Below are 124,097 nucleotides of genomic sequence, written 5' to 3'. Positions count from 1 at the left end.
CCAGGGCTACAATGTGGCCAGAGATGGGGGTAGGGAGGCAAGACCATGTCCCTTCCCTTATTAGCGGCAGAGCCTCGCTCACACCTCCTGGTCCCTGGAGCTTCTCCCTTGTGACACCTTCCATGTGCCCTAGGATAGAGAGGTGGGGACACCAGATGAGAGTTGGGGTATTTTCCCAACTGGAATATCCAGCAGGCCAAGCTCACCCTTCTGCAGACCCCCATCCCCATTCCCAGCAATGATGCCTGTTAGTCTTAGGGACCAACAAGATTGTCCTGCGAGAAAGAAGTTCACAGGCCAGTTCAGGCTCTGCAGAAGGAAGAATTCACACCTACTGAGGTCCCCAAGTTAACCCTTCTCTATCTTTTATCTCATTTTTGTCTTCACAATGTTTTGGACACTCCTGTTGGGGATGAAATGAAGGCTGCAGGAGGGGAAGTGACTAGCCCAGGATCATGCAGGGTATTGTCGCCCGAGTGTCACCAGCACAGGCTGTCTGACTCAGGGACACACTCCAGGGAGGGCCCGGATGCTGTAGGAACCTCTGTTTGAGAGCCAGGGCCCTTTCTGGGAAGGGCACATTGATATGGCTACTGGAGGGGTAGTCTGGGGGTCTCTGCTAAAAATTAAAAACAGTGTGTGACTTCAGCAGTGCCATAAAGAATCACTCATTTCCAGGCACAAGGAGGTGCATCCCCGCAGGGTTATCTAGGACCTGACAACTGGCAAAAGTGGACAGGGGTGGGGCGTGGGGTAACACAACACAGGGTGCTGTGTCCATGCTCTGCTGTACCACACAGCAGACGAAGGACTGGGGACAGCATGTCCTGCCATAGAAAGGTCTCCAAGATGTGTTACTGTTCGGGAAAAGAAAGCAGGGCAACGAATGTGGCATGATACCCTTATATAAACAACAAGCACACAGGTGCTTATAAATGTACAGAAAGGACAGAGAACGTTCCAGAAGGAAACATACCAAACTGACAGGGAGATGGGAAAAGGACCAGGACTGGGGGTAGTGGTCAAAGGAGACCTTTGCCTTTGCTTCAGTTTTTTAAAGGATGCCATTAAAAATAATTAACATCACAAAGAACTCCCCAAGGCCACTTCTGTGTCCTGCTGGCCTGCCACCCCTTTCTCCGGAAGTGGAAGCCAACTCCTCCTTCCAGGGCTCCAGTTCACTGCCCCCTCAGCCTATTTTGGCTGGCTGGGTGTGTCCTTCTGCCACAATCCCCTGGTGATGTCATCCCCAGCACACCCCCTGAAGCAGCCCTGGGCCCTCGCCATCCCAGCCTGGCCAGGCCTCATCTGCAGGGATGGGAGCCCAGGGGCACCAGCTGGTCAACCTGCAGGGCCCTGTTTCAAAGCCACTGCCCAGAGCTGGACTTCTGGGTGGTTGGGAAAATTAACAGAGCTGCTTCCCCTCCTTCTAGCAGGTGGGAAGCTGGGAGGGAGTTGGCCTGTCCACCCAGAGGACCAGGGTGAAGGCAGGGAGAGGACACACATCCGCTGACCGCTCTGCAGTCTCCAGCACCCCCATCTTACAGAGTTCATAGACTGAGAAAGAAGGCGTGACTTCCTCCAGGACACCCATGGGGCCCATGTGGCTCCAAGCCTCCAAGAGAGAATCTTGCCACCTGTCTCTTGTCCCCCGCACCTGCCTTGACAGCCTCGGGGCTGGGGAAGCAGATGGTATGGGCTGGGCACAGTGTGAGCACAGGGCACACAGTGACCAGGGCCCTGGGCCAGGCTGGGGGCAGGCAAAGCACAGCTGTTCCCCTGGAGCCGGGCAGCAAGTGCTGACGCAGCTGTGGGCCAGTGCCCTGGGGGCAGCCCCCCCACCCCCAGGGGGGAGCACGAGGTGCGCCCTGCAGGGGGCCTGGCCTGGTGATCAGGTGACACAGATTTCTGGGAGATTAGAGGCTGGAATTCAGATTCCCTGGGGAAACAAAGGTCCAGATGGGGAGGAACACACATGGTTTTGGTTACATTGACTCAGGTGCAGCCAGAGCTGGGCACAGGCCCATACCCACTGCACAACTGCAGGGGGCACCATTCATGTCCACTGTGGTCCTGGGGGGGGTCCAAGAAGAGCTGGAAACATGAACACGTGGAGGTGTCCTGTGACCCCTTCAGGGTCTGAGTGAGGGGTACTTGTGACCACCTGAGATCTGGTCTCCAGAGAACTGTCTGGAGGGTACAGCAGAGGCAGAAAGCCAAGGAGAAGTGCCGCTGAAGCAAAGCCCCACCTCCAGGACAGCCCAGGGTGCTGGCCGACCGGATGGAACGGCCAGCTGAGATGGGTGGGCAGGGATGATGCCACCAGCCGAGGAGGTCACCATCTTCCTGCCGAGGTGCTGAAGGAACCCTGAATCCAGACCCAAAACCTTGGAGCTTGGAGCCTGGAGCACAAAGCCTGGATCTGGAGCCTGAAGCCCAGACCCAAAACTGGAGCCAAGAGTCAGAAGCCCAGCATGGAGTCTGGAATCTGAAATTGGAGATTAGGGCACAGAACCTGAAACTAGAGCCCCAAACTTGACATCTGATGACTGAAAGGAGATCCCGAGACTGCAGCTCAGTTCCTGAAGCCCACTTGGAAGCCAGAACCAGAGTGGGGACTCTAGAAGTTGGAAACAAACCCCAGGCGGAGGCCAAGACCTGAAGCCTGAAGCCAGAATTCAGAGTTTCAGGTCTGGAACCCAGAAACCAGAGCCTGGGACTGCCAGCTGGGAGTCCATAGCCTCATGCTAAGGCATGGTCCCTGAGGCCAGCGTGAAGGGCACAGGGCTGGAGCCACATAAGGAAGGGAGCTGTAAGGGAAGAGGCGATTTCTGAGAAAAGCCCAAAGCAGCCTCAGCTCTTTTGGCTGCACACTTTGGCCTCATCAGTCAATAAGTGACTGGCGCCTGGGCCACCAGGATTAATCATTACACAGGGTACTTATTCCCCCACGCAAGGACGCAGCGTCCTCAGGTCAGCCGCCCCTGCGCTGGACCCACTGGATCTAATGTAGCCTTGGGCTCCCCCTCTGGAAGTGGGGCTCGGATGGGACAACGTCTCAGGGTCCTGCCTGCTCTGGGCCTGGCATCTCAGACTGGAATCCAGGCTCTTTCAGAGAGGACAGACAAGAGGGCCAGGGGAGGGATTTCTCTGTTCCCGAGAAGGAGGTGACAGATGACCCTTACTGTGTCACCTAGCCTACTGATGAGAGCAGCTGCCTTGAACACAGACACAGCGAGGATGCATCCTTGCGTGTGCAATGCACGCTCATGCCATGTCGGTGCGTAGTCGTGCTGGGTCGGAATCTTGACGGCCACATTCCCAATGGACAGCACTGTGCCGCCTTCGCGGGGCTTATATATTGGTTGAATCAATAAACACGTTGATGAGAAGAGGCAGGAGTTTTCAAACTGCGCTGATCGGGAGCCCAGTTGCGGTCATTAATCAGACGCCCTCCAAAAATTCAGTGCATGACCAGATGGTCTGGAATGTTAGCTTTTCCTCCCTTAATTGTCGGCAAACTTTAGGTCTGGCAGAAAACTCACATGCAGGAAACCGCGCAGATTTGCTCCGTGCAAGGAACAAATGGATCTTAACGGAGAATTGTGGGAACAGCCGTTTTGCGCCGGCCTCCACAGCTTGCTCCCTGTCCGGACCACATACTTGCTCTTGGGATCTTTCTGTACTCCATTCAGCAGTCATGCCACTCCTGGAGAAAGCCTTGGTGTGATGAAATTCAGTGTCTGTCAGCCTGTCCCATTCACCTTAGCCATGCTGCGTCTGCTCCCACCACCTGGTTCCTCCCAACCCCTTGCAAGCCGCCCCCGCCCCCAGCACAGCCCTGACTTGGCTCTCCCAGGCCACCAAATCCGCTCTGTTCTCACATTACCTGACATCTCAGCAGCATTTGATCGTGTTGACCACAGTGTCTCTTTCAAAACATGGGCAGCCCTGGATTCCAGGGCATCTGCTTTTCCACTCCTCCTCCTGATGCGGGCCGAGCCTGTCGGTTTCCTTTGCTGGCCCCTCTTCCTCTGTCCTCCCTCAAATGTGGGTGCTCCTCTGGGCTTGGCTGGGAACCTCCTCCCTGTGCACACTCTCCCTGGGGGCACCTTCACCTGAGACCTGGGGAAGCAAGAAGCCAAGTCCCGCTGCGCCCCCGAGGCAGTGGTGGGATGCTGGTCTTTAGGTTAGCAGGAGTGGTTTTTAAAGGGTGAGGGGTGATGTAGTGAGATTTGCATCTTGAAAAGCTGGCTGGCTGCTTTTTTTGGAGACTGGCTTGGAAGGAGCAAGGCTAGAAAGGGCTATTGCACTAACCCACGTGAGAGTTGGTCCAGGGAGGTGGTAAAAAGATTAAGAGGCTCCTGGACACAGTGAAAAAGAATGTGACAATGAATACATGTATGTTCATGTATAACTGAAAAATTGTGCTCTACACTGGAGATTGACACAACATTGCAAAATGACTATAACTCAATTTTAAAAATGTAAAAATACATACATACATACATACTTGGTTTAGAGGGAAAAAAAAGAGGCTTGTGGAGAAGGAAAATCAGGAGAACTGAGTGATGGATTAGAGACCAGAGGAGGGAGGAGAAGCCTGTGTCAGAGATGCCTGCTCCGTGTCTGGCTCCGGGTCTGGACCACATGCTGCTCACTGAGGCCGGGAACATTTGGGGGAAGGAGCACGTCGTGTGCTCATATCCGCAGCTCCAACTGCTCGCGCCGGAGGCACCTCAGACAGTCTGTACAGATGGATCTTGGCATCTTCCCTCCAAAACTGCTCCTCCTCCAGGGTGCCTTTTCTCAATGTGAGACGCCGCCAGCCATCCAGGCTCCGGGCTCAGAGGTCTGGGGGAGGCTGTGGCCAGAGTGCAGGTGAGCAGCCAGGGCGTGTCACAGACGGGGAGGAGGCATGCTGTGAGCAGGAGTGGGCTGAGATGAGCGGAGGGGCTGAGATACCTGGGGGCTGGAGCGTGGCCACTTTCTCCACTGCTCTCAGGAGTCCCAGAGGCCGCTCTGGTCAGCTCCTAGGTCTCACTAGGGCTGTAGCAGCCCCACCCCTGGAATATTTTTGGAAGTGGTGGATGTCCACAGAGCTGTGTAATTATATCTCTTGCGATTCATTTGATTGATAAGTGCTTCCCCCGCTAAACCCTATGTTCCATGAGGGCAGGGAACATAGGTCTCAAAACTGCCAAAGATCCTAACCTTATTCAAAAGGAGACGCACCCCCAGCTCATAAAGAGCACCTTGGATATGGCTCTTCCGCCCAGGGTCTGACCAGAACAAGGCAGGGGAGAGAAGCGGGCCTGGGGCAGGGCCCCCGGATCCACTGCGGGTGGGGATGCTCGCACCCAGAGAGCCTCTGAGCCCACCCAGGGCCTCTGAGCTCAAGGACAAAGCCGACACAAAAACTCAATAATAACTGCATTTCCCGGGATCAGCGACACCCTTCCCACCTGTGTGTGAACCCCAGTCTTACCCAAATCACTCCCTCCAGGTAGGAGAGGTTCCAGGACATCCAAGGCTTCACCATGTAAATTACGGTCCATGACTGAATGTGATGCAACCATTAAAAACATCTGAAAAAACAAAAACAACATCTGTGCCGAGTGTAAAGACACAGGAAAAGCCTCATGTCACAGTGTTAGATGAAAGACGAACAAGATGGCATCTTCCGTGGACAGTAACGTCCAAAGTAGATTAAAAACGCATGGGGAAAGGGCGAAACGCAGTGTTCTCAGCATCACAGCATGTTTCTGAGAAGCAGGACTGTTTTTATTTTCCTTTTTGCCATGAATGGGGACCTTTCTAGTAAGCACCGGGCGGCTGATTCCCTGCCTTAGTGCCCCGGAATCTTCCAGAACAAGCCATAAGACCAGCTGGCTAATAAGTCCAAACCAGAGCACTTTACAGAGCAGAAAGGGACTCTGGCCAACAGCCATAAACCCAGCCTCGGCCAGGCAAACCAGGGCTTACGGTCACTCAACCCAAACCAGTCCCAGCCACACCTCTGCCCACACTCCCCTCCCCTGTGGGTTCTGTGGCCTAAACGTATGGCCACAGTTTGGTGGTGCTGGGATCCAAACCCAGGCTGGCTCTCAGCCACTTTGACAGAGAGTCTACTGTGAACACCACGCGGGGCGTTAACTTCACCCGGCTCTGCAAGTTAAGCACGAACTAGCTAACCTTTGTCCCATTAAAGGGGAAAATGTGCACGGACGTCCACCCTCCTTGATGGAAAAGGCTGGGTCGGTGTCGCTCTACAACGTGTAAGGTGTTGAGCAGGACCGGAGATCCTGAGCAATCAAAGGGCAGCTGGTGACAGGGGAGGGTATAGAGCTCAGTGGTAGAGCACGTGCTTAGCATGCGTGAGGTCCTGGGTTCAATCCCCAGTACCTCCATTAAAAAATAAATAAATAAACTGAATTATCTCCCCTCAAAAACTAAAGCAAAGAAACAAAAAATTAACTAATTAAATTAAAAAAAAAAAAAGGAGTAGCTGGTGAACCAAGAGGAATTGTTGACCTGAAACAGGACTGAGTGTCTAGAGGAGGAGGGGCTGTTTCTTTGGCTGGACACTTCAGCCAACCTGGAGACTGGGAAAAGCATGAGAGCATGAAGGGAACAAAGGTGCTGGGGACCTTTGTTCTAGGCACTGAGATGGGTCACTGATCTCTGAATCCTGCAGCTGCCTGGAAAAGCCATGCTCATTGCCGTTTTAGAGGTGAAGGGACTAGGGCCTGGGGAGGGGGAGGTGACTTGCTTTAGAATCCCAGGCTGACTCAAGGATTGGACCATTTCTTGAACCAGGAGAGAAGCTGGCCTTGCCAAACTTGGCTCAGCATAGAATAGGAACCCCACTAATGTTCCCGGAATGAGTCGATCGACACACACGTGGTTGGCGGCTAGGCGGCTGGATGTCAGGTAGGGTACTCCCCAAGCTAGATCTTGAATCACTCCTGGATCAGATAAAATCCTTTTGTTTGTTTTTTTATTGGGGGGTGGTAGGTAATTAGATAATTAATTTTTTTTCCTTTAATGGAGGCACTGGGGACTGAACCCGGGACCTCAGGCATGCTAAGCACGTGCTCTAACATTTGAGCTATGCCGTCCCCCTCTGATAAAATCTTAATCCCTGAGAAGGGAAGGCTCCAAAGCCCTGTGAAAGTGAAACAAGCTTCTCAAAGCCTCCCTAAGCCCCCCTTCTGGGTTGTAGGAAGTCTACCACAGACCTCACGTCATCGTCAGCTTCCCCATCCAGAAACCCAACCTGATATATTTCCTGTCCTTCCCAGCCTCCCCAACCCTAGCTGCCCTGCCCAGTAGCCCCGGGATGCATCCCCTGCTCTCCATCAGTCCTCTTCCCGCTTTGACTCGGACCACATCATCCCCACCTGGACCATCTCATCAAATTCTTAACTGGTTTCTCTGCTTCCAGACCCACTCCCTTTGACACATTCCAAACCCGCCACAGCTGGGGCCATTCTGAAACGCAGACTAGGCCCTTTCCCGTCTGGCCAGGGGCTTCATTCTCTCAGGCTCACTGCCTGGATCTGTGGTTGTAGACGCTCCACAATTCAGCGCTACCTGGCTTCTCTGGGTGTCTTTGTCTTCTGTGACTTTCTCCATCACAAGTCCCCTCTCCTCCAAATGCCCCCCAAGACACACAGACAGACCCACAGACACCCAGGTGCATGGCTAGGCCGAGGGGGGTTTAGGTGATTCCCTGGGGGGTCCTGTCAGGCCAACAATAAGGGAAAGGGGCCGGAGGCACAGAATCTCTGGGGACACTGGGAACAAGGTATCCGAGTGGCATCAGAGTCTCTGCCTGGGGGCACGGGATGCGTCTGTACCCTCCTTGCCGGGTCTGGGTCACCAGTCAGGCTGAGTATGTATGTGGGGGAGGGGAGAGCCTGACCGCAGACTCCCCCTGCAGAGCTGACGATTAGCAATTAACTGGGAGGAATCTGGAGTGGGAGTAGTGGTGATGTTAATCAGGGAAAAGTGAGGGGAGGGCAGCTAGGGTTCTAGGGACTTTGCCCTTGACCTGAGGGTATAAGGAGGAGGGTCCCAGCTTCTCCTCAGGCCCCTAGGGCTTCCTTGAGCAGCTGAGAGGGAGCGGAAACACAGAACCCCTAGGTGAGTACAGGGTCCTCACATCCCAACCCCATCTCCAGCTCTTAGTAGGAAACAGGCCCTCACCTCTGTCCTGAACATATAACTCTTCCTGCCCCAGCCTGGCTCACTCCTCCAGAGCAAAAGGACTCATGCTCTTCCAGGGCTGGGAATTCAGCCCTGCATACTGACACCCGCAACTCCAACAGCCAGGACCCTTGGAACAATGTTGGGGGCAAGGGCTGGGGGGGTGTTAGGAGGCAGGGGACACTCCCACTCCAACAGCTGAGAACTCCCATGGCAGTCCAGGGGGGCCTAAAGCAAGTAGGGGGCTTCCTGGACTTGGGGACAGGGTGGGGGCCCCCCTTAACTAAACCAGTCCTGGGCTGAGCATGTTTCATGGGAGAAATGCCATTTGTTTATTGCTGGGGGTGGGTGGGAGGGGATGGGGAAAGAAATTCACTGTGCCCCCCGGGGCTCTCTGGTGGCCCCTATATATGTCATTAGGACACTTGTCCCCATTGCAAAGATCCATCTGTTTGGGGAATTATTTCATTGCCGTCTGTCTCCTCAGTAGACTTTGAGCTTCCTGGTGGCAGGAGCTGCATCCGTTTTTTGCCAGCTGTACCCCAGCACCTAGCTCAGTGCCTGAGATGGGGTGGATATCAGTGAATACTTGCTGAATGAATGAATGAATGAATGAGTCAGTCAATGAATCCCCCCATCTGGGCCAAGCATCTGAGTGAGCATCTCTGGGTGTGCATGGGGGTGGAGGGTGAGCTTCGTGGGTGTGTGTTTGGGATCACACACCATGAGTGTTTGTGCGAGTGGATGTGGGGGAGTGGGAGCGTGTGTGTGTGAGTTCCTAGGACGCAGCCGTTGTCACTCAGTGTTGCTGCGGCCCCCTGATGTGCAGGGCCTACAGCGTGTGCCCAGGATGATGTCCTATGGAGAGAGGCTGGGGGGCCCGGCTGTCTCCCCACTCCCAGTCCGCAGGGCACACATGGTGTGTGGGGCAGCCTTTGCCTACGTGCCCAGCCCGCAGGGTGAGTGCTGCTCCCACCCCTGGACCCTGCCTGCCCACGGTTGCCCATGTCCCGGGTGAGGCCTCCACCCCTCCACCTACCCCTCCCACCCTCCCCGGGATGTGGGGCCTCTGGGGGCTCCTGACCAGCCTCCCTCCCCAGTCCTGCACAGGATCCCGGGGAACTCGGCCTATGCCTTCCCCAGCCTGGGCCCTGTGGCCCTCACCGAGCATGGCTGCCCTTATGGGGAGGCTCTGGAGTGTCACAACCCGCTGCCTACCAAGCTGGCCCTGGAGGATGAGCACAAGCCAGGTGGGCCTGGGTCGGGGTGGCAGTGGCATCGGCAGCCCCTGGCCCAGCACCCCTACCCCCACCCGGCTGCCGTGCTCACAGGTGGCCCGCCCATCTCCAGAGCCCGGCTTGGCCCAGAAGCTGCGCTGGGCTGGCGTGACGCTCCTCAAGGTGCCACTGATGCTCGCCTTCCTCTACCTCTTCGTCTGCTCCCTGGACGTGCTCAGCTCAGCCTTCCAGCTGGCTGGAGGTAGGGTCGGTGGGGAGGAGACCAGGGAAGGGTTCTGAAGGGTCTCAGACAATGCTGGCTTGTGCTCCCCAGGGAAGGTGGCTGGTGACATCTTCAAGGACAACGCCATCCTGTCCAACCCAGTGGCGGGGCTGGTGGTGGGGATCCTGGTGACCGTGCTGGTGCAGAGCTCCAGCACATCCACCTCCATTGTCGTCAGCTTGGTCTCCTCCGGCTGTGAGTTGGCTCACCAGCACCGGGGAAAGTGTGGGGGGCTGGCTATGCTGGACCAGGGGCTGGGGTGGGAGGGACAGGATGGGGGGCAGGAGGCTGAGGGCAGTGGGCAGCTCTGGCATTTCACACTCTGTCCTCCAAAGCAGGGCCTGGAGCCTCAGCCAGGAGGGGGGCTCCAGGAGCTGGGAAGAGTGGCAGATGGGGGCTAGAGCCCCAGGAAGGCTCACCTCCGTGGAGTCACTCAGCCACCAATCAGTGGAGCAGAAGCAGAGAACCTGCAGGACATATGCAGGGGGCTAGGATTTATTGCAAGAAATTGGCTTACGTGACTGTGAGGCTGGCTGGGCAAGTCCAAAATCTGTAGGGCAGGCTGGAACTCTTGGGCAGCAGCCGGAGCTGCGGTGCACAAGTGGAACTTCTTTTTCTTCAGGGAAGCCTCAGCTTTGCTCCTAAGGCCTTTAATCTCATTGCACGAGGCCCAACAGAGGTCAATCTCCTTTAATTAAGGTCAACTGATGGTTGAGACAAATCCCATCCACAAAATACCTTTACAGCAACATCTAGATTAGTGCTGGATTGCATAACTGAGTACACACGCGCACACGCAAGCACAGAGACCACTTGCGTACAGGACCCACGCCCCCATGTACACGCGCCCACACATGTGTTCACATCTGCGCAGGGGGTGCCTCAGTTTACGTGCCCGCACACACGTAAACACACAGCACGTGCCCCCGTGCACCTGCGACGCCAAGCCTGGGCGCAGCCAGCAGCCTGGCAGGAATGCCCGCTGGGGGCCTGCATGTGGGTAGTGGGTGTGGTCTTGCTGGAGGGGCTGCAGTGGCAGGAGCTGGGTGGTGCCCACCCAGCCAGTTAAGAGGCCCCCTCTTCTACCAGTGCTGGAGGTGAGCTCTGCCATCCCCATCATCATGGGCTCCAACATCGGCACCTCCGTCACCAACACCATCGTGGCCCTGATGCAGGCAGGGGACAGGACTGACTTCCGGCGGTGAGGGGCCTGTCCTTGTTGGGGGAGGGTGGTCCCAGCTGCCAGGAGCCCCCAGCCTGAGCGCATCCTGGCTCCGGCCAACCCTGCAACCCTGGCCTCCCTGCCCAGGGCCTTTGCAGGGGCCACGGTGCACGACTGCTTTAACTGGCTGTCAGTTCTGGTCCTGCTGCCCCTGGAGGCTGCCACTGGGTACCTGCACCACGTCACTCGACTGGTGGTGGCCTCCTTCAACATCCGAGGCGGCCGCGACGCCCCTGATCTGCTCAAGATCATCACGGAGCCCTTCACTAAGCTCATCATCCAGGTGGAGGCAGGGCTGGCATGGTGTGGGGGGTGGCGGAGGGACAGCAGGGCCCCGCCCTCACCCCCTCCGCCCACGTCTTGCCCACAGCTGGACCAGTCTGTGATTACCAGCATCGCCACGGGGAACGAGTCCCTGAGAAATCACAGTCTCATCCGGATCTGGTGCCACCCAGACCCCGTGGAGGTGAGTCCCAGGCCTGGCCTCAGTGAGAAGACCCCTCCTCAGAGAGCTGACTGCTCGCGTCATCCTCTGTTCAAAAGCTCCATGGAGATTATTTCGCTTGGGAGGACAAACTCGGGGCACTTCTGCTGTGACACTGTGCCCGTGGCAGATGATGCTACTCCCTGTCAGCCTCACACCACCTTCAGACAGCCGTTGCCAGTCACTTCGAGTCAGCACGTCATCGGTCGAGCCCAGAGGTCAGTTCTCAAAGTGTGGACCAGCGGCACACATACCACCTGGGAGATGCAAAGGATCCAGCCCTTTCCTGGACCTGCTAAATCAGAAAAAACTCGGGTGGGGCCCGGCAGCCTACATCTCATCAAGCCTTCTAGGACCGTTCCATGCTCAAGTTTAAGGGACCACTGATCTGGCTCAACACTCTGGTTTCACAAGTAGAGAAACAGGCTCCAAGAGGCTAAGAACCTTGCCAGAGCTGCTTCTGCCGCGTCGGGGCCCCAGCACAGGCCTTGTAGTCTACGGTTCTCTCTTCCCTGGCTTCTAGGGGGTCAGTGACTCAGCTCTGCCGTGTTTGGGGGCCCCGGACATGCAGGGAGGGGGCGGGAAGACAGTGCTATAAGGATGCCTGGGGAAGCAGGAGCAACAGGAAGCTGCTCCAGGAGCAGGACGAGCGGGCCGTGGAGACCTCACACTACAGCCACATGTGCCCCTTCCCCTGGAGAATGCAGTAGACCTGTATCCCCTTGTCCTGCTGCACTCCTGCGGCTTTTTGACTTCTACTGCCCGGAGGGAGGGTCTGTTTTGATCAGCTAGACACTTGTAGACTGGCCATTACCCCAGGCTAACAAGCAAGCAGGCAATCAGCACACTCTCACTCAGCCATGAAAAGAAAAATGCTTCATCAAAACCGGAATCCACGGTGTTTGCTTCCCCTTGATGATGCCATATGAGAAGTAACTCCATTTAGAACGAGAAACAAGGAAACCTGGAGCCCAGGACACAGCGCAGCCTCTCCACTTGCTACTTGATGTGCCCGGACTTCATCCCAGTGTGAACAGAGAACATCCTTTCAACCGGCCCAGCGAGGTTCCTTCACATGGGAGTGGCATACAGCTCCAGCTCAGTCCTTCTGAGTGTTCAAGGCAGTTTGACATCAAAAAGCCCATGCAGACAGCTTTCACGTCAGCTTTGTGACCTTTGTAACACAGGCCCCGCTTCTCACGAGCTCTCTAGGCACCCTCCGAGCTCTCTGAATCACCAAAATCATCTCTGCTTCATAGCAAAACCTGAAAGAGAGCAAAGTCACACACTTTGAGCTTCACAAAAAACAAGCTGGGGAAGGGAGCTCCTCGGCGTGGCTGTCCTCGCTTCCTCTGAAATCCCCACTGCCCGCCTGCAGCTGCATTCAGGCGGTGTCCCCTTGCAGGACGCACCGCCAAAGGTAGCCGTCATCCGATGGAATCCTCAGTGATGCTGGTGAGGTGGACATAAGTCTCCTGTTTCCCACCAGAGGGACCTGAGGCCTGGAAACAGGAAGTAACCCACCCAGTTTCCCTGGGGCTGTCCTCACGTGCTCCTCCACTGTCCCTACTGCCACCTGCCTGAGCCCTGGTTTCTCGTCCCAGCTCTCCTGGGAAATCTTTCCTCAGAAGCAGGGTCCAGATCGGATTTCCTTGGCTTGGAGAGTAGCTGGGGGTGGGAGGTGAGCTCCCTGTTCTCGCCCCCAATCTCTGGGACAGTCCCCTCGGGAAGGCGGCTCACGCAGCCATGTGCGTGCTCTTGGGAGGTGATGTACGTTGACAGCTCCTTCTGCTCTAAAGTCTCAAGTTTCCCCTTTCCACCTGTTCTCATTGCCTCCAGCTTTCACCAAGCCGGGCCCAGCTTTGCCTAAATCAGTCTCCAAGGCATCTACATGATGAGGAGTCAGGTTTTCCAGACGGCAAAAGAAAAGCCAGAGGCAGCGTCAGTGTCCCAAAGGTTTTTGATGCTACTGTGTTGTGACACTATCCTGGGAATTGCCTTCTTGCGTGGTCACACTGTGGATTGCCAGCCACACCTGTTTGGTTTAAACAAGCTTCTTTTGAGGACCTGCAGCCTAGGAGGCAGGGATTATCACAAGCCCTTTTTGCAGATGAAGAGACTGAGGCTCAAACAGGCTTGTCCAAGTCTAAGCGATTGAGGTGGGACGAAAATCCTGGTGGAATCTGGAGCCCACACTTCTGACTCTCCATCTCGTTGTCTCTTCCAGACGTATGTCCCACCATACATGTCCGTTTCCCACTCTGCCTATCAGGCCTGAATGCCACCAGGGGACCACAGTCGCTTGGAGACCTTCCAGGGTGGTAGGAGTGGCCGTAAAAAGGAATTCTCCTCTTTACACCAGATGGCGCTGCTAGCACGGTGCTCTCCCTCCGCTTCCATCAAAACAAAGACCCTAAACAGCCCTTCTCCTGGGCGGGAGTCCGCTGCGCAGGCCCACATCCTGCGCGGTTCTCCCCAGGGGGAAGAGTTCTTGGAGCCCACATTCCTCTGTGAGCTTAATCATCTCCTGCAGTTCCCAGAGGTGCCTCCTTAATTTGGGTTGTCTCGGCAGGCCTATAAATCCCAAACTCTCTCTTCCCAGATTCCTCACAGCTAGCCCCTGGGGAGAAGGGGGCAGCATTACCGACCTCATGCTGCAGACGAGGACACTGAGGCCCAGAGAGGCTTCGTGTTCGGTCCAGTGTCACACAGCTGGAAGAGCCCAGCGGGGGTCTGAGCCCAGGGCTGTCTGTGGCTGTTCCTCCCAGGGTGTTCACCACCCCTCCACATGCTCCGCCCACCTCCCCTCAGGCCCAGGAGGGATGGACACACCCTGGGGCCATGCCCCAGACCCTGGGCCTGCCAGCTCTTCATCCAGGCTGGAGCTCCCACCTTCTCCCTCTGCTGGGCTTGGAAGCCCCAGGGTCTACGCCTTCCCCTCCATCCCTGCCCACCCGCCTGGCAATGCAGGGAATTACCTTCCTGTGTGGTCCTCCTCTCTGCCCCTCCAGCTGCCTCTACACCCTTCTCTTGCACTCTAGGGTCTCTGGACAGCCCCTGTGAGATCAGCCAGGGCCACACAACCCCAGGCAGGAAATTCCAGGTTCCAAAACGCCAGCGGTCCTAGCCCCCCGCCTTGCCCTGCCCTGACACTGCCAGCGCTGAGTGAGATCCCAGTAGAGTTCTCTCCTCCGGCACGCTCCCCAGGTCCCACAGGCCCCTCCCCCAAGAGACCCTGGGGCCCAGCCCAGGGCAGGACGGTCCACCAAGCTCCTCCCCAGCAGGGCATGAATCTTCAGGCACATCTGCAGGAGCCACTGATCTTGACCTAGAAAGTCAACCATACACACACACCAAGTCATGCAAGATGGGCCCAAGGAGGGAGGGGGTCAAATCCTTATTTGGAGGCACAAGTTATTGAAGGCTTGTCATGATCTAAACCCTGCGGAGAGTGCTTCACAGCTGTTTTCTCCTGTAACCTTTATACCAGCTCTCTTATTACCCTGCTTTGGAGAAAACAGTTTCAGGGAGGTGGCATGACTTGCCCAAGGTAGTCAGTATAAGCAGCAAGATTTGAACTCAGATCTGCCCAGCAGTCAACACCGGCTTTCTCCCTGTTACCACCACTTCCCCAGCTGGCCTCTCCGATTCAAGCTCAGCACAGCTCATTTTCTCCTGGCTTCTTGGCCCGTGATACTGGCTCCGGGCTTGAGGGTGCCCCGAGACCCTGGTGCGCTCAGCTGAGCACACAGATGTGCTCGTGGCCCCACTCAAGGGAGGACATGTGGCTAAAATAAACCCCAATTTAAAGAGAGGCGCCATAAATAGTTCTTAATTCTAACATATATTTTTTAATGACGCCACGTAGAATAAAACGTAAAGGAGCAGTAAATCCAGTGCCAGCACCCCACCTGAGCCCCTGCCCTCAGCACCCAGGGTCAAGGGGCGTGGGCTGCAGACCTCCAGGGCGAGTGGGACCGGGGCGCACGTCAGCTCCCAGAGGGGGCTGAATGTGGTGACAGGGAGAAGTTATGGCCCCTGCACATGGCCTGGAGCCGGGAAAGTAACTGCCCCTCTCTAGGGCTCAGTCCCTCCTCTGTGAGATGTCTTCTCCCCAGCCAAGCCCAGCCCACTTTCTCCTTTAACTGCTGGAACCCTGGGGGGAAAGGTAAGGACCCCCTCAGTTTGCTTTTTTTTTTAATGGCTGTACTGGGGATTGAACCCAGGACCTCGGGCATGATAAGCACTGGCCCTACCACTGAGCTATACACTGCCGCCCTGCCCACCCTATTACGTTTTTAAAAAGAACTTCACTCAAGAAGGCTGCAAATGAGTGGTCCCCAGGCCAGACTGACCTTCACAGAATTGTGCAGTATGTCTTTAAGTGGTTGCCAACATTTACCGATTGGGAAATTTTATCTAAACCTTCAGAGCTGTGCTTTCTCTTGTAGAATTGGGCTGGGCTGCATCCCTGGATGGCACCAGTGCCCTGGAGCTGAGTTCTGCTGCTCCTATAGGCCAGCGCACTCCCCACCACCCCCACGCACAGCCTGGGCCCCTCACCTAGGCTGCCTGTCTGGCTCTGGGCTCTCTGAGTTAAAGGGCCCCCCTAGGAGCCCCCCTCTCTTCTCTGACAATAGTGGGGAAGGGAAAAGTTGTGGGGCCTAGACCCTCTTCCACAACCCATCCGGGCAAGGAATCGAGAGAAGGAAAACAGAAGTTGGGCTAGGGGCCTTGAGGGGAGGATGCGGCGAGGACGCCCGGGAAGAGGGGGCACTGAGGCAGGGATTGGTAATAAAAGATGGGGAAGGGAGGGTTTTCAGAAGAAGTGAGCCATGGTCAGCGGCATCCAATGCCAAGGAGAGGTGGAAGAAAACGTGGACAAAAGCCACCCGCTCGAGAGGCCCCTGTGGGTCCCTGAGAGAGCCGTCAGGGGGCTAATGGGGCAGAGTATTCCAAGGGCCGACAGCAGCCAGATTTTTCACCCCCGTTTCTTCAGTGGAGCAAACAGACTCAGAGAGGACAAGGAAACCATCCAAGGGCATGTAGGCAAGAGGACCACCTGTATCCCCCCATCCTCCATCTTTCCCTAACCCCCATCTTGGCCCAAAATCAGGCTGCATTTTCCTAATTTCTCTAAGTCACTTTCCTCTTAATCTAGGCTCCCACCCCCAGGCCCAGGGCAGAGGCCAACACCAGCCAGATGCTCGGAAATGTCACCAGGGAGAAATGTGAGTGCCTGCGGGAGATTTCCGGCACAACAGGGCTGAGCCTGGCAGAGGCAGGGTCGACTCCCACCAGGCCACTGCTGCTTCCAACCCCAGAAGGACAGCTGCCAATTAGCCCAGCTCCTGGGCCGGGGGTCAGGCCCTGCTGTTAAGGTTGAAGGACCGTGAGGCGGGGCCTTCAGCTCTGAGCCCAAGAGGGTAGCAAATGTGGGTGGCTGGGAGCCAGATGGGGCGTCAGCTCTCACCAACTTGACACCCATGCCCCTGCAGGCCACCACATCTTCGTGGACACAGGGCTGCCTGACCTGGCCGTCGGGCTCATCCTGCTAGCTGGCTCCCTGGTGCTCCTGTGCACCTGCCTCATCCTTCTTGTCAAGATGCTCAACTCTCTGCTCAAGGGCCAGGTGGCCAAGGTCATTCAGAAGGTTATCAACACCGGTGAGCCCCAGGTAGTGGGGGGAGGGGGAGCGGGCCCCAGGATGCGTGCTTCTGGATCTTGCCAAATCCTGCACTGCCTTGCTGTGCAATCTGGGTAGAGCCCTATCATCTCTGAGCCTCAGTTTCCCTTTGTGAACAAAGAAGATGTTGGACCGGGTGATTCCTGAGGCCCCTGAGGTGCTGACAGCTGAGGATCTGGGGCTGCCTCCTGCTGTGGTTCCATTCTGGCAGGTGGCTCTAAAGAGAGTCTCAGAGGCTATTGTTCCATTCAATTAGCAAATAGTCGTTAAACCCCTACGGAGTGCCAAGCACACAGCTGTGATGTCAGGGATACAGAGGTGAGCCACACAGAGATGATTCCTGCTCTTAGGGGCCTCACAGCCCAGAGAGGGAGATGGCCAGTAAAAAAATAAATGATTGAGGGGAAATAAATTCAGATTAAGAGAGCAGTAACCACCAACAAGAAAGCAAAAATGGCAAATAGAGAGTACAGAAGAGGCTGCCTTCGATGGGTGGTCAGTGGCCTCTGTGTGGAGGTGACATTTGAGCAGGGACCTAAGTGGGGAGCAGTCAGACGTGGTTTCTGGGTGGAGGGAATAGCATGTGCAAAGGCTCGGAGGCAGGTCCCAGCTGGACAGGTGGAGAAGGGCGGGAAGATGTCAGCGAGGTAACAGGATGCAGCAGATCCCAGGCCCTGAAGTCTGTGCTCAGAGCCTGGACTTTATTCAGGGGATCAGGGGCACTTGGGGGTTTGGGGCATGGGAGTGACACCATCTGATTTTCATTTTAAGCCTCCTTCTGAGCTTTCAGGACACTGCCTGGCACCAGCAGAGGCCGCATGATAAATGCTGGAATAAGAGGCATGGTGGATCTATGGGAGATCAGAGTCTGCCCGGGGGCTGGAGGGCTTTCCAGAGGCAGTGATCCCCAGGCTGAGCCCCGAGGATGAATATTTAGGAGAAGGATATCCCAAGCAGGGGGAACAGCCTGAACAAAAGTGTGATGGAACTAGGCTAAGGGCCTTGAATCCAAGATCAAAAGAGGGCCAGGAGAAGTGACCTCAGTTGAGCAGGGGACTGATAGGGTCCCACTTGGAAGCTGGCATCCAACGCCTCCTCCCCAGGGAGAGTCCCCACTCCCTCCCAGTGCCCTCCCACTGACCCTACTGGGACGGGGCTTTCCTCGCAGACTTCCCTGCCCCCTTCACCTGGGCCACAGGCTACTTTGCCATGGTGGTGGGCGCTGGCATGACCTTCGTTGTCCAGAGCAGTTCTGTGTTCACCTCAGCCATCACCCCACTCATCGGTGAGTCCCCACACCAAGGTGGGGTAGGGTGGGGCAGGGCTGGCAGAGAGAGGGTGGAAGGAGGGAACTGGGGAGACGGCATCCTCTCCTCTGCCCCCCAGGCCTGGGTGTGATCAGCATTGAGCGTGCCTACCCGCTCACACTGGGCTCCAACCTCGGCACCACGACAACGGCCATCCTGGCTGCACTGGCCAGTCCCCGGGAGAAGCTATCCAGCGCCTTCCAGGTACACTTGAGGGAGTAGCCCTGCCAGAGGCAGGACAGGGCTGGGACTGGCACATGGAGCCTCACCCAGCATAGGACAATGTGTACCAAACAGTTTTTGACTGCCTACTAGGGGCCACCTGCTATGCCAGACTCTACGGAAACCACACTGGCGAAGTGGACCTGGTGCCACCCTTAAGATTAGCGTCTGTCAGGGGAGATATTACTGAGAATCACACCAGTGAATAAACAGCAGCGGGTGGGGTTCACACTCTGAGGAAGAGGTGCTGTAAGAGGGGCCTGGCCCCGCCTGGGGGATCAAGGACAAGTGGAGGGAAGCAGCCAGCAAAGGGGTTGCTGGTCTAGGAACAAAGAAATAACTGCTGAGCCAGGTCACTGGCCACTCAGGGAGCCAGAGCTTCTGACCCAGAAACTAGTATGAATCTCTCAGCTGCTGGGTTTGTGCAGAGTTGTCTGGGGAATTCCCGAGAGAGGAGCCAGTGTGGGAAACTTGGAGAGTTCTGGGCAGTGGGTATTTACCTACTGGTCCAGAAGTGTTTCAGTATTTTCCTGGGGGCATGTCAGCCCTAAGTGGTGACTTTGCTGCCCAGACCACGTGGGGTCCCTATTGTCTGTCCTGACTCAGGAGCTGGGACCCTCTGCCCTCTTCCCTGCAGATCGCCCTCTGCCACTTCTTCTTCAACATCTCGGGCATCCTGCTGTGGTACCCAGTGCCCTGCACGCGCCTGCCCATCCGCATGGCCAAGGCGCTGGGCAAGCGCACCGCCAAGTACCGCTGGTTCGCCGTCCTCTACCTCCTCCTGTGCTTCCTGCTGCTGCCCTCGCTGGTGTTTGGCATCTCCATGGCAGGCTGGCGGGCCATGGTAGGTGTGGGCGTGCCCTTCGGGGCCCTGCTCGCCTTCGTGGTGCTTGTCAGTGTGCTGCAGAGTCGCAGCCCCGGGCGCCTGCCCAAGTGCCTGCAGACGTGGGACTTCCTGCCCCACTGGATGCACTCCCTGCAGCCCCTGGACCGTCTCATCACCCGTGCCACCTTGTGCTGTGCCAGGCCCGAGCCCCGCTCCCCACCGCTGCCCGCCAGGGTCTTCTTGGAGGAGCTGCCCCCCGCCACGCCCTCTCCCCGCCTCGCGATGCCTGCTGGCCACAATGCCACCCGTCTCTAGGCTCTGGCCCAGACTGGCTCCTGGAGCCAGGAAGGGCCTGTGCCTGGTGCCCTGGGTGGAAGGGCAGAGGGGTGTGTCTGTGTACTGTGGGCACGCACCTGTCCCTGTGCAGGTCCTGGGAGGTCTTGGCTTGTGTGGCTCAGGGTGAGTGTATGAGCACACATGGGCCTGTTGGGGTAAGCCTGTGTGTCAGCCTGCACATGTGTACCCATGCACCTGGCAGCGGGGTGCTGCATGCCAGCTGCAGGGTACTTTGCACATGCATTTGGAGGCCTGCGCTTGTGTCCTTGTGTACACACAACTCCCACTGGGCTGGGCAGGAGTAAGGGTGGGTCTGAGTACGTGACTCGCAGCTGTTTGCTTGTGCACGATGTGGGTGCCTGAGTCACTGGCTGAACTCTAGCCCTGTCCCTGCCACCTTCCTTCCCCCATGATACCACTCTCCTCATCCTCATTCAGGTTTTCTCTGTCACCGCTTCAACCCCCTTCCCCAACACTGCCTGATTAAGAAGAAGAAGGAAAAAAAAAGAATGAAACTCATTGTGCACTTGGAAGTCTGTTTCTCTCCATCTAGCGGGGAAGGAGAGTCCACGGTTTGGGGTTCAGCAGCACTCTCTCCCTTCCCAAAGGCAGCCCGCTATGTCCTGGAGGAGCCCGCCTGCAGGCTCACCCTCACAATCCACCTGGCCCTACCTAATTAGTGCAATCCGCAGTTCAAACTCCCTGGAAGCCCCCCTTGGGCCACCCCAAGGCGAATGCAAGGAGGGCTCTCTGTACCTCCATCCCCCAACCCCACCAGGCTGACCTCCTCTGGTCTCTATCTGCCACTGGACTCACCCAGCTCATTGTCTGTCTGTCTCCCTCTTTCTGGGATGAAATCAGTTCTCCAGAAAACAAGTGACAAGTAGAAGCTTGTCAGGCCCACTGGAGGAAGGGACAGGGAGGGTGGAGTTGGGCAGGAGAGGCCATGCCCTGGGCCCTAGTGCACAGAGAGCAGGGACCAGCCACCTTCCCTCCCACCTTTGTCCTCTACCTTTGGGCCATAAACCAGACCTTATTTAAACCCACCTAATTTTTTCAGTCTCTCCTCCTCAATTCCTCTTCCCCCTTCCCTCAGCTGAGGCCTGAAGAGGTAGGGGGTGCCAGAGTTCCTCCCTCTAACCCAGGGACAACTCTGGGGCCTTTGAACCCCAAGGGGGCAGGAAGGCTGCAGGGCCTAAGACTGGGTTCTGGTGGTCTGGAACAAGTGCCTCCCCACCCACCACCTCCAGTTCCTTTGAAATTTGTTGGGGGAGATGCAAGGACCTGGGAGCCCCAGAAGCTGTTCTCCAAGCTCCCAGCACCACCCTGTCACCCATTTACAATGCTTGCTAGTGTTACCTTTGGCCAAGTGGAGGGGGTGAGGACACTGGCCTCTAGCCTGGGGAGTCATGTGGGAGGCTGGGGAGGAGACCTCCTTACAGTTTGTCCTGCACCGACTTGGGAAGAATTTTGTGGGAAAGGATACTCAGGCCTGAGCTAGAGGGTTTGAGAAGTCCACTCCCTCCTCAGTTTCAGTGTCCCTAGGACCCTGGAAGGCCCCAAGGCCCCCAGGATGGTGGCCTAAGGAGTGAGGCCAGAGGCCTCTGCAGGGCACCAATGGGAGGGCCAGGTGCAGGGCTCAGGAGGCTGGGATGCTTCTGGACTCATAACACTAGCCTCCCCAGGTAACCCTTCTGCAAGATTCATCTAGTAAACTGGTTTCCTCGTCTGCAACTTCCCCTGCCCTCACAGCCGGAGGATGAGTCTGCCATGACCAGGTCAGAGTTTATTTTGGCGCCCGCTGCTGGTCCTGCTAGGTGCCCTGCATTCGCAGCCCGTGGATCAGCTCGTGCATCGTCTTGTTGAGAACGCCCCCGTGCACGCCCCGTCGGCCCATGAGCACGAGGAGCGCACGCGGCGTGTGGCCGGCGCAGACGGCGCGCCCGTCCAGCCCCTTGGTGCGCGCGTCCAGCACTCCGTCGCCCTCGGCCAGCAGGTGGTCGCGGATGACGCAGCAGCGGCGCCCCGCCACGCTCAGGCCGGCCTGCAGGAAGGTGCGCCGATCCGGCCCCGTGAGCACACCCACCTCCTGCGGTGAGATGGCCGCCAGCAGGCCCCCGGGCCGCGATGCCCACACGCAGCGATTGTCCGAGTGGCCCACGATAGCCACGTCGTCGATGCGCTGGTCCCGCAGCACCGCGCTGATGTAGACTTTCCAGTCGCCCATTCTGGCTCAGAGTGCACCCCTCGCCTTGCACTTGAAGGGTGGTCTGGCTGCGCCGCACGCCCGGAACGCCCAGAACGCCCGGAACGCCCGGGGCACTGTGACGTGTGCAGGGGCGGGGCTGTGACGTTGAGGTACCGCGACGTCACCGAAGCGCTACTTACGCTAGAGAATGGGGCGGGGCGGGGCGGGGCGGCGGGGGCGGCGTTCGTATCTTACGCCTGATGAAGTTCTAAAGTTACTCTGAAGGCGGGAATCAGAAGTCAAAATAACCCTCAAAAAACAAAAACAAAAAAACAAAAAAACCCAACTTATATGTCCATCAAGTACCGAGCAAGTGGGTTTAAGAACAGAAAGAAAGACACCAGGTCTGGACAGCCGGACCTCTTGGCTTGGTAGCCATTCAACCCCCAGAGCATGGTTCTCAAACACTTCCCAAAATCTCCTAGAAAGCTGTCAAACAGATTGCTGGGCCCCAACTCAGAGGGTCTCATTCTGCAGTATGGAATGTGACCAGAGAATATGCATTTCTCACAGGTTCCCTGAGGACCCTGCTGCTGGTCCAGGAAACACTTTGAGACCCACTGCCCTAGTCCCAGCTGGGACAGGAGTGAAGATCAGCCTTAAGGGTCCACACCACTGTTTCAATGTTAAGTACTTCTAACCATGGTTCTGAACCTCCGCTGCAGACGGAGTCACCTGGGAAGTTTTAAAAACATGCAGCTACCACGCTCCCATCCCTAGAGATGCTGATTTAACTGACCTGAGGTGGATATTGGGCATAGGTTCAAAAAGCCCCCCAAGGTGATTCTGAGAACTCCTGCTCTATAAACTTACAGTATTCGTTTTATACGAGGAATAATATGTGGAATCACCTTGCACAGAGCTTGGAGCACAGTGTTTACGGCTCAGTAAGTGTCAGCTGGACGTGAATCTAAATCTTGTATAAGGTCGCAGCAGATTCCTTTCTCGGAAGGGGCGTGGAGAAGTTGTGCACCGGCTTACTGTAGTGACATTTTTTCAGTAGGCTCCCTGAAGAGCTGTGCCTTTGAAGCATTTTCAAAAGCACTTTATTGAGTGCCAATGCCATGCCTGGCGCTGGGCTGGCAGCCTTGGGGGGAATGGAACACAATCCTTGCTGTCTGTGATCTTGCCCCAGCCACCCTTCCATTCTAGAATTGCGCAGGAAGGAAAGACGAGTCCCTGGTCGGTCAGGAAGCAGTGTGCTCCTGAATCCAGGCCAGGTAGTTGGCCACGTCGGTGTACACACCCGGCTTCTGGCGGTCGCCACAGCCTGAGCCCCAGCTGACGATGCCTCGCAGGATGAGCTGATGCTCTGCCGTCTGGTCCTCACACACCAGCGGGCCCCCAGAGTCACCCTGGGTAGAGGACACGCAGCTCAGCGCCCTTGGCCTGGGGTCTGCACTTGACCGGCTTGGGGGAGGGCGCCAAGCGGGCCTAAGTGCTCACCTGGCACGCGTCGGTGCCTCCCTCGAGGAAGCCAGCGCAGAGCATGCCAGGAGCGAAGGCGTCTCCGTGCACGTCGGGGGCGGAGCAGCGCTCCGGACTGATGAGCGGAACCTGAGCCTCCTGCAGGAAGCTGGCATACTCCTCTGCCCCTGCGAACAGGGAGCGCTTTCTTCACTCACACCCCTCCCGACTCCGCTTGCTGCCCAGGTCACGGACCTGGCTGTGCCAGGCTCTTCCAAACCCGCTCATCTCCTGACTCCCTCGCAGCGAGCCCAAGAAAGGGGGAGTTGCCCTTAACACCACTTCATAGAGAAGGAAGCTGAGCCGGAGAGGAGCCGGGATGTGAATGGGCCAGGAGGAAGCAGGACTGCTCTGGAACCCCACTCCCACTTCCCGTCCAGTGTCTCAAAACCTCGCTCCCGAGCCAGCCCACCCGCTGATCCAGCGGGAAGCTGGATGGCCTAGCTGGCCCTTGCAGCCCAGTGCCCAGAGGAAATCGTGAGAAAGTATGATTCTCCCAGGGCCCCTCAGGAGATTTGGGGACCTCCCTGGACAGTGAATCCCAAGCCCTGGGAGAAGCGGACTGCAGAGACAAGAGCCTTGCATGTCCTCACAGCCCACTAAGTCAGCCCTTCGTAGTACTAAACCTGCGGGCTTCTCTTGCCTACCCCGGTAGACAGAAGCCTCCCTCCCGCCCCCAAGGCGTTCTGCCTACCCTCGAACTGGTGGCCCCAGCCGGCCACCTCGCAGAGTGCGGCTTCGGGTTCGGCGGAGCGGGCGGCGCTACTCGGCAGGCACACCGGCTGAACAAAAGGCGACGAGTGCGCGCAGCAGCCGTCCGCGCTCTCCTGCAGTCGCACCAGGGCTAACCCAGGCGGGGAGGAGCGTGAGATGCGGACGCTGGGTTCGGAGAACCCTTTCCCCTGATCCCCGCGGGGCAACCCCACGCACCCAGGTCGTGCTGGTAGGTGATGGGCGAGAAGCCTTCGTGCAGGCGGTAGGTGCGCACGGCCAGCGTCTGGCACTGATCACAGCTCTGGTTATGGCGGTCCTGGCCAAGTACCACCGTCAGCTCCTCGGGAGCGGGTCTGCGGGAAGGGTCGGGGAAAGGAAGCACGCTCAGAGCCGGCCACAGGCATCTTGCGGGAGCCTCCTCCTTCCGAAACCCTTCTTGGGTTTCAGCTTCCTCCTGGGGAGCCCTGAAGGGGAGAAGGGAGAAAGGTGGGGCGGGGACGCAGGAAGGTAGGGCACGTGTGCGGGTGTCACGCGGAAGCTGGGCACTGAGAAGAGAGGAGCTGGGGTCCCGGGCGGGGCGCTGCCCGCGCTGGCACTCGCCGGTTCTGCAGGCAGTGAGCCGCGGTCAGCACCCAACAGGGGGCGATGAGGCTGCCGGCGCAGAAATTTTGGCCCCAGTACAGCGCGGCGATGTAGGGGTGCGCCCCAGGGAGGGCCACCAGTCCCCCGACGACGCGGCTCAGCGAGGACAGCCGTTTTCGGAGGCGCTGACCGCAGCCCGCCGGGCGCTCGCTAGGCAGAGGGATCCGCTGCTCCGGCGGCGCGCACGAGGCCGTAGGAGGAGCCCAGGCTGAGGACGGAGAGACCCACGATCGGTTGGAATATAGCTCGCCCCGCACCCTGTCTACTCCGACTTTCTTAACCCTTCCCAACTACCTGAGGTCAGGGGTTGAGGCGGGGTCTGGGTTGTGGGCTGAGCCTCCTGCAAAGCCGAAAGGGAGGGCAAGGGGAAGTCCTGGGGCCCAGAGGAGATCCGGCTCGGAGGAGTGATTTGGGGCTCCGCCTTGCTTGGGGCCTGACACTGTGCCAGGCGGCAATATTGCCAGCTCAGTTGGTCGCCTCTCCAAACGAAGCACCATGGGCGAATGTCGTTGTCCGGGTTCCTGTGGCCACGGGGGAGGCGGGGGTGGGGCGCTGTCAGAGGGCCTGGGGGGTGGGGAGGGGGAAGCCCTCCCCGGCCCCAACCAGCGCACCGGCAGAAGGCGTGGTCGCCCAGTCCCCAGTTCAGCGCTTGCTCTGCAGTCACATTCCAGAAGGTGGCCTCCGAGGCCCACGGCTGACAGGGTGCGCCCGAGAGCGTAGTCTGGGCCACGCCGCGGTAGTCGAGCCCGCGGTCTTTGTAGCAGATCGCCTTGAGATCTGGGGAGAGAAGGGGCTCCCTGCAGCTAGGGGATGGTATGGTCTCCCGCCGCTCTCTCACCCACTTCACTCTCCCTCCTCCCTCTCCGCAAGCCCTTCCCACGTGGGGGCGGAGCTTCCCCGAGATCCTGACTCACCCACGTCGCACAGGCTTCCCGCGTAGCCCGCGGGGCAACGGCACAGGCGGTGGCCCTCTGCCTGCAGGCAGCTGCCCCCGTTGAGACACGGGTTGGTGCGGCAGACTGGGAGAAGGAGCACGTTGAGCCACCCCTAGGCCCAAAGACACCCGCCCCCAGCCCCCTCACCCTGGCACACCACTTGGCCTCCTGCCAGCCTCTTCCCCACCCTTCGGCCCTCCTCCGTGGCCAATTCCCCACGCATCCACTCACCCTGGCTGGCCACTGGTTTGCAGTGGGCATTAGGACCCTTGCACTGGCACTTGGCCACACCTGCCTGCTCAAGCCTATGCCATATTTCATTCTCCTGGAAGAACCGGAGAAGCTGGGACTCGAAGCACTTCTCTGGGGACAAAGGGATGGAGTAGTCTCAGAAGGATCTGGGGCCATGCCAAGTCTTTGGTAATCCATGGACCTCTTAGGTAGACCCGTGGCTTCCTGTGTTCCCCAGCGCCCCCTCCCCTCCCTTCAGTATCTCTTTACCTCTCTGGCAGTGCTTCCCAGTAGAGTGATCTGGACAGATGCAGCTTGGGCCATTTGGCATGTTCACACAGGTCCCTCCCTTCTGGCAGGGGTTGTGCTTGCTGCAGTGGTCTATAAGAGATGCGCACAGTGGGAGAAAGAGCCTGGAGCCTGAGTCAGACAGAATGAGGGACAAGTCCCTACCCAAACCTGCTTGTTTTATGACCTTAGCCCTCCAAGTTTCCAAGCCTTAGTTTACCTACCTGCAAAATGGGGCTACCCCCTCTTAGAACTTCTCCCTCTGGAGGGAGGGAAGGGGATTTGTGGGCTCAGAATCCCAGGTGTTTGGTGTCTGATGGTACCTAGGAAACTAACTAGGGGTGAGGAGAGGGCCCCGAACCACTCCAAAGTTTGTGTGGCACCTTTCACTGTCTTGGGCTCCAGGCAGTATGCCCATCGCTGGTCCTTCTCAAAGATGGGGGTGGTAGCACACCTGTAGAAAGAGATGAGGCATAAGACATGTAAATGACCCAAATGCCCATCGACAGATGATTGGTTTAAGAAGATGTGATTATATATATTCAATGGAACATTACTCAGCCATTAAAAAAGAATGAAACATTGCCATCTGCAGCAACATGGGTGGACCTAGGGAATATCATACTAAATGAAGTAATTTAAACAAAGAAATATAATATGATATCACTTATCTGTGGAACCTGAAAAATAATACACATGACTCTACAAACAAAACAGAAACAGATTCACAGACATAGAAAACAAACTTAACAGTTACCAAAGGGGAAAGAGTGGTGGCGAGGGATAAATTAGGAGTATGAGATTAACAGATGCAAACTACTATACCTGAACTAGATAAGCAATAAGGATTTACTGTATAACACATGGAAATTTATTCACTATTGTGTAATAACCTATAGTGGAAAACAATCTGAAAAGAATCACTTTGCTGTACACCTGAAAGTAATACAACATCATAAATCAACATACTTTAATGACAACAACAAAAAAGAAATAGGTGAGGCTTCCCTTCTCTGCCCAAGGAGTCTGGCTTCCCTCCCCTATCACAACCCCTTCTCTCCAAGCAGGGTGCCTTGGGCAGAAGGATGGGCAGAGTCCCCTTCCCCCAGGCGCCTGCTTCAACCCCTTCTGGGTAGTCTTACCAGGGTCGGGGGCCGGGCCGGCCTCTGTGGATGCATTTGTGATACAGCTGCCCGTGGTACTGGAAAGGGAAGTGGCAGGGCTCCCCGGTGACAGTGAGAACTGCAGGGATAACACAGGCCTTGATGACTTTCCCTGTGCCTCATTACCCAGGTACCACCCCTCAGGGGCTTGTTAGAAAAAGGATAATCTTTGAGAAGATCATGGTGTCTTCAAGACCACATTCTGTTTAAGAGTTGGTTTCTGGGGTCAGACAGCTGTGTGACCTTGGGCAAATCTGCAGCCCTCAGGCTTAGAAGAGTGCTTGCCACAAAGTAGGTACTTAATAAACACTTATTAAATGTTGAAGTCAATGACAACTCTGAGTCTTGGTTTCCTCATCTACAAAATGGCAAAAATAATGCAGAGGACAGTTGAAGAGTTTCAGTTTTGCAAGATGAAAAGAATTCTGGAGATGGATCATGGTAATGATTGCACAATAATGTAAGTGTACTTAATACCACTGAACTGTACGCTTAAAAATGGTTAAGACAGTAAATTTTATATTATATATTATTTTACCACAATAAAAAAATTTTAATGCTGATGTAGATATGTTAGTACAAAAAGGTGTTCATAATTTTAAATGATGAAAAGCAAGACAAAAACAGCATGTCAGTCACCAGAAATTAACACATTGTAAACTGACTATACTTCAATTAAAAAAATTTTTTTAAACAGCATGTCAAGATGGTTCTATTTTTGTACCATACGCATATTTACATATGCATAAAAAAGAAATATAGAAGGAAATCTCCAAAATTTGTAACAGTGGTTTTGGAAAGATAGTGGATTCTCGGTGACATTTTCATCTTTTCTATTTCAGTAACTTGTAAAGTTTTACAATAAAAATATTGCTATTTTGATTTTTAAAAAGAATACAGTTGAGCCTCATTGTTCAGATTCTGTATTTGCTTATCTGTCCCTCTTGCTAAAGTTTATTTGTAACCCCAAACCAATATGCAAGGTGCTTTCATGGTCACTTACGGGCATGCTTAGAGTGGTGAAAAATTTGAGCCACCCAAAGTGCACATTCCCAGCTGAGGTCAAACAAGGTGATGCGCTGCTTATTTCAGCTCCCACTGTGAACAAGTGTCCTTTTCACGCTCTATTTTTCAAATTTTGTGCTTTGGGTACATGATTTTGCTGTTGAAAATGGCCCCCAGAGTGTTGAAGTGCTGTCCAGGGTTCCTAAGTGCAAGAGCGCTGTGATGTGCATTATGGAGAATATTTGTGTGTTAGATAAGCTTTGAGCTATAGGGTCACTGGCCATGAATTCAGTATTAATGAATCAACAAGATACGTTAGGTAAGGTGTCTTTAAACAGACTCACACATACAACAAGGTTAGATATTGATGGTTTGATGAAAATGTTGTGACCAGAGCTCAGAGGAACCTAACCCTATATTTCCTCTAGGAGCAATGGTTCAGTTTTTGCTAATTCCGTGCTCTTGGTGACTTTCTAGACTACCATGAATAACGAGAACCGACTCTACCTTCTTTGGAAGAGTGTTGTGACATTTACATGAGATCTCGTCTATAAAACACTTATAACACAGAGTGTGGCACATAGTACGTGCTCAGTATACATTAACTGCTATTTTGTTTTTAAAGGCATAGTGGCACTTGTGTTGAGGGCCAAATCAGGGACAGGACAGTAAAGGAAGAGAGAGGGGTCTGAGATGGACCTTTAAGATGCAAATGGAATGGACACAGAGGAGGACCCTAAGGAGGTGATCAGGCAAGAGCAGGGCAACTAGGTTGGATCAGGCTAGAGGGAGGAGCGCAGTTTGGCTGCCTGTGGAGTGAGCCAGGGTTTGATGTGCTGGGCCTCAGTGCCATGTTGGGTTTGATCCCACCAGGCCAGGCCACTAGGCTCACTAGGATGGTGTCAATCTAATTAACAACTCCAGGCAAATAGTGCCTGAAAGAGTAAAGACAATGGGGAGTTATGGCAGGGGAGAGAGGGCAGACACCCTCCATCTAAAAGGGAGCTTGATAATAAAAGTCAATATATTTTAAGCATTTACCATGCACCAGACTGTGATACAGTTCCTCGCTGAGATTAACGACTCATTTCTCCTTCACAACCGTAAGAGTTTTACCATTACCAGCCTGGTTTTACAGATAGGGAAAATTGAAATTTGGAGAGGCCAAGTCACTGGCCCAGAGTCACCCACCACATAAATGATGACACTGGGATTCAGAATCATTTGGGCTCCAGAGCCCTGCTCTCCTTCCTTGTACATCAAGGGCACTGGCCTCTATGTGGTATGACTGATGCCTGCAAGATGTATCGAGGAGAAACAAAGAAGCAGGGAGGCTCAGGAAATCGAGGAGGAGGGCAGGTGCTGGACCAGGCACTCAGATGCAGCCCCAGCCCTGCCCTCCAGGAGCACACAGCTCACTGTCAGCCTGGGTCCCCGGCACCCATGCGCACTCAGATCTGAATGCCAGCCAGACAGTTGTGGGGATGAGGGTAAAGAGTGCCCTTGATCCCTCCCCTCGCTCCAAGGGCCGGAGACTGACCATCTGTGCACTCCCCTCCATACTCACCCCATCCAAGGGTCTCTCAGGAGGTCAACCCAGGCTACTTACCCACTGTGTGCTCACTGGCTCTGAACTTATGTTCCTTGGGAGCTTTCCAAGGTGGAGCCTATAGGGGGAGAGAAGAAATTTGCCCAGAAAGTCATAGCCTATCCCTATCCCATGCTAGTCCCCGCTTTCTCTCACAGCCCAGAAATACAGAGATTTCCTCACAAGGAATGGGCCCCTCCTTCCTCCTCCCACTGTCTCCTCAAGGGCCCCCTCCCCCGGAAATGCAGGCCATGTCCCCATACCCAACAGCACTGACTGTCTCTCTCTCCTGCACCTGGGCCTTATGGGCTGGCCTTGTCTTTCCAAACAGGCCTTCCAATCACCTGGACTAAAAGGTCCTGGGCTAAGGCTGTGATGGGGAGCCCCCAGGGCCACCCCAGTACCGTCCTCCTGATTCCCACAGCTCTCACCGAAAGCGCTGACTCCAAGCTCACCAGCAGAGCCCCCAGGAGCAGCAGAGCCCTCATGGCGTCTGTCTGTTGGTCCAACCACTTGCACAGGAGTCCAGATCAATAGACTCGGTCAAAGGTCCTGAGGCCTGGGAAGCAGAGATTGGTCGAGCTGCCATCCTGGGCCTGGTGGGGCACAGGCTGTTTATGGAAAGCCAAGCAAAGAGTTTCCTTGGTAGGGCCCCAAGGATGGGAAAGCTGGGAGTTGGTGGGTGGGGAGCAAGTCTCCCCCCCCCTCTTCCCCAGATAGTAGAACCAGAAGCAGGAATAGGGACCTGCTTCTGACTCAGGTCCTGTTAGAGATGAGGATGTTAAGGAGATCCAAGAGACGCTCCCTACTTTAGACACCCTAGTGTCCACAGCGAAGTATATCTATTTTTTTTATTGCTGCCTAAAATTAACCACGATCTTTGCAGTTTCAAACAACATCCTTTGGTGGGAGGGTATAGCTCAGTGGTGGAGCACAAGCTTAGCATGCACAAGGTTCTGGATTCAATCCCCAGTACCCCCATTTAAAAAAATAGTAATAAATAAATTAATAGACTTAATGACCTCTCACCTCCAAAACAATAAATAAAAATAAAATTTAAAAAAATCCATTTATTAGTTCACAAATCTGTAGGTTGAAATTCAGGCATTTGCATGACTCAGTTTTCTGCTCAGGGTCTCACAAAACTGACTTTAAGGCTGAGTTCTCTGGAGGCTCTGGGGGAAAAATCCCCTTTCAAATTCATTCAGGTCACTGGCAGAATTCAGTTCCTTGTGTTTGTAAGACTGAGGTGCCTGTTTCTTTGCAAGCTGTCAGCCAGGGGCTGCCCTCAGCTCCTAGACACTGCCTGCGTTTCTCGCCATAAGACCCTTTCCATCTTTCAAGCCAACAACAGACAATCTCCCCTATTTGACTCTCTCTCACCCTTTGAATTTCTTTTGTCAGGTAGAAGACTGTCCCTTTTAAGGGCTCATCTGATTAGGTCAGCCCCACCAAGAATGATCTCCCTCTGTTAAAGTCAACTGATTTGGCACCTAAATTACTTTTGCAGCATTCTTCTACAGAACATCTAGACCAGTGTTTAACTGACTAACTGGGAGAAGGTATGTTTACACCAGGGATCTTGGGGGCCATCTTAGAGTTCTACCTACCACAGAAATTAAATAATCCCATAGAAAATAATACTAAAAATACAAAACCAAAGGTTGCTAAAATATGCAGAGGGAGCACAAGGGAGGGAGATGGAGTGGTCATGTATTGTTTTTCCTGCTCAACAGCCATTCACATTGGTTCAGTAAGGACACTCTGATTTTTCCTTTGGGAGCCAATCCTCCTTCATCCCCTCCATGAATCTCTAGTACTGCGAACTCTATCCTCAGGTCTAGGGCTGGGAGTGTGGCCTAGCTCTGGCCAATCAGACCATAATATCCCAAGGCGACAGTGATTGGTTCAAGGATATGCTGCACACAAGTTTGGCCAGTCAGACTCAGCCTTGGGACTTAAGCCAGAAATTTTGGGATAAAGGTACTTTCTTCCCACTGAGGTCCATAAGAACAAGGTCCACAAGAACAAGATGTTGATGGCCATCTTTGTCACTGCTTGGGGAGGGTCTACCTGAGAAAGAAGTGTACACATAGGAATAGCAGGTTAAACAGGGAAGGAAGGATGGAGGAACACCGTGGGAGGCAGCCTCCTAGATGATCCTCACTGACCGTCACCTCCAAGAATTCATGCTCTTGTGTAGTACCTTCCCACACCAGTCAGGGCTGTTCTGTGTGTCCAGTAGGATATGGCAGAAATGATTGTGTTTACTTTCAAGCCCAGGTTACAAAAGGCATTGCAGTTTCTGCCTTTGTCTCATGAATCACTCACTCTGGGGGAAGCAGCTGCCGTTCTGTGAGGACACTCAAGCTGCCCTGCAGAGAGGGCCATGTGGGGAGAAAGCAAAGCCTCCTGCCAACAGCCAGAACCAATATGACAGCTGTGTGAATGAACCATTTTTGATACGGGTACTGCAGCCCCAGCCAGTATCTGGCCTGCAAACTTATGAGACCTCAAGACAGACCATCCAGCTAAGCTGCACCTGAATACTTGAACCTCTGAAACTGAAAAATGGCCATTGATTTGTGTTGTTTTAAGCCATACGTTTTAGGATGTTTTGTTACCCAGCATTTGATAACTAATACAGATGGACTGATTATGGGTTATTTTATTTGAGAGCCTGGATCTGAAAACTAGAAATACCCTCAAGAATTCTCAGTTACATGAACGGATAAAACCAATTGGAATGAACTTCCATCACTTTCAATCAAAGGAGTCTTGACTGATACAAAGTAACTTGTGGGAAATGAAGTGAAGATAGAATGTAGCAAATTCTTAATTCTGCTAGAGTAGAGGACGGCCATGGAAGACTTCCTGGAACACGATGGAAGCCTAAATACAGCAACAGGAAGGCAAGAATAGAGGCACCTTTTCAACAATTGTTTTTAGAGGTTGATGTGACTGCTATTAATACCACGATGAAAGTGAAACTATGAGATGTATAGACGAGCTCATTAAAGTGAAAGCTGCTTCCTCAGTTCTTGATTGCACCTGAACACAGTCCCTGGCCTAGAACTGGTCCCACATTGGCTCTTTCCTCCTGGTGAGAAGCCAGCTCTCCCTCCGAATGGAAGGGGCCTTTTGAACACGTCTTCACAATAAATAGGGGTTTGCAGGTGGGAAAGAGAGAGAAAGGCCTCCAGGCAGAGTGAGTAATACAACTTCACAGAAGCCTGAATGTAGCACATCAAATGAAGAATGTGGTGAGCACACGGTGCTTTGTAGAGAAGGTGCAATGAGGCATGGAGTCTACTGGGATTGGAGATGCACATGGATGGATATTTGGATGTTCAACATGCATTCCCCCTTTCTCTGGTCTCCCAGCTTCCATTTGGGTCATCCCTCCCCCCTTGTGTGGGGGAAAGGTAATTTCCAGTGACCAACTCCCACTATGGAAGCCTAAAGGACCAGATCACCCTCTCCCTACCTTAGCATAGCCAGAGGGTCCTAAATCTGGATAACAGGTGCTCTCTCCCAGGACTCTGAATCCTGAGCAGGCCATACAAGGTTGATGAAAAGAGTTGGGATTGGAGGTCTGGCATTGCACCAGCTGTGCCCTGACCAGGTTGTCCCTAAAACATGGCATAAGTCAGGATGCTTATGCCTTCCAAAAAGTAAGCTTAAGCAGTGAGGAAATTCAAATTCATCATTTCACAACAGAAGAGGTCTAGAGTGGAGGAGCTCCAGGAACAGGGCTTTCAGTGCTTTAACAACGTCATTAAGAACCCAAGTTCTTTCTTACTTGTGTTTACTGTGGTCCTCAGTGTGCATACCTTCAGGCTGATTCCCTCACAGGATAGCTGCCACAGTTCCAGGAATCATGGCTAAACTCCAGTGAAGAGGGACCTTCCCTTCCAGTAGATCCTTCTTAAAAATGAGGAAACCTTCCTCCAAAAAAAATTCCCAAGCAGACCTCCCCTCATGGCTCAATGACCTGAACTGGGTCACCTGACACTCCTAAACCAATCTCTGGCAAAGGTAAGGGGATTTCTGTAAGTGGCTTAGACCAATCAACCCTAGAGCCAAGTCAGAAGTATGTGAGGTAAAGTGGCCGCAGGAACAGAACTGGGACTCTGCAAACAAGGAAGAGGAGTGGTATGAACATTAGATGCACAACCACAGTGTCTGCTGTAATTCCTGCTTCCTGCTCCTCTAGTAGCCCATAATTCCTGCCTGTTTCCAAGCCTGTTCCATCTAGTTAATGCTATGAACCCCTGAGGGCCTTCCCATAAAGTAAGTTCCCTTTCATTTAAGTAGCTAGAGTTATCTTCGGTTGCTTGCAGCCAAGAACTTTCACCTTCCCTTGTGCCTCAAGTCTAACCAGCCTCCGAGTTCTGCTCATTCCACTGCCTACATATTTCTGAAATCCCTCCACTTCTCTCCATTCCTTCTGCCTCTTTCTTTGAATTCCAGAAAATTCAAGGTGTTTACAGCAGTGGAACATAATTTGAGAACCTGAGGTGGACGTCTGTCATTTCTCCTCTTTAGCATTCATTCTCCCTTAATCTAGTAAGAGCCCTCCATGTTCCTTTGGGGAAGGACCCACCCCCTCTCCCATCCAGTGGATAGAAGCTTACCCATCCCTCAGCTGAGGGTGGGATGGGCATGTGATCCAGACCTGGCCAATCAGAACACTGCTTCTTTCTGTCCTCAGTGATTGGTTCAAAATGTACACTTGACCCAAATTAAACCAATGAGAGGCAGCCCCAGGATTTTTGCTGGAATCAAGATAGAGGCTTTTTCGTTCCATAAAAGAAAGCCGTATTGTTAGGAAGTGAGCTTGAAGCTGCCAGCAGCCATCTTTAACATCTCAGAAATGGCCTGAGAATAAAGACAATGCAGATTAAAAGCAGAGTCAGAATATGGGGAAGACAAATTTTGAGTGATCCCATTTGAGACCTGGGATGCGATGACACTTGAATTTAGAACCACCTCTTATACGTTTCAGTTACATAAACCAATAAATTCCCTGTTTTTGCTTAAGCCAGTTTTGGTTGCCACCCAAAGTCCTGATGCAAGCGAGAATTCATACGTTGTTACCAGGAAGTTCCTAAAACAAAACAAAACAAAACCAAACCAAAGCCCTAGTGATCAGTTCTGTAAGTCAGCAGCTTAAAAAGTAGGAAAATAATGACTTTAGAAGCAAGGACTGGAGGCAAAAAAACAGCAATGAACTTGAATCAGGAAACCTTCGAATTCCGTCTTGGCCACCGACCCCCAGTGTGACCATGGGTCAAGGGCGCAGCCTCTCTGAATCTAGACTGTCACACCTCGTGGGGGAAGGATGGCACTCACACCGCCTGGCCGACCTACCGAGGTGCTTGAGTTGGACTGCAAGAGGACAGAGCCTGGCATGTGGCTGGAGCTCAATCTGTAGGAGTTTATAAAGAAACTTTCTCGTGCAGCTACATTCTCCCGTCTTAGCAGTTTCTACACACATACCCCGTTGTCCTTGCACATCTTCCATCAACTGTTTTGGATCAGAGCAGAAAAGCACCATCCCCTCATCCTTGTCTCTGTCTCTCCACAGCTGGGGGGTGGATCTATGGGATGAGGAGGGGGAAACCAGTAAGTTCCTGCTCATCGGTGCCTGGATCCACAGAGACAGTCTCCTCTCTAGCAGAGACTTGTGACAGAGATCTCAAAAGGTGGCCGAACTGCCTATTCAAAGACAAGTTCAGGAGGTCAGAAGTTATCCAGCCCTCCATCCTTCATTCCTCCGCACTCGGTGGCACCATTTTTCTCTCAGTCATTCAGGCCATCATCCTGGAACCTTTGTACAAATGGAAGTCACTCCTTCCTCCAGCCCAGCACTGTCAGAACGTTCTGTGATGATGGATAATCCCTACCCATGTTGTCCAATATGGTGGCCGTGAGTCACGTGTGCCTACTGAGCACTTACAAAGTGGGTAGTTTGAGGAACTGAATTTTGATTTTATTTCATTTTAATTAATTTAAATTTAAATAACTGAATGTGGCCAGTGGCTACTGTATTGGACAGCACAGCCCCAAGTGGATGTAGCGTCAGGTGTGACAAGAGGAAGAGGTGTGTGAAATAATGTTGGAGCACTACACGGGCCCAGATCACGTTGGGCCCTGGTAGGCCACAGGGAAGAGTTTGGGTTTTATTTTTCAGTGTAATGGGCAGTGTATTATCTATTGCAGCTCATAAGAGATGACAAATTGCCCCCAAATTTAGCAGCTTAAACAACAAACATTTATAGGCATAGCTTTCTTTGTTGTGCTTTGCAGATCTTGTGACTTAGGGAGGATCCACTTCCAAGTTCATTCACAAAGCAGTTGGCCTCAGGCCCTCCTTGACTGTTGGCCAGAGACCTCAGTTCCCTGCCTCAGTGAGGCAGCTCACAACGTGGCAGGTGGCTTCCCTCAGGGGGTGACAGGGTACCTAAAACAGAAGCCACAGCCTTTTAGTAACCTGATCCTGGAAGTGACAGTCCATCACTTTTGCTGCATTTTTTTTCATTAGAAGTGAGGGAGGAGGAGATAGCTCAAGGGCTACAGCGCATGCTTAGCATGCACAAGGTCTTGGGTTCAATCCCCAGTATCTCCTCTAAAAATAAATAAATAAACCTAATTACTTCCTCACCCCCCAAATAAATTAAGTAATAAATAAAAGATAAGTGAGTCATTAGGTCCAGTCCATGCTCCAGGGGAGGGGATCACATCAGGGTGTGAACTCCAGGAGAGGGGATCATTGGGGCCCTCTTAGAGGGTGCCCACCTCAGGAAGCCACTGGGAGGTCCTGAGCAGGAGGGTGACAGGACCAGGCTGATTGTTTTTAAAATAAGCAGTAGAGTTACGTGATACAAAATGAAAATCCAAAAGGGCATAAGATGAAAAGCTCCCCTCCCGTCCCTGTCCCCAGCCATCTAACTCCCCCTTCCTAGAGACAACCCACGTTCCCATGCCTCATGCGGCCTTCTAGAAGAGGGGTCCGTGCGTATGGAGGCAGATTCATCTGTGGGAGTTAGTGTCGGTCACTAAATATTTCCAATTCTATTCTCCTTCTAGGCGTATAGCTGTTATTCCAGAATCTGTGTCTGTGTAGCAAATCATTCCCAACTTAGCAGCATAAAACAACAACTTATTAGGCTCATGGACTGTGCGGGTGGGGAATTCAGGCAGGTTGGAGCAGGGATGTCTGTCTCTGCACCACAAAACCAGGGGCCTCAGCTGGGGATTCTTGAACAGCTGGGGCTGATAGGAGTGCCCGGGAGCTGGAATCACCCAGAAGCTTCTTTGCTCATCAGGCTGGTGCTCTGGGTGGGACAACTGGAAAGCTGGGGTCAGCTAGAACTGTCAACCATAGCAGAGCACGTACCTGCATGTGACCTTTCTATTCAGCATGGACTTATCACAGCACAGCTCATGATCCTGAGGGAACATCCTGAGAGAAGCTTCTGGAGAACAAGTGTTGCAAGAGAACCAGGCTGCTCAGCTTTTTGTGACCTGATCTCAGATCTCATGGGCATTACTTCCACCACATTCTATTGATGACGAGAGTTACTAAGTCCAGACCAGAGGCAAGGACAGGGAAATACGAGCCCACCTCTTGGTGTAGGGGAGGCAAGGTCACATTGCAGAAGTCCCTGTGGGATGGAAGTATATTGCTAAGCTGATCTTTGGAAAACACAACCTGTCTCAGCAGTGTTGGATGCCCACCCTGCCCACTTCAAGCTAGTTGTGGCCACGTGGTTGCCTTGACCAATGTAATGTGAGCAGAAGTGATGTGTGTTGCTTGCAGGTGCAAGCTGAATGATACCATTTGCCGCATTTCCTTTTACTGTCTGCCACTGTAGAAGCACAAATTGAGATGGAGTCCCTGTCGTCCTGGGTCCTGAGTGACTACTCTGAGTGGGGCCTTCCCACCTCCCAACAACCTGTGTTGGATATGGGGTATACCTGAGAAATAAACTTTTGTGGTTTTTAGTCACTTCAATTTGGGGATTGTTTGTTACTGCAGCATAACATAGCCTATCCTGATGCTTTTTACACAACTGGTAGCAAACTTACTCACTGTTCTGCACTTTGTTTTTTTCATTTAACAATTTATCTTGGAGATTGTCTGTATCAGTACGTGGAAAGCACTCTCACACTTTTTTTTTTTTAAACAGCTACATCGTATTCCTGTACAGGAAAGGCCCAAATTTTACTTAACTAGCCTCTGTTAAGGACAATGAGTACATTTGCTGGTTTTGGACAATGCTGCAATGAACAAACTTGAACATTCATTTCTTATTTTGCTTGAGTGCAATTATATTTATAGGATAAACCTTAAAAATGGATATGTCAGATGAATGGTGGCAGCTTTCCCTTTTAAAAAGGATAACATTGTGGGGAGGGTGCAGCTCAGTGGTAGAGTGTGTGCTTAGCATGCATGAGGTCCTGGGCCCAATCCCCAGTACCTCCATTAAATAAATAAATAAATCTAATTAACCCTAAATAAATAAATAAATAATTTAAAAAACATTAAAAAATATAATAAAAAGTGTTAAAAAATAAAAAAATAATCCCACTGCCTTTAAAATAAAATAAAAGGGACCATTTTGGCCATAGGTAGAAAATAGGTTGAAGAGTCAGAACCCAAGACTTGAGTGTGATTCCTTCCCCTCCTCCCCCCATAGCAATCATCAATTCTTATTCATCCCAGCTCGGTGATAGCTCTCAACTTGGCTACTTGCCTGCACCCCCTGGTCACTGCCCCAGCACACGGCATCATTCTTCTCTGTAATGGTTCCTTTTAAAAGGACCTTCCATCTGTCTGACTCAGGACACTTGACTGCAAACAATGAAGCTAACTCTGGGTAACTTAGGCTGACAAGGAACTGCTCTTGCGTACTTGCTGAAGCCTCCTACCCAAGGAAGGGCCTGGTTTGCCCACCTCCCCCTCTTCTTCCATTGCCACCTTTATGGGTCCTAAATGGTCCCCCTGATGTCTTATGTTAATCGCTTGCTTTGGATTTCAAAGACCTGCTTGCAAGCATTGGAAACGTGCTCCAGCTACCAAGGACCTTAGAGAGGAAATTCTGCTTCCTCTGATTTCCCTAGTGGAAAGCAGGGTCTGCCTCTGCATTTTATAGGTTTCCTCCCAAAGGGGAGGGTTCAGAGGCTGGGCACCAAAACAATAGATCTTTACAAGTCAGCCAAAGTCCCTCTCCCCTGACCCTTCACCCCTGCCCATAGCACACCTTCACAGTGTGGCTCAGAGTAAGCAAATCTGATCACACTACTCTCTGGCTTAACACACCCTGGACAGCTCCCCACTACGCTCCAATGAAATCCAGACTCCTTGCCTAGCTTCCAAGGACCTCCCTGATCCAGGCCCCTCCAAGTCTTGGGCTTTACTTCTTGCTCCCCATGCCCACCACAATGTGTACCTGAAACCCTAGTTCAGTGCTCTGCCCTCAGGCACCAAGTGCATGAAGTCCTTACCACCTTCCTCTACAAAATTTTGAACATGCTCTGGCCCTCTATCTAGATGCTCTTTCCCTCTGCACTACAGTTACCTTTGAAACCTACACATTCTCACTTAACTCTCAGGTCTCGCTTGGACACAACAGCCTTCACTGGGTGAGGTAACTGCCCTTTGTCCTACTGGCCACCAGGTTTTCCTCTTTCAAGGTACTTATTTTTATTCTCCAAAGTATCCTTGATTCATGCATTTTTCTCCATCTCCGCTGCCATCTTCTTGATCCAAGCCCCTATCCTCTCTCCTTGAATTCTGTAGCCTCCCAACTGCTAGCTCTTGGCCCCCTAAAAGCCCACTAGCCGGAGTGATCTTTTCAAGTATAAACCATCCTTTCAAAAGCTCCATATTTCATCTAAGAGAAACAAACTAACTCCTCGCCATGGTTTACAAAGCCTTCCAGGATCAACCTCGAATCCTTGCTTCTTTATCTCATCTCAGACCATTGGGCCCTGAAGCTACACAGGCCTTCTTCCTGTTCCTTGAACGTACTAAACTTACTCTAGGCTCAGAACTTTGCACTTGCTGTTGTCTCTGCTTGGAACTCTGTTCCCCCAGATCTTTGTGTGGTTGAATCCGCTCAAATTTCCCCTCAATATTTTGCCCTAAGTCTTAATAGCACTTACTACTCTCTCTCAGACTATCCCACTTATTTATTTATAGGATTATCACCTTAATCCCCTTTCTAGCAGGTAGGCAGAGAGATAGGCTAATTTGCTGGCACCATTGTATTCTCCAGCACCTGGTGTTCGGCACAGAATGCGTGCTCTGTACCTTTGGATGAATGGATTGGTAGGGAGCAGAGAAGCCTAGTTGAATCTGGCTCTGCCTTACTCGCAAGTTTGGGCAAGTCTCTGTTTCCTGGTGTGTGAAGCGAGGGTGGAGGGAGTAGGATGTTGAGCTAAAAAGTGTTGATTAGCTGTAAAACTTCAGCCTTGTTTTCTCCCTGGTCTTCGGCTTGGAGCCAGCAACCGGACCTCACCTCCCCACCTGTATAATGGGTGTGAGCTCATCCCTCCGTCTTGGGATGGTAGCGCTGCCTAATAAGGCAGCCGAGGCCGAGGGCGGGCGAGGCTGTGTGGGTGGAAAGAAATAACAACATCCGGCTGTTGGGGCGGGGTGAGGTGGGGCGGGGTGGGGCGGGGGGGCCCGAAGCGGCCCGGCCAGAGGCAGCAGCCTGCTGTGGGCTTCGCCCCACTTCCGATGTACGCCCTCCAGGATGGGCCGACCGAGAGGAATACGGTCAGACACATGGCCTGAACCTGCAAGAGGCTGGCCAGCAAGAGTCCCAAGACACCAAAGGCATTCCCTACAAACCCTGGAAAAGCGGAGGCGAGCCAAAGGGACCCGGGCCACACCCACATCTAGTGACCCAATAAGAGTGCACTGCTGAGAATGACTGACGCTTCTTCATCCAATAAAATACCAGGCTTCTGAGGCGTGACCCAGAGGACCCACCTCCGTTGTCCCCGCAGAGGGCTCGGCCCTAATTGGCAGTTCTGTATCCTACGAAGGCCCAGAAATTCGAACGTAAGGGCCGAACCTCACCGCAGACCAACCAGGAAGAGGTGACGTATTAAGTCCCGCCCTCTATTTCTTTGAACGAATCCCTGGCTCTAGGGGCGGGGGGTAATGAAGAGACTGTCTAATGGAAAGACGGCGCGGGGAGTACCCGCCCGATTATTGGCCGAGTAAAGTAAACAGAGGGCGGGCCGGGGCGGGGCGGGCCGGTGCCCGGGTGGCCCCCGGGAGGGGGCGGAGAGTGCGCGGCGGGCGGCGGAGGCCGGGGAGGCCCGGGAGGCCGCGGCGCGGTCACTGCCAGCCGAGCCGAGCCGAGCCGCGCCGATTGCCATCCGGCCCCGGCTCCCTCGCGCGATCCCGGCCGGCGGCGCGGCCCGGCGGGCCCGGCGGCGCCGCATCCCATGGAGCTCGAGAACATCGTAGCGAACACGGTGCTACTCAAGGCCCGGGAAGGTGAGGCGGTCGGGTGCGGAGAACGCGGGCGCGCGGCCTCCGAGCTCCGCGGGGAGCCCCAGCCACTGGATCCCCTAGGGCAGCTCGCCCGGCGCCCCGCACCTCGCGCAGACACGAGCCCTTCCGGCCTGTGGTCCTCCTCCTTTGCACCTGCCCCCCGGGAGCAGGAGCCCAGGAAGGGGCGGGGGTCAAGCCGCCGCCCTCGCGGCGGGCGCCAGGGAGGTTGGGGTGAGGGAGTGAGGGAAGAAGAGAGAAAGGAGGAGGGAAGGGTGGGACCTCAGCCCTGGGAGAGCCTCTCAGAGGCCTCGCCCAGGTGAGAGGTAAGAAGATGCCCCAGGAAGGGGTAGCCTACCCCACGTGCCCTGGGCCCCAATTCAGGCGCGCAGCCTGGACCGGCACACAGTTGGTGCAGGGTGAAAGGTTTGGGGAATGAATTAACCGGGGCTCTGCGGCAGTACAGCCCACCTGACGTGGAGAAACTGTTGGTCACAAATGCTACCAGCATGACTGTCACCTGCTCAGTGCCTTAGGACACTGGGGACAGAGGTGAATGGGTCACGATTTTTGCCCTCAGGAAGCCCACAACTAGAGGGGCACAGAAATAATTGGAAGGTGAGCTTTGAAGGAAGAGAGCATGCCGGGCTGGTGGGACTGTTAAGTACAAGCCTGACAGAGGGAGCCAGTCTGGTGAGCCTAGTGTCAGTCAGCTTCTCAGACGGTATCAGTAACTGCTCTGAGGGTCCTGGGGACACAGAAGGACCAAACCTGGTCCTTCTGCCTTGTGGTCAGTCTGCTCCTCATCTGCCATTGTCCACCTCAGTAATATAATCACCAAACACCTACTCTGTGCCCTGTCCTGTTCAGGGTGCTAGGGACCAGCAGAGAAGAAGACATTTTTTGGATCTCTAGGGCAGGGAGGTCAGGACAGTTTTTCTACACTTTGCTGAGCTTCCAGGCCGAAAAAGCCATCTGCTTCATCTTTCTGCCCCATTTTACAAGTGGGAAACTGGGCACGGATCAGGGACTAGTCCCCAGATCACACAGTGAGACTGGCTGACCAGGCCTGGGACACAGGATTCCCCCAATCCAATCTGTAGGAAGCCCAGAGAAACCCCCAGCTGACACAGCATCTGGTGCCCCTGCCTGCCCAGTGCATGCTGACCCCAGGAAACATGCCCATGCTGCCTGGAAGTGGACATGGCAGTCTGGGTCCTTAGTGCCCAGAGCCTTCCTTATCTCTTGTCTCTTATCCAGTCCTGGTGCTCGGCCTTCCTCCCAGCCTATGGGGGCATCTGCCGATTCTGTTCTGCCTCGTCATTCAGCCAGCCAGGGAGGAGGGGTGGCGAAAGCCTGGCCAGGCCTCCCTCCCTAGGGCTGTAGCCAGTCCTCAGGGCCTGCTGAGAGCACTGACTTGCCTGGCTAGAGAATGTGGGCACCTTCCGACAGGCTTCCTCAGTCTGTGGATGAGGCATAGAGGGTTATGGCGAGATGGGGACCCATGCCTTCAATGGAGAATCCTTACTCCCACCTGGCTCTGCCTCTCCCACCTGCGTGGCTCTAGCCAAGTCTTTTCTCTCTGAACTTCAGTAACTCTTTTTGTGGAATGGTTGGGGATGGGACATAAAAACTAATGGAAATCCCGATGGTCATGGGTCCTGAATCCTGGTCCATAGACTGATTACGCCGGAAACTCTGTTTGAGCCTGGGCCCTTGCCACCTTCCCAAGTGCTCTGATGCCCTGAGTGTTTGGGATTGTATGTATTTGATTGACACCTGGCAGATGCCCTGCATGTTTTCGGTGGAAAAGGAGCTTGCGTGTGGTCCCAGGAAGCTGGGTTCGAATCCTGCCTCTGGGACCTCCCAGGCTTTGTGATCTTGGACAAATTGATCCCTCATTTCGGGACCTCAGTTTTCTCATACACTTGGGTCAGGTCTGGCAGAGTTGCTGTGAGGATGAAGTGGGGCAGCCCTGGAGGAATGAACCCTCAGTTAGTCCTTCCTTCCTTTCCCAGACCCCCAGAGGCACAGGGAGGGGACCAAGCTAGGGTGGGGAGGAGCCCCACTGACTCTGGTGGCAGTTCCAGGACAGGATATTTGCATGTGACTCTTCGCTGCTGCCTTGATGTGGCTGGGAGGAGGGAGAGGAGGAAGTAACTGGTGGGGGTAGCAGGCGGATGGAGGGTGGGGTGAGGGACCTGCGGGGGTGGGGGAGGAGTTCCCCTTCTAGGGAGGCCTTGCCGTGGGTGGGGGGCGGGGGTCTGTTGCTCACTCACAGTGGAGCAATGACTGTAGGGTATGCTGGGTGCGGGCTGCAGGAGGGCTGCTAGAGGGTTTCCCAACGGGTACCCTGCAGCACTTCCTTCTCCAGGCCACCGAGGTCAGGGAGCCCATCGAAGGACCCGGCCTTGCACCCTCCCTAGAAGGCGGCTCCTCCTCCTGCACCACCTGCCTTCAGCCAGGCCCCATGGAAACAAGGCTGGGTAAACCAGGCGGGAAACTGAGGCCAGGCAAGGGACCCACCTCTTGTCACAGCTCTACCCGGTGCTGGACCCAGACTCTCCCAGTCACCCTCACAATACTTCCAGAGGTGGCTTTGGACCCGAGGTACAGACGGAGAAGTGGAGGTCTCTAGAGGGCAAGTGATGGGCCTAAAGTGTAAAGTGGAGATTCAAACCGAGATCTGTGTGATTCCAAGACTCAGGTCCCTTCCACCATTTTCAACCTCATGGCCCAAGGGCCACATCTGGCTAGCCCTTTGTCATATTTGATTTATTTGGCTGAATGGTTTTTTAAAATTTTAGAAACCAATATTTCATGTAACAGTCCAGATTCTCAGCTGATTTTGAAAAGTCAGAAGAGCTGGCCCCACTGAGCCAGCCATCCTGCCTCGTATCAATCAGGCAATCAGCTACAGTTGTGCTGCAGCTGCCCTTGTTGCAGGGGGCACCGGGTCCCGTTCACCACACTCCCTACCACTCCCTGTTGTCTCCCATCAGACCCACGCTTGCCGTACCTGTCTGGCTCTGTAGGCCTTTGAGCTGCTATCCTGGTCTCAGCGGCTACAGATGAGGGGTCAGCTATCAAGACCAGGAATGCAGGGGTAGGGATCCTGAGGGCCACCCCTCCTGCACCCACTTTGTTTGAGTCTCTGATAGCTCTGATGCAGGTCCCGGAATAGGGGCCTGGAGCCTCCCTGGTGACCCAGGCTGCCTTCTGCCTCTAGCATCGCTCAGGCACGTCCCCTGTGTCCTGGAATGTCTCCCACTTCTGGGCCTTGACTTACACAGTTCCCACCACTGTCGTATCCTTCTCTACTTTCCTCACCTGGGAAACTCCTGCCTGGTAGGAAGCAGCTGAGGCTGGTCGAAGCTACCTGCAAACTACCCTCCTGCAGCAGGGGCGCCCAGGGGACCATGTGTGTTCTGGAAGCCAGTGAGGGCATGCTGGAGCATTTGGAAGGAAGGCCCGAGGTGCCTCCTAGAGCAGGCTGGGCCCTGAAGGCCTCCGAACCACCTGAGGGTGGAGGGGAGGCATGGCGGGGGCGGGACTCGAGACCTAGCGCTTGTTTACTCCCACAGGTGGTGGCGGGAATCGCAAAGGCAAAAGCAAAAAATGGCGGCAGATGCTGCAGTTCCCCCACATCAGCCAGTGTGAAGAGCTGCGGCTCAGCCTCGGTGAGGCCTGGGTAGAGACAAGGCGTGCTGAGGCCAGGGGAGCCTCCCCTGAGACCCGGCCTCCTGGTGGAGGGGCAGCGTTGGGGGTTTCGGGGAGCAGAAAGATTGAAGCTGCACCACCCAACTGGTTTCAGTTCCTGGGCTTGGGGTGGGTGGAGGGCAGAGAGCTCACAGGACAGCAAGGGGCTGTTGGAGTAGGCGTGGGGAGTAGCATGGGGTCAGATATGGGGCGGTGTGACGTGTGACGGAAGCAGTGGAAGGGAGGGCCAGGCCCTGGGTGAGCAGGGCTTGCGGGACAGAGGGCGTGGTGGGGGCTGGAGTCAGCCGGCTGATTGACTGCACTGGGAGCCCCAGGCCTGTGCTCACCCCAACCCAGCCCCGGAGGTGTCCAGCCAAGCCTCGACCTGAGGGCCCAGGCCCCCTCTGACAGCCCGCACGTGGGCCAGGAGTATGCCATGGCTGCTCCCACTGCCGAGAAGGAGGCCTAGCCTTGAGCTCACCGGAAGCCACAGCTTCCTCCCACACTTTCGCCAGGCAAGCAGCAGGTGTGGGCCCAGGCCTGGCCAGAACCTCACAGACCGCACCCAACCCCAGCACTGTGACATATGCAAGTGATGTGAAGCAGGAGTCAGCGGCCGGAAGTGAGGACCCTGGCTCTGGAGCCATGCTTCTGGCTGTGTGACCTTAGGCTAATCGCTTAGCCTCTCTGAGCCCTGGAGTCCCAAGTTGTGATGGCAATAACAATAGTGCCACCTCAGCGCTGTGGTGAGGGTTCTAAAGGACATAGTGGCTACCGTACTGCAGGGCTGGAAGCTGTTGGTGGGGCCCAGGGCCTGGCAGTGCAGACAGGAGTGCCCTGCTGGCTGGCAGGCTCCAGGTCTGGGAACCCAGCAGCTCCCATCTTTGCCCTCAGAGCGTGACTACCACAGCCTGTGCGAGCGGCAGCCAATCGGGCGCCTGCTGTTTCGGGAGTTCTGCGCCACGAGGCCTGAGCTGACCCGCTGCATTGCCTTTCTGGATGGGGTGGTGAGTGCAGCCCAGCCCAACATCAAGGGTGCACAGAGGTCCCGGGCCACACGTGCCCCAGCTCCCCATACCTGTTGCTTCACCCAAACCCCGAGCTTCTCTGCCTCCTACCCTACAGGCTGAGTATGAAGTGACCCCCGATGAGAAACGGAAGGCATGTGGGCGGCGGCTAATGCAGAATTTTCTGAGCCACACGGTGAGTGAGCACTGATGGAGGGATGACAGCAGTGGGTAGAGCTCAGTGACGGGGAGTGGAATGACCACAGCCTGGGCAGAGAGTGCCCTGGAGCTGCTCCAGGCTCACCAGGCAGCACTGTGGGCACGGAGCCCAGGAGGGTGGGCTGGGGCTCTGGGTGGGGCAGCCTGCCAGCAGCTCTTCTTCACCCTGCTTCAAGGGGAGCTGCAGAGACCAAGTTCAGCAGCTGGGCAGGCTGGTGCACCACCAGCCTGCAGCCACCCGCTAGCACAGGTCCGAGAGCTCTGCCATCTCTGCTCTGGGAGTGGACAGCTGGCCAAGGGAGCCTCCTGTACTGAGCTGTCTGCGGCCTGTCCCCAGGGTCCCGACCTCATCCCTGAAGTCCCCCGGCAACTGGTAACTAATTGTGCCCAGCGGCTGGAGCAGGGGCCCTGCAAAGACCTCTTCCAGGAGCTCACCCGGTAAGCCTCTCCCTGCCCACAGGCTGAGAGTTGTGTTCTGAGGAGGGGACTTCTGTGGACCCAGAAGGCTGTGAGCAGAACAGCAGTTGGTGAGGGAGCTAAGCCTCTCACCTTGGCCTTGCCCCTGCTGTGTGACTTTGGCCAGGTTGCCTCCCCTCTCTGTAGCATCCTCAGCTTCAGTATGGGATGCATGTCTCCCACGTAGCTGGGTTAGCAGGAGGGCTGGCCAAGGATGCTGCCTTTCAGGCTGAGCATACACATAACGGGGGGCCTGGCCCATAAAGCTGAGAACCTGGGGTGTCGGCCTGACCAGTGGGCTGGGCATTCTCAATAGGCTGACCCATGAGTACCTGAGTGTGGCCCCCTTTGCCGACTACCTCGACAGCATCTACTTCAACCGTTTCCTGCAGTGGAAGTGGCTGGAAAGGTGAGCTCCTTGAAGGCTGGGCTGAGGTGGGCCAGATTGGGCCAGGGTGCTGGAGTTCTCACGGGCATCAGGCCCCTGCTCGGCTAGCGTCTGTTCCCCAACCCCTTGCCCGCAGGCAGCCAGTGACCAAAAACACCTTCAGGCAGTACCGAGTCCTGGGCAAAGGCGGCTTTGGGGAGGTGAGTGGCCAGGCCAGAGCCCAGCAGAGTGCAGAGGTGGGGTAGGGTGGGCCCTGACCAGCCCCTTCCCCCTCTGAGTCTCTGTACCCCCAGGAAGGGCACAGCTGGTCCCCATTTACCTTATCTACCCTGGCCACAGGTATGTGCCTGCCAGGTGCGGGCAACCGGCAAGATGTACGCCTGCAAGAAGCTGGAGAAGAAGCGGATCAAGAAGCGGAAAGGGGAGGCCATGGCACTCAATGAGAAGCAGATCCTGGAGAAAGTGAACAGTAGGTTTGTAGTAAGTACAGACAGGAGATCCCCCTCCTTCCCCTTGGCCACATGCTGCCCTCCCCACTCACTGGAGTAAGATCTCTTCCCTACCTGACCCGCCCCCCGGGCATGCCCCCCCAGGCACCGCCCCTTCCAGGCACTGCCCCCTCCAGGCACTGCCCCCTCTAGGCTTGGCTGGCTCTCTTACCCTCACAGATGCCTGGGTGGGTTTGAGGTGTTGACACCTGGCCTGGGGAGCAGGCTGGGCCCCAGGGAGTGGCACTGAGGGTTATTTGGGTGGCTGGTGCCAGCCCCACCACCAGGTGGCCCATGGCCCCTGCTTGAGGGCTTGGGTCCCCTTGGCCGCAGGTGAGCTTGGCCTATGCCTATGAGACCAAGGACGCGCTGTGCCTGGTGCTGACACTGATGAATGGAGGTGACCTCAAGTTCCACATTTACCACATGGGCCAGGCCGGCTTCCCCGAGGCGCGGGCTGTCTTCTACGCAGCAGAGATCTGCTGTGGCTTGGAGGACCTACACCGGGAACGCATCGTGTACAGGTGCAGCAGCATGGCCTGCCCTGCCAGGAGCCGCAGCTGGGCATGGGTGGAGGCTGCAAAGGGATGTTGGTGTGCTGGGGCTATCACCACTGGCACAAGTCTTGCTGGGTTCTGGCTTAGGGCTCCACATTCACCCAAGCCAAGCAGACTTGAGAGGCTCAGAACGCAGGCTCTAGGGTCTGGTTGTCTCATGTGTGAATCTCGGCATTGTCAACCCCTTTCTGAGTAGCCACATTTGACAAATAAAAAAAATAGTCAGCCACCAAAATGGAGGGAGGACAGAAGCCCCTTGACACTGGTGGTGAGCAAGGCTGCTGGTTTTGTCCAGGAAGTCCCACCCCCTACCCCAGGTGGGAGCTGCCTTCCACTTGGCTAGTGAGTCCTGGCTGAATGGATCCTTTATCTGCTCCCTTGAGTTAGGGCTGCTGCGTCAGGATAGGAAGGGAGGAGGGCAGGTCTGTCTGTCTGGCAGCAAAAGGCTCCTGCACCTAGCTGCACATCCCATCCCAGGAGGCGAGCAAGTTAGGAGGGGGTGGCCCTGTCCAGCTGCCTGGCAAACTCAGCAGCATCTGACCCTGCCCTTCTCTCCCCACAGGGACCTGAAGCCAGAGAACATCCTACTGGATGACCACGGTGAGTGAGGGGGCCCCAGGGCAGGGGTGGCAGGGGTGGCAGGGGTGGGGGAGTCTGGTCTACCTGCCTAACAGGACTCCCTGCTTCTCTACCCACATTCAGGTCACATCCGCATCTCTGACCTGGGGCTGGCTGTGCACGTACCTGAGGGCCAGACAATCAAAGGCCGTGTGGGCACCGTGGGCTACATGGGTGAGTCCCCCTCCTCCCTGGCCCACCAGCCTCCTGGGTCCTCTTGCTGTCCTGGGCCCAGTCCCGCCACTTCTGTTGGGCTGTCTCCTGCACCTCAGGGAATAGAGAGAGCCGATGCTTTTTCATAGATGAGGAGACCAAGATTTTACCAGGGCCCGACACACTGCGAAGCCACAGCATTCACTCACTACGTGTGCATTGAGCTCCTCCTGCTGGTCAGGCCTGCAGGTGGCTATCCGTGAAGGACAAGGGACTCACACCTGTTTCCACGGCCCTAGCCCTTGGCTCCCCGGACCTGCCCACATGCCGAATGGGAGTGCCCATCTGTAGTAGGGGCCGAGATGTGCCCCACCTGCCCCTTGGGACTACATGACACAGTGGACAGAGCTCCGGCTATGGGTTCCACTTCTTCCTTGTTTTGTGTCCTTGGGCCAGACATTCTGTTTCTCCCAGCCTTGTAAAGCAATGATCATACCTGCTCCCTGGGTTGCCCTAAGGCACTTTCATCTTTAAAGATGAAAAGAGGCAGTAGAGACAAAACCCCCCACATGCTTGCCCTGTCAGGCAGGGGTATCCAGCAAAGGAGTTGTCTTCTTTCCTCTCTAGAGAGGGAATATTAGAATATTATTTAATAATATTTAATATTAGACTAGTAAGTCCAGAGGTTACAGACTGGTAGCCACAAGGGCCTAATTTCGTAAATTTTTGTTGAAATTTAAAAAAAAAATTGTTTTTGAGTAAAGGTAGATTTATTCAGAGAAATACATACTCCATAGACAGGAGTGCAGGCTGTTTCAGAAGGCAAGAGGAAAATATGAAAACAAATATATGTACGTAAATCCATGACTGGGACATTGTGCAGTATACAAGAAATTGACACATTGTAACTGATGATACTTCAATTTAAAAAATCAAAAATTAAAAAAAAAACTGGAAAAAAAAGGCAAAAAAAAAGCCACGAGGTGTGGGGATTAGGTGCTTAGTTTAAAGTAAAAGTAGCCAATAAGAAAAAAATACCAAAAAAATAAAATAAAAAGTCACAGAGTATGGCTGTCTCACTCAGAAGCCATGAGTTGAGGGGGTTGTTCATTTTTATGGGCTCAGTAACTTCACATGCTAGAAATCAAATTGTTTTAAAAACAATTTCAGTTGGTCACCGACATTTAATAACCCAGACAGCTTCACATTAAAAATACGGATTTCTGGGGGGGAGGGTATAGCTCAAGTGGTAGAGCGCATGCTTAGCATGCATGGGATCCTGGGGTTCAATCCCCAGTACCTCCTCTAAGAATAAAATCAATGAATAAACCTAAATACCTCCCCCCACCAAAACAAAAAAAAAAACAAATTAAAAAAAATACGGATTTCTGACTTCTCTTGAAAAATCATTAGCCCTAGGTCCTTGCTGGGCCGCATTAGCTCCTTTTGATGGGGTGTGTCTTCTACTCACCTCAGTCCCCACCAGGCCACCGACGGTGCCTGCCCGGCTGGAGCCGGTGGGTGTTTGAGCTGGTCCCCAGCTTTGACCTGCGAGCTGGGCATTCCCGGGGCCCCAGGGCTCGGTTCCTCCTTATGCGTGGTCTTTACTCCTGTGCCTTCCCGCCCAGCCCCAGAAGTGGTGAAGAACGAACGGTACACGTTCAGCCCAGACTGGTGGGCGCTAGGCTGTCTCCTGTACGAGATGATCGCGGGCCAGTCGCCCTTCCAGCAGAGGAAAAAGAAAATCAAGCGAGAGGAGGTGGAGCGGCTGGTGAAGGAGGTGCCCGAGGAGTACTCCGAGCACTTTTCCCCGCAGGCCCGCTCGCTATGCTCCCAGGTACGCTCTGCTCTCAGGTACGGTAGCCAGCGGGAACCCCCACCGGCTGGGGCTGGGGCTGGGGCCGGGGCCGGGGCCGGGAGCGCCTCTCCCAGGGCTACCTTGACCGCCCCTGCCCTGCCGCAGCTCCTCTGCAAGGACCCTGCCGAGCGCCTCGGGTGTGGTGGGGGCGGCGCCCGCGAGGTGAAGGAGCACGCTCTCTTCAAGAAGCTGAACTTCAAGCGCCTGGGAGCCGGCATGCTGGAACCACCCTTCAAGCCTGATGTGAGTGCAGCCTACTCCTGCGGGGGGCGGGGCCACGCCCAGGAGGGTGGGGCGGGAGAGGCTTGGGAGCTCCGCCTACTCCGGCGGAGGGCGGGGCAAGCCCGGGAGGGTGGGGCGGGGAGGCCTGGGAGCTCCTGGAGAATTGGTCAGGACATCCTCGGTGCAAGTTTCAGAAAACTCAAGTGGTTTAGCCAACAAAACAGGATTCACTGGACTCATAAGAATGAAAAGCTCTGGGGTTGGATATAGCTCAGTGGTAGAGCGAATGCTTAGCATGCATGAGGTCCAGGTTCAATCCCCAGTTCCTCCATTAAAAATAAGAGGGGGCAGGGGAATGAAAAGCCCCAGGATAGGTCTAGCTTTTGGCATACTGGATCCGGGGCTCCAACAATGTTATAGGAATTCTGTCTTCCTCTCCCTCCCTACTACTGGTCAATGTGCAATTGTCTCAGGCAGCTGTCCCCTCAGTGTGGCATGCCTACACCCTAACAGCTCAGCCACCCCAATATTGCCCCTTGCCCAGTAATTTCAAAAGAAGTCCTAAAGGGGAAAAAAAAGGCCTAAGGCTGATGCTCATTGCCTCTGATTGTTCAGAGGCCCCTCAGCAGCCACACCTGGATCATATGCCCACCTGAGCCACAGCCAATGAGGGCGATCAGTTCCCCAAAGGGAAACCAAGATGCCTTGCCAGCAGGGAGAAGGGCTATTGGTCTGGCAGAATATCTGCTGCCCACCGCTCCTGGCAATGCTGACCTCCCATCTGTGGGTAGGATGTTCCCTGCTGCAGAGTCTCACTCATTTACTGAGCATCTCAGTGGGTCAGGCAACCTACTGGCAGAAACGTCCTTGAGTCATCTGACTCCAAGTGGCAGAAACCCAACTCAAACTTAGGCCCAAAATGGAGCTTATTGGTTCATTTGGCCAGAAAATTCCAGAGTAGGGCCAGTGTCAGGATGTCACACTGTGTTGCCAGGACTCCGTCTCTTGGCTCTTGCTTCAGCTTGTTGACTCTTCTCCCACTGAATTCAGGCTTCTCTGTATAAAGTCATAGGGAGGGTTCTGACTGGCCAAGATTAGGTCATGTGCTTGGCCCGCCTTCATGTGTAAGGGAACTGAGTCCTGTGATTGACAGTTCACCCAAAGCACTGGGGAGGCAGGAATGTGATGGATAAAACAGGTTGGTGGCTGTCAACCGCACATGTGGTTCTTTATTCATTCAACAAATACCTGAATACCCATATGCGCCAGACCTCAGAATGAATAGGGTCAACAGGACCCAGTCCTGCCTTCATGTTCTAGTGGGAAGACATAGCAAAATAAACCAGAAAGTGAAAAAGGAATGGTGGGGCATGGGATTATTTTTAGACAGGATAGTTTCTGAGGAGCTGATGGTTAAGCAGAAGCCTAAAGTATGTGAAGGAGAGAGCCGTGCCAAGATTTAGGGTGTGAGCATTCTGGGGAGAAGGAACAGCCAGGCATTGAGGTCATGGTGCAGGGACCAGCCTTGAGAGATGGAACAGCAGTGAGGAGGCCAGTGTGGTCGGAGTGAGCATGTGCAGGGAAAGAGGCTCGCGGTCTTATGCTAAGTGTGTCGGGGGTCTTTGGGGAATGTGGAGTGGGCATGCGAGATGTGGGGGGTGGACAGTAGAGCAGAGGAATGGGAGGACATCTGGGGGCTGCTTCCTCTGAAGGATTGTGTCATGTAGCTGGGCCCCACCAGCACCCCGAGGTTTTGGCCTTGCTGTGGGCAGTTGAACTGAGAGCCTGACTTCCGGGCAGCCTGCCTTGGGGCTGGCGCTGCCACTCAAGTTGACTCCTGCTCCCTGTGCACCTCATCTCATTTGACCTTGAAATCTTCCCAGTGCCCCTCTGTCTTTCGTTCAAAGTTAGAAAATCAGTGGCCTGGAGTTTTAACTTTTAGAAGCAGCAGACGAAAAGCATGCTTGATGATAACAGTTTTTAACAGCTTTATTGAGATTTCATTTACATACCATGCAACTCACTCCTTTAAAGCATATAATTAAATGGTTCTTGGCATATTCAGAGTTGTGCAACCACCACCACAATCAATTTTAGAACATTTTTATTACCCCTCCCCCCCCAAATCCCCATGCCCACCATACCCATTAGCAGTCGCTCCCCATTCTCATCTCCCCTGGTCCCTGGCAGGCACAAATATACTTTTATGTCTATTAGCCTATTTGGGACATTTCATATTAATGGAATTATACAATATGGGGTTCTTTGTGACTGGCTTCTTGCACTTTGCATAATGTTTTCAAGGTTCACGAGTGTCGTAGCATTTATTGGTATGCGTTCCATTTTTATGACTGAATAATATTCCATTGTATGAATATGCCATATTTTGTTTATTCATCAATTGATGGACGTTAGGGTGGTTTCCACTTTTTGGCGACGATGCTGTTTTGAGCATGCACATACAAGTTCTTGTGGAGACATGTGTTTTCACTCCTCTGGGATGTAGAATGCTGGCTCATATGGTGATACCGTGTTTAACCTTTTGGGAGAACTGCCAGATTGTTTTCCAAAAAGCAGCTGTACCATTTTACACAATGATGTTTTAATTGACATGCTTAACAGTAGGATTTAGAAAACAAGGTAAAGATGAAAAAGAAGTGGCCTTCTGAGGGGGAGGTAGGCTCCCTGCAGGGGGCTGGGGGGTGCGGGAGGTGGGAGGGCTGTTTTAATCCACTGGTTGGCTGTGAAGCTTGAGGGGATGGACAGAGGACCCATCAGCTCTGGACCCTGCATGGGGTGCCCAGCTGAAGGAGCTAGCTGAGATTCAGCTGTGCTCCCCTCACCAGTTGCACGCAGACAGCTGTGTGCAGCCGGAGGGGGTGCCTGTTACTGATTCCACGAGGCGAAGTGGGGGCTGGTTCACTGCAGTGGGTCAGCTCTGCAGTCAGTGAGCAGTGAGGGATGATGGTCCCTGGTTTACAGAAGCACAGCTTGGGCCTCAGGGAGAAGGGACCACCATGTTCAAGAAGTACGTGGGGCACCTGGTTTTTTACTCCAGACCAGAGAGGTGCAAGAGTCAGGGCACAACCAGCCGCAGCTCAGGGCTGAGCTGCCCCTCTGTGGGGGGGGTGTGTATGGCGTTCCTGTCTGACCGCTGTCTCTGTCCCCCCCAGCCCCAGGCCATTTACTGCAAGGATGTTCTGGACATCGAACAGTTCTCCACAGTTAAGGGTGTAGAGCTGGAGGCCACTGACCAGGACTTCTACCAGAAATTTGCCACGGGCAGCGTGCCCATCCCCTGGCAGAATGAGGTGGGGCCCTGCCCAGCTGGTGGGGTGGGCTCCAGAGGGACGGCACTGGGGCAGTGCTCACAGCCGCTGTTCTGTGGCAGATGGTAGAGACCGAGTGCTTCCAGGAGCTGAATGTCTTTGCGCTAGATGGTTCGGTTACCCCAGACCTGGACTGGAAGGGCCAGCCGCCTGCGCCCCCCAAGAAGGGATTGCTGCAGAGGCTCTTCAGTCGCCAGGTAAGCCCCAGCAGTGTCCTCCCTGGGCCCCCAGCCTGGCTCCAGGGGACGGTGGGTGGGAGGCAGAGCCGGTGCCCGCATGCGCGGGGAGTGGGCATCCTCCAGCCGTGTCAGCGGTGCCCAGGGTCTCTGGCCTCATTCCCGCCTGTCCCCCACCCATGGCTGGGCTCACAGCCTCTTTTCTCTTTCCAGAGGTGAGCAGTGTGGGCTCCCCGTGGGTTGGCCTTGCTGCCCGGCCTCGGGGAGCCACAGGCAGCCCTTCCATGGCAGAGGCAAGATGTGGGCGAAAGAAGTCTGGTGCCCGCTCCCCATTTCCCCCTCCCCACCGCTTCCATTCCCTGCACTCTGGCACCTGCAAGCTGCTAGCCTTGCTTAGCCGTCTGTCTCCCCATGCTCTGCCTCCACCAGCCCCAGGGAGAAGGCCTTGGCAGAGCCTGGGATCCACCTTGTCCCCCTTACTTCAGCCTGTTGCCAGCAGCCTCTGCACCGATGTCCACACATGTCTGGCCTGAGCTGTTGCTCCAGGCCCCTCGTGGGGAGCCCCCTCCTCAGAGCATGGCCCCGGGCGGCTCCTGGTCTCCCCAGTGACGGCCGTGGTGGCTAACGGCGCCCGCTCTGCCTCTCTCCCTCCGTGTCTTCCCTGCCCTCCAGGACTGCTGTGGGAACTGCAGCGACAGTGACGAAGAGCTTCCCGCCCGCCTCGAGCTCCCCACCCGCCTCTAGCCCCCAGCCCGAGGCACCCCCGGGCAGCTGGCGGTAGCAGCTACTCCGAGCGCTGTTTACAGTTTTGCACAGTGGTCTTCCCCCTTGTCCACTCGAGTCGTGGTCTGGGGAACACAGCCGGAGCTGTCCCTGGTGCCCTCTGCCCTTCAGCCCCTAGTCTGGCTGAGTTTGGCAAGGCCTGGGCTGTCCCTGGGACAAAGGTGCGTCCCTTCAGCTCTTGTCTGTGGAGCTCGGGGCTTTCTGTATTTATGTCTTTGTACGAATGTATATAGCAACCAGAGCGTTCTTAAGACCTACCCTGGAGCCGGCAGAGGGGCTGCTGCCAAACTCCAGGCTCCTAAGGCCCGGCCCGGATGGGTGAGGCTGGGCCGGGCCAGGGTCCTGAGCCCCGAGCACTGTGCTTGCCACCGCCGACCTCTGAGTAAGACTCATGCCTGCCCCTGCCGCCCTGGGCTCGGGCCGCCACGTCTGGGGCCCAGTGCTGTCCCTTCTCAGCACTGGTCAGAGCTGGATCTGGGGCCTCAGTGTCCCCTAGGCCTGTGCCAAAGTGTGACCAGAGATTGGGCTGACCCTGGGACCCCTCAGTCCACTGCCCAGGCTGTCCCAGAGGGGTCTGCCTCTGCCTTCCAGCTTCCAGGGCACCTTGTCCCTCATGCTGGGCCCCGTTCCTGAAGACACCTCTTGCAGAAACACCCCAGCCCAGGCCATAGGAAGGGTGGGGGCAGGGGTGTCCCTGGTCAACCCTCAAACATTCCAGACTCCCCTCATAACAACAGACACATGTGCCCAGCAATAATCCGCCCCTCCCTGTGTGTGCCTGTGGTGTGTGTGTGTGTGTGTGTGTGTGTGAGTGTGTGTGTGTGTGTGAAGGGGGTAGGCTGAGGCTGTGTGCCTGTACCCGAGGCCCCAGCCCTGGCCCTTCCCAGACTGTGATGGCCATCCTGGTCCCAGTGTTAGGGTAGCTCGGGAATACAGGGCCCCAGTTTTTCCATATTTAAAGCCAATTTTTATTACTCATTTTGTCCAATGTAAGCTGCCACGTGTCTCTATGTGAATACAGTCTGAGCACAAACCTGGCCAGCTGCCCCTGCCTGCCTCTTTCTTGCCCCTGGTGGTCCAGGGGTCTTCCTGCTCCCCTGGCCCTGCTGAAAGTGGGGAGGGGCTGGAAGTGGGGGTGGTGAGGGCTGCCCTTCCAGCAAGGCCCTTCCCTGTCCCTCCAAGACCGCTGTGGGTAGTCTTGTGGTAGCCTCGCCAGGCAGCCAGGCTTTGGTGGCCTTTGGGCCCTCCAGCTTCCTCAGGGGGGATGAGACCTGAGGGAAGAAGTCTTGGGTCTCCACTAGGGTGTGGGTCTGGCTCTGCCTGTGCTGGAGAGGCAGGCTCAGCTGGCAGTGTTTCCTCCAAAGCCAAGGTGGCCTGGCCACTAGTTGTGGGTTTAGAGCAGCCTGAGGTGTGAGGTGGGAGCTGCTGTTAGAAACACCCACCCAGTTTGTCTTACCTGGACACCTGCTGTGTGATTTGCCCAGGGCCAGTGCACATGTGTTAGAACCATTCATCTGCTCTGCCTTTGAAGCAGGAAATGTGGCTGGACCGACAGTGGTGATGCTGGGAGTCAGGCTGTGGCAGAGGTGGGTGGAGACCAGCCATGTGAGCATCAGGGAGGATTCTCTGAGGGTAGCAGTTGAGCCAGGCCTTGAAGGAGACAGTCACCCAGGGGACAAAGGAATTGGGGAGCATTCCACCTGTGCAAAGACTTGGGGGTGACAACCTGTTGACCACAATTCTGTCCCAGACTTCACGAACCTGTCCCTGGTCCATAGCCTCCCAATGGCTCTAGTCCCCCAGTGATGCCCTGTAGCCACCATAAAGGTTTGTTCCTTGCCTCTGGGTGGGGCACCCCATACCACAGAGGCCACATGAGCTTTGTAGTTGGGCAGTTTTGGGTTTCAAGTCCCAACCTGGCCACTTGTCAAGCTGGCTTTGCATAGGCCCTTCCTCTCTGGAAAAATGGGTGTGTTACCCATTGTTTCACAGGGTGACTACGAGAATCCACTTAAGCAGCCAGTCACCCCCTTGAGCCCCTGGGTCACTGTCAGGACTCTTGCCTGCTGGGAGAGTGGGTGCTGGGTCCCAGGCTGATGGCTATCTCAGGGGCAGCAGGAAGGTTCCAAGCAGCAACTTAACAGAAGGGGCCTGTGATGGCAGCCCAGCTCGTGATGGTCTGGGGAGCATGCGCTGCTGTTTCTATTAACTTGAGGCAAGAAGGGTAGGGAGAGGGCCTTGCCTGAGGTCTTCCAGCTGGTGATTGGCCATTGCAGGGTGGAGAGGAAGCCAGTTGAAGATGAAGCTTGGAGCCTGAGTTGCTCCAGGCTCTGTTGCAGGGGCCGGGGAAGGTAGGTAGGTCTTCGCATGCAGAGACCACAGCCCAGTGCAGGGCAGGCATGTGAGGATGAGTGCCAGCCAGATAGGTGGGTCCAGATTCCCCTTGGGCTAAAGAGACACCCAGGGAACTTCGTGGCTAGGGTTCAGACCTACCTTAAAGTTCTTACCACAGTGGGTCCTTGACAGCAGAAACTTCCAGAATTCACTTCCCAAAAAGCCAAGCTCACCTCCTCCCCAACCAGCTCTCTGGTGGGAGCTGGGAACCCAGGTGGAGATGAGGCCCCTGCCAGCTTGGAGCTGAGTCCGGTAGGCAAACAGACATGGGAACAGTAGGACCCAATGTGATCAGCACCATGGTAGTGACGATTCTAGAGCTGGTGGGGCTGGGACTGCGACAGGACTGGGGCTGGGGCCAATACCAAGCAGGGGACGCCCATTGCCACAAAGTTGTCAAGAGCTGGTACCCTTCAAAACACAGAACCAGATGCTCCCAGGTAGAGGAGTGAGGAGCCAGATGGATGGTCCTGGGCCTCTAGGGGTTTGGGATGGCTGTACGTCGGGTAGAGGTGGAAGAAAGGAGTGGCTGGAGCCAAAGTCAGTGAGACTCAGCCACACCAGGCTTTGAAAGCTGTGTTCAGATGTGGGGACTCATGTGGAAGGTGACTTTCCAAAGGATTTTAGGTGGCTGTGTCAGGATGTCTACCAAGCATGTACAAAAGGACCCCATGTTTCCTTTGGGTAAACTCCTCTGTCAGTCCTTGTGGTTTAAATGGGGCTGGACTAGCACCCCCTGCATATACATACACTAGAGCATGACCCAGATGGCACTGTTAGGGATCTTTGGTTGCAAGTGACACAGCTGTCCTATAGCTACCTTAGAAAGTGTTAACAGGATATGGAGGAGCCAACAGACAGGACAAATCAGAACTGGGACAGCTTTGGGGTCACAGTTGCAGACCCCATTCTTACCAGGGCACAACCCCCTGGAGCAAGATGCTACAGCTATGTTTATGTCTGCATCATTGAGCCTAGCTCTGAACCCAAACCAGGCTGGGAACCTGCTCAGTGTGCATTGGAAGAGCAGGGCACTTGGGTTCACAGGCCCACTCATGGCACCCACAAGGTGCATTGAGTTTCCCTAGTGAAAGCAGGGTGCTCATACCCAAAGAAAAAGGAATGGATATGGGTGGCTGAACACATATCCCCTCCCCTATACCTGCATCACTCAACCGAAATGAATCCAAAAAGCCCACGTGGGTTGCTAGAACTATTAGGGAAGAACTAGGGTTCTCAGTTCCTCTGGGGATCGGTGGCAGGATACAAGCATGGAGCTATGGGGTCATCCTCACCACCACTCGGGGATATTTGCCTGAAAATGATGCAAACAGGGAAGAAAGCTGAGTGGAGAGAACAGATACGTGCCTGATGTCATAGCTGGGACACCTGGAACGGATTGTAGAGGAAAATGTAGAGTGGCTGGTGGACAGACTAACATGGGTGATATCAAGGAGGCTCCAAGATCTCCCCAACGTGCTCCAAAGGCTAGTCTGAGGCAGGGCTAAAGGAGCACGTCCATAGCTAAAAATCTACCCGTGGACTTCCCAGTTATATGAGCCAAATGCCTTTGGGCTCAAACCTATTTGTTTTGGGGTTCTGCAACTTGCAACTCAAAAAGTCCCAGCCTATGTGGTGGCGGAGGGTGTTTTGGGAAGATCACCCTAAGTATAGTGGAGAATTTGGACTGGAAACAGAGAACCAATTAAGAGGTTTTGGACAACCAGTTTCAGACTCAGCCTGAACAATGGGACCCTCACTAGGGCTCACCAGTCTTCCCTGGAGATGAGCAGGGTCCATGGAGGCCAGGACTATGGATCCAGCACTAGGTTCTCCTCCCTGTGCTACTTACTAACCATGCGGTGGTGTGTGCTTGCTGGAGACAGTAGGAAGGGCCGTGCGTTGGGAGGGGGCCCTGGATTTGCGGATTGAGTCACACTGGGGTGCCCGCCTGCTCCACAATCCCCCCACCTCGTGTGTGCGGTGCTTGTTAGGAGATGGCCGGGGACCGGACTTGAGTGCGCTCTCCCAGTTGAGGGTGTGTGTGTGTGTGTGTGTGTGGTGTGTGTGTGGGGTGTGTGTGGGGTGTGTGTGTGTGTGTGTGTGTGTCTCTCTCAGGGTTCTCGATCTCAGCTGCTTGGCTCAGCATCCTGTGTGCTCGGGACAGCCTGTTGCCAGGAGCTGGGCGGTGTAGAGTGGGCATTCCCTGTGCAGGATGATCCCGGCGCCCTGGGTGCCGAGTCTCGGTGCGACATGTGGGTGCTGGGTCCTCCGCCTTTCGCTCCCGGGACAGCCTCCTCAGCAACGAGTGGCAGGGGGTGGGGGCCCTATGCTGGCTGCCGCGCGCGCGCGCACGCCGGGCTCGGTACGCGCCGTGTACGTGCCCGTGCGCGCGCCCCGCGGCTCCAGCCCAGCGCTCGGAGCCGCCTTCGCTGCCACAGTCAGCTCCCTGGGGCCGCCGCCGCTTCCCCCGAGTCGGGGGCTCTGTCCGCGGGGCCCGCGCTGCTCGCCCCGAGCCAGGAGGACGAGCTCGAGGAGGATGCCTGGGCCCGTGAGTACCGCGGCGGCCGGCCGGGCGGTCCCGGAGCGCGGGCGGAAGATGGTCCCGGGGCTGAGCCCCTCCCCGCGGGCGGCTCCGCGCCCTGGCCCCGGGTCGCTGCCCCGGACCCCCGCCCCGGCCAGCCCCTCCCCCAGGCCACACCAGAGGGAGGGAGAGAGGGAGGGAGAGGGAGGGCGCCAGTGAGCGAAGGAGCTGGAGCGGGGAGCGAGCCGCCACCGGTTCGCTTGGAAACGGTTGCCACAGCAACTGGGTTGCGCTCCCCGGCAACGCGGCTGCGGGGCGGCGACGCCCCCTCCCCCTCCCCCACCCCACGAGGGGCGGCAGCCCGGGGGCGCAGTGGGAGACGGGGTGTGGGGACACTCACTCGCCCGGTGAGGGAAACTTCGCCCTTCTGGTCTGTCTAGGTGTGCCTGCCTCCACAGCCGTCGAGGGTGGGGGTGGGGGGCGAGCGGCCCCGTGGGCACGAGCTGGCTCCCACGTGGCTGCAGTAGTCGCAGCAGGGCTCTTGGGGTGGCTGCAAACGTGGGGGCGGCCCACCCTGGGCTTGCGGTGGGGAGGAGGAGGCATGGGTCTGGGGTCTGTGAGCTGCCACCCCCCCACCCCCAACCCCCGCCTGCGAAATGACCTGACCCGAGTTGGATGCCCCAGAGGCGATGTTTCCTACCCGGGAGAGGAAAGAAGCTCGCATCCTCCTCTTTATGGCCAGACATGTGCCAAACCGCGGCCTGGGCCCGCGGCGGGTCTCTGCTCCTCTTCCCAAGCCTCCATTCTCCAGGGATGGGTGGGAGCAGCGTGGGCAGAAGCAGAGGGAAGGACACAGCTGACCCAGGGAAGCTGGAGCCCAGGCCAGATGGGAGCGCCCCGGCCCATTGTCTGAATCACAAGTGTCCCTTTCTTGTCTGAGCACAAAGCCCAGACTGTGCTGAGTGGCATGCAGGTTGGCCGGCGGGCAGGCCAGCGCCACATGGAGATGCCCTGTCCTCCAGGGGAGCTCCTCTGGGAGGAGAATGGCCGCTGAGTCAGAGGAAATGACCTCTGGCTCCCCTCCCAGCCTCCCCTCAGTGGGTATGCTGGGGAGAGAAATGGCCCTCCTGCCAGCTTTCCTGGGCCTGACTCAGCAGATGCCAGCCCCGACCACAGGCCTTGGACCCAATATCCCAGTGACCACAACCACCCTTGGGTTTCCTTTCCCATCCAGGGAGGTGTCCTGGGTACCAGAGGTAACCATTACCCTTGGAGGCCTTGGCATAAGATGCCCTTAGATGAGTGGTGTCCTAAGTCAGGCCTGAGTCTCCGCAGGCAGGAGTGCCTTTGGAATTACTCACAGGCTCCTTTCGTTCTGTTCCTGTTCTTCTTGAGACCTGTGTTCAGTGCTCTGCATCCACTATCTCCTGGTCCTTACACCAATTATGCAAGGTAAGTTTATTAGCCCCGTTTTAGAGGTGGAGACTCCAGGCTCAGGGAGGTAAAGTGACTTGCCCAAGGTCACACAACCTGTTAAGTGGTGGAGCTTAGTTTCCAGTGCAGGTTTCTCTGCTGGCCTGGCCCCTCTCTGCTTGCTACATACCGTCTCTTGTGACCCAGGCAGAACTGTAGAGCCTTCTAGAGGAGCGTTCTTAACCACAGTCCTCCAGGGAGGAAATCCCCTCTGTTTTTTAGGCCTTGGTACACCTTGTCTCCTTCCAGCAAAATCAGCCAAATGCTCTATAGGACTGTGCCACTGCTCTGCTGCCTCCCTCCCTCCCTCCATTTCCTCCCTCTGGGGGAGGCTCAGCAGTACGGCTACCTCAGTCCCCTGGGAAGCCCCCAAGGCCCTCTTCCTTGGTTCGTAGGCTCTGTGGCCTGATCACCTTGCAGCCCTGGCTGTAGCAGGAGGAATTTAGCAATGATGGGCCCATTGCAGTGCTGGGCCCTGTGGATGCTCCATTTAGCTCAGGGGTTGCTACCCAAATGCTTCCAGGGCCCAGGTCGACCAGGGCGCAGTCTGTGTCGCCATGTGAGAAGGTGAACTTAGTATGACCAGGTTGTCCCATTTTCAAGGTGAGCCAAAAACCCAGACTTTTATGTAAAATCTCTTGGTTTTTAAATGTTGGCAACTAATCATAGTATTTTTTAAAAAATGATTATGGGCCAACCAAACATGTCCATGAACTGTGTCCTACCTGAGAGTCACGAGGCGGAGACCTCTGGTCCATAGGAGAGTGATGGCAGTTTTTGCTGGACCATCTCCAGGCTTGTGCAGATGTAGCACCGGGGGCTGGTTTTCACATTTGAGCCTCTTGAGGCTGCAAGGGGCCGGCATTTGGCCTGTCACCTGCAGCTGTGTATGCTGGGCTTGAAGTATTTTCACATTCCCCACCAGTTTTGCTCCTCCCTTGGCACTGCCAGGCAGGTCTCATCATCTCAGCCTGACAGGTGAAGAAACTTCAGCTCAGGCGTGGGGGACGGCCGGGATGGGGTTACACAGCTCGGTCAGGACAGAACCAGGATTTGAACCCAGGGCTCCCTACTCAGTGCTCTGCCTGTTCACCAGGCTCCCTTAGAGGGGCAGATCTGAGTCCATTAGACACTGACCCACTAGGGCCCCAGTCTCAGTTGTCGTGTTTGCAGTTTCCCGAGCCCTGCCTTCCTGGCTTGGTGCCAAGGTTGGGTCACAGATACACTACCTGTAGGTGAGGGTGCCAAGTCAGTACTTTGGCTAAGCTGGAAAGGAGGTTCTGGCCAGCTCCAAGCCTGGCTGACTGTGGCAGCTGGGACAGTTCCCATCATCTCCGTCTGGCTTCAGTTCATCTGTCTTGGTGTGGGAGGAGTGTAAAAATGTCACCAGTGCCTCCCTGAAATGCCCTTCCTGCTGGGACAGCAGGCTTTGCAGTCACCTGGCCTTCACAGGCACCCAGCCATGTGGGCCTGAGCGGCCTCAGCTCCTGCCTGCAGAGTAGGGATGGCATCCTCTCCCTCTGGGAGAATGATTCTAAAGAGGTTAGCGAAGGCCTGGTGTGTTCAGGGCATGCGGAACACGTGAGCAGTCACCTTCTCCTCCCCTCCCCTCATTCCACACGCCACGCTCTCCTCCCTCTCTCCTCCCTCTCTCCTCTGTCCCCTGCTCTGAATTCCTGTCCCTTCACTTAACCAGCAGCTCTGGCCTCACGTCCAGGGCTTCCTTGTGTGACCCAGAGCCCCTGTTACCTGGGATTCCCTCTGTCTACTCCAGAACCCCTGGAGATGTCTCCACGTAGGCTTTTCCTTTTATTCACATGGCTGGATGGGTCCTCAGATCTCTTAAAACCTCCCTGGGAAGGCTGAGAGCTGAGAGCTGGTCTTTCTCAGTGACATTTTGGTGAATGGCCAACATTTCCCAGGAATGACTTAGATGCTGACCCAACACTTGAGGTGTTCCCTGTCCTTACAGCTAAAAGACCAGACAGGTAACTGGACACCTCCGAGTTGCTCCCTCAACAAGTGGCTTTTTAGCTACTACATACTTGAGCAGATGATCAAGACAGATGCAGCCTCTCGTGTTGGACACAGGCCACTGCAGAACACTGTGAATGATGTCGCTGGGCTTCTCATCCAGCCCTGGGGGGTGAGTTAGCCGGAGGCTGATGTGTCTAGGGGGGAGACAGGCGAGGCCACGAGGCTGAGTAGCAAGGGCAGCAAGACTGTGTTGCATCTGGGTTCAGGGGAGGGCCTGGGGGAAACGGGCGATGCGGAGAGTGCTAGGCTGCACAGAACAGTGGAAGTAGAGAGTGGTGACAAGCATGGTAACAGGGGCCCAGGTGTGAGGCCACGGTGACCTGGCTAAGCCAAGGAAGTGGACAGATAAAGACACACTGCACTGAGGGTTCAAAACAACAGGATGTGGCAGCTGGAGTAAACGGCAGGCCTTTTGCTGAGATAAAAGGCCCAGCAGCAGATCTTTGGGATCTAAGGCTTTGGTGCCAGGGTTCTTCATGCAGAGGAGCGATGTGGGAGGCCCCCAGAGCAGTGCACCAGCCCTAGACTAAAAGGTTTGTGTGACCTTGGGAGTCATTTAGTCTCTTTGAGCCAAGTGTTCTCACCTGTCAAACGGACAGAATGCTCACCTAGTTAGTTCATAGGGTGACTGAGAGAACTCTGTGGCAGCCAGTCCTGGGGCGGAGGGCGCCTCAGGGACACGCATCTCTGCACCCCCAGCTCTTGAGCTGCGGTCTGCAGTGTTCATGTTTGTCAGGCATCTCCAGACCCTTTGCGTGGGTCAGCTCACTCTTCCCTGTGGTCACCAATGAGGAAACTGAGGCAACACGGAGGTTAAGAAACTCACCCCCCAGCTCTCACTCCTGTCCCCCTGCTGTGCTCCCAGCGGGTGTGTGGCCTGAGAAAACCCTGCAAAGTGATACACTCACAAACTCCACAAATAAACCAAGAAGGCCTGAAACATGTCTAGATAACCCGCAAGAAGCAAGAAAAGAGAAAGAGGAAACAGAAAACAAATCATAAACTGGCCGACTTAAGGATGAGTCCTGCTGAAGGCACCACTCCTAGCACACAGCTGGAGGTGGAGCTTGCTGGGGACCAGAAGTGTGTCTGCAGGGGATGGGGAAGGCGAGGGGCTGTGAGCAACAAGCAGGGTCTGCTTCGGAAGGGCTCCCCGGACCCTGGCAGGAGCGTGCACGGGGTGTGGAGGGGTAAAGGGACAGAAAAGGCTTTGAGAAGCTTGGCCTGGCTAGGAGAAACACTTGGAAAGGTCTGAATGAATCCCTTGATGTTTATATATTGGGCACCTGCTGTGTGGGTTAGATGAGATGTTACTGATGACTCCTGTGGACCACACTCAGGGCAGGAGGGAGGCTCAGGCAGGATTCCTGCCCTCTGGACCTGCTGGAGCACCAGGGTGAAGCAGCAGCCCAGGAGGGAGTGTCATCACCCCCCGACCCCCACCCAAAGTGGGCACCAGAGCCAGCATGGGGGTCAGAGGGCCAGCTCAGCTGTGAGGCCTTAGGCAGACTTCCTCTCTCAGACCCACAGTGGCCTAGTCTGTAAAATGCAGCAATGGTTCCTGCCTCCTGACTGGAGTTTAGCTGAATTAGGAATAAGAACATCTGCCAAGGACTGTCTACTGCGTGTCAGGCCTTGATCTCGGCCCCTTCATGCAGAATCTTATGTGATCTTCAACACCGCCTTCTCACTGGGGGTCTTGCCCATTTGATAGATGATGAGACAGGCTGAGAGGTGACAGTGGCACCCTGTAGGTCTTGGGGGTGGCCTGCCCCAGCCTGCTGTAATGCCCAGCCAGCTGAGCCAGACCCCTCTGGGCACAGTCCCTGTCCTTTGTTCCCTGTTAACCCCAGAGCTGCCATTCCATCTCTCCTTTACCCTATGGCCTTTTACTCTTAAGCTGAGAGCTGGTCGCTAGAAGCACTAGGACTTTGAGGGGAAGGAGCAGGACGGTGTGTTTTGGCTACAAGCTGGCCAGCCTGCCCCAGGTCCCCATGGCTGCCAGGTCCTCCCATACTGAGCACTCACCTGCATTTATTTACGTCTCACTTGTCCCTTAGGGGAAAATGTTTCAACATAAGACTTTAGATTCAGACTCAGATAAATCCTTTATTAGCTGTGTGACCCAAGGCAAGTCATTTCCCTCTCTGAGCCTGTCTCTCCATCAGATGGGCACGACCCTCAGTGAGAAGGTAGTGTTGAAGATTATATAAGATTCTGCAGGGAAGGGGCCTTGAATGAGTCCTCACACAGTAGACAGTACTTGGCAGGTATTTGTATTTCTCATTCAGCTAAACTCCATCACTTCCAGCCCCAGAAGTGCTTTTCTGACCCAGAGCTGTTCCTTCCTTGCCAAGAAGCCCCCTAGTTCGTGCCAGCTTCCTCAGAGCATTCCTGAAAATTCCTGTGGGCTCAGGAAAAGGAGAACACTGGATTTAATTAACTCCCAGTGACTGGCAGCATCGTGTTTTTATCTGGGCTGCGTCGCCATGGCAGCCTCATGGTGGGGTTGTCGAGGGGGCGGGTGGAGCTATTGTTCCTGCCATTGTCTGTTCTGGAACTCCGGCCCAGGAGAAAGGGACTGGCATGGGCACCAAGTGGCACATGGCACAAAGTAGCCATGGAGTCAGACAGGAGCCATCTGGGGAGAACTGTGGGGTGGCCAGTATGGCCTGGCTTCCCCCCAGCTTGCTCTCAGACCAGTGGAAGCTTAATGTGGAGTCCCCAGCATGGGGCTCAGGCCCATTGTGGCTCCCAAAGCTGAATGCATGTGTGCCTTGGTTGGGCATGCTGAGCATGGGGGCCCATGGCGCTCCTGGAAGAGGCCCCCAGGGTAGCGCAAGCAGCAGCACTCTCCCACGCCAGGCTAGGGTTCTGTGGCCAGGCTTGTGGTCATATTATGGCACTGCTGCCTGCCATCCATACAACTAATTGTGTAAAACCCATAAAACAAGAATAATTCCAGTTACCCCAAAGGGTTGTATGTGAAAGCCTCTGGGTATAAGGAATTCAAGAAGGGCTCATTTCTGTTCTGAGGGGGTGGTGAACAGTTGCCTGCCACGGCCCCTCCGCAGTCAGGGCTCCCTCCTACATACTTCTTAGGAGGCAAGGTTCCCCTCTCAACCCTGGCTGTGGAGAGGAGGAGGTGGGACTAGAGGTGCCCATCTGGAGTGATGCGGGACCAGGTGGTACCGATGACTTCAGCTAGTTTTCTGACACTGCAGAGGGAAAGGAACTGGGGGAAGGGCACAGCGGCCTGGAGCTAGAAGGGCAGGGCCGAGTGGGGCTGCGCATGGGTAGGAGGCTCGGGAAGCAGAGACGGAGCTGAGATTAAGCGGGCGGAGGCGCCTAGAGGAAAGGGAAAGAAGGAACAGCCCACGCTCATGGCGCGTTCAGCGCAGACAAAGGCAGGCCGGGGGCACGCAGTAGCTGCGGGAACCACCCATTCGAGTTCCCGCTTCAAGAGCGGCGACAACCAGGAGGCCGCCGTGCGGACCGTAATGTTCCACGCTTTGGGCAGCCAGGGGTGGGAGTGGGTACAAGACCTGGGGCGCCAGGGGCTGGCCGGTGTGTATGTACAGGGCTGAAGCTGGGAGCCGGCGGGCTGCTTGTGGGGCCCTCCTCGCCGCAAAGCAACCGCGCTCTGGCTCCTCTTCAGAGCCCTGGGAGTCTGCCTATGGGCCTATCAGGCCCTTTCGGAGCTGAGGTCCTCGGTCCCTCGGGGATGCGGATGGAGAAGCTCCCGTGCAGACTGAGGCCGAGTCCGGCCTTCGCGCGCCCCCTGCTGGCCGGACTAGAGTAACCTCGGCTGGGAGGCGGCGGCGGCAGCGGCAGCCCGGGCTCAGATCCGGGAAAACCCTACCGGGGAAACCTCGAGGCGTGACGTCATCCCCTCGATGACGTCACCTGGCCCCCACGGAGTGCGGGGGTTCCACGGAGTGCGGGGGTTTCGCAGAGGAGGCTTCCCCAGGATTGCACAGGGCACCCGCTCAGGCAGGGAAGTCGCCGGGGGCTGCTTCGCTCCTTCACCGCGTCCTGTGTCTGTCCCACAGGTCCCGCGCGGCCCCGGGTGAGGCCCGCCAGCGCGCCTGCCGGCGCCATGGGAAAGAACGGGAGCTGCTTCTGCTGCCCCCCGCCGGCGCGCGCACGACTTGAGCCCCGCTGCGGGCAGCCCCTGGCCGCAGGGCCCCGAGTGACACTGGCGGCGCCTGGGAGCGTGGCGCGGGCCCGGGGCCACGTAGAGGAGCCCATTGTCCAGTGAAGGAGCCGAGGACCCGCCGCCCGCGCCGCCGCCATGGTTATGTCCCAGGGCACCTACACGTTCCTCACGTGCTTTGCTGGTTTCTGGCTCATCTGGGGTCTTATCGTCCTACTCTGCTGCTTCTGCAGCTTCCTGCGCCGCCGCCTCAAACGGCGCCAGGAGGAGCGACTGCGTGAGCAGAACCTGCGCGCCCTCGAGCTGGAGCCCCTGGAGCTTGAGGGCAGCCTGGCCGGGAGCCCTCCGGGCCTGCCACCGCCACCACCACCGCAGCGAGGCCGCCTCGAGGCGCCGGCGCACACCCATCAGCACGTACACGTGCACCCGCTGCTGCACCACGGGCCTGCGCAACCTCACACGCACCCGCACGCACACCACCACGCGCTTCCGCACCCGCCGCCGCCGCACCTCTCCGTGCCGCCGCGGCCCTGGAGCTACCCGCGCCAAGGTAAGTACCCACCTCCGCCAGGAGGCGGCCTGGGCCACTGGGGTCGGGGAGGCCTCGGCGGGCGGCGGACTCGCTGCTGACCCGCGAGGCTTCCAGCGGAGGGCCTCCTTGAAAACCCGGGAGGAATCGGGCTGGGTCTGGGGTTGGCGACTGACCAAGGTCTCTGAGGGAGGTTGGGGACAGGTGGCCTCACGCCCTGAGACCGCTTCCTACTTCGCAGCGGAATCGGACATGTCCAAGCCACCGTGCTACGAAGAGGCGGTGCTGATGGCCGAGCCGCCGCCGCCCTACAGCGAGGTGCTCACCGACACGCGCGGCCTCTACCGCAAGATCGTCACGCCCTTTCTGAGCCGCCGCGACAGTGCGGAGAAACAGGAGCAGCCGCCGCCCAGTTACAAGCCGCTCTTCCTGGATCGGGGCTACACGTCGGCGCTGCACCTGCCCAGCGCCCCACGGCCCGCACCGCCCTGCCCTGCGCTCTGCCTGCAGGCAGACCGCGGCCGCCGGGTCTTCCCCAGCTGGACCGACTCGGAGCTCAGCAGCCGAGAGCCACTGGAGCACGGAGCTTGGCGCCTGCCGGTCTCCATCCCCTTGTTCGGGAGGACTACAGCCGTATAGAGGGGCGCCCGGCGTCCCGGGCCCCACCTGCAGACTCCTGGCCTGATTGCGGGGCTTTTTAAATGCTTCCCTTGGACTGTGGGGGGTGGGGGGGGTGGGGAGGGAGGGATTTCTTACCCCGTTTGTTACATTTTGAGGATAATAAAGGTGTGTGATCTGGTTTGGTACAAGCGGAGGGGGCACCCACTGCTTGCGCCCAAGGTTCTAGTGGCCAGGCCTGCCCGGCCTTGGCGGGACCTTACCTAAATGCACCTTTCAGCTACAAACTGGCCAGAGGGCGCAGGACTAAGCCTGAGGTCTGCCTGCTTCAAACCAGAGGCTAGTAACCTCGGGAGCTTCAGACCTCACCTTCCTTGCCCATGAAGTCATGATGAGGTGCCCTCTGCATCCTTGGAGGTGGGAAGACTTGGGAATGGGGTCAGGGCAGGCGGCCCACCCCAGATCAGCCCCTGGAGGCCCGGAGCAGCAGGCCTGAAGGGATCTGGATTTCTTTATTAACAGACATGAGCACGACCTGTTACAGAAGTTTGTGCTTTCCAAAAAACAGTTACTGAACGTGAAAAAGGAACCCAAGCAAAGAGGGAGGAGGTGGAGAGGGGCCACCCATAGCCCTGACCTGAATCATACCTAGGGCCTCCAGCCTGGGACCTGCCCAGCAGGAGGGGGCAGGAAAGGGCCGGGAAGCTGAGGGGCCCCAGCTGGGCCTGCTACTTCCTTCAGGCCAGGTGGGGAGGGGCCAAGAGAAGGCTGGGGAGGGGAGGGGTCCCAGGGAGCCAGAGCCCACGAGCCATTTATTGCCATGTTTTAAAATTCGTGCAAAATATCTGAAGCCCTGGACAGAGAATACAAAGTGATATTTTTCCAAGAAACAGAAAACTAGGAAAAGAGGTGGGGGGAACATTTTCCCACCAGAGCTCCCCCCAACGCCAGGCCCCAAGCAGGGTGAGGCCTCCACCCCGGCCAACTGAGTGAGCAGGGAGGACTAAGCTACAATCTGGACCGGGCGGGAAGGGGTGGAATTTGCAACAGCGTCTCAACTACCAACGGGAGGAAAACCAGTCAACTGTACAAGTCTCCTATCAACTTTAAAAAAAAAAGAGAAAAGCTGTAAAAGTCGGGCCCTGTGGGTAGGGAAGCGGCCAAGTCCTCGGCCAGGGCCGGAATCCAGAGTGGGTGCCAGGCGGAGCTGCTGCGAGTGCAGGCACTGCGGGCCGTCTGGCCAGAGGCCGGCGCAGGTGGGCGGCCTTGGCGAGGGCAGCCTGAGGGCAGGCACCACTGCTAGTCGCCACCCTCGAAGCCCTCCTCCTCTTCTGGTACTGGGTCTGCATCCCAGCAGGTGATGTCGATTTCTGCGGTGTGGGGAAGGGAGGGAAGTTAAGGAGATGGCCCAGCAGATCCATGCCTGTGTCCCCTCAACCCCAGGGAGCTGTGCCAACTGTGTGCTGTGAGGCTGTCTACACTTGAACACAGCACCGTGACCCAAATTCCTCCCCATCACCCATCCCAGCACTACCTGGAGGCTTGTTGTAGAACACAGGAGGCGGAGCCTTTGCGCAGGGCTCTTCCGATTGGGCAAACTCTTCCTCCTGTGATTGGCTGAAGTACCCCTCACTGGCCTGCAGGAGAAAAGTTCCATGTCACTGGGACCCACCCAGCAGGACTAGGGCTGACCTACCAGGCCTGAGCACCGTTTCCTTGACAACCTGTGATTCCATCAGTGGTTGCTAGGGAAACACAGATGCCCGTCTTGGGAATAAAAGCAGAGCCGGCCTCAGGGATGGGAAATGATACAGAGCTTACCCCCCCAACAATATGGGTCACAGGGAAAGGGGAGAAGGTACTTCCGTAAGCCTGAGGAAGGCAGGGTCAGCCCCCTGCTCCAGCCCTGACTATTTCCCCTCCCACCAAGCAGCCCCAGCCCCACCTGGGTCCCCTCCTTCTGGGTGGTCTCGCCATTGGTCAGCAGGTGGGGCTCCGGCTCCGGCTCCAGCTCAGGCTCCTGATCCAGCTCCTCTAGAGCTGAGGGCAGAATTGGAGCCTGGGGGGCAGCCAAGGGCTCCCCTTCTACTTCCTCCTCTGGGTCACAGAAAGTGGCAGGCGGCTCAGGCAGCTCATCAAAATTGAGAAGGTTGGCACTGCCTTCACCTGTTGGTGGCAGCGGCTCCCGAGCCACCTCGTCCAGCAGGGGCACCTCCGCCAGAGTGACCTCGGCACCCGAGGGTGGTGTGGGGGCCCTAGGCTCAGCCTGGGGCGCGGAGGCCCCTTCCCCGTTGCCAGGCCATAGGTCAATGAGGCTGGCAGCGGCAGGGGTGATGGCGTTGGCAACAGCGGTGTCAGCAGCGGCAGTGTCGGTTTCAGTGGCACCAGCTGCTGGGGTGTCGGTGGTTGAGGCTCCAGCCCCGGCCGGTTCTAGAGGGGCAGCCAGGGCAGCCTGCTCTGTAGACACCATGAACATCAAGTCCTCCGTGGGGCTGCCCTGGGCCTGGGGGGGCTCTGCTGCCTGAGGGGGCTCCTCCTCGGGGCCGCCGGCCCAGGCCTCCGAGGCTGCTGCTCTGGCTTCCTTGCTGGGCTCTTCACTGTCCAGGCCAGGGCTGGGCTCCTGGGTCTCTGTCACAGCCCAGATGGAGGAGACATGTGATCAGCTCCCAGGAAGGCTGGGGGCCCTGGACAGCCACCCTCGACAGTACTTTGCCACCCACCGAGGAACTGGCAACCTCCAGGAAAGACCTCTACCAAGACTTCCACGCAGAGTGCCTTCTAGCACCCACTGGCCCCCACTGCCCATCTACCTAGTGTCTTTAAACCACTCAGTTGCCCGGGAGGAAGGCCCAATCCCCACTCCAGGGAGAGACACTGAGGTTCAGCGAGGGCAGGTTTGACCTCCCTGTCACAGCCACTTCCAGGGCAGCGCAGTCTAGGTGAGGGGTGGCCCAGATCCCTGGGGGGTCGTTACCATAGCCACTTGGTGTCCCAGCCCAGAGACGAGGGCCCCTCACTCACCTTGGGCTGGTGGGAGTGGTGGTGGCAGTGGTGGAGGTTGCGAAGATGTGACCTCATCCAGGGCCCGCTCGATCCGCTCAGCGACGGGCGTGGAGGCCGTGCTGGAGTCAGATGGGCTCCGGGCAGGGATGGGGGTGGGCGCCATCCTCCGGTGGCTGTCCAGGTGGCTGCCTATGGAACAAACCCCCAGGCTGGTCAGTGAGGGTCAGGGAGCCAGGTGGGACCAGGACTGTCCACCTCGGGGCCTGGCCAGCACCTCCTCTCTGGAGTCTGGGTGGGGGCTGGGAGCTCCCCAGGCCCCCCAGGGGCCAGACCACAGCTCCAAACCGTGTAAGCCAGGCCCCTAAGGGCCAGAGCACCTTGAGGGCCAAGGGAGAGAGGCAGGCGGTACCTGCTCTGGGCACAAACACCAGAGATCAGCGTTCAGGCTGGGGGAGTGAGGGCAGGGGGGCTGCTGGGAAGCGGGGCCCTCCTTACCCCCCCGTGGAGGCCTGGGGCTGCTACCTACATGGGAGGGAGGAAGAGAGGTTTGGGGTGCGGTGACAGGTGATATAGGGAAAGGGAGTCCGTGGAGGGGAGGAGGAGGAAGAGGAGGAGGAGGAAGGCCCACTGTCCGATGCCTTTATGAAAGGGCAGTACGGACGACCTGCCAAAAGAGACAGACAGAGAGAGAGAGACAGAGCACAAGAGAGGGTCAGTCTCCCCCACCCGCCATGAGGCCTCACCCACCCCCAGGGCTGGCCCTGGATGTTCAAGCTGCCTTCAGCCAGAGCACATATTCAGCCAAGCTGGGCCAGAGCCTCAAGCCATCAGATGACTCCCACCAGCAAGAGCCACGCACAGCAGAGAGCCTGACACACCACAATGCAGCCAGCCTCTGAGCAGCACATGCCTGGGGACAGCCTGCCCCACCCTCGGAGCCCCAGCACAGAGCCAAGCACACAGAAGGGGCAAACGCTCAGATCAGCAGACAGGGAGTGGAAGGTTGCTTCAGGGAGAGGTGGGAGCTACACAGAGAGAATCCAAACAGGGAACCCTGGGTATGGGCTGCAGGCTGCACCCGCTCAGGGCCAGGGCGAGAGCCCATCCCACATGCACGTACAGCCCTTCAGACAAGATCTAGTTCCACCGGGGCAGGGCCACTCCCTGCAGCCAGGGAGATGCCTTAGCCCCTGTCAGAGCTGCCCGGATGGCCCCCCAGCACTACCCATTGCTCAGCCCAGGCCCAACACTGACCCCATCTGAGCCCCTCAGCCCTGCCACCTGGAGGCAGTGGGTGGAAGCACACTTGACAATCAGCCTTGCCTTCTCCAAGGGGTCCTTCCTTGGGCAAGGCTTTCCTTCCTAGACAGGTCCCAAAGGGGCTCAAGGCCAAAACTGGAGGAGTTGGGGTTGGGTGAGGGTGGGAGCTGGGACTACCTGGTCGGTGGTTGAAGGGTGAGGGCACATCGCAGCTGCCTGCGGAAGCCGATGCGACTCTTTCCTGCTGCTTAAAGAACTCCCGTGGGTTATCAGGTCGCTGGGCAATGATGGCTGCTGCCTCCTGGGGACATAAGGAAAGGGTCAGGGCCAGGCCAGGCCTGACTGAGACAGCGCTGCCCACCTCAGCTGTCCTGTCCCCCCAGCTCTCACCTCTACCTCCGATTCTGACTTCTTCATCTGGGTCTCTTCCTCCTCATCCCGCTGGTCACCCTGGAAACCAAAGGGACGGTGGTCGAAGCACCCTACTCCCACAGGAGCTCTTGGCTTTCTCACAGCCTCCACGTTTCCCCCACGACCTGGCACCACCTTCACCGCCCAGTCACACAGCACCTTCTCTCTGAGCAAGGCCCTCAGCCACCTCACCTCTGGTCCGGACGGGTCCCTGGGCACCCATTTCAGCTCATCCTGCTCCTTCGCCCCCACATCCAACCAGGCACCCAGGGTCATCCAGGGGCGCTCCCTACTTTGTAGCTAACTTTTCTTGACCCTCCTACCCCAGCACCTGGCCAACCGCGCCCTGATCACTGCTGCCTGGATGTCAGTATCACAACTGAAGCTTCTTCACAAGTCCCCAGTCTCCTTGCTCTTTTTTGCATTTCTATTCTACAGACCCTGAAAGGACCTTTCCAAAATGTTAATTGGTCACCACCACTTAAAATCAGGGAGGTTTCTGTGGTGCGGAGGGTATAGCTCAGTGGTAGAGGGTGTGTCCAACATGCACAAGATTCTGGGTTCAATCCCCAGTACTTCCATTTAAAAAATAAATAAATACCTAATTACCTCCCCTGCCCCCCCCCCAAATCAGGAGGTTTCTTACTGAAATCAGGATCTCCAGTTTCTCTTGAAATGCCAGAAGCCCTGGCAACACGGGCCTGGGTGCCCCAAAGCAGAACTGCAGCTGCTCTTACATGAGGCCTGTGCTGTCCGGCTCGCCAGTCCCCAGTGCTCCCTAGTGCCCTGCACCTGTCCACTTTACTCTGTTTTGAGACTGCAACCCCAGGACTGAAGTCGGTGGGGCCCCTTGCTTGGCCCACATTCCCCTTCCCCTACCTGATGTAGCCCATGACCCCTCCTAAGAGTCCCCTCTGGCCCTGACTTGCCCACACCCTGTGAGATGTAGACATAAAGTCCTCAGCACAATGGAGTCGCAGTTCCTAGAACATGTGTACCGTTTCTCTCCTCCGTGCCTTAGCAGGGGAGATGGATCTCTTTTCCCAAGTGCCCAACCCCCACCCTGGGTCCAACTCCCCCTGCTTCCAGCCTGAGCTTGGGCACTGCCCTGGCCCATTCAGGTCATTTCTTTCTCTGGGTCCCCATTAGGTGTTCCGGGCATACACACAGATTACACCGTGTCATAACTTCCTTTTTCTGGATCATCTCCCCACCCTCTGTGGGGGATATGGGATGAGAACGCATGTATGTGTGTGTGAGCAGCCCAAGGTTCAGTTCGTACCTGTCTACTCACTGAACTCATCACACCAAAAGCCTCAAGAAGGCTGTCACCGCAAGTACCACTTATGTCTTCCAGAATGAAGTGGAAACTCCTTCTCTGACCTTGCTTTCTCTTCCCAAATTTCCCAGTGGGCTCCAGTTGGGCTCCTTGCCTTCCTCAAAAATGTACATCACACCAGCCTTTGCTGTTACTCTGCCCCTGCCTAGTATGACCTCGCTAGGTTCTTCTGCCTCTTTCGAAAAGAAAACTGTAAGCAGCTGACCACAAAAATCTTACACACCAGCAATGTGAAAAGCACTGAAAGAAATGAGAGCTGAGGAGTAGGAGATAGAGATCAAGACACTAACCATAAATGTCAATGGCATTGCTATTGTACATCTTCAGATAAATGGAAGCTTCCAGGCAGCCCAGGCAAAAAGGGAACTCAGATAAAGAATGCAATTCTTATCAGAAGAGAGAAAGCAGATAGCTCCTTAAGCCAAGAGAAAGCATTTTATGGTTCTAAATTCCAAAGTTCCTTATGTGGGACCTTCCTTATTGGACCTGAAGTTGTAGGGCCACCATAGTGACCTGCTAGAACACCTACTGTCACTTGTCACATGAGCCACACTTGAAGGGTCATCTGAGACTATAAAGAAATGATGTAAGACTTTAAGCCTTTGCCTGAAACGTTGGTCATTGGTGAAGATGAGTGACCAGTTCAGGGGATTCACCAAACTATTCTTCCTACTTTTGTGTGCCTGTGTACAATTTTCTGTGAAAATAATAAGCTTTTCTAAAAAGACCTTGCAGTGAATGGATAAACAAAATGTGGTACACACATACAATGGAATAGTAAAATGGCTTTCATAAGGAAAGACATCCTGACACATGGCTGAAGTTTGAAGATACTATGCTAAGTGAAATAAAGCAGTCACAAAAGATAGAATAATTGCATGATTCCACTCATATGAGGTATTTAGAAGAATCATAGTCATAAAGACAGAAAGCAGAAAGGTTGTAGCCAGGCGCTGGGGGAGGGGGCAATGGGGAGTTACTGTTTCTTGGGTACAGAGGTTCAGTATGGGAAGATGAGAAGGATTCTGGAGATAAACAGTGGTGATGGTTGTATCATATAAATATACTTAATGCCACCAAACTACCCACTTTAAAATGGTTAAGACGGTACATTTTACCTGATGTCCATTTTGCCACAATTAAAAATAAGCTAATTCATCAATTAATTTTAAAAGGGCCTTACTCTTCTTGTTCCCCACCATGTTTCTGACACCTGACACATGGCAGGTGGCAAGTGTTTGTTGAATGAATGATTGAGGCTGGAGCTTACTAACCACACGTCCTCTCCACCCCTCAGGGGCTGATGTGACTGGAATGACCTATGACAGCCACTCAATGCCAGTGCCTGCAGGGCTGCCCTGCCATACCACCTGCAGGTGTGACCCTGGCACCTGTCTGAGTCCCCACGGCCCAACAGCTGTCCAGTCCCAATCCAGACCAGGACTGCCCACCTCTTGTCCTAAACTGTCCCATGCTCAGCCCTGAATGACCTCAGCTATTTCTCAAATATAAAATTCAATTCAAAGCATGAAGATTTGACTCCACTGTGATTTTGCAAGGGTCAACCCACGAGGACCTTATGGGCCATCCCAACGTTTGGAGGTTCAGACAGCAACCCGGGACAAGGGCCTGCTCTGAAGGAGACACTACACATACGTGTGCACAGATGCTCAGAGCACCAGCCCAGATTCATTCAGTAGCTCTGCAGTGTTCTCGTTGTGGGGACCAGGCCTCGAACCCCATAAATGCAAGAAGTGGGTCTAATCCATCCACCCTGAGCCCCTTAGGCCTTGCTGGGAAGGGGCACAGAGTGCCTTGTCAGTGAGGGTCTGGGTCAAGGAAGATTTTATCTTTCAGTCTGGAGTATAAACTTCTCCAAGGAGGTGTCCTCTCACAGGCAGGTAAGACAGCTCCACAGGAGGCGGTGGCAGGCCTGCCCCTGCAGGGCACCCCACACCCACGCGGCAGGAGCCAGAATGCCCAGCTCTGCCCCTTAGACGCTGACCCCCACCCCCTCTTCCCCCTAGAGGCCAGGAGCACAGGGACCATCCTCATTTCCCTGACCAGGGAGCCCTGGCAAAGGACTTACAAAGATAGACTGCTCCTTCAACCGCCTCTTGGCCTCCTCGGCTTCTAAAGTCTGCTGTTTCCGCCTGGAATGAGAAAGCGGCGGGCACCCGCTTAGGGCGGGAGAGTGCGGGGCCTGGAGCCCGGGCCGCGCCGGCTGCTGCGCGCACCTGTGCTCCTCGATCTGCTGCTCCCGCTCTCGGTAGCGCCGCTCCCGCTCCTCCTGCTCCTGTCGCTCCTGCTCCATCCGCTCTTGCTCAAACCTCAGTCTCTCATCCAGGGCCTTCTTCCGCTCCTCCTCCTTCCTCAGCTCTTCCTCCTTCTGCAACCCCCGCCCCGTGCCAAGGCAGGGTAGGCCCTGAGCTGGGGGCCCGCCCCGCCGCTCCAGCCCACCCCACCCCACCCCACCCCAGGGTTCTGAGAAGTCAGGGGTGAGCCCTAGGGCGTTAAGGCCAAAAGCGCTTGCTGTTCCATGCGGGGAGCCCGTGGGATGGGCCGCACTGTTGGAGGGAGGGACTGAGGGAGAGAAGCCAGCGCTACCCCCAGGGTCGGGACACGGAGGCACAGCTCAGCCTACAGGCCGGGGTCGGCGTCCACACCTTGGCCTGTTCCCAGAACTGCTCGCGGTTAATCCGCTTCATTTCCACAGCTGCGTCAGTCTTCTGATAGGTGGTGCCCTGTAGGGTCAAGAGGCCCGGCGTGAGCGAAGCCCCCAGGCCGCGGGCTCGGGAGCCCCCACACACGAAGGGTGAGGACCAAGAGGGACAGGGCGCCGAGCCGCGGGCAGGGCCAGCCTGTCGCGGGCGCACACTGACCACCGGCTCGGCGTTCTCGTCCTCCCGCAGCCGCAGGCGGTGCAGCACCGGGCTGGAGAGCCGCGCCAGCCCGTTGGAGAGCCGCTGCCCGATGGCGCCCGCGTCTATGTCCTCCACGCTGCTGGCGTTCACGATCACGTCGACGCCCTGCAGCAGGAAGAAGGTGTGCTCAGGCAGCAGGGCTCCCTCCCATCGCACCCCCAGCACACAGACCCTGGCCTGGCGCCACCCCTGCGAGCGCCGACCCCACTCGCACCTGGAAGAACTCGGCCACCTTAGCCACGTGGCTGGCACAAGCGCACTTGCGGGCATCGGGCACATCTTCGCCAACCTGCAAAGTACCCAGCAAAGAAGGGGTCAGGAAAGGACAAGAGCTGGCGGCAGGCTGAAGCCCCCCAGCTCTCCTCCCTGGGCCAGTGGGGTTCTCTCCAGCACTGTCAGTGGGTGGAGCGGGGTGGAGGGTGACGGTTCCGGGGAGCCTTCGACTCCCTTCCCCAGCCCCAGGCTGCATACCCAGTTGATGAGCACGTATTTCGGCAGAGCAGCTTGGGAGTCCTTGACGCTGCAGAAGCCATACATCACCTTCTGGTTCTCAAAGTGGCCCGAGAGCTCCTGCAAGCCCCCATCTGGGGGAATCAGGAGGGTGTCAGGCCCTGGCTCCTGAACCCCTCCCCCACAAAGAGCCTGAAGCCTGAAGCAAAGACTTCTCTCGGGCTCGGCAGGCACCACCAGAGATCTGGAAGTCCCAGAGTTCTGTGTTGGTGTGAAAGAGGCAGCAGGTAGGTGTGAGCTTTGCCTCTGAATCCCCTAGGACCTGATTTGGGGTAGGACTGAGGAAGTGTTTGTTCTTCACACATTATGTCTCATGTGGTGCTAGCGCCCAGTGAGGTAAAATAAAGCTTTTTTGGGCTCTGGAGACAGTGGGGTGATCTGGGCCACCCTTGCCCAGCCCCTTCCCACCCAGCTATGTGACTCTGGGCAAGTCACTCTCTCTCTCTCCCTCTCTGAGGCGCAGTCTTCTCATAATCAAACAGGAAACAAATCTCCCTCCCTTCCCACCCTGGGGACCTTAGGGATGACCAGAGGAGGACACTCGCCAGACAAGTGTGGGTTGGCTGGATGCAGCAGGGAGGGAAGTGGCCTGGAGCCAGGCGGGTGGGGAAGAAAACAACTGGGTGGGGAAGAAACAACCAGAGGAGGGGGCGGAGAGGAAGGCGAAGGAATGGCTGGAATTCTTACCTCCTGATGCTGCAAGCTTGAGGTCATCTGAGCCATCCTCGTATGTGTACAGAGCCCTGGGGAGAGGGAGGGGTGGTTCGGAGAACTGACAGAGGCCAGGCAGCCAATTTTGGGTGGAGATGGCTCTGGGGGGTAGGAGGGACACAGAGGGGGCAGGACAAGAGGGGGTTTCCAGCCCAACACTTGAGCCTTGTCGCCATAACAACAGGGCTAAGCACGGTGTCTGGCTGGAGCCCAGTGGGGGACAGTCTGGGATCCGATAGAGGGAGGCCTGGGTCAGGTGGGAAGCAGGCAATGGGGGAGAAGAAATCGCTGCCCAGTCACTTGCTTCCAGCGGGCCCATGTGTTGTATCCTTGGAGCCCTGGCCCTAGCAGCCTGCAACCCAGCCAGTGGCGTGAGATGGAGATTCCAAGGCGACGGTTCCTTGGTTACCGTTCCCTGGCTACAGCTCCTCATCCCCCATTGGCCGTTGCCAGGAACCTACCTGGTGCGTGCCTTGGTACCCACCACCCCTCCCCCTACAGCAAGGAGGGTGGGGAGAGAGAACCTGGTGCTGCTCAGCTCTGGGCATCCCCCAGTTACCATGGCAACCTGGCAATTGGCACGGGACTGGCCCACCCCAGCCACATTCTCCTGAACACAAAGGACCCCGAGGACACGCCCTCAGCCTTGATCTCCGCCTCTCTGAAATGGGGATGAGGTCACCATGGTCACTCTTGGCTGGACTCTGGCCCCTGGATGGCAGTGCTCTCCAGCTCTTCCAGCTCTAAGCTACCTCCACCCTAGCTGAGGTTCTGGCCTCCTAGGACTGCTGGCCTCTCCTTCCCTCTCAGCTTCAGTGGAGAGCTGACCTAGCAGCCTTCCTCCTTCCTCCTCCTCCTTCCTAGTTTGTTCTCCACAGGCAGCTGTGGCACAGCATCCATTTCACAGAAGGGAAGACAGAGCTGTCTCCTCCGGAGGACCCACTCAGAGGACAGGCTTGGAGTTGGGAAGAAAGGCCTTGTTCTGGAGGCACAGGAGGCTCAGCCCCTCCCCTAAGCTCCCCTTTCCCTACTGGCGAGGCAAGGGGCTAGGAGGAGAGGAAGGAGCACCGCTATCCCCGGGAGACACAGAAGAGAAAGAGGGAGGGAGAAGAGAGAGAGATGAAAAAGAAAGAGAAGAGAAAGGAGAGAAACGATGGCTGAAGAGAAAATGAAGGAGGGAGAGAGAGGAAGAGAAGGGGGAGGGAAGGAGAGAGGAAGGGAGGAGGGAGGAGAAAGGGAGAGAGGGAGGAGGGAGGAGGGAAGAAAGGAAGGAGGGAGGAAAGCAAAGAGGGAGGAGGGCGGAAGGAGGACCTGGCCCAGGCCCAGCCCCATGAGGTCAGCACAAGTCACTGCCACAGCCAAATGGCCCCCCAGCCCCCAGCGTCTCGGGATCACTCCCTCCTGAAAGGGACACAGGTGGGCTGTGGGGCTGGGAGCTCTTGATCCAACTGTTGCCTGGGCCCCAGCCCTGGCAGCTGCTTCTCAACACAGCTGTCCCACCACCTGTCTGGCTGCCCTAACCCACCACTGGGAACAAAAGGCCTTTAGAGAAGCAGGGTCTGCCCCTTTCTATTCCACAGATGAGAAACTGAGGCAGAACTCCAAAACCCTGGTTCCCAGACACTACTCTGGCCATCACACCTTCCTGGGGTGACTTGTCAGCCTCTCCCAAGCTCTCTGAGGCACCCTTGCTCCTCCATGGAACACCTGCCCTGCCCCTTCCATTCTCACCCCTTCCCTACCCACCTCCAGCCACCTTTCCCTGCTGTAGCCATGGCCCTTACCTGGGGGAAACCATAGCTCAAAGGTTTCAGCAGGCCTTCAACCCTGAGCTCCGCCCCACCTGCCTTTCCAGCCAGGCTTCCCTATCCATAACACACACTTGGGCCACGTTGGATTGGCTCCCTGAGTCCCAGCACAGTTCTGGATATCACCCCGCCCCAAACTGGAGCCTTTGCATACATGGTTCCCTTCACAGGAAGGCCAGACTAGCTTCTCCACCCCATGCCTCACCTTGACTGACACCCCCAAGGCTCCAAGGCCGGCTCCCCAGGAAGCCCTGCCCTGAGCTGCACCTCCCCAGAGCGCTTAACACACCCCAGCAGGGATGGAAAGAGGTACCTGAGCCTGCCCCGGAGCTCACTAGACCAGTGCTTCTCAAACACATCTGAGGTGGCCTGGGCCTGGGTGGGTAGGAGCGGTGAAATTGCAAGGAATCAGGATGGGGGTCTCACCACCTCCAACCCCTGGAGGCAGACGCTGCTCCGGACCGAGAGCTTCGTGAAGGTGGGATATCTAACTCAGTCCTTCAACACAGAGCGCAAAGCAACACCAGGAGGTGTTTGTGATATTGACACAAACTCTGAGAAACCATCTCGGCCAGACAAAGTGGACTAGGGTGAGGTGGGAGCTGGAAAGTAGCAGCTCCAGGGAGATGCTGGGGTCAGCTGAGGATGGGGGTGCTCAGGGCAGGTGGGTTCCTCAGGACAATCACACAGTCACACTTTCAGGATGTTAGAACTGGAAGAGTCTTGGGGATCCCAAATATAGCTGAGCCCAATCCCCTTTTCCTCCTTTCAAGAGGAACAGAGAGGTGCAGAGACTTCTGTGTGGTCACACAGTGAGCCAGGTCACATCCAGGACAATACTAGCTCTTCTGACTACACAACCTGACTTCCTAGATCCCCTGCTCCCAGCACATGGGCAGTGGTCCATTTCAGAGGCCCTATTACCTAGGAGTAAGCTCCTCCCACCCCTGCCCCTAATCAGAGGGAATGTAAGGCAAGGCAGTACCAAGTTCCCTTTGCCCAGAAAGCAATTTTACCCAAGACACCCTCCTCCGGCTTGAGAGTGCGGGGTCTGCCCCTGAGTCTTGAGAACCCACTGTACCCCTGGCTCTGTGCTAGGTGCCGAGTCCCCCTGCAGGATGTGATCATCACATCCTTTCTACCAAATGCTTATCTGGGCCCTTGGGAGGGAGCAAATGTGTGTATGTTCGAGGGTGCCTGTGTACATCTGTGTGTGTGTCCCACACACAACCCAGATTGGGGGGGGGGTGACGCACACCAGTGATGAATAACTCGATTTTGCCACATGGATGCTGCTGGTGGGAGCCCAGGCCTCTGCTGAGCAGCATGTGGGCCAGCAGTGGTTGTGTGGCCCTGCACTGGGCCACCAGAGCTCTGCTTTTGGGAGGGTAGGGGGAAATGGGGTGGTGGTAGGCAGCACCCTCAGATTGGAGGGCGAGGGGGCCCTTCTGAGGTGGAGTGTGCCTCTCTAAGCACAGCCCATACCCCAAAGCCAATTCTTCCACCAGGCCAAGTGGGCCACTTGCCCTGAGCTCCTCCCATGATCTCAGTCCCTCTGGGGCAGGGCTGGGACAACGGGTGGGCTGCCTGCCTGTTAGCCGGTGTTGGCCTCTCCTGTGACTGACCCGCAGGACAAGAGAGCGTGCCTGTCTCCCTCGTCCATCCCTCCAGGCCTGGCCGCCCGCCAGTGCTGCAGTACTGTGGCATGGACGCCTAGCCATCTTGTCCCTTCCTCCAGCCCCCAAGTCAGTGTCCCTCCTCGACTGCCCTCCCAGCAGGAGGGTGAGGCCAGCCCAAGTGAGGCCCCTCAGACCTGCCTTCATTCTGTGCCTCAGTTTCCTATTTGCCAAGGGGGGAAGAAGCCTAAGGAACAGCACGGGCACCTGCCCCAGAAGAGTATTTGGGGGAACGATGGTTCCTGAATGGGGCAGTGTGGAGCCCCTTGGCCTTCCTGCCCCAGACCAGGTGGTCAGTCCATCCCCTCCCACAGCTCAGGGGGAGACAACAGCTGGGAGGGCACAGGGCAGCCCAGCTCCTTCTGCACTGGGGAGCTGAGAGCCCCTTGCCACTGGGCCAGCCATGGCGCTAGGGGCCCAGTGGATCTACTCACCCTCTCATTCTTCTCTGGGAACTCCCTCCATACTGGTGTGCCTAGGGGCTTCATCCCAGGGACCCCACCTGGCCCCCTAGGCAGGCTGTTCAGCCCCTTTGGCATGTCCCAGTCTAGCTGCCTAGTTCTTGCAATCCCCTTCGGGTCGGGGAGAGGGCTTATCTCTGCCTCCTCCTCGACCCCTGAGAGGAACAGGAATCACTTGGCGGTGGCCATGTGGCAACGAATGTCTTTCCATCACACCCCAACTCCGAGAGGCCCCCCGGTGGGCGGGGCGCCCCGGCCCCCAGCCCGCTGCGCTCCTCCCCCGCCCTAGCTTTCCTTTGTGCTGTGGCCGGGCCGGGCTGGGCCGGGCAGGCTGCGCTGGCTCTGCTAGCTCGGTCCCCGCCCCGTCCCTGCCCGGTCCTCGCCCGCTCGAAGGTGGCGAAGGTGCCCTTGGCTGCCCGGTGCACACCTGTCCCCCAGGCCCGGGGCAGAGGGGAGGGGGCGGGGAATGGGCCCACGCAGGGCCAGGAGGACCGGGGCAACACATCTGGACCCCGCGTCTCTCCAGCCCGCGTCCGGCCACCGCTCCCACCGCGCGGCTGCGGCCGCCTCCGGGCGCTCGGGGCCCACCGGTGCCCCGCCTGGCCCGGCCCGGCCCCTCCCCCGGCGCGCACAAAGGCAGCCCCTCCCTGGCCCTCCCGGGCCGCTGCACCATTTCGGGGTCTCCCCCTCCCTCCCGGCTGCGGGGCGGCGGGGCCGGGTGGAGACAAAGGCGCGGCGGCGGCGGCGGCGAGGGGACAAAGGGGCCGGGGGGCGGGGGCGGGGGGCTCACCAGTCGGCCGCGCTCTCCTCCCGAATCACCTCCTCGTACGCCGCCAGCAGCTCCAGGCGGTGGCCGCTGAAGCTGACGCCGGCCATGCTGCGGGCCGGACCGAGGCCGAACGGACAGACGCACGGACGGACGGACGGACGGACGGAGAAGGAGGGAGGGAAAGAGGGAGTCGCCGCGCCGCCGCCGCCGCCTCGGAGCCTCTGCAGCGTTGCGAGCCGAGCGAGCCAGCGGCCGGGGGAGGGGAGCCGGCCGGCGGGGGGCGGGGGGCGCTGGCTCCGCCCGGCTCGCTCCCTCCGCGCGCTCGGTCCTAGCGCCGCCCCGGCCCGGCCCAGGGGGAGGCCCGCCCCCCCGTTCCCGGCCTGCCCCGGGGCGCCCCCACGCCCCTCACCCCCAACCCCTGTGAGCCGCGCCCTGGCGGTTCTACTCCCTGCGCCCGGGGACCATCCTTCCCACGTCCTCACCTACCGGGTCCCCAGCCTAGGCACTCACCCTCTGCTCACCCTCTTCCCCAGCCCCGTCACCAACCTCTATCCAGGCTCTGCTTCATCCCTCTCTTTTCCAGCTCCCGGCCACAATCCCAAGTCCACTTCATTACAATCGGTCCAGCCTCACTCTGTCCTTAATTTATCTCCGCCCCAGCCTCACCCTCGTCCCTGGTCTATCCCAACCTCCAGCCCCAACCCAATTCCCGTGCCAGCCACCCCTGGAACCCCCATCTGCTGCCCATTCCCACCTCTGAAAGGCCCATTCCTAGTCCATCTCCATCACTGTCCACTGCCGTCTTCATCCCCACCCCAAATCCAGCCCATTTCTTTCCCATCCCAGCTCCAGCCCGACTCCCAACCCCAGACTTACTGCACACCCCCTACCCATTCATCAGACCCCATCCCTAGCTGCATCCTCCTCAGTCCAGCCTATCCTGTTCCCATTCTGATCCTTGATCCCAACCACACCCTTCCATTCCTGCCTCCTAGGCCATTCCCAGATCCAATCCAGCCCCTTGCCCCAATATTTCCAGCTTCTGCCCCATGTGAGTACCCCTCCCTTACCAGCTACTCCCTGAGCCCTCTCAGATGGGGCCAGCCTTGGAAATCCTTTGCCTTCTCTCTCAAGGCTCAGGCCTCCCAGAGGAATCCCAAGTAGATTTCCGGAAGCAGCATCTAACCCCAGACTCCCAGGGCAGGGCTCCTCCAAGGACACTCCAGGGCCAGCCTCCTGGCACCTTTATTTCCCAAAGCTCTGAGCACAGAAGACACTGGGGGCCTCAGGGAAGTCCCCTGTAGGGAGGGGGATACCACTGCCAGGGGCTCCTGGAACATCTCTGCTCCTGTCTGAACTGGGACCCTGAAACCCGCTGCAGCTCTCAGAAGCCTTTACAACACCACCTACAAAGCCCCTCACCCCTGTCTTCCCAGAGGAGGTGACAGAACCTGAGCAAACTTTAGCTGGTCCAACCTGGGAGGCGGGCGGGCTGGGCCTCTGAGATCTGAGTTGGGTAACCAGCTGTGCCAAGAGGAGAAGGACAGCAGTGTGGGCATTGATGCCCAGCAGTGGGTCCCAGTGCTTTGGAGTAGCCAGAACCTCTAAAAACTCAAAACATTCCACAGGCCCCAGCCTAGGGAACTCTGCGCCCGCTATGCCCACAGACCCCTGGCACTGGCAGTTTCTTCATGGCCCCCACGTGGAGCAAATCCCAGGCAGAGTCCGTAGGATTCTGGGGAGAGAGGAGACCCCAAGAGGGGTTGAGGGGTGCCTGGGAGGGGTAGCAGGTCTCATTCCCTTGCTGCTTCCCTTGACTTGTCCCAGCTCAGAATGCCTCCCACTTCCCCACCCGAAGCCCCCTCCCCAGCCCCGTGCTCACTCAGTTTCACATCCAAAACACAGGAGTCCTACCTGCATGTGCTCCCTTCCTCAAATTCCTGTCTCCCCTCAACCACCTACAAACTCCAGCCACACCCACTCTTACCTCTTTACCATCTATATTTTTAAATAAACTTTTAATTTTAGAACAGTTTGAAATTCACAGAAAAATTACAAAGATAGTACATAGAGTCCCCATATGCCCCGTGCCCAGTTTTTTCTATTTTTAGGGGAGCAAGAAGGTTCCCCGCTTCTGTTCCTGGAGCCCACTCCTTCTGGTCTTCTCCCTTCTCCCCTCCACATCACCATCATTCTATAATTTGTATATTTGTAATCTGTTTCTTCCTTCGTGCATTGTCCCTGTAACTGTTCTGGCCAAGGTCACCAGTGACCCCTAAATTGCCAAATTTAGTGGCCCCGTTGTAGTCCTGTTTCCTCAACTGGTGGAGCAGGGTAACCACTGATCACTCTCTCCTCTGCAAACCTGCCTCCCATCAGCCACCTGAAACCCACTCAGCCTTGGTGGGTGGGCGCTGGGTGACTCCTTGGAGGCCTTCCCACCAGGCTTTCATGTCTACCACTCCCAGCACTGATCACCCTTCAAGTCTCTCCCACTCCCAGATCTCAAGCTCCCAGCTCCGGCCCCCACACTGGGAGGCTGGTCCAATGGCTTCTGGGTCTCCACAGTGTAAAAGACAAGAAAGAGGGAGGATTCAGACTCAGGAGCTGGTCACTTGCTGTGTGACCTTGGGTAAAACACTTTCCCTCTCTGAGTCTCCTCTTTGATAACATGTTGTGAGAATAAAAATGGGACTGGACGGAGGCTTAGAAAGCGAGAACCCCTTCCCTTTCCTCCTGGCAGCCCCACCCTCCTCCCTCCCACACCCACCTTCCTGCTCTGTGCTCCCCCACACCTCTCAGGGAAGACTTCAAGGCTGACATGTAGGTTTCAGGACTTTTTCAGCACCAGCTGATGGAGCCTTCTTTACACTCTGCAGGTTGCTACCAAGGCACACCTTCGAAAGTTGCCCCCTCATCATTGCAATGCTCCCCGCACTTCCCGGGTCTTGTCCCTGGCACAGGGCCTGCCACTCCCACCACACTGGCTCTTCCTGAGCCGCACAGACCTTACTCCCCATGTGAACTTAGACTGGTTGGCCTTTCTTGTCTCCGGTTGTAAAATGGGGATGATAATGATGGTGCCCGGTCTGTCCTGCGTCACCTCAGCACACCACACATCCTCTTCACTTCCTTTTCTAGCACCCCCATTTCTCCATCCAGGGGCTGGCCTGGCCTGGAATTTTCAGAAGTGGTTCCTGAGGCTACAGCTGTGGGGTCATGTGGGGGAGTCAGGGAGCAGAGGCATTGGGCGTGGAGGGGGCATCAAGTACTGTCTGCCCGATATATGGATGTCCGTGGTCAGGTATCCCTGCCCATCTTCCAGTTGACTGTCCACCGCACACTCCAGAGGGGAGCGTGTGATTCAGGATGGTGGGTCAGACCCAGTGACTGCGTCGGCAATGGACACACGACCCAAGTCGGTCCAATGGGTGTCAGTCCTGGGACTTTTGCTGGAACCATTAAGAAAGTCCTTAGTGGGGCTGCTGAGCTGGCAGGATGTGGGCCTGGAGCCGGCTGAGGGGCGTCTTTGCTGATAATGGGGAGAGTTGCCTGAGAATAAGGCCAGCGCTGAGAAAAGCAGATCGGAGAGATGGAGAGAGAGAGTGTGAGCCTGGGGAGGTGGGTGCAGAAAGGGAGCTGAGAGGGACTGCTGATAACCTCATCACATCCATGGGTACTGGATCCTGCCATGACTGAAGCCATTAACGTTTTCAGTGACATGAGACAAACTATCCCTGTTTTTGCTTAAACAAGTTTGAATTGCAGGCGAAAGAGTCCTTCCTAGTTAATCTAGTCCTCAAGAAGTGATCGTTTTTGTCAGTGGCAAGGGACGTGGATGAAAGCTGAGTTGACCTAGTGCCCCTGGGCCCTGAACAGGAGAACCCAGGCTGGCCCTGGGACCCTCCCTGGCCACTCTGCAGTGACCTAGCTGCACAGTCTCCCAGGGCTGGCCCTGGCCTCCTGAGTTCTCTGCAGGCTCCCAGCAAGCTCCTTCTTGCCCCACCATGGCCCTGGAACCCTACCCCACCTCCTACTTTAGGTCCTAATTGGGGAGGAGCTCTTCCTCTACTCTCAGGTTTGGCTTTGGACTCAGAACAACTCAGGTTCGAATCCCAATCCCGGCTGCTGCTTCCTGTGTGCCATGGGGCCGGGCCCTTTAGCCCCTTCCCAAAGCAGGGTCGTGGATACCTCGTTCCAAGGCCATGTGGGGCTCAGCACTGAGAAGGCAGCACCAGAATCGTCAGTTCCTGCCTGTGTACCCTGTACTCCTGCGAAACAGTCCCTCGCCCTCCACCGCCTCTCTCCCTGCTGACTTCAAATGAGCTCAAGCCGCTCAGAGCTGGAAAAAAGCCCTTCCCTGGCCTGCCGTCTCTCCAGTTGCCCACTCAGCCCCCTGCCAGGGGCTCTGCCCCCTCAGCTGGGGATACTGCACTCTTCAAGGGCGCTAATGGCCTCCCCTGCCTGGTACAAAGACATCTCCTGGTACCCTTGGCCTCCACCGCTTTGCCTCGCACCTAAGCCCGGGAACACTGTGATCCTTGCAGCTCAATGCCTGAAGGGAGGTGGCTGGGAGGTACAGTGGGAAGCACCTTGGCCTTGGATCTTTGGATCAGCAGACCTGGGCCATCCTGGCTGGGTGGCTCTGGACAGGTCACTTTCCCTCTCTGAGCCGCAGGTTCTCATCTGAAACATGCCTTTAATGACATCTCTCTTAAGCATGTTTTGTTTTGTTTTGCAGATTATGGCGTTTTTTTTCTTTTTTTTGAATAGAGGTACTGGGGATTGAACCCAGGATGTTTTTGGTTTTTTTTCCTTAAGCATGTTTTGATGATTAAATGACATCTAAGCGATTGCTCTGCAGTTCCCAGCAGAGAGACTGGTGGCCATTCGAAGCAGGTGCCCGCCCCATGCTTGTTTTTACTTCCATCAAGGCCAGCTCTGCTTTCCCGAGATTCAAGATTCAGTCCCCAGCACTCTGCTGTCCCCTTACATCCACCCTCCACCTCCTTCCTCAGCCACTTTCCCCAGGCAGAAGCCTCCAGCCTTCCCCCTCCACACCGCTGGGCTGGCTGCTCGCTCTGCTGAGACGCTGAGACCGGGGCTGCCGGTGGTCCTCTGGGCCTGCTACAGCGCAGCCTCTTAAGACAGCTGTCTACACCCTCTCACCTCCACCCTCGACACCCTCCCCTTGTTCCTCTCACCCTGGCACCAGCCCCAACTCTCTGCTAAACTGATCTGGCAAACGTCACCTTGTTGCACAACGCCTTGGGGACTCCTTGGCCTTATCTGGCTGGTTGACACTCTCAGACTTCCGGCAGCACTCCTGCCCCGCCCCGGCTTCCCTGCCCTGGGCTCTCTCAGAGGCTGTTGTCCTCCGCCTCTGGCCGGCCCTTCTGCTTTCTCTGCCCTCTGCTGCTGCTGCTTCCTGTCTCTCAGCTCTTCTCTGTGCTGGGGCCTTGGCCGTCCTCACGCTGGATTTGGCACGTTTATTATTTTTTAATAGGATTTTTTAAAAAATCTATCTTAGTTGCCAATATTGAAAAACCAGATTCTGGACGCTGTTGGTAAACTGGCAGATCTGGCCACAGCGCAGCATTCCCACCAGGCTGCCCCCAGAAGGCTCCCCACAGACGGCTCCCAGCGGCACTCGCCATGCGCGCTGGGCTCTTGCTTGCTTGTATCCATGGAAACCAAGGATGGACTGAGAGGGCTTCAAGGTTCAAGAGAAGTTGGAGAGAGTACATTTCTTTGTGGAAGTGAAAGATACTCTGTGTTTAATACACCAGGGAAGTCTGGGTTGAAAGAAGACCGAATCCTACCTGTTTCACTCTTGCTATGAGCTGCCTGGGCCCTTCTCTGGGCATCAGTGACAAGCTTCTGTGACAACTGTCCCGAACCTGCCCCAGACTCACTCCCGAACTGAATCCAAGGTAAATCTAGACTTGAATCTTCTGCCACTCCTTGAATTTGTCTCCTAAATGTCCCACAGGCAACTCATCCAGTCATCCAGCAAACACTGGGCGTCTATCATGTGCCAGGCACTGTTCTAGGCACTGGCAAGACATCATGAGACAGACAAGGAGCCCAGCACTCGTGCTCCAGGAGTCCTCAAGCGGACATAACAGAGAGGACCCTGTCTTCTTAAAGGGGACACAGAATGCCCACAACCTCAGGTGTGCTGAAGGTCCTTGTGCCAGGGAGCCCCAAAGGACAGGTGGCCAAGCCTAGTCTGGAGCCTCTCCTCAGTCTCCCTCCAGTCTAAGCTTGGAGAGGAGAAATGACAGTCCCTCGGGGTGATGGAGGGCACCAGTGGGAAGCAGGAAGCCCCGGGGAGAGACGGAGCCACCACCAGAGCTGCCAGGTTTTGAGGAAGCAGACAGAGTGGGCTTCCGAGGGGGCATCCCTGGTGCACAGCACTCAGTGCCAGCCAGTCCCAGGACAGCGCACCAGCTTCGGGCCGGGCCTCTAGTCTGGCTCATGGCTCAGTGCCTGTGCGACCTTGGTCAGGTCTCCTGAGCTTTCATCTGTAAAATGAGAGTAACTTGCAGACACCTCACAGGGTTGCTGTGAGGATCTCGCGAGATGAAACAAGGAATGGCTGGTATATTCCGGATGCCCAGCAAACCTGCCTGCCTTCCTCTCCTTACCCCTCACCCCCCAGGTTTCCACTCTAGGCTCCCTTGGACGTGTCTCTGGGTCCCAACTCTGCCATGTCGCTTTCTGCTCCTCCCTTCCCCTGGCCGCTCGTCCCAGTCTCCCTCCTCCTGTCCACCCTGCTCACGGCTCTGGGGCTCTTTCTACGACACAAATCTGAACTCTTCTGTGCCCTGCTCTCCCCACCCCCACCCTGCCCTCAGAAGGCAGTCCTGGCTCCTCAGCCCAGGGCTTCTGGTCTCCCAGGACCTGGGGGCTGGCCTCTCCAGCCTGACCTTCTTTGGCTGCAGCACACAGATGGCAACAGGGCCACCAGGATGGCCACCCTGGGAAAACTTAATCTCCACCCTGCTATGTGCCTCAGATCCCGCCTTTTTTTTTTTTTTTTTAAAGAGGTACTGGGGATTGAACCCAGGACCTTGTGCATGTTAAGCACACACTCTACCACTGAGCTATTACCCTAACCCCAGAGCCCACCTTTCTTGATGCGTAGGGGTAAGTGGACAAGGGACACAGCTGGATACAGATTTATTGTGGCACTGGATGTGAACAGGGGCCGGTGTGGCCAGCACCAGTGTGCAGTGGTGGTGAAGGGGGGTGGGGGGAGGTGAAGGGGGTGGGGCAGGGTCCTGGGAACCCCAGGCTCAGGCCAGGAGTCGGGGTTGGGGCAACTTTTGCTAGCCCTACCCAGAAATCTGGGGCGATGACTCCAGAACCAGGGCCCCTCCGGCAGGCATGGCCGGCAGCAATGGGCGGGAGGGGCTCACACGTGGGAGAAGGCGTGGCTCTTGCACAGGGGCTTGTCCTTCTTGGAGTAGAAAGTCTTTCCTTCCAGGTTGATCTGACATATCTGGGGACAGCCAAGCTCCAGTCACATGGGGTTGACGGGAGGCAGGAGAGACAACTTCCCAACCACTCAGGAGCCCCAGAGGCAGGGGTGGGAGGGAGGCTGACCTGAGTCAGAGGAGGGGCACTCACCGCGCACACGAAGCATGTATCGTGCCAGCTGAAGCCCAGCGCCTCCAGGAAGCGGTCCCCAGCATCAATCTTGAAGTCACAGCCTCGGCATTTTGTGCCAAACATCTTCTCATAGTCTAGGGACATACAGAGAGGAGGGGGGCGCCAGGTTCTCCCCTGTCCACGCCCTGCCCACCCCCTCGCCGGTCCCGCCCCATACCTCGCTCGCAGTAGGGCGCCCCTTCCTCCATGTAGAAGGCCCTGTTCCGAATGGGTGTCTTGCAGGCCGCGCAGGTGAAGCAATGCACGTGCCAGGTCATCTTCAGGGCGTGCATGATCTCCTGGGAGGAAGCGACAGTCACTCGACAGCTCAGCACCCCCCACTCCAGAGCCCAGAACACAGAAAGGCAGGCTTGGGCCTGCTCTCTTTCACGGTCAGTGTTACCTCTGCACACCCACTGCTTCTGCTCTCTCCAACCCTGAGGTCTCCCTGTGGATGCCCGCTGTGCCACGTTTAACGCTCAGCTCCCAATCTCTGCACGGCAAACTGCTGGCGTTCCCACAGCTGTCTCCACCTCAGCTGGTGGCAACTCCATCCTTCCACCTGCACGGCCAAATTCCCGGCTTCCTCCCCCACCCTGCTTCAGGCCCACCAGGAAATCCTGCTGGGTCCACCTTCAAGATGCTTCCAGATTCTGACCACTTCTCACAGCCTCCTCAGTGCGGGATGGGAGCCTCAGGCACCCCTGGTCCGGCTGACTGCACAAAACTGGCTTCTGCACTCCTCCCTCAGCCACTACATACTGATGTCAGCTTGTGCCCGACCTGTTCCACACTTCTCTGAGCAACAGCTAAAGCCTTGGGAAGGGCCTGGAGGCCGGCAAGTCTGGCCTCTGTCCCTCTGCTCTCCCCACTGGCCTCTCACCCATGGCTGACACAACAGTAACGCCCATCTTAGGGCTTCACACCAGCTGTCCCCTTTACCTGGACTGCTCTGCCCCAGGTATCTGCAAGGCTCAGCCTTCACCTCCTTCCAGTTTCTGCTCAAATGCACCTTCTCCATGCGGCCCACTCCGACACCACCAGTTCATACTCCAACTTGCCTTCGCAATGCCATGATCCCAAGAGCTCGAACTCTGCGCTTTCCTTTTTTCCATGCTAAAACACTACCAGGTAATTTATCTATTGTGTGTATTGCTGCCTTCCCCCCCTCTTCCTGCTCCAGTGTGAGGTCCAGGAGGGCATGAAGTATCAGCTGTTCTGTCAGCGGATACGTCCCGGCAGGCCCTGGCCTGTGCACGTGCATCACAAGTGCACCTGAGCTGAATTAACTTGCTCCCCAGGAGGCCTGACAAACAGGGGCTCACTGATGGGCTGAGCTCTCCCTGTCCAGCCAGGCAGCAGCATTCACACCTGGAGCAGACAGAGGGCGCTATGGAGCCTGGAGAGGGGTCAGATCTGTGGGTTCAGACAGACCCTGCTTCTTAGCTGGGTGGCTTGGCCAACAGTTTCATCTTCTCTTGACATTTGGCTCCTTCCCTCTGCGAACTGGGAACCTCACCCCAGCTTTGCAGGGTTGTTGTGAGGATGGCCCTGCGCCTGAAGCCAGGGGTCCCCGACTCAGCGCCTACACCACGGGGCAGGTGGGGGCTGTGTCGTGGGGGAGCACTTGTCTGCCAGCAGGTCTGGTGCTTGACCGGTTCATTCAGGAAGGCAGCGCAGGTTGAAATGTAAGTGTTAAAGTGAAATTTGAGTTTTCCAATTTTGGCCAGTAATTTGAAAATGAAACCATGTGACTCAAGCAAGCTGTAGGCGTGGGAGGCACCTAGGAGGCAGGTGTCCGCCCATATCCAGAACCCGCGAGCCAGTTCTCATGTCTATCCTACCCCCGAAGGTTCCTAAACCTGTCTGCCTTTCCTGTCCCCACCGTCCTGACCCAGGCCCAACTCAGATCCACTCCTCTGGCTGTCTCCCACGGTCGCGAGGAAGCTGGCGAGGTACATCTGACCTCATCAGTCCCCAGCTTCAAACTTCCAGCCCAGCCCTGGCCCCCTTCTTCTGCCTCATCTCACACCCTCCCCGGGTGTTGCCTTATGACACCAGCCATTCCCTCTGCCTGGAGCATCCTCCCCTGATCCTTCTCCAAGCTAATTCCTACTCATGTTTTAAGTTCAGCTTAGAGACCACTTCCATCCACTCCTTCAAGTGTTTACTGACCACTTCCTATATACTGGGCGTAGCATAATGTGTGAACAAAACAGCCCTGGTCCCAGCCCATGGAGTTAAGCCCCGGGGAAGAGATGGGACCAAAGGACGGGGGGGGGGGGGGTAGTGAGCAAAATGTGGGGAGCCTGGCCTTGGGGGGAGGGTGGGTATCAGGGAAAGTGCCCCTGAGGAAGAGCTATATGAGTCCCAGATGGGAAGGAATGAGGTAAAGAGAGTACTAAAGAGTGTTTCTAGCAGAGAGGACAGCCTGTGCAAAGGCCCTGTGCAGAGGGGAACGGCACACTGGCAAAATGGAGCAGCCCATGTGGCTGGAGCACCAGACTGAGGGGGGCTGATGGTGAGTGGTGAGCCTTGAGAGCACAAGGTTCCAGAGGGTCCCCAGACCAGGACAGATCCCCTTGTCCCCTCTAATGTGTCCCCCCATCTCCCAGCCTCCTTCCAACTCCACTGAAGCAATCTAATTGTCCTGTGTTTCTCTCCCTACTCTCCACTCGGAGCTGAAGAGCAGGCGGTCCCTAGCACTGAGCACAGGCAGGGCCAAAGCTCAAGGCAAGTTGGGAAGGGTAGCCTTCCGCCCCTTAGGAGGGGGAGGTGGGGGCTCCCTGGTGCCTGTCAGGCCCTGGAGTCCTTGCGAGAGAGAAGCTGAGGGCCCCTGGGCCACTCTGTGGAGCCACTGGCCTGGGCTGGGGCAGGAGCAGGGCCTGCCCCCTTACTCTGGGCCTACTCTAGGACCCAGCAGCCAGGCAGGCCCTGTGAGCCTTGGCTCCTCATGTGTGGCCTGGGTGATAACCCTGCCCACCCAGAACTGGGGCAGGGCGGGACAACAGTGTGGTGTAACGCAGGCAGAGCCGTCAGCGAACAGCAGGCCCTTGATCCGTGGGAAGCAAACCCAGAGGCCCGCCTGGGATCCAGCCCATTCCGCTAGAACAGTCCAACAGGGCGTGGCCTCGGCTGATGGGGAAGTGATTGTGTAATAACCAGACTGACTCCGCAGTATGATTGTGAAGCTGGATGCCTACACACAGTAAGTGCTCACAATGTAAACTGTTATTATCATGGTAAAGACTGCGATCATGTCCATTCTCCCCTTCCCATCTACTGATGGAATTCCCAGTTTCTTCCTGGGCAGGCACATAGGCGTACCAAACAGACTATATTCCCAGCCTCCCTTGCAGCTCAGCATTGTCACGTGACTGAGTTCTGGCCGGTGTGATGGAAGCGAAAGGGCTGGGTGGCAGCATCTTCTAAAGGTGGCGCCCATGGACCTCCCACCCCTTCTTCCCTTTCCAACTTCCTGCAGGTTGGAAGGTGGAAATTTTACCTGAGGCTCAAAAATCATTTGGACTTTGAGCAGTAAGTAAGCCAATGCTGAGAATGTCAGAGAAACAAGACACAGGAGCCTGGATCTGCCTCCAAGTCCCCGACTGCCCACCTCTGGACTTTCTTAGGTGAGAAGCAGCTGCCATTGTTTTGAGTTTTCCATCACTTGTGGTCAAGGGAGTCGTCATTAATATGAACACCACCACAGAGCTCTCTAGCCACATCTGGAAGCTCTGCCCAGGGTTCCAGAAATAGGGAGAAGCATGGGTGGCAGGAAGACCCCAAGCTGGAAGTCAGCAGAGCCTGAGGCTGCTCTGGCTCGGCCCTCATGCTGTGCAACCCTGGGCATTTTCTGCCCCTCTCTGGGCTTCAGTTTCCCTACAGGAACTGGAACCCCCTCAACTTGTCACCCTGCCTGTTCTGCGTAGCCCTTGACACCCTCTGAGTTCCCCTCCACAGGGTGAACTCCTGGGGACAGGGCCATGCCTGTCTCTTCACGAGGTGTCCCCAGCATGGGGCACATTGCCCACGTTCAACAAAGAAAACAAAGGGGGGAAGGTCGACAGCGCATCACTCTTAGCCCATGACATGCGCTGACCCAAGTCCCCAGCCCAGCTCCGGTGGCAGCTAGGCTGCCCTGCAGGAAACCTGGCCGGGCCAAGCTGTGCTTAGCCCCAGTGGGAAGAATAGGATTTTGAATCACAAGTTTTTGAGCCTGAATTTCTGCCTCTGCTGATGAGCAGTCCTGTGCCCTTCAAGAACATCACGTCATCTTCCAGAGGCTCCATTTCCTTGTGCCTTGGGGTGGCGGACACTGGACTAGCCTCTCAAAAGCTTGCCACAACCGCCTTCTCTTCTTTGTTCCTCTCTTATGGAGGATGGAAGCTAAAACATGGGAGTTGCCAGCTTCCCCCGCGGCCCAGGTGCTCACAGGATAACAATTCCAACCACCAAGATAGAGATGCGAGTTCCTGGTTTCCCTTCCCGTGTCAAAAAGCAAAACCTCGTTAAGAGAAAGCATGTGTCCCTTCCCTCTCCCTCCTGCCTGCAACAAGACACAGGCCTGGGGCGTGAGCCGTCATCTGGCAATCATGATAATGACAAACTTTGGGACAGAGGCGTACATGCTAAGGATTCCGGAACGAAAAGACAGGAAAAGCCCAAAGGCATCCTTGAGCTGCTATCCCACCCCTGGAATTCTTGTGACTGAACTGTCACCCCTTCTGTTTCAACCCCTGTAGCGGGGTTTTCTATCATCAGAGCTGAGTGCAATCCCAACACAGTACCCGTCTCTTGTTTTGGCCTGACCAGCACTTGCCTCCCTTCTTTGGGTAACGTCATCCTGGTTTTATTTCAGGGAACCAGTCCCGTGGTTCAGGCGAGGCCACCAGATCCCCACTCCAAGGGTGGGGGTCACCCAGGCCTGGCCAATTAGAGTCCCAGGGCTTGGTTCCGAGATGGGCTTGTGATGCAAGCCAGGCCAGTGAGCACGAGCATGGGGACTCCGCATGCACCAGCCGGCAGAGGTGTCCTCGCTCACCTTGTGGTGCTAACCCTGCAGCCGCCGGGGCACCATCTTGGCCACTTTCTAGGGAAAAGCATGCTGGGAATGAAGCCAACACAGACGAAGCCAGAGGTAAGTGGCAGACAGACTCCTAATGACCTCAGGACCTGCATTCAGCTGGGCCTGAAGTGAGCACCCCTTGGCCTTTCTGATTATTTGCACCAGTACTCTCTTCCTTGAACCCTTTTGAATAGAATTTGGGTCATTTGTTAAGAGGATCCTGGCTAATGCAGAGTGAGGTCAGAATAGCATCCCTATCGTTAGGCTGCTGAGGTCCCCAAGGGCTCATCAGGGAGTGCCCAAGGCCCAGCAGTTGCTCGGCAACACTGCTCAGTGCTCACCGGTCGTGTCCGCCTGCCCCCCACCCGCCAACCTCACTCACGCCTGTGATCTTCTTCTTGCACTTGGCACAGCTGGGTGCGTAGCGCACGTCATAGCAGGGCGGGCAGAAGATAGCGCCCTTCTCCTCGAAGAAGCCACCCTCTTCCAGGACCTTCCCACACTGGCTGCACACGAACTCCTCGGGGTGGTACGCGTGGCCCAGCGCCACCAGGTAGCGGCCCCTGAGGAGGAGGCAGGAGCGGTGAGTGGGGAGAGGATGCAAATGAGCTAGGGGCTCCTGGCCGGCGCGCAAGGGGGTTTACTGAACAACAGGTCTGAAACCTTGAAGGAAAAATGAATTCTCTCCATCTCCAAAGAAGGGAGAAACAGGCCTGGGAGGTGACTTGCCCAAGGTCACACAGCACGAGTGAGGAAGCCGCACTGTTCTGATGACAGGAGATGAGGGAGGGGGCGGCGCTGGAACAGGGAGGAGGGTCATACTGGGTGGGGGCTGCTGACTGGGGCCTCAAGCTGAAACAAAGGAACTGGTGCCCTGTGGGACAGGAGGCCTGGAGCACCCCTGAGCCCAAAGACCAGTGGGCACCTGAGCTGGCTCTGTTTCATCTGGCCTGAGGTAGGGCCTGCAGGTCTCAGATAAATGGGGCTGTCTGAAGAAAAGGAAGTTTCATGGAGGCTAAGAGCTGACAGGAGTCGACAGCAGGGCAGGGCCCGGGATGAGAACTAGGAAGGCTCTAGAATGTGTCACACTGATTCTGGGGGCGCCAGTGCCTCCGCTGGGCCCTGGGGAGCAGTGCCAAGAGGAAGCAACCTCTGGCCTGTCTGCTCCAGGAGCAGACGCTTAGCAGAGAGAAACCGAGCGAGCAGGAGGGAGAGAGGCCGAGGGGCTGGGAGCGGGCAGGCCCTTCCTCGCCCAGAGAGCAGCGAGTCCAGGGCTGCCGCTTGGCTGTGTCGTTGGCACCTCCTCCATTCCACCGAGGCAAATGCTGACAGAGGCTGATGAGGGGTGGGGTGGGGGTGAGTAATGGAGGATTCAGACTTTGAGGACCCAGGCCAGGTCCCTCCCGCACTCCAACTGGGAACTGAATCCTCCTCCTCCCACAGGGGCAGCTGAGATGAGTGGGGAGATGGATGGGAGAGCTGAGGTTGGGAAGACACCAGGGCTGGACTTCAGGTCAGGAAAGGCCAGAGTAGGAAAGGAACAGGGCCACCCACCGGATGACCTTGTGGCACTGGTGGCACACGGGAGTCTTGCCGTTGCTGCCACCGACCCCTCCAGGGCCCCCTCCGGCAGCTGCCTGCACAATGGAGGTGCGGTTCTGCAGAGGTGTGGGTGTGGCTGGCTGGGTGTGCCGGGTCAGCACCGTGCTGGTCTTGTCCGGGGCGTAGCGTTCAGCAAATGCAGGGTCCACAGCCCAGGGTGGGCGGCTGGTGGGGCTGGGGGTGGTAGGGCCTGCCGAGGCCAGGAAAGTGGCTCCAGGGGGACCCCACGGGAAAGCAGGGAGAGCCCAGGGCAGCTTGGAGGGGCCCACCCCCCTTAACATGCCCCTGGAGGTTACCCACCCTTCCCCAGGCCCAAGCCCACTCTCTCTCACCAGGCCAGGGTTCCTGGGGTGTAGCTGAGGCTGGGGCTGGGGCTTCTGTCCTGGGCACCTGGCTGCAAGATCTGCCATTCAAGGCCCTGCACGGCGGAGGCTCCTGGCATGGCCCCACCCCCCAACCACGGTCCTGCTGGCCCCATGGGAGATGCCTGGGTGCACAAGAGCTGCTGGGTGGGACTCCAGGTCCCACTGGGGTAGGGATGGGTAGGGCGGCTTCTGTTAGCCAGGTTCTAGCTGGCTGGTCTGTTGCACAAGACTAGGAGGTGGAGCATGGCTCTTGCTTCTGGGACAGCTCTTGGGGCTCTTTCTGGTGGCTGGGCCCCCTTTGCTAGGTACCCCCATCCACTGAGACCCAGAGTGACAGGGCCCACATTGGATCTAAACCAATCTAACATCCCCAACGCAAACCAAGCCCACAAAGATAGAAGACAGAGGCAGAGAAAGCAGGGCTGAGAATGTTTATTTTCATGCTTAAGCCGGCACAGACCTGGCAGAGAGCAGTACCACAGGGCAAAGAGGGAAGGCAGTGTCAGATGGAGCCGGGCCCTGGGCCAGGAGGGTGGCTAGGGCCAGGCCAGCAGGAGGCTCAGTCCAGGGGCAGGAAAGCAGTGGGTGAGGTAGGCAGAAGCTGGAGGCACCGAAGGGGGGGGTGCCCTAGGTGGAGGAACAGAAAGAGAGAGGCAGAGAGGGCAGCCGGCCGGCGACGGCCAGGCTAGGACTGCACGTTGAGCACGTGGGCAGAGCGCTGGTGGTGCCAGTCCCGGAGGCGGGTGTAGCGTGGGCTCTGCAGCTCCAGGACATACTTTTCCCTGAGGGACAGAGAGAGAAGGAGGAGGAAGTGGAAGGAAAGAAAGACGGAAGGGAGAAAAGGAGAGAGGAAGGAAGGAAGGAGGGAAGGGGAATGGAAGAGCCTGGCTAGGGACAGCCAGGAGCAGACACAGGGCGGTGGCTGGAATGGGAGAGGCAGGAGGTGAGAAAGAAGGGCTGGAGCTCGTCCTGTTACCTTGATTTCTTCAGGTGCTCCTCATCCGGGTCTTGCACTGAGAGGGCAGAGGCAGGCATTGACCAAGAGAAGAGAGAGGGCCACCCCAGCCCTGGGCTCTGGCAGAGGGTCCCAGGGTGCTGGAGCCAGGCCCGGGCTGGGGGCCAGAAGGAGAGTCCGCCCTGCCCTGGGCTGGCACTTACTGAACTCGGTGCCCGTGAGGTGGGCAAGGATGCGGAAAGAACGGGACTGGCCTGTCCCAGGCCTCGGCCGCCAGTCCTCCGTGTCCTCCATCAGCCGCTGCTTGCTGGCATCTGGGACCAGCGGTCGGAGCGGCTGTCTGTGGGGAGGGGTCGGCTCAGAAACTCACGCTGGGGGTGGGCAGCGGGGGCAGCCCCTCCCCGGATTGGGTACATGTGGGCTATGGCGCGGGGAGAGTGGGGAAGGGCAAGGCCAGGGCCCCGCTGGGGGTGGGCAGTGAAGTGAGAGGGGAGGAGGGCAGTCAAGGTGAGAGGAGGGCAGCCAGGGCGGGGAGGGGCCACTGCCCAGAGTGCAAAAAGAAGGAAGAGAGGGACAGGCAGAGGGGGCTCACTGACTTGTCAGGGGTCTGCACCTGTGAAGGAAATAGACAGATGGACAGATAAAGGACAAAGGGACAGACACAGAGGAAGAAAGATGGCAAGGGGTCAGAATAGCCAGGGGCAAGGCTGCACTGAGTGTCTGGGGCTCAGATGGCCCGACACCACACCCCAACCCCGGGCCACCAGCGGGGGACGCTGCCTCGTTCAGAGCCCCCAGGAGGGCAGAGCCGGGGCAGGAGCCACACCGTCGGAGGGGCCCTGTGCCTGCAGCCCCGCCCCCGGCCGCCAGGGGTCGCTGCCGCACGGTTCCGGCCCGGCTGGGGCGCAGCGCAGACGGCGCAGCAGCGGGCAGCGGGCTGGCATGGGGCCGTGGACAGACGGCGTGGGCGGTGGGCGGTGGGCGGGCAGGACGGACGTACCCATTCTGCTGCGGGGTGCTGTCAGCGGGCGGGGGCGCCCCAAAGGGCCGGGCCGTCTTGTTGAGGGAGGCGCTGGGTGCAAAGGTGTACCGCGGGGGGTCCGCGGCGGGGGCCAGGGCCTGGGCGGAGACAGAGCGGGCAGGGCGGGCGGGGACGGGGCCTGGCCGGAATGGGGCGCCCCACCCCCAGGCGCGGAGAGGACAGCGGCGCTCCAGCCCCACCCCCACACATCTGGTCTAAGGCTACGGGGAGAGGGGTGACTTGGGTTTCAAGGGGCCCATTAGGGAGCGATGATCTCAGCCCACGCAGCCCGAGGGCAGACGAGTGCGGCTTGCAGCATAGGCCAGCTTGCAGCATAGGCCGGCAAGAGGCAGGCAGGCGGAGGGACAGACAGGCAAACATGCGTGTGGTGCCCCAACCGTGCGTGCGGCAGCCCCTGGCCCAACTCCCAGCTCCCAGACTCCCCAGCTAGGGCCTCCGCCCTCTACTCTCGGCTAGGGATGAAGGTACCGAGGCTGCACCAGAAGGGCAGGTCAACCCGGACATCCAATCCCACCCTGCCTGCAGCCCAGATGTCCTCGGCCCATCACCTACCTTCTGCGGTTTGCTTTGCGCGGGCTGGGCCCTAGAGGAGAAGGGGAAGGGGTTGATGGTGGGCCAGGCCCAAGGGCTCCCCACCCACCAGGCCGGCTCAGTGCCCGCATACCTGCTAAGACCCAAGCTGAGATGCTCCCCGCAGGCACGTATCTTGTTCTGAGCTTCAATGTGTGTGAGGCCCCCTGCATTCTCTCCATCTATGCTCAGCACCCAGTCGCCCACCGCCACACCGGCCTGCGCAGCTTTACCTCCAGGAGTGAGCTATGGAGAGATGCAGGGTTATGGAGGCCCAAGACTGCAGACCAGACTCTGGCCCACAGTAGCCAACCCTGCCCTTCCTAAGCTGCCCCACTCGCAGAAACCAGAGGCCTCTACGTTCAACCTACTTCCGGGCAACTGCTGGATACTAAAGTCATCTGGGAGGGGGTGGGGCTCACCTGAGCTTCACCATCACCCCAATTACCCTTAGTTCTTTGTTCACCTCCATGGACCCTCCCCACAGTCCAGAAACTGCTAGGACATCAACACACAGCCACCCTCAGGCTAAAACCCAAGCTTCTCAGCTTCAACAGCAGCCTTCTGAGGCCCCTGCTGGGCTCTTGCACCCACTAAACATGCCCTCTGGCTTGCGCATGCGGCAAGTTCCTCCCTGACCACTGCTGGGTGCTCTCATTGACCTCTGATACTCCTAGCACCCTGTCCTAGGGTTATCTGCAGGGATCTACTAGGACCTAGGATCTACCAGGTCCCATCACCTCTAGGTTCCCTGTGATTAGTGCCTGAATGAGGCCTCAGGTGTCAGCTGGGGCTTCACACACTATAAATATGGGTGTTACCCCCCAAGTCCTTGATTGCCACATCACCCTCTCCTCACCATCCTTTAGGTTCTGGGCTGCAAATCCCTGGTTCCTGTGGCAAATGAGGAGCAACAGGAGGCTGGAAGGAATGGTCACTACCAGCATGGGCTGAAACCACCAGGGATGACTTCTGGGAAGTGGTGGGCTTTGGTGAAAGGAGGGTGGGATAAGCTGCCTAGGGTGTAAAAGAGTCCGTTTATGAAGACCTCAAATGCTGGAAGGAACCAGGACTTGGCCCTGAAGTTAGGAGGAACCACTAGCAGTATTGAGGCCCGGGTTTGGATATTTAAGGCCTGACTGAGGTGACCCTGAAGAACCCAGCTGGGCCCTTCCAGCCTTCTAGCCTAGTAGCAGGAAGATGGGGAGGAGTGGGAGGCTGCTGTTGATAAGTCTAAGCCCACTGGGCTGTCCGGTCAGCTGGCAAGGGGCCTGGCACTGAACAGGCTTGTGGGGAAGTGCTGGAAGGCAGACTCACACTCCCGTGCTGGGGAGGTGTGCAGGGTACAGGAGGTTCCTCGGGTGGCCCGATGCACAGACTGAGTTGAGTCAGGGAGAGAAGGGGTAAGAGGTTCCAGAGAGATGGTAGCGGGACCAGACGCAGAGACTGATGGCACTAGGGCAAGAAGGGAGAGCTGGGTTTAATGGCTCTTTTTCATGTTTGGGAGGTTAGAAGGGTAAGAGAGCTGGGTGGCCCTTCCTTCATCTGCTAAATAGTAAGAACAGGAGCTTAAGGTTTATTGAGTACCTAGCATTGCCACATGCTGAGTTCTCCAACAACCCTGTGGAGAAGAGTCTGCAAATATACCCATTTTACACAGGGGAAAACAGAAGTTAAGTAACTTGCCTCAACTCGCCCAGCTGGCAACTCAAGAGGCAGGGCCAGGACACTGACCCTAAGGCTCTGCTGTAAGAGGTCCCATCTGCTGAGGGCTGGGGCCTCATTCAGAAGTCAGCCCTCTGGCTAGAAAGACTCCCTGACCCCCTGGCTGGGTTTGGGGCTTGGATACCCAACTTACCTCTAGTTCAACCCAGCCCCTTACAATGGGAATGGGGAGGCGACACCCTTGAGGGGAAGTGACTTACTCAAGGTCACGATGAGTCAGTAGAAGGGAAACCTGGTTCAGCCACTCCCTACCCACCCGGCTGGCTCCTGGGAGGCATGGGCTAAGCCTGAGGTGGGAGTCTGGGGTGGGCAAGAGCAGCTGGCTCCTGGAGATGGGGTGGGGAGCTGGGGACCACTTCCTTCCCCAGGGTGAGGAGGACAGGAAGCACAGGAGGGACAGGGGAGTGGTCAGGGAGGTGGAGACAGAGGCGTAAGAGAGCTGGTGGTGGGGAGGTCTGGAGAGAGAAGCAAGGAGGCCCAAGGGAGCAAGGAGGGGAAAAGCCAGGGGGCTGGACACTGCATGGGGTGGGGGGTGAGTCAGCCTGAGGGCTCCACTGAGCAGCCCAACCCCCAAGTCCCAGACGTTACCTCATCTCCCAGGCCTGGGCCCACAGCCAGCCCTAGCCCCTCCCTCCTCCATCCAAGCTGGGGTCAGGGGAGAGGGAGGAGGCCCGCCCAGCTCAGAAAAGACCACCCCACACATCCACCCACCAGAGCCTGGGTCCAGCTCCAGGGCTGGGCTCCACTGGTGGCCCCACCCACACGCTGGGACTGCTGACAAGCAAGCCTGGGCTCCTACTGCCCCCTACAGGCCACATCTGAAAGTCCATCCCCCAGGCTTCCTTGCTGCCTCTCTCCACCAACGAAGAAACTGAGGCTCAGAGGCCAGTCAAGGCCTCGGGCTCCCCCCCCCCAACTGGCCAGCACTCGCTAGGGAGCGGGGTATAGGACAGGCTTCTAGGGCTGGCCAGGCTTGAGGACTGTGTACAGGGTGGGTGTACGTGGTGGGGGACCACTGCCCTTGGCTACGCTGCTGGTAGAGCAGCTTCCAGGGAACCCTGTGGACCGGTCCCTGGGAACAGTGACTGCCTGCCCTGGCCAAGCCCAACTCTGACAGACTCCGCCTTGGGGGCCCCCTCAAGCTGGGCCGTGCCTGGACAACGCTTTGGCCCCCTCCAGGCTTTGCTTGCCCTGGGCTTCCTGCCAATAGCTGCCTGCCCACCAGGAGCCTGGGTGGACCTCTATTGACAAGAGGATATGGGGGCAGGAAGTCCCCGCCCCCTCCTGACCCCCAGGCCACAGTCAAAGGCACCAGCCCCAGCACTGGCCTCACCCTCTCAGGGCAGGCGGTTTGTTCTGTGTCCCATAACTGACTCGACAGCTGGAGCCACAGCCCAGTGGTGATCAGCTGAGGGGCCACTGATGGGGTTCAGGGGTCCAGGTCTAGGCCAGTCTTTTTCAGCTCTGCAGACTCCAGCCACCAGTTGGCCATCCCAGCGTGGGGCTGCATTCTTGGGCTTATAAGGCAATCCCCCGCCACAGGGAGGAGCCAGCCCCCAGCTCCACCCCCACCAGGACAGGCTCTCAGGAGCTGAAGTCAGAGCCCAAGAGACCCGGCCCAACCCCTCCTTAGGGTTAAAGGCCACTGAATGGGACCAGTGGATGGGACGAAGGTCCTCACATAGGCTGGGGAGAGACACTCGCCCTCCTACCCACAAAAACTGCAGGCCATCCCTGTGCCTGAATTCCAGTCCCTGCTTGGCCATGGAATCGCGGAATGAGCCCCTTCACCTCTGAGTTCTTAGTTACTTCATCTGGAAAAACAGGATGACAGCTGCTATTCCCTGGGTGGCAATGAAGTGAAGTGAGATCCTGCAGTCAGATCACCCTGCCTGGAGCCCAGCTCCAAGCACTGCTCCCTCAAGCAGCTTAGAAACTTCCTGGAGACCTCAGGCTCCCTTCCTGCAGAATGGGCATCACTCTGGGCCTCTGAGGTGGCCCCAGGAGCTTCGTGGAATGGCATCAGGTACAGTACAGAGTTGGGAAAGTGTGGGTGCTCTTCTCCCAATATCTACCTAGTTGGGAGTTCTTGTAGCAGGTGCCCATGACATTACTGGACCTGGACACCTCCTGGCCTATTAGCCCTGGCTCACTCCTGCTCAGACTCTTCCCCTCACCCTCTGGAGATGTGAGCACCCAAAGACTCCTAGGGGGAGCCCCTCCCTCAACCTAGGCTCACCCGAGAGATGGAGAGGGGCACATTGAAGTCCTTGCCCCCCTGCAGCCGGAAGCCCCAAGGTGCTGGCCCCTCCAGCACCACCTTGAAGGAATCCATGGTGCAGCTCCTGGGAGGAGAAAAAAGGTGAGTGTCTGGCATGGTAGATGCACAGGCAGGCCCAGCTCTGGACACTAGCCTTGGACTAGTGCCAGGCAGACACTGGCAGACACTGGCAGACACTGAGCACACCCAGGGCAAGGGTAGGCGAGCACCTTGTTAGGTTTGGCTGGGCTGCTGGTTGGCAGACCTCACTTTGGAAAGACAGGGGCAACCAATCTCCCTTCCCCAAGGGACTGGGAGAATGAGGGGAGCCCTCTTTCAGTCTTGAGGTTCTTTTCATCCAATAGTGGACCACAGGGCTAATTTGGTAAGGCCTCCCCCCAAGCCAGCCTTGAGCCTCGGACTGGCCTGCAAGGCCAGTCCGGGGCCGGCGCTCCTCTTCCCCGCCCCCAGGTCCCGACAGGCAGGCCGCGGCTGGAGCCTGCTCGGACTATATAAGGCGTGTAAGCTGACACTGTGCCGGAGAGCCAGCGGAGAGAGCATACAGGGGCTCGGGACGCGAGGGGGAGGGGTGGGGAGGGAGGCGGCTGGAGTGGGTCCTAGCCTTTCCAGGACCGGACGAAGCTGCTGGAGCCAGGACGGGACCCCTGGGTGCTGGGGGAGATGGGCGGGGTCGCGGCCCCCGCGGAGATCAGTGGGGACTGCGACCCCAAAGCGTGGCCAGGAAGCGGATTCATACTGGAGCCCAGTGAGGGTGATGCCTCCCACACAAGCCTGTTACCATCCCGACATGACTCAGTTTCCCCACCGTCCCCCGCCCGAGCCCCGTGCATTGGCCGAGTCCCGGGCGCAGGAAGCAGCGCAGGCGCCAACCGGCCCCGCCACAGCCGGCTTTGCCGCAGGAAGGCGGGGGCGGGGGTAGGGGCTCAGGCTCGCCGGAAAAAGCGCAGAGCTGGCTACGACCCCCAGTGCCCTCTGTGGTGCCCAGCAGACCTCTGCCCCCGGCCTGGTCCAGCCCGAGACGCCCCGTGCTGTTGCCTGTACCTGCTCGGCCCCGCCGGGGCGCTGCTCGGCGGCGGAATCCAAGGAGCCGCGCTGGGATCCGCCGCCCGAGTTCTGACCCCGCCCCCGCGGCCGCCGTCCGCTTTGAGACCGCGAAAGGGGGCGGAGCCATAGGCCACGCCCCTTAAAGCCTCGGCCACGAGCTGCCTCCTGGTAGGTGAGAAGCCCCGCCCAATCCTTCTGCCGCGCCCAATCACGAAGTCCCATCTCGCTTTGGGCTAGAAGGCACGGCCCTCCCCGGTCCCCTTGGTGGGGCGGGGCCTGGGCGGGGCCTGGGCGGGGCCTGGGATGGGGGACGCCTCGCCTGGGAGCCGAACGCGCCGCTTGCCCAGCTGCTTGCCTGGCCCCTTGCGCCTCCCGCTGGCCGAATGAAAAGAAAGCAGCTTTGGAAACCAGACACGAGTTGGCTCTGAACCTTAGTTTCCAACTCGGTAAAATGGGACAATAATACTCGCCTTTCAGGGCCTCCGTAAATATAGGCATAGAGCACAGCCATTAGTGGCTCTAGAATTTCTAAATCCGACGGACTTGATCGGGAGTGGGGAGCGGGCGTTAGCTGAGGGCGGCACAGGAGAGCTTGAAGTTAAGTTTGCGGAACGCTCAGACGAAGGCAGAAAATAATGGCAGAAGCGGACGGCGGTGGAAGGGCCCTTGGCCCGGCCCCGAGCCTGACCTGTGGGCCGTGCCCTCACTCCTACCCCCATCCCCTCCAGTCAGCCGCCCGTAGCCCTCCCACCCTATCTCAGTGCTGAACGCAAACTGTCGAGATGGGTTGATTCCTGGTACCCAACTCCAGAGCGGGCAGCACCTCCAGTAGGGGTGTCAGAGACCCCAGTTTGCTCCCAGTGCTCAGCCCTGGCCTGTAGCGGCAGTGGGGAAAATTGAACAGGGACCGGAGAATGGTGGGCGAGTGAATAGGCGTCCATTCCTCAGCAACTTCTAGGGCATGGCCGCTGCTCTTCTCCCACCCCCCCATCACCATCACATTCTCCCCTCTTCTGTATCATTCCCCTCACTAAGCAAACTGGTGTACGAGTTCTCATCTTTAAAGGAATACTCTCTTGATCTCACATCCCTCTCCATCTCTCTTTTTTATTTATTTATTTTTGTTGGGGGAGGTAATTTGGTTTATTTATTCAATTATTCAATTTTTTTTTAAACGGAAGTGCTAAGGATTGAATCCAGGACCTCCTGCATGCTAAGCACATGCTCTAACACTGAGCTGTACCCTCCCCACATCCTCCCATTCTCTCTTGAACCCATTCCAGCCAGGCTTTTGTTCCCAGCAGTCCTCTGAATTAATTCCCTCTTCAAAAGGTCTCTAATGACTTCCAGGTTATCAAATCAATGATGGTTTCTCAGCTTCCCTCTTACCCTGCCTAGGAGCAGCCCTGGTCCCAGTGTACTCCCTGTTTCCTGTAGCTTCATGCCTTCCTCCTGCCCCACTGACTGCTCCTTCACCACCCCCTTTGGCGGCTCCTCATTTGCTTCCCATCGTGGCCATCAGATCTTTCCAGTCTACACTCACTCTCTGGGACCCCATCCTGTCCTGTGACTATCAATAACACCTATGTCAAGGACTCCCAAGTTACAGGTCCAGTTCTCATCTTCTCCCCAAAACTCCAGACTCCAACATCCAACAGCCTGTCCAACCTCTACCTGAATGTCTGCTAGCTATCTCAAATTATTAAGTCCCAATTTAAACTTGTGATTTTCCCACCTCCCTAACTCCTTCCCTAACTCGGTTAAAAAAAAAACAAAGGAGCAACACCATTCATCTGCCTGGTCCAGTAAAAATTATGAAGTTTTCTTTCCTTTCTTTTCTGCCATACCTCAGATTCTGCAAATTCCACCTCCAGAATCTGTTCCACCCCTGGCTGCCATGGTTGTCCCTGACACTTGTCTGATGCCTGGACACCTTCACAGTCTCCTAACAGATCTCCCTGCTTCTACCGTTGCCCAGTCCTGGGTCTTCTCCATGCAGCAACCAAAGTGGAATTTTTAAAGCAGAAATCACACCACATCACCCTCAGCTTTTAGCATTCCAGTGGGCTGGCGTTGCACTTAAAAATAAAACTAAAGTCTTTCCGACTTACGTGACACTGATAAACTGGGTCCACCTCCCATCACTCTCCTCCTAGCTCATTCCGCTCCAGCCACGCTTACCTCCTCACCATTCCTCCAACACAGCAATTGTAGTCCTGCCTCAGGGTCTTTGCACTTGCGGGGCTCCTGCTTCTTGATACACATTCTCCCAGATATTTTAAACAACAGGGTCTCATTGCATTTAGGGTTGCCTCCTCCTTCCTTGATCAGCCTACCTAAAACAGAGGCTGCTGGCCATCTCACTGCATCCTGTGCTGGTCCTTTATCCTGCTTTATTTTTCCTCACAGCACTTACCACCATTTGACATTCTATTAAGTGTTTATTTCTTCATGGCTTTTTGGCCCCATTAGAACGTCAGTCCTATGAGAGCAGGGGCATGTCTGACTTGTCCACCATTTCCCCAGTGCCTGCACACAGTGGATCTGAGTGAACAGATAAAGGAAGGATTGAGAAAGTGAAGCAGCAAATGAGCAAAGGAAGAAGGAGCAGCCTAGAGCTCCTGGCAGTCCTCCAGCAGAGAAGACCCCAGGGGGCCCATTCCTTGGCCTGGATGGAGCCTCCAGAGCTCCCTGCACAGGCACTCCCTGGGTAGGAACAGGCATTGGGCTAAGACACAGTGCCCCCTGGTGGTCAGGACACCTGCAGCTGCAGGCTGGGTCCCTAGAATTTTCCAAAGTCTTTCTCTTCCATGGTCTGGTTGGAACTTCACAAAATTTGCCATTTTGCGGCACAAAAAGGCTTAGATTTATAAGGAAAAAAACCAAGCCAGACTGGGGACCCAGAGTCCTGGGTTCCAGTTCTGGCCAAGACCCTGACTCCCTGGGTAACCTCCAGAGATTTACGGAGCTGGCAAGCGCTGGCTTGCCACTGTGGGGCTGAGGGGTCCTTGCTGCAGGCACCCTGAAGGAAACTCTTGTCCTTAGCTTGCTCTGTGGCAGGCAGCCTGATCAGGAAAAGACCTTACTTGTCAGAAGGATCTTCCATAAGTGGGGCTGAAATCTACCTCCCCGTGGCTCTAGCATCTTTCCAGGCTTCGTCTTCTGTGGCCACAGACAACCTGGGACAGCACTGCACAGAACTCCTGCCCCACAATCTTCCTTCACACATTACATTCAGAGATGCCTTTGAGACATCTAGAAGTCTAGTATGCAGCTGGATTCTTAAATCTAGAGCTTGGGAGAGATCTATGCTGAAGCTATACCTATAGGAGTTGGCAACATTTAGATGGGCCGTGAGACCTGGAGACCACCTTGGGTTACGTAGGACCGTGGTGCTCAACCTTGGGTGCCCACGACAATCACCCGGGGAACTGAAAAGAGTGGTGCCCAGGGCCCACCTGGACTGATGAAATTCAAGCCGCTGAGTGTGGGCCCAGGTATGGGCATTTTTTAAAGGCTCCCAGATGATTCCATGGGCAGCTAGGGTTGAGCAACACTGTCTGACGCCAGAACTCTGGCAGAGGAAATGCCAAGTCTGGGAAGGAGAGACCAGCAAGGAAGAGGAAAACCAAGTGAAGACCAGGTTTCAAGGAGGGGTGTGGAATGCAGCTGAGAAGCTGGGGATCCCAGGTCACAAAGGGAGTCCAGGTTGCTTTGTTTTGGGGAACAAGGAGATAGGTGACCCTGATGAGAGTGATGTAATGGAGTCATGGGGACCACCAGGAGACAGGAGTTGGTGGAAGGGAGATGGGAGATGAGAAAGTAGAAATCAGAGTAATCAACTCTTTTGAGGAGTTTCGCTGTGAAGAGGAACAGAGAAATGGGGAGGTGGGTGAAGGAGAAGGAGGATCAGGGTAGGTTTCCTTTAAAGACGTGAAATTATGGAGCATGTTTGTGTGTGGCTGGAAATGATGATGTTGGTGAAGGAATTAACAGGAGGACACAGCTCAGTTTGCCAAGCTGTGGGGAGGTGAGAGGAGGTGGGAACAGATACTCTTCTGCTGTAGGGCAGGAGGGAGATGGTACAAATGTGGGTGCTCTTGTAGACGAGGTGGTGGGAAGCCAACGGTGTTCGCTTCTGTTGGCTGCCTCTTCACAAGTAAAAATGTAAGGTGAGAATGGTCAGGGCTGGAGGGGAGAAGATATGAGGGTCTGGGGGAGGATAAAAGCAGCCACTTTGGAATGCAGGATCTCTGGGCAGCGTGGAGAGCCGACCTGTTTGAGGTTTGAGATCACATTGTTAAAGAGACTGCCATCTACTTGGTTATGTGAATTTCTCCTGCCTTGACACGGAAGACAGCTGGGTTCACCTGAGGCTGAGGACTTTGCTGGACAAATCGGATGAAAGTAGAGGAGAAGCTGAGGGGCTGATTCCATTGGTGGAGTGCAGACTCCAAGTTGGACAGGGATGGAGTCGTGAGCTGGGGTAGTGCAGATGGAAAGGGGTTGCTGTAGGTCGATGCGGCTGGATAGGAGCCATATAGGCGAGACTAGAGGAAGTGGGCTGGAAGGAGAGAAGGAGGTAGCCAGAGGCACACACTTGAAATAAGATTGCATCACTGCCAAGTGACGATAGGGTGTCATTGTCATAAAGATAACATTCAGGATGTGCCAACAGTGTGGGCAGCTGAGGCAGAGCTGAGGTCAAGCAGCCAGGAGGCCAGGTCCTTGGGGGCATGATGCTTGTGTGCATGGAGGCCCAGGGATGGTGACAGGAGCAGCATAAGGGAGGATAGTAAGGCAGGCACTAAAGTTTTCAGGAGACTCGTTATCTCCCTCTGGAATGTGGGCTCTTTGAGAACAGGACTGCAGCTATCTTGAACATGGCCATGTCCCCAGGGCCTGGCACAGAGCAGGCATGCGATAAAACTCAGATGAGGGGGAGGGTATAGCTCAGGGGTAGAGTGCATGCCTAGCATGCATGAGGTTCTGGGTTCAGTCCCCCGTACCTCCATCAGTAAATAAATGAATAAACAAATAAGTAAGTAAACCTAATTACCTACCCCCACAAAAAAAATAATAAAATAAAATAAAATTGTAAAATTAAAAAACAAAACTCAAATGAATGCATGCCTGGTGTGTAATTTGGTCTTTATCCTTGAAAGTTAAGATGGAGACTGAGGGCCAGTTCTCCCCAGAAATGTCTGTGCATTTCTGAGTCTCAGCGGGGAGTGTTTAGGGTGTGCAGGTCTTTGAAGTCCCTTCCACCTGCCCCTCCCTCACCCCAACTCCTCCCCAGCTAGGGCTTTCCGGCCCCTCCAAATCAGCCTCCACGCTGTTTCCCTAGTCTGGCTGCATCCCTCCGTGAGGATGAGACTAAGCTCACTGTTGGATTGTCAGGCCTCTTATGCTGGGCCAACCCTTTCCTCAGCCCCTTGTAGCCCTCTGGTCTATGATCTTCCTTCCTCTATGCACCCACCATGCCCACCCTCAGCTTGGAAAGCCCTGGGGCTCACTGGCAGCCTGGTGAAGCTCTGCCTGCCCTTCACACTCAATTCAGAGGGCACCTCTCCCATCAGCAAGCCTCATTTCTCCCTCTCCCCAATTATCAGAGTCACCTTTGCTGCACAGGACCACATGGATCTATAATTATCTGCACCCCACCCACCTGTTCAAGTGGACTCGAGCCGACTGGTGGCAGAAGTCAGGACCAGGTCATATGTATCCCCAGAACCCAGCACAGGGCCCTGGTGTTTGCTGCCACGCCTGTGACTGAGCGTCTGTGTGGACCCGTGGGCGCCACTGCCAGGAGCCCTACTAAGGAGGAATGGGCTGTGGCACACGAGGTGGGCTGAGAGGGGAGCTAAAGGGCTTTATTATTAGCAGATCTGTACACTATACACTGGGGGGCTGGCAGGGCACTTGAGGGGTCCTCCCCAGGCAGCTGGCCTTGTCCCCCCAGGCCAGAGTGGCTGTGGGGGTGTGTCCGCAGATATCCACGGCTTTCGCGCCCTCTTGTTCCAGGGAGAGCGCCTTCGTCTCCTCCCGCTGCCACGGGTCAGGGTCTGTCGCAGGGGGCCGGGCCCTTCCTCCGCTCCCGGCTCAGCAGCGTCACCAGCTTGGCCTTGAAGCCCGTGTGGGAGCCGGGGCAGGCGGAGCCCCCCGCCTCGTCGCTGTCGCCGTTGTCGGCCAGCTCCAGCTCCAGCAGCCGCCGGTACTGGGCCTCCAGGCTGCTGTCGCAGGCCGGGCCGGGCCAGCTCAGGTCCTGGCTGTTGTGGTAGATGGGGCTGGCCGGCGGGCCGGCGGCCTCCAGCAGGCGCAGGTTCTCGTACAGGTGCTCGGCGGCGCCCGGGGGCACGCTGGCCCGCTTGCACACCGAGGCGTAGAGCACCGGCTCGGCGGGGGCCGCGGGGCCCAGCAGCGGCGGCAGGCTCTGGGGCCCCGCGTCGGCCGCGCCAGCCCTCCGGGGGCCGGGCGCCTGGGGCCCCGGCGGCGCCTCGCGCAGCTCCCCCGGCGGCTCCAGCGAGGGCAGGGAGGTGGCCCGCGGCAGGGGGCAGGGCCGGGGCCGCGCTGGATCGGACAGGCGCTCCCGCTGGCGGGCGATCGCCGTGGCCACGGCCCCGCACAGGTCGCGGGCGCGGGGGCTGCTGAAGGCGAAGAGGCCCTCGCCCGAGGCGCAGCGGCGGCCGGCTTCGAAGGAGAACACGTCCTGGGCGCGGGCGGCACGGGGCGTCAGGGGCTGAGGGACCGGGCACCCCGCCCCCCGCCCCCCGCCCGGGCGGGACCTCACCTTGTCGGAGCCGAACTTGCGCAGGAAGCGGTAGGGCCAGGTGTAGAGGGCCTGGGGGCTCGCGGGCTCGCTCAACTGGATGGCGTCCTGGCCCAGCAGCAGGACGTAGGGCCCCTTGAGCTGGCAGCGGGCCGCAGCCTCTGTCCTCTGCACCACCACCGGGAACTCGCCCACTGCAGGCAGGGGGCCGTGAGGGCAGCAAGCGCAGTCCCCCGGGTCCCCCGGAAGATCCCAGCCCTGGGTGTGCCGGGGCTGAGGCTGCCCCTGTATCTCCCAGACTCACCTTCCTTCCAGGAGGAGTAGATGGAGTTCTCCTCCATGGGGACCGGGCCCCTCTTGGGAGCTTCGGCCTCCCCTGATCCTGAGGAGGACTCCCCTGTGCCCTGGGGATGAGGCCAGGTCAGAGGTTTGAGCCCCTCCACTCCTCTTCCCACATCCTTTCCCTGGGGCCCATAACCCAGGACTCTGTGACAAGCAAGGGACCTAGGTGCCAGTCCCAGTTTTGCCCTTGACACACTGCACCCCCCGAGCACACCTCTGAGCCTGTTTCCCCACCTGCAATCCCCACCGGCTCCCCCTTAAGGGTGCTGAGAGCTGTAAAGCAGAGGGCAATCAAGGGGCTGTCTCCCATTGTCCTTGAAGTTGGCCAGGGCCTGGCCGGCCTGTGTGTGTCCCTGAGAGCAGGAGTTTCAGGGTGGGACCCATGAGTGAATGGCCACTTGTTCCTCCCCCAGGCCTCTTTCCCCATCTCCCCGCCACGTCCCACAGGCTCTGGCCCTGAGCATCTCCACCACGACCGCCTTGGCCCACGGTACCGTGTCCAGGGTCAAATGCAACGGCTTCCTCACCAGTCTCCTTGCTCTTGTTTATTTCCTTTTTTTTTCTTTATAATTATAAGAATTGTGGTAAAATACACAACATAAAATTTATCATTTTAACCATTTTAAAGTGGTTAAATATAGAACTTTTTCATCACTGTAAATGGAAACCCTGCACCATTAACTCTGACTCCCCATTCCTTTGGCCCCCAGCTCCCAAAAACCACTTAGTTGCTTTCTGCTGCTATGGGTTTGTCTATTCTGCATATTTCATGTAAGTGGAATCATACAACGTGTGGCCTTTAGTGTCTGGCTTTTGTGACTCTGTTTCCGAAGTCCATACATGTTGTAGCATGTATCAATGCTTCATTCCTTTTTATGATCAAGTAATGTTTCATTGTATGGATAGACCACATTAAGTTTATCCATTCATCAGTTGATGGACATTTGGGTTCTTTGCATCCTTGAGCTATTGTGAATAATGCTGCCCTGAAGATTTTCATACAAGTTTTTTCTGAACATCTGTTTCATTTCTCTTGGGTATATGCCTAGGAGTGGAATTGCTGGGTCATATGGTAATTGTATGTTTAATTTTTGAGGAACCGCCACTCATTTCCTTTTGGTTCATCACAGACCCTGTGAAGCTTTAAAACTCTCAGTCTCTGGGTCTAATTCCCCAAAGGCTTCTCTCACTGAGAATAAAACTCCCAACTCCACAAGTAGCCCAAGGCAACTTCAGCTGGCTCCCACCAAACTCTCCACTGTTGCCTCCTCCCAGGCCCCCTCCCACTCCGTACCCTCCAGCCACACTGGCCTTTCTGCCCCTCGAACACCAAGCTCTTTCCGGCCTCAGGGCCCTTGCGCATGCTGCTGCTCTGTTCAGGAGACCCCCTCAGATCTGTGTCTGGTGGGTTATTTGTCCTTGGGATTCAGGTGCACTGTCCTCTCCTGAGACACCTCCCTGGACCATCCTGTGTAACGTCCTCCCACTCACTCCTGGTCTCTCTCAGCCTCTCATTTTCTCCATAGCACCCATGACCACCCGAGATTTGTTCTATGGGCTGTTTCCCAGGCTTGTAGATGCTTGGCAGGTACTTGCTGAGTGGTGGGATGTGAGTTAGCATGGAGATGAACAAGATGGGGTGAAGTGGTGTCCCTGGTTGGCCCTGGATGCCCTGCCCACCTGCCCATGCTCACCGGGAAGGCCAGCTGGCAGATGGAGCCTATCCATGCCTGGCGGTGCTGTGCGGCCAGCAGGTGGCTTCGCTCCGTGGTGGTGAGCAGGAAGGCACCAGTGTCCCGGGGGCAGCTCTCGCCGTCGGCGGGCAGCACGGACACGCAGTCAGCCAGGCGGATGACCCGCCGCTCCCCGCGCCGGCCAGGCCCCGCAGATCTGTCACCCGCTGGCCCCTGGCCACCATCCCGGACCTCCCAGCTCTCCAGCCGTGCCACGCCTGATGGGCCTCCTGCATAAAGCAGACCCCACACCTTCCGCCAGGACTTCTGCAGGAGATGAAGATGTGAGAGATGACCCTCAGGTGATAGTTTTCCTGCAGCTCAGCCCAGCACAAGCTGCTCAGCAAACACTCCTGGCCACCCAGGCTGGCCTCTGCCTCCCCCAGCTCCTCAGGCCACAGAGGATGTCTTGCCAGAGCCAGCCCGGCAGGGGGAAGAGTCTGTGCTTGGGGTCAGTTACCTCTGGGTTCAGATCCACCCCACGCTTTCCTAACTGTGACTCCCATAAGCTCTAGTGTCCCCATTTCTGAAAAGGTCATGAAAACATGAGGTTGGGGCTTCTCCTGGGGAAAGTCTGTAAAGTATCTAGTGGCTGGAGCAGACCACCTGACACTGCTGTTATGTGGGTGCCCCCTCCCCCTGCAAAGAAAAGGCCACTTGGGCCATGGGACAAGGGCTGGGGCGGGAGGGAGGCCTTCGTCTCATGATGGCAAGGAAGGAAACATGCAAATAGTGCCGAGCAAAGGAAACAGACGGTTTATCTGCCTGGGCAGCAGCTGCAGCTGAGCCGTGGGTGTGCAGGGCCTGCTGTGCCGGGACTGGGCTGGGAGGAGCCAAACCCTGCTGGATGGGGGTCCACCTCCGGGGGCTCCTCCAGCTTAGCCCTCAGCCTTCTCGAGGGGCCTCAGTGCCTCTAGCAGATGGAGTGGAAGGCTGCTGGATTAGCCAGCCTCTCGGCTCTGCCCTGCCCCAAGGGTTGCCTTCTTAGACCCTCCCTGGTCTTGGCTTCCCCATCTGTAAATGAAGCAGACTCTCAAAAAGGCCCACTCAGCCCAACTTGCTCAGGCTAAGAACTGGTTCTGTTCCACTATCCTACCCATGACTTTGACCCCACCCCCCGCCTCCCTCCCCCATGCCCCTGGGTCCTGCTAGGCTGTTCTAGGCTGGAGCAGCGGCCCCGACCTGACTAGGCGGCTGCCTGGCAGCCAGGGTCCTCACCTTGCCAAACTTGACGTGCTGCTGGTAGAGGATGCCGTCCTTGACGGGGGTCTCCAGAAGTTCCATAGCCACAGCCGGGCCCCAAGGCCACCACTCCAAGGGCCTAAGGAGACTGGTCACAGGCCGAGGGGAACTCCTCACACTTCCCCTTCTGGCCACTTCCCCCTCCCTCTGTCCAGAGAGGCAGCTGGGGCTGGGGGGAGGGGAGCCCTGTCTTCAGTAAAGAAGCTAGGATGGGGGTGGTGGACATCACTTACTTCTTCCTGGGGGTTCCAGCTGGCCCGAGGTGCCCACTAGTGCCTGGCAGGGGCCTCAGACCACCTGAGGGCAGATGACCCGTGCCTGCCCAGTCAGCGGGGTGTGAACATCTGACTACAGGCTGGCTCCCGAGTCATGAGCACTGACCCCTCCCCCTCCCGGGGCAGCTGCGTACCCTAGGGCCAGGCAGCCCCACAGCCCTGCTGCCGCCCCAGGGCCTTGCTCTAGCCAGACCCGCAAACTCCTTGCTCTCCCACTTGGAGTCCTGATTGTTCTGCTTATCTTCACCCCAGAAGTAGTTCTAATGTTCACTTGCTCCTCTTCATCTTCATAGTCCCTGTCTGTTGCCAGCATCTCAGCTTTGCACCACAGCCCTACCTGGGCCCAGCCGGCCCTCTTCTCCAACCCCACACCAGCCCATCTCTCCCCTTCCTAAACCTTTCCTGGCTCCCAATGCCCTTGAGTCTACAGTCTAGCTTGGACTCCTTGGCCCAGCACTCAAGGTGCCGAGTATTCTGGTCTCCACATCCCCCAGCCCAGCCCTTCCAGGGCACCTCACCACTGTGCTGCTCGGGGCACTGGGCCCTCTTCCTCCAGGAGGCCTCCCTTGACTACCCCACGTTGTCTGAGAGCACAAAGGCCCCCATCCGCGTGGTGCAGCCCCAGGCATGTGAGTGGTGCATGTGGGTGGCGCACGCCCGGCGGGGACCCCTGGAGAGCTCACATGTTCTTTTTAAGCTTTTTTTGCTGGGGACTTATTTTTTGCCCATGCCTTGCTAGAGGTCAGTATCGAGGTTACATGTGTGGATTTGAATTCTGGGGACAGCCTCATGTCATCCACTCAGTGCCACCTCTGGGAGCGAACATGTAATCAGGCTGAGGAATACTGTTTGGAGGTCACATACGGGGTGTGAGATTCTCCAAGGGTTGTCCACCCAGCTTTATGACCGCCATGGCCCAGCTGCCTCGGACATCATGTCCTTTGCGTTCTCACTGCCATTTCAACAATGAGGAAATCAAGGCTCAGAAGCATTAAGTAACTTGCCCACGGCCACACACTGAGTGACAAACATGGCTTGAGCAACTGCTGTCCTGCGGGATAAGCCTGTGGCCTGGAACACGCAGTGCCGGGCGCCAGTGCTCTCTGCCTGCCCCTTGCCAGATGGTGAAATCCCAGCCCACTGGCCAGCAGTCTTGTGGCTGCCGCCCACGTTTATTCACAGCTGGACAGTCCATCCCCCTCAGCTGGGAGCTTCCCAGTGGGCCTCTGCCTAGCTCGTCTAGGTCAGGAGCTCAGCAGACGGCTGGGTACCGAGTGGGGTCAGTGGGTGCTCGTGGCCTGGGTGACAGTCCTGTGGCATCTGCTGCCTTCTCAGCAAATGGAGCAGAGTGCTCCTACTGGGAGCCTGGGTTAGCAGGTGGCCTGGGACAGGAAGTCGTCTCCCACGGGGCCCCAGGAGAAGCCCCAGGAGCTGACACACTGACAGGAAGAGGGAGGCTGCGGCAGAGCTGGAGGTTGTAACAGCCAACCAGAAAGACCAGAAAACCCTACCGACCATTTCCCCTTCGTCCCCCAGTGTGGTCCCTCCCTGAGTCATAAATCCAGGTGGCCCAGAGGAGACGCCCTAAGCCCCCAGAGCGGGGCCCCAGCTAGGCAGCTCTTTCTGCAGCCGAGTACGGGCAGGCTGGGTGCTGGCAGCGGTGGTGGGAGACGCCAAGGCCCTGCCTCGGGGGTCAGAGGCTGAACCTGCCCAGGAAGCAGGGGGCAGGCGAGGCGAAATGGAGACCGAGACCAGAGAGGCTTGTGCTTTAATGGCAGCTAGGGTAAAGGGGGGCAAAAATAGTAATTCTGGGGGGCACAGGGAGCAGGCAGCCAGGTCCAGCCTGGCCCAACCCAGGCCAGCTGGGCCAAGGATGCTGGCTTCTTGTCCATGGGGCTGGTGTGTGTGGGAGGTGGCTGGTGCCCCAAGGACGGAGGCCCCGTGGAGAGGAGGAGGGATGACAGGCGGCTCAGAAGTCCATGGAGCTGTGGGCCAGGTAGTCCTTGCGGCCGATGTTGCTGACCTGCTTCGTCTGCATAGCCTCGAGTTTGGGGCAGTCGGTGATCCGATGGCCCAGGCCCCCACAGAAGGCACAGCCACGCTCTCCTGGGGGCATGTGGAGCGGGGTGGGGAGGGAGGGTCAGCACGCTGAGGGGGCCAGGCTCCATGCCCCAGACCTCGGCCTCCCGTCAGACCTCCAGTCCACTGAGTGGCGGTGTGGATTCGTTTCGTGGGGTTCCCATCCTGCCCCCACTGAACAGCGTCTCCCACCCCGCCTCACCTCCAATGTCCAGCATGGACTCGTCCCCGCAGTGCAGCACCTGCAACACAGGTGGAACCTTCTGCTTGGCCTCCAGCAGCAGGGCTTTGAGGTCCATCAGCACTGACTCGTCTGTGGGGGCAGTGGGGAACCATCAAGTCCAGCCCTGGGCCCTGTAGCCAGGACCCGGGTGGTCACAGGTGGAGGACCCGGCAGATGGCTGAGGCAGCCCTGGTGGCAGACTCACCGCAGGCCTTGTTGATGAAGGTGGTGGCGATGCCCGTGTTCCCTGAGCGCCCAGTGCGGCCGATTCGATGCACTGCAGAGAGAGGGAACAGAGCCTCTGGCCGACTGCCCAGGGCTGGGGCCTAGCCCGCGCCCCCTGCCCCCACAAGCCCCGCACCGTAGTTCTCGATCTCCTCAGGCATATCATAATTGATGACGTGCTGGATGGCGGGGAAGTCCAGGCCCTTGGAGGCTACATCTGTGGCCACTAGGACATCCTTTTTGCCCTCCCGGAATGCCTCTATGGCCTTGGTCCGTTCCTCCTGGTCTGGGAAGGGTCAGGCAGGAGCTGTTAGAGCGATAGCAGGAGTCTGGGGAGGAGTGGCAGGCCAGCCCGGCAGGGGAAGGGATATGATGAGGGGCTGCTTTGGCAGCGGGGTCCATTCATGCCTGTGCAGGCACCACCCTGACCTTTGCCCCCATGGATGGCTACGGCCTCGACCCCCTTGAGCAGCAGGTACTCGTGGATGGCGTCCACATCTGCCTTCTTCTCTGCAAAGATGAGCACCTGTCCGGAAAGGCCACGTCCTGTAACAGGGACTGACCGCTGGGTGCCCCTGCTAACCTCCCCCAGCACGCTGCCCTGGGCCAGCCTGGCTGGAGGCACTCACGGGTGGCGGCGTCTTCTGCAGGCACTCCAGCAGGTACACCATCTTGGCTTCCTCTTTCACGTATTCCACTTCCTGCCACCACCAGGATCAGGTCAGGAGGTCCTGAGAACAGGCTCACCAGCCGTGACCCTGCCCCAGAGGCCAGGCCCCCCAGTCCCGGCTAGGTGACCAGAAGCTTCTTGTCAAGGGTTGGGCACCATAAGACAGCATCCTGCTACAGGCCAGGCCTGTGAATGGAACCACTAGTGCCCACAAGGTGGCCCTCCCCGATCCTGGCTCCAATCAGCTTCCAGGGAGCCTGGCCAGACCCAGCCCCCCCAGGTGAGACTGCCCATGGGGAGCGTTTGCCCACCTGGATGACATCCAGGCTGGCAGCTCCTGCTCGCCCCACATTGATCGTGACAGGCTTTACCAGGGCGCTCTTGGCAAAGTTCTGAATCTTCTTAGGCATGGTGGCACTGAAAAGTAGGGTCTGTCGCTGGCCCTGGGGAAGAATAGGGCTGGGACTGAGGGCACGTGGGGGCCGGGGAGGCTGAGCAGCTGGGACAGCGGGTGGGCAGTGCAGGGCCTCAGGGCCCCCCAGAGTAGAACGTGGTATGCAGGGGTAGGGTGGCAGGAGTGTCCTGGCCACTTGCGGAAGGGCACCTTGAAATAGGAGAAGATGGTACGAATGTCACCCTCGAAGCCCATGTCGATCATGCGGTCAGCCTCGTCCAGGGCCAGATAACGACAGATGTCCAGGCTGACCATTTTCTTCTGCAGCAGATCCATGAGGCGCCCAGGGGTGGCCACCATCATGTGAACGCCACTGGGGACCGAGGAGAGATCCTGAGGTCGAGGCCACCTGCTCAGTCCTACCTAGAGGCCAGCACTCTACCCCTTTCTGCCCTCCAGCTTCCTTCCTGTCTCTCACCTGTCCCTCCTTGTCACTGCCACCACCTTGCCCTGTGGACAGCACACAGCTCTCCTGGAGGGCACTGCAGCGTTCTCAACTACTGCTCTGTTCCACAGCTCTTCCCCAGCCAAGTGGTCACCTCTGCCTGGCATACCCTTCCCCTTTCTCCCAGGTCCCTCCTCTCGCCCCCAAGAGGGCTGTCCTGCATCTTCACAGAGGCCTCAGCCTGTGCTCCTGCACCCCTCTGGAGGACTTAATGGGCTCACTCTCCTGGTACACTGAATTTGTCTTTCCCGTGTCTACATCCTCTCTCAGACTGGCAATGCCTATGAAACAGGGCCTGGGTTTGGTCTGTCCATGACCCTAGACACCCAGTGATGTCTGTCGGGGACCATACTGTGTGGAAAGAGCACAGGTCCAGCCTCCTGGATGGACCCCAATGAAGAACCCTGACCTTCCTGGACACCCAGGGCCCCCCACCTCAGTGCCTTCTCCCTGGAACACCCTGACCCCTTGACCTCCCAGATGCTCCTGTTCCATCTGTAGTGTTTCCACAGTAACTTACTACATCTCTCATTCCCACCCCAGCTGACATCCCCACTAGACTGGGAATTCCTTGAGGGCTGGATTACAGGAGGCCTTGCCAAAGGTCTGTCAAATAGCTAGAGCAAAGGGTTTTTAGCTTGTCTCGGGGCTTTGGGGAGACCCCTGCTTGGGGGTGCCTGTACTCACTGTCGGATGGTCTCCATCTGCTCTTTGACAGACATGCCTCCGATGCAGAGCGCACAGCGTAGGAGCGGCGAGCTGTCCTCCTGCAGTAGGCGGCAGTAATACTCCAGGATGCCGTGCGTCTGCCGGGCCAGCTCCCGCTGCAGGGACGGGAGCAGTGGCTGGCACCAGAAGGTGGCTCCATTGTGCCCTGCCCTCCAGGCCAGCCTATCTTACCGAGGGGCAGATAATGAGTCCATAGGGCCCTTCACGCTTAGAGAAAGGTAGCCTCTTCTCCTGTTCCAGGCAGAACATGATGACAGGCAAAGTGAACACCAGCGTCTTGCCTGAACCCGTGAAGGCAATGCCTATCATGTCACGGCCCGACAGACTGTTGACAGAAGACAGGCTTGAGGGTCAGGTTCTGCGGAATACAGGGACCGCTTCTCATGGAGCACCCGCTCCTCCCGTCACCACCCTCCTCAGGGCCGCCAGCTTCACACTCACATGGTGGGAATTCCCTGGATCTGAATGGGGGTCGGGTGGTGGATGCCTTTCTTCTTCAGGCCTCTCAGGATGGCTATAGAAAAATCCCTGGCATCATCGTTATGTCTCACAGATACTTTATCAGGACCCCAAGGCCTATAAAATTGGCAGTATGCCCCTCTGGTTACAAATGAAACTGAGACCCAGAGAAAGAGAGAAAGACAGACAGACTTGTCCAAGGCTTCTAGGCAAAGCGGAGGCAGGATTCACACCCAGGTCTGCTTAAAGCCATCGTCACTTGCCCACTAAAGCTCCCTAATGGCGGAGATTAGTAAAGATCACAGTTGCAGCAACTGAAAGAGGAGCATTAAAAAAGCCCGTCTCAAATCCCTCCATCCCCACTGGCGAGGGCCAGTGCTGCAGGAGAGGCCAGTGCTGGGTTCAAGAGGGGCTAGAAGGCAACTTCACAGATGTCCACCATTAAAGTGTGGTGAGGCTCCCAGTTCCCAGGTACCTGCAGGAAATTTCATTTCCTTGAAGCTCTTGATGGGTGGGGGGATACCATCTCCCTCTACCAAGATGTGGTACTTCCTCCGTACACGCTCATGCCGCTCTTCAGACATGCTCAGGACGTAACGGGGGGGTGTCCAACTGTGGGTGGGTGGTAAGGGTCAAAATAGCCCCCTGGCATAGCTGGCTTTGTGGTGTCCCTGCCAATCTCAGCCACATACTGTCCAAAGTAATGGTGACTGACTTTCCACAGACTGGTAGGACGTACCTAGTTTTGATCGGGTCGTCGTATGTTATTCCCTTAGCCATCTCCTTCACTGACATCAAGGCTGAGGAGAAAGATGTGGCTCAGTGCTGCTCCTGCTCCCCTGAAGCCAGGCCCCTCGAGATATAGCATGCCTGGGGTCGGGGGAGGAGGCTCAGGCCACCTGCTCTCTGCCCTGGCTACAACCATACCTCGACCCTCAGCCACACTCTCCAGGATTTTCTCCTCTTCCTTCAGCTGCTTCTCCTTGGCAGACTCCTTGCGGGCTGACAAAAGCAGCAGCAGGTGTCAGAGAGACACCATGGCAGAACACAAAGCTGAGCCTCCCGCCTGCTGCCCAGCCCACCTTCAGCCTTCTCTTTGAGGTGCTGGTGCTGATCCAGGAGGCTGACGTTGGACTGAGGGCCCAGCGGGATGTCGTCCTCATCTCCCCGGGGCTCGCTCCCGCTGTCCTGCTGCTCCTCCTCCGCAGCTCCCTTGCGCCTTCGCTGCAGCAGCTTCTGAAGCTGAGGTTTCACCAGCGCCCCTCAGGGCCGAGCCCAAAGAAGAGTAGGGCATCGGGTCTAGGGGCCTGAGTCAGGACCCTAGCTTTTGGGAGAGAATTCTGTGCCCCGAGGCGCAGAGTTGCCCCACCCCTCAGATCAGGTTGCCAGGTCCTCGTCTGCCATGCACTGACACCTCACTCCGCAGGCTGGGGGCCACCCCCATCCAGCCGCCAACCCCCCATCTCCTGCGCTCATTCGTCCCCCGACCTGGGGCCCTTACCAGCAGTTGTCGGCGCTGTCGCAGCGGCACGTAGGGCACGTAGTCCTCATCATCATCCTCTGCCTCGGAGCGGCTTCCGGCGGCAGTCGCCTCGTCGATGCGAGCCCGCTGCAGATACACACAAGTTAAGTCCGGACCCCGCCGCCTTCGCCGTCGCTCGCCAGCCTCGCGGACCCCAGCCTCGCTCCCACCTTCCGCTCGGGTTCGGAGTCCTCCATCCTTTGCTGCACGCATGCGCGCCCGGCAAAACCCCGCCTCACCTTTGAGTGAGGTCCAATCAGATGTGAAGAAGCGGACGTCGGCGCCTAGCAACAACCTCAGAATGCCGGATCGCGCAGAGGGACAAACTTCCTCCAAGTCCCGGTCTTGAGCCGCAGAGTCCCGGCCTCTGTGGGTGGCTATGCGGCTGTTTCCAAGGCTGAGGGCAAAAGCGCCAGCCAAGGCATTGTAGGAAGCTGGAGGATCTGAAGCCTGCGCCAAAGGCTCAAACCAAGCCG

At 56.9% G+C, this 124,097-nt stretch overlaps 9 protein-coding genes, 1 long non-coding RNA gene and 1 other non-coding gene across 24 annotated transcripts; 3 read left to right on the top strand and 8 right to left on the bottom strand.

Annotated features, from left to right (window-relative positions):
• The first annotated feature begins 8,097 nt into the window (after window positions 1-8,097).
• Window positions 8,098-20,281, top strand: SLC34A1 (solute carrier family 34 member 1). The gene is made up of 13 exons (XM_006198937.4): window positions 8,098-8,148; window positions 9,041-9,170; window positions 9,312-9,461; window positions 9,562-9,690; window positions 9,763-9,906; window positions 10,801-10,912; window positions 11,021-11,216; window positions 11,304-11,399; window positions 16,579-16,648; window positions 16,916-17,083; window positions 18,272-18,388; window positions 18,490-18,614; window positions 19,270-20,281. The coding sequence occupies exons 2-13, from the start codon at window positions 9,062-9,064 to the stop codon at window positions 19,771-19,773; spliced, it is 1,920 nt and encodes a 639-aa protein (XP_006198999.1). The 5' UTR covers window positions 8,098-8,148; window positions 9,041-9,061; the 3' UTR covers window positions 19,774-20,281.
• On the bottom strand, window positions 12,312-14,516 carry LOC140688330 (uncharacterized). Its single transcript, XR_012062967.1, has 2 exons — window positions 14,396-14,516; window positions 12,312-12,682 (listed from the first exon to the last, which is right to left on the bottom strand). It is a non-coding gene; the product is annotated as an uncharacterized lncRNA (long non-coding RNA).
• Window positions 15,619-15,692, bottom strand: TRNAD-AUC (transfer RNA aspartic acid (anticodon AUC)). The gene has a single exon. It is a non-coding gene; the product is annotated as a tRNA-Asp (tRNA).
• A 1,279-nt stretch (window positions 20,282-21,560) lies between the features above and the next one.
• On the bottom strand, window positions 21,561-22,156 carry PFN3 (profilin 3). The gene has a single exon (XM_072947167.1). The coding sequence runs from the start codon at window positions 22,019-22,021 to the stop codon at window positions 21,608-21,610; it is 414 nt and encodes a 137-aa protein (XP_072803268.1). The 5' UTR covers window positions 22,022-22,156; the 3' UTR covers window positions 21,561-21,607.
• Window positions 22,157-23,071: 915 nt separating this feature from the next.
• Window positions 23,072-30,563, bottom strand: F12 (coagulation factor XII). Its single transcript, XM_072947166.1, has 14 exons — window positions 30,507-30,563; window positions 30,097-30,154; window positions 27,462-27,561; window positions 26,703-26,773; window positions 26,302-26,412; window positions 26,032-26,163; window positions 25,780-25,884; window positions 25,477-25,642; window positions 25,157-25,386; window positions 24,824-25,073; window positions 24,440-24,576; window positions 24,204-24,353; window positions 23,489-23,637; window positions 23,072-23,397 (listed from the first exon to the last, which is right to left on the bottom strand). The coding sequence occupies exons 1-14, from the start codon at window positions 30,561-30,563 to the stop codon at window positions 23,230-23,232; spliced, it is 1,884 nt and encodes a 627-aa protein (XP_072803267.1). The 3' UTR covers window positions 23,072-23,229.
• A 10,542-nt stretch (window positions 30,564-41,105) lies between these two features.
• Window positions 41,106-56,580, top strand: GRK6 (G protein-coupled receptor kinase 6). 5 transcript variants are annotated; one of them, XM_072947162.1, is made up of 17 exons: window positions 41,358-41,596; window positions 44,593-44,696; window positions 45,175-45,270; window positions 46,184-46,296; window positions 46,415-46,492; window positions 46,853-46,953; window positions 47,288-47,380; window positions 47,496-47,559; window positions 47,699-47,839; window positions 48,181-48,371; window positions 48,967-49,004; window positions 49,107-49,196; window positions 50,804-51,012; window positions 51,139-51,276; window positions 54,429-54,566; window positions 54,647-54,781; window positions 55,431-56,580. In XM_072947162.1, exons 3-17 carry the CDS (start codon window positions 45,219-45,221, stop codon window positions 55,539-55,541), a joined length of 1,692 nt encoding a protein of 563 aa, XP_072803263.1. In that variant the 5' UTR covers window positions 41,358-41,596; window positions 44,593-44,696; window positions 45,175-45,218; the 3' UTR covers window positions 55,542-56,580. The 5 variants fall into 5 exon arrangements, with proteins under 5 accessions (XP_072803264.1, XP_072803263.1, XP_072803265.1 ...); XM_072947163.1 differs by lacking the exons at window positions 41,358-41,596; window positions 44,593-44,696 and adding an exon at window positions 41,106-41,190; XM_031689328.2 differs by lacking the exon at window positions 44,593-44,696 and having other exon boundaries at window positions 41,359-41,596; window positions 55,433-56,580.
• Window positions 56,581-60,327: 3,747 nt separating this feature from the next.
• Window positions 60,328-69,465, top strand: PRR7 (proline rich 7, synaptic). 8 transcript variants are annotated; one of them, XM_072947155.1, is made up of 5 exons: window positions 60,687-60,868; window positions 61,857-61,913; window positions 63,907-64,080; window positions 68,024-68,677; window positions 68,898-69,465. In XM_072947155.1, exons 4-5 carry the CDS (start codon window positions 68,266-68,268, stop codon window positions 69,293-69,295), a joined length of 810 nt encoding a protein of 269 aa, XP_072803256.1. In that variant the 5' UTR covers window positions 60,687-60,868; window positions 61,857-61,913; window positions 63,907-64,080; window positions 68,024-68,265; the 3' UTR covers window positions 69,296-69,465. The 8 variants fall into 8 exon arrangements, with proteins under 8 accessions (XP_072803260.1, XP_072803255.1, XP_072803256.1 ...); XM_072947158.1 differs by having other exon boundaries at window positions 60,687-60,901; XM_072947159.1 differs by lacking the exons at window positions 60,687-60,868; window positions 61,857-61,913 and adding an exon at window positions 60,328-60,488.
• Window positions 69,466-70,130: 665 nt separating this feature from the next.
• DBN1 (drebrin 1) lies at window positions 70,131-84,426 on the bottom strand. The gene is made up of 14 exons (XM_031689326.2): window positions 84,168-84,426; window positions 79,409-79,464; window positions 78,683-78,795; window positions 78,426-78,500; window positions 78,170-78,316; window positions 77,954-78,031; window positions 77,525-77,676; window positions 77,377-77,440; window positions 73,928-73,987; window positions 73,715-73,838; window positions 72,296-72,466; window positions 71,220-71,902; window positions 70,809-70,911; window positions 70,131-70,644 (listed from the first exon to the last, which is right to left on the bottom strand). The coding sequence occupies exons 1-14, from the start codon at window positions 84,251-84,253 to the stop codon at window positions 70,574-70,576; spliced, it is 1,983 nt and encodes a 660-aa protein (XP_031545186.1). The 5' UTR covers window positions 84,254-84,426; the 3' UTR covers window positions 70,131-70,573.
• Window positions 84,427-91,316: 6,890 nt separating this feature from the next.
• On the bottom strand, window positions 91,317-106,553 carry PDLIM7 (PDZ and LIM domain 7). Of its 3 annotated transcripts, none has more exons than XM_072947150.1 (13): window positions 106,452-106,553; window positions 105,369-105,474; window positions 101,499-101,650; window positions 101,387-101,417; window positions 100,793-100,911; window positions 99,996-100,132; window positions 99,814-99,850; window positions 98,805-98,866; window positions 98,425-98,662; window positions 97,253-97,433; window positions 91,981-92,101; window positions 91,782-91,897; window positions 91,317-91,653 (listed from the first exon to the last, which is right to left on the bottom strand). In XM_072947150.1, the coding sequence occupies exons 2-13, from the start codon at window positions 105,462-105,464 to the stop codon at window positions 91,567-91,569; spliced, it is 1,377 nt and encodes a 458-aa protein (XP_072803251.1). In that variant the 5' UTR covers window positions 105,465-105,474; window positions 106,452-106,553; the 3' UTR covers window positions 91,317-91,566. The 3 variants fall into 3 exon arrangements, with proteins under 3 accessions (XP_072803251.1, XP_072803252.1, XP_072803253.1); XM_072947151.1 differs by lacking the exon at window positions 100,793-100,911 and adding an exon at window positions 100,389-100,405; XM_072947152.1 differs by lacking the exons at window positions 91,317-91,653; window positions 91,782-91,897; window positions 91,981-92,101; ... (1 more) ...; window positions 98,425-98,662; window positions 98,805-98,866 and adding an exon at window positions 99,255-99,619.
• Window positions 106,554-112,309: 5,756 nt separating this feature from the next.
• DOK3 (docking protein 3) lies at window positions 112,310-116,703 on the bottom strand. Its single transcript, XM_072946953.1, has 5 exons — window positions 116,517-116,703; window positions 115,260-115,565; window positions 113,528-113,627; window positions 113,245-113,417; window positions 112,310-113,163 (listed from the first exon to the last, which is right to left on the bottom strand). Exons 1-5 carry the CDS (start codon window positions 116,580-116,582, stop codon window positions 112,513-112,515), a joined length of 1,296 nt encoding a protein of 431 aa, XP_072803054.1. The 5' UTR covers window positions 116,583-116,703; the 3' UTR covers window positions 112,310-112,512.
• Window positions 116,704-118,570: 1,867 nt separating this feature from the next.
• Window positions 118,571-123,851, bottom strand: DDX41 (DEAD-box helicase 41). The gene is made up of 17 exons (XM_006198933.4): window positions 123,792-123,851; window positions 123,601-123,708; window positions 123,182-123,341; window positions 123,027-123,101; window positions 122,839-122,899; window positions 122,575-122,711; window positions 122,082-122,154; window positions 121,812-121,965; window positions 121,599-121,735; window positions 120,617-120,779; window positions 120,324-120,455; window positions 119,972-120,043; window positions 119,772-119,868; window positions 119,479-119,628; window positions 119,323-119,394; window positions 119,097-119,207; window positions 118,571-118,921 (listed from the first exon to the last, which is right to left on the bottom strand). The coding sequence occupies exons 1-17, from the start codon at window positions 123,816-123,818 to the stop codon at window positions 118,785-118,787; spliced, it is 1,866 nt and encodes a 621-aa protein (XP_006198995.1). The 5' UTR covers window positions 123,819-123,851; the 3' UTR covers window positions 118,571-118,784.
• Between the last annotated feature and the right edge of the window lie 246 nt (window positions 123,852-124,097).

The sequence above is a fragment of the Vicugna pacos genome, chromosome 22 (genome assembly GCF_048564905.1).
Source record: "Vicugna pacos chromosome 22, VicPac4, whole genome shotgun sequence".
NCBI classification, from domain to species: Eukaryota; Metazoa; Chordata; class Mammalia; order Artiodactyla; family Camelidae; genus Vicugna; species Vicugna pacos.
Note: the sequence above shows the minus strand (reverse complement) of the source record. Positions and strands in the feature narration are given on the sequence as shown.

What these genes read in the sequence shown, in the direction of transcription:
- SLC34A1 (XM_006198937.4), top strand. Translation starts at nt 9,062, where the DNA reads ATGATGTCCTATGGAGAGAGGCTGGGGGGCCCGGCTGTCTCCCCACTC. An exon ending in TCAGAAGGTTATCAACACCG is followed by an intron (nt 17,084 to 18,271) that starts GTGAGCCCCAGG and finishes CTTTCCTCGCAG; the next exon opens with ACTTCCCTGCCCCCTTCACC. An exon ending in AGCTATCCAGCGCCTTCCAG is followed by an intron (nt 18,615 to 19,269) that starts GTACACTTGAGG and finishes TCTTCCCTGCAG; the next exon opens with ATCGCCCTCTGCCACTTCTT.
- PFN3 (XM_072947167.1), bottom strand. Translation starts at nt 22,021, where the DNA reads ATGGGCGACTGGAAAGTCTACATCAGCGCGGTGCTGCGGGACCAGCGC.
- F12 (XM_072947166.1), bottom strand. Translation starts at nt 30,563, where the DNA reads ATGAGGGCTCTGCTGCTCCTGGGGGCTCTGCTGGTGAGCTTGGAGTCA. An exon ending in GGGAAGCCTGTGCGACGTGG is followed by an intron (nt 25,643 to 25,779) that starts GTGAGTCAGGAT and finishes TTCTCTCCCCAG; the next exon opens with ATCTCAAGGCGATCTGCTAC. An exon ending in TCAACCCCTGACCTCAGGTA is followed by an intron (nt 25,074 to 25,156) that starts GTTGGGAAGGGT and finishes CTCCGTCCTCAG; the next exon opens with CCTGGGCTCCTCCTACGGCC.
- GRK6 (XM_031689328.2), top strand. Translation starts at nt 41,545, where the DNA reads ATGGAGCTCGAGAACATCGTAGCGAACACGGTGCTACTCAAGGCCCGG. An exon ending in AGAGCTGCGGCTCAGCCTCG is followed by an intron (nt 45,271 to 46,183) that starts GTGAGGCCTGGG and finishes CTTTGCCCTCAG; the next exon opens with AGCGTGACTACCACAGCCTG. An exon ending in CCCGCTCGCTATGCTCCCAG is followed by an intron (nt 51,013 to 51,138) that starts GTACGCTCTGCT and finishes GCCCTGCCGCAG; the next exon opens with CTCCTCTGCAAGGACCCTGC.
- PRR7 (XM_072947154.1), top strand. Translation starts at nt 68,266, where the DNA reads ATGGTTATGTCCCAGGGCACCTACACGTTCCTCACGTGCTTTGCTGGT. An exon ending in CTGGAGCTACCCGCGCCAAG is followed by an intron (nt 68,678 to 68,897) that starts GTAAGTACCCAC and finishes CCTACTTCGCAG; the next exon opens with CGGAATCGGACATGTCCAAG.
- DBN1 (XM_031689326.2), bottom strand. Translation starts at nt 84,253, where the DNA reads ATGGCCGGCGTCAGCTTCAGCGGCCACCGCCTGGAGCTGCTGGCGGCG. An exon ending in AGTTCTGGGAACAGGCCAAG is followed by an intron (nt 77,677 to 77,953) that starts GTGTGGACGCCG and finishes CGGGGGTTGCAG; the next exon opens with AAGGAGGAAGAGCTGAGGAA. An exon ending in TGAAGGAGCAGTCTATCTTT is followed by an intron (nt 73,988 to 77,376) that starts GTAAGTCCTTTG and finishes TTTGGTTTCCAG; the next exon opens with GGTGACCAGCGGGATGAGGA.
- PDLIM7 (XM_072947150.1), bottom strand. Translation starts at nt 105,464, where the DNA reads ATGGATTCCTTCAAGGTGGTGCTGGAGGGGCCAGCACCTTGGGGCTTC. An exon ending in TGCCCCTCTCCATCTCTCGG is followed by an intron (nt 101,651 to 105,368) that starts GTGAGCCTAGGT and finishes ATCTCTCCATAG; the next exon opens with CTCACTCCTGGAGGTAAAGC. An exon ending in ACCCCAGGAACCCTGGCCTG is followed by an intron (nt 98,663 to 98,804) that starts GTGAGAGAGAGT and finishes TGGCCTCGGCAG; the next exon opens with GCCCTACCACCCCCAGCCCC.
- DOK3 (XM_072946953.1), bottom strand. Translation starts at nt 116,582, where the DNA reads ATGGAACTTCTGGAGACCCCCGTCAAGGACGGCATCCTCTACCAGCAG. An exon ending in TCTGCCAGCTGGCCTTCCCG is followed by an intron (nt 113,628 to 115,259) that starts GTGAGCATGGGC and finishes CCTCATCCCCAG; the next exon opens with GGCACAGGGGAGTCCTCCTC. An exon ending in CTACTCCTCCTGGAAGGAAG is followed by an intron (nt 113,418 to 113,527) that starts GTGAGTCTGGGA and finishes CCCTGCCTGCAG; the next exon opens with TGGGCGAGTTCCCGGTGGTG.
- DDX41 (XM_006198933.4), bottom strand. Translation starts at nt 123,818, where the DNA reads ATGGAGGACTCCGAACCCGAGCGGAAG. An exon ending in ATCCAGGGAATTCCCACCAT is followed by an intron (nt 121,966 to 122,081) that starts GTGAGTGTGAAG and finishes TTCTGTCAACAG; the next exon opens with TCTGTCGGGCCGTGACATGA. An exon ending in CCAGCCTGGATGTCATCCAG is followed by an intron (nt 120,044 to 120,323) that starts GTGGGCAAACGC and finishes TGGTGGTGGCAG; the next exon opens with GAAGTGGAATACGTGAAAGA.